The following is a 144179-nucleotide window of genomic DNA, read 5'->3' as shown; positions in this document are numbered from 1 at the left end:
GCAGTTTTTTTTCTATATTCCGAATAAATAAATAAGTAAAACATATTTATACATTGAAGCTGTGTCGAAGCATTCACGAATGAACATTGCCGAGTTGAAAATTTTTAATTGAAAAAAAATCAATTTGCGATAGAATAAGGAATTTCCGGTTCTCACAAGGCCGCAAAATGGATATAAATCGGTTACAAAACAGAACTAAATAATTTTGAAAAAAAAAAAATCTTTGCATATTGAAGTATTGATTAATTTATCATTCATTAACTTAGTGATGGTTTTTTTCCCTCCTCAGTATTCGACATCTGTGGCATGGCGGACTTATGCAGCATTGGACCGAACGTTATTCTAAACTAAAGTCGCACGAATGTTACTTCATTACTACGTCTCTAAGGGGCGGCAGAAAAGACGTAACTCTTAAAGACCTTCTAGGAGCCTTTCTGATGCTGTTGTGCGGGCTCTGCATTTCTAGTATCATCATCATGACGGAGCTAGGCTCGACAATAGCAAAACGACTAAGAGTCCGTTTTAATAAACCCTCTGTGAAAAAGTCTGAGGTTGTGTATATTGACAGGATTATTCTCAGTATTAAAAAGTACCACTGATGAGTTGGATGAATTATTTTATCACTCTAACACGTGACATTTTTACTAAAATATTGATTCAGTTACGGAAACTGATGAATTTAGTCAATACAAACTATTAGAAACATTAAAATAGCCAAACGGTTCTGCGGCGTAGTGACTGGAAGTTGTTTTTCTTGTGTTAATACTCTGCTAGTAGAGAAATAGCTTTTACGTTTCCGTTGACAGTTTAATGACGCAAAAGTCTCAGTACGCTATACTGTGTAAGGGGCTGTGCGTAAATGATGTCACATTTTTTTTTCATTATTCTTGACCTCCCCCCCCCCTTTGCCACAAAGTGTCCCTCTTCACGACCCCCTCCATCCTTTATCAATTTATTTTAAATACCAAGGGAAAATGTACAAAATAAATAAGTAAAATGAAATAAATAAATAAAATAAAACAATATATACACACACACACACATATATATAAAAGCAAGAAAGTGAGGACATTATACTAAGTAAATGGCAGAAAGCAGTCTTCTAAAGGATGCGGAACAACTTTATTCGTCCAATATGAGTTTTGACTACTTGTTCTCCCCTGGTGTTTTGTGATTACTTGAAAGTTTTCGTTGAGGGCTTTCGGAAGTTATTTATAGCAATGCATAAGAAATAAAAACTCCAGTGATTAATATTTGAATAGTAAAAAAAAAGAAGAAAATGATGCATGCCATACATTAAAAATACACTTAAATCCCGATAAATCGAAGTTCCAAGGGACTGGCTAAAACCTTCGTTGTTGGTAGTTCGAACTATGGGAAGTTCTCGCTGTCTTCTTAAGAGCGCTAGACCCAACGAAAATTTTTAGGTAAAAAAATATTCGAGCTTTAAGGCTTCGAGTTATCTCGAGTTCACCGAAGGAATAATGATATAGAAATTCGCATCATTCAATTAGAAAATCTTTATGTTTGACGTGTCATATCGAGACACCAGCTTTTAAAAAATGTACAGTTTTTAGATTGCTCATTATACAGTACCATATTTTTACTTCCTTATCCGAAGTAAAGATGTTGTGTTCCTGAAGAAAGGTTCGCTGCGATTTGAAAGTAAATTTTTAATTTAATCATTTTGAACCAATTTTGAAGCAGTTTCATTCGTAGTTACTGTCTTATCACGGATTGTATGGAAAGGCAAACATCCAGTTTACAGGCGGAAATAGACGTATCTATTAGTTTTTAGGTATGTCAGCGTGTGCAGATGCATGTTAGCCTCTAAATGAAGCAGAGTTTCTTTCAATTAAACGGAACACGCGCATCAATCTTTTACTTTTCAATCTTATTCAGATAAACTCGTCTTAACTGGACGTTCGCCAATTCCATACAATCTGTTGTTGGACAGTAGCAAGTACACAAATTCTACAAATCTGTACGTATTTGTGTACGTACGTACGAATGGACAACCGAAACATGTATTTTTACCTCCCTGAACAGATTTTGATGAGTTTTGCCGTGACGTCGTATCTTATGTGCGTATCTTGCACAACTCAAAAACTATTATACGCAGAATGTTAAATTTTGTACTTAGGTTTTGTACTACGTCTAGATGTTCACCTACGTTTATGGTTGCAATCGAATCTGCAAATGAAGCGTATGTAGCTTTCGCCAAAAAATGATAAAATTTCATTTTTCGTACATACTTGCATAACATGTAATTGTGCACGTTCCCTTTTGGTTGTCATCGGATGTTCCAAGAAGGACGAATTATTTTGTCACTCTAACACGTAACACATTTCTACTACACTATTGATTCAGTTACGAAAACTGATGAATTTACTCAATGCGAACTAGAAACATTGAAACCGACAAGCTGTTCTTCGGTGTAGTGACTGTAAGTTGTTTTTCTTGTGTTTATACTCTGCTAGTAGAGAAAGAGCTTTTACGGTTCTGTTGACGCTAAAGCCTCATTAAGCTATTCTGTGTTGGGGCTGTGCGATGTGCGTATATGATGTCACACTTTTTTTCACCATTCTTGACCTTCGCCCCCTTTGTTACACATAGTGTCGCTCTTCATCACTCTTTCCACCCTTTGTCACATGTCACGCGGAGTTTTTATAAATATATTCTTACAAACACACACACACACACACACACACACAAAAAAAAAAAAAAAAAGAGCGAGGTCTCACTTTTTGTTACCCCCTTCCTCCCCTTCTCACAAATTGTGCAATTTTACAAACCCCTTTCCCCCCTCAAAGAGGGGAAAATCATTTGTGGCCATCCCCTAAACTAGAAGTTAGATGGGGGAGGGGAAAAGGCGTTTTTCGTACATACTTGCATAGCATGTAGTTTTGCACGTGCTTTCTTGGTTGCCATCGGATGTTAAAAGAAGGAACTTAACTTGTTTTTTGTATCAAAAACTCATTTTAAATCCTTTTTCGCACCAAGGACTTGGATGTTAAGGGAAAAAAATTACTGTAAATTTGTTTTTTTTCTCTTCGTTTGTATCTTTTTACTTCCTTTTACAAAGAAGGAAGTATGTATTGTATTCGCAAAAAAATTTTCACTCAAAAATCGACCTTTATTTTCATTTTACTAACCCCCGAATGAAAATTGAGTTTTTTTTCCACGCGACCACATGTGGATAAGTGCCTAAGAACGTATAGACACGCGAAATATCCATAATGACGATTCCCGAGATAATTACAACGAATTTCTCGTGACGTCTGTATGTATGTACGTACGTATGTATGTGCGTATGTATGTCATATAACTCAAGAACGGTACGACCTAGAATGTTGAAATTTGGTACGTAGGCTCTTAGTGCGGTCTAGATATGCACCTCCTCTTTTGGTTGCATTCGGGTGTTTCTAAAGGGGTCTTTTCACCTTCTTGGGGGGAAATCATTGTTAATTTCGATGTAACCTCAAGTGGTGTTATAATTTGGCGGACACTTGGCAATATATCGCCAGTCTTTTGGTCACCAAGTTTTGTTGCCAACTTGGCGACAAATTTGGCGATACGTATATATATATTAAATCTGGTTTCAATTTGGCCACTGGTGGTGATATTAGAGAGTAAACTATTGAATCACATTAAAATGGCCAATAATGGGAAAATGACATTAAAACTGGAGTAAAAGGAAGTCATGTGATGCACACATCAGCTAGCTTTTTTTTTTTTTTTGCATAATTTAGTTAATATTTTGGTTTTCTGAATTATAGTGTTGAAGCATTGTTAGTCTTCTGTTAAGAATGCAGCCAATAAATTTGGGGTTCGTTCATTCAGACAAGAGGGCTGCAATTATGCCTTTCCTTTGTGACAAGTTCCACGTCGCTGTTATACATAGGGGAGGGGAGTGCTTGATAGTGTTTCGACGCCACGTATAAGGAATGCTAGCTGCAGAGAATCAGTTACTTTTTCTTTTTATGCACTCAAATGCAACCAGACCCACTTTTTTTTTTTTTAAATCAGCAAATGACTTTTTGTAAGGACGGGGTTATTTTTTATTGTATTTTCCACATCCTAAAATCGAAGTTTCCCCGTAAGGTAGTTCCGAGCAGTAGAGATATAGAGAGATATGCCTTACGCTACAGACACATATGCTTTAAATTTCTGGGCAGAAAAACCCTGAACTTTCTGGTGAGAGATGATAAATGCTGGGTTCAGAAAACATGCGGCACCTAAAAGTGGTAAGTTGTAGTTTTCATTCAATCTTTTAATGTGACAAAATTTCATTAAGATGTAACTTCTATTATATGTCAAAGGCAAATACCAGTTCAAGCTACATTAAAACAACGTAAGCTGTTTTTGATCCACGATAATTTTGCCAACTAAGATTTAGCTAGAGAATAGTTAGAGGTGAAATGGAGGGGAAAAAAACGCATAAAAATAATTGATTAATCATTAGTTACACCTTATAATTATGAAATGTCGTTTTATTTTATCAGTTTCGATTAGACAAATGGAAAACTGACTTTGAGCATAATCAAGTTCAAATGTTTTTTTTCTTTTATAAACATTTTATTTGCCTAATTATACATTAAAAGAGATTGATACCCTCCCCCCCTCTATTTTTAAAATTTGTGTAATGTTTTACATTTTTAGGAGGTGTTCACTTGCCGGAAACCATCAGTGCTCGCATAGTTGTATGTTTTTGGTGGCTCTTCGTAATGGTTACTATGGCAACGTATAGTGGGAATCTTATAGCTTTCCTGACTTTTCCTGAAGCAGATTGGATAGTTTCATCAGTCTATGATTTAGCTCGGAGAGAGTCTGTTTTAATTGTAGTAGAAGAGGGCACAAGCATACATCAGGAAATAATGGTATTTATCAATTTAGTGTCATCTATCTCTCTATTTTTCTATTTGAAATAATATAAAGCTGAAGAGTTTGTTTGAACGCGCTAATCTCAGGAACTACGGTTTCGAGTTGAAAAAATATTTTTGTATTGAATAGTGCATTTTTTGAGGAAGGCTACAAGCTATTTTTTTTTTTTTAATCACATTGACCGAAATATTTATAATTGCAAATTAAATGTTTAATTAATTGTTCAGTTCTATAAATTCCTAATAGATGGCGGGGTAAGTTAACTCATCGAGAAGGCGCTGGCGACAGTGTCGATAGGTGCGAGGAACCATACCGCGCGGCTCAGACGCGTGTTTGGCTACGATATTGTGGGCGTGTTGTGGTCAGCGAACTGATTTTTGAGTGCGTTTTTTTTTCATTTAAGGTACATAATTTGATTCTGTAGGATTTTTCTATTGGGTTTTGTTTTCCTTATTTCTTACACGTTTGTTTTTGTTCTTATAGATGGAAATAGTCACTTTTCAAAGTAAATACTTTGATTTTTCGTATCATACAATTGTGATTGTTTTTTATAACGTTGTTATTATTGTATTATTTATTTGGCGAAACATTTTAAATTGCAGATAAAAACCCGCTTCACTCGTTAAAGTGCAGGGTTACGGTAGCGTGGTTGCTTGGCACGTTAAGCGATAACTATACAGTTGAAGGATCATTTTGAGTTTTAAAGCTACTGTTAATCTTTTTATGTCTTTTAGCGAATAGGTTTAAATGCCAAGCATATTTTAATAGGTTTTTTGAAAAGGTTGTGCACGCATTTTAGTTGACAAAAAATGATCATTTCACATCAGAAGAAGGGGGGGGGGGAGCTGAATTTTTTTTAGTCAACGGACTTCCTTTAAATTCTTAGCACGGGTATCGCCGTCCGGGTACTGCTAGTACTAAATATTTTATTGCAGGTTTTAATTTCATTGAAATATTGTATTCACGAAAAATGTCCTACATAATTTCCCTACTAAATTTGAGAAAGAATACTAATTGGGCTTGAATGGATGCTTCTGTAATTAAAGATCTACAAAATGAAACTGGGCGAAGTGTATTAATTAGGAAATTTCGAATCTATTGACCCTTGTCTCGAGTTTTTGCTCTCAGCCGTTTTTGAGAAGATAATGTGTCAGAAAGACAAACCATGGTCCCACTTAATACTTAGCGTAAGCGGAAATTCAGTGATGCCATGGACAACACACGGGCAGACAGATGCTCATAGATTTTGATTGAATGAGATAGTATAAAAGATTTTTTAGTGAATTCGTTTCTAATAAAACCACCAATGTTCATGCACACGACAAAGAGGACAATTTCCCTAGCATTTGGAAACTGTACCTAAATTAGATTTTAGAAGTTTTTTTCCTTTTTGAGGCTTTTTATTGTTTTCCAAAGCGTCATAATTCCAAATTACCTGAAATGTTCTACAAGCAGAAAATTCTTTTATAATTGCCGGCCAAATTCCTCGATAGTTTTGCGATTATGAACACCCTGGAAAATCACCTGTCAAGGTATGACAGGTGAAAACTGCTTCTACATTTGAACGAAGCAATTGCCTGTATGGTGATATTATGATATTTGAAATTGTAACCCTAACTCCAGTGGATTAACCCTAAACTCTAGTAGATAGTGTTCATTGTTGACCACTTTTTCGTTCCTTCCTTCTCCTAAAATTGCAGTCTTACCAGTAAAAAAGTTAAATTACCGGATCCAGTTCAGACTTATCATAAATAAAGCATTTTCCTGCATGTCAAACATTAACAACAAATAGTATCAAATTATAAATAACTCAATTTTTGATGCTTCAACAATGAAATAATGCCGTCACGCATGCTAAGGCACGAGTTTCATTTTTGGTGACTTTAGGGCCTTTACTCGATCAGTGAATTGGCTATTATATATTTGAGAATTATCTTACAAGTTTTTTATTTTTTACGTCACTCATTCACTATTTTCTTCTCATTTCTCAATAAAATTATTTATTTTAAATTAGGAATCTCCGACGGAAACACTCCAACTCTTGAAGCAGAGAATCGAAGAAAATCGGAACGTGGTCATTGTCAACCACACTGCATCCCTACTGCACGAGGTGGAGAGAGGAACTGCAGCTTTCGTAAATGATTTCTTCGTCCTCTCTGAAGTAATAAAAACTGCTTACAGCGACTCTGGTAAATGTAAGTTGGCGCTGGTTCCGAACACATTTTTAGAGAGTTCTTTGGCAGTAGCGGCAAGAAAAGGGAGTCCTTACATTAAAGAAATTAATGCTTTGTGAGTATAAATAAAGTATGCAGTGAAACCTGTGTATATCAACAATGTCTGTGACAATAAACCTGTTCTACAATGATATTTTCCTTGATCCCTCAGCAAGATGTCAGCATCAATAATGAAACTATAACCTGTCTATAACAATATTTTTTTAGGTCCCAACAGTATCGTTGTAGACAGCTTTTACTGTATTGTGCAGTATTAATGAAATATGAAATTGCATTCAGAATAGAGCATTATCGAGCATAGTACAAGCTCAGTTGAAGGCGCGTATCAAGTGAAGCCTTGGTTGAACTGATAGTAAAATCAAAGATTTAATATTGAGCTCTTATCGAATGATCCGTTCTCAGAAGCAAATTGCCTACAGTTGGGGTAAGCCTAACTTGGAGGCGTCGTAATGCTGCTATTAGGAACTGCAGTGCTGCGAATTTAGGTTTGCCCCGACTGTAGATGGTAAATTTGGCTGAAGAAAGGCGTTTCGAATCGATAGAAAGTTTACAATTTTTGTCTGTTTAGTATGAAGAAACATAAAAATGTCAAAAAAAAAAAAAAAAAAAAAACTTGATGTCACTATTTTAAAAAATTGAATTTCTTTCTGAGAATTAAAATTTTTGCAATCAAGGATTTCAAGCAGTGGTTTATTAAGCAGAAAACTGTCGTCTAAACGAAGGGAAAATAATTCTGTTCGTATGCAGAAATGGCGATAATTCAAAATTCATTCTTTTTTTAAAAAATTCTCTTAGAGAAATGAGGTATTAATAAATATTCTGGCAAATTAGTTTAAAAAAAAAAAAAAAAAAAAAAACCTCCGTCGAACGCTGTAAATAGTAAAACAATCAAATATCCAAAGTATTGAAGCACAAAACATGCAAATTATAGCAGATACGTGTTTTGGTGTTACAAGGAACACCTTTTTGAATGCAAAGAAGTGTGAGCTTCTGGATGAAAAGTCATCCGAGAAAAGCAACACGCTGGAACAGAAGATAGTATAAATACCAAAAATCAGAAATTAAACAAAACATAACTAGTATGTTGTGGCCATCACGAAACTTTCTTCTATATTTTTCTTTTTTTTCTGATCCCTCCCCTATGCTTGACGAGGAAGCAATATTCCCAATAAAAACAAAATTACACATGCAAAAACTTGACGACCATCCCAATGTCTGAATTATTGCAAAAGCAAAGCAAAGAGCGAAAATTGAAAGTTATTTTAAAAGCCTTGCTTGAATTAATTACAAATATTTTACTTGTTAACAAACATAAGATGGCAACAGTTAAAAATTTTAAATCATTGAGATAATATTTCCGATCATTTCCATACAATTAAAATCACGAGAAATACGCAGACGACAATCTATTACGATTTATCTTTCTTATTGTTGCATTAATAAAGCTATTTTTATTCGCTAAAAAAATAATGATAATAAAAATAAATCAGCACCTCTTGGCGCGATTGGCGCCAAAATTAAACCAAAGTCTGTTTACATATGGATTCACATATATTCCAAATTTCAACCAGAACGTAGCATTACTTCTTGAGATAGGGCACTCACAATGGAAAAAAAGAACGGGCGATTGCGCTACCCCCTTTTTAGCTGTTGACACCAAAATAAAATCAGCTTTTATACCCACTAAGGGCTACTTGCCGATAAATTTTTCTTTCATTCCGTTCATTATTTCTTGAGATACAGCAGTCACAATTGACGACAAAAAACGTTCTATAGCTCAACCCCCGTTTGAGTTATTGACACCAAAATTGAATCAGCACCTGTTCCTGTTACTGGCAACATATGGACCAAATTTTGTTTGATTCCGCCAGTTACTTCCTGAGGAATAGCAATCACGCGTAACTCAAAAAACGTCCCATTGCTCCACCCCTCTTGGATGAATTCGCGCCAAAAACCAATGGGCACAAGTTCACATAGGGGCACATATGTGTACGAAATTTCGTTCGATTTCATGCGGTAGTTTTTGCTGTAGAGCGGCCACAAAAAACTGGTCACACACAGACGTGACACACATACACACATACACACACATACACACACACATACACACACATACATACACACAGACAGACAGACATTTTCCAAAAATAGTCGAAATGGACTCAGCACACCTCAAAACGTTCGAATCCTTCGAAATTCGAAAATTTGCACGAATCCAATACTTTCTTCTATATATTAGATATAGAAGAAAGTAAAAAGATAAAATGACAAATTTATTATACAATTCCATCAGGAAAAAAAAACCGTTAAGTAATAAATTTCCAAGAAAACCCATAGCCTATATTCGCTACATCTCTATATTTCATCTTTCTAGTAGTTATCTAGGGTACAAAATTCTGTTCAGGTGCAGTACTACGATACTTAAAAATTCATTTTTTTTTTATTCTGTAAGAGATTTGAGGCATTAATAAATACTCTGGAAACGCTGCGCAATAAACTATTCTCAATTAGTTTAAAAAAAAAAAGTAAGAAACCCCGTCGGATTCTGTAAATGTTGTTTTTCTGCTAGCACAGTGTAAATGCGGTGAAGATAACCTATCTTCGCTACATTTGTTGATTTCATCTTTCTAGTTATCGATTAAATTCATTTACTTTTGCAAATTGAGTTTATAGTTAAATAAAAAAAGTGTCACACAAGTAACAGTGGTTGAAATATTTCTTTTTTTTTTAAACTCTCTTTTTCTTTTGTTTGAAGTTTTTGCATAAATTTCATTTAACCTTTTAAATATTTTATTCATAGTAAATATCTTATACACATGCATATATAAAGAGCACACTAAAAAGTCATATTATTGAAAGAGCAATCATAATAAAGCAATTATAATAAAGCAATAAAAAAAAAAGTTATCTATGCAGTAAGAAATGTGAAAGAAATGGAATATTCATTAAAAAATACTTTTTGAAAATTATAATATTAAAAACAGCAATAAAGAATTTGTTCTAAAGGAGACAAAATGAAACTAAAAACTTTGTTTTGAATGAATCAATTTAAAAATCTCTGGCATAAGAAATTCATAAGTTGGATATCATTTTAAAACAAATCACTTATAACTACCATATCAAAGTGTTTAACTCAAATAATATTCTAAAAAATATGCTTAAACAATAACAAATAAAAAAATGAAAATAATAATCGGGAAAAATTGGCAAGAAATAAACACATAGTCACGCAATAGAAATAGACTGTGCTTCTCCAAGTTCTAACAAGAAAAAAGAAGCTAACTACAGTCAACGGTAAAGTGAAAGCTATAAGTAGTTTTGATTGCTTAACAAAAAGAGAAAAAACCTAGCTAATAAAATATTAATAACTAGTGGCACCACCACGGCTTTGCCCGTAGTAGAAAAATTAAAAGGTCTTTTGGTTCGCCTGTATATTTACAAATAATGTATGATGAATTTCTCGCCGATTGGCTTGCCCATGTTACGGTACCACGTTATGATGACTTTGCAATTTTCTCGTCCCTATTATGATAATTTTGCTCTGGAAAATGTTCTTAAAATTGAAAAAGAACAAAATCGAATTTTCAAAAAACCGCTTCGAGGTGCACACCTCCATGCTACAAACTAATTCTGTGCCAAATTTCTTGAAAATCGGTCGAACGGTCTAGACGCTATGCGCGTCACAGAGATCCTGACAGACAGAAAGAGATCCGCACAGAGAGACATTCAGCTTTATTATTAGTAAAGATAATAATAAGCATATGATTAATATTCAAAGAAAAAAAAATCTCCGTTTATGGCGGAATATATACATACATCAGGGTAACCCCCCCCCCTCTTGCAAATAAAATTCAAGTATTTTTCGAGGACTTTTTAAGGACATTAAAAATTTTCTCAAGGACTTCAACTCTAATGAAGCGTATGCAAAAAAATCAAGATTCGCTTCAAGAATGAAGCTATTATCAATGAACCGTTCAGGTTTGATGAGCAATACACTTTGTAAGCTTAAAAATTGAAGTTTTTCGAAATAAAGATAAAATTTTTGCATTAGTATGAAAAAGAAAATTCTGGAAGAATGTACTTTCGAATGAAGTGTTCGATATTTTGGCTCATTGAAACTTAAATTCAAAATAGTACTGTATAAGAAACTGGATGGTTGGAAAAGACTTTCAGTAGAAAATGTTGTATCATTGTAACAGAACCAAATCAAAATAAATAAAAAAGAAAATTTGCTGTCTATATGGAAGGGACACTTATCACTTTAAAAGTTTTATCAATGAAGTAATTAAATAATTTGTAGCCATTATTGATACACGATGAGGGGAGTATACAAGTGGAGGGTCATGACTCCCCTAAATCATTCACAACAGTAAACAATTCAGTAGCATTTTCAACTCATTAATCATTTTTGAAAGTAAGTATCCCCCGCCTTTTTTTTTGTAAATTATAATTAGTACAGAATCATTTTTAAAGAGTAAATTATGAACGACAAGATTTTATGAAATAATTGTAGGGCTTTTAGCACTAATTTTTACTACATTCACGAAAATAATAAATAAATAAATAGAAATTTACAGATTGCATTTTAAAAGCTATATAAATGCATTTTGGAAAACTTAAGTGAAGATAGGTTTTAATTTATTTATATATTTGAAAATAAATAAATAAGCAAATAGATGAGAAGCAAACTGCATTTTAGATGAAATAGTTTTAGTTTATTGCAAAACCTCTGAAGTAGTGAGGATCAAATGCAATTTTGCTGATAAAATTCAACTTTTACAGAAAATAACTAATCAATAATAATAATAATAATAATAATAATAATAATACATGATTTACGGCCCTTTTTTATGAAATTCTCAGTAGTTTTCACTGAGATAGGCATCCAATTCTGTTTTTGGAAACTTAGGCAATTTATAGTCTTGTCTGCTTTTATCTTGCGAATGACCAAACATGGCGACTACGCGAAAAATTTAAAATAGTAGATTTTTGAATTTTTGCATAAAAGTAATTATAAATTATTAAAATCCCCCCCCCCAAAACTATAATTTAGATGAAAGTGTCAGTTTTTAGCACATTAGCGTACAAAGCAATAAGGATAAAATAATATTCCGAAAATAAAATTTGATAAATTGAAGGAAAAAATTTTGCATTTTTCAAGAAAATAATAAATTATTCAGGGGGAATAAATGCAGCACATTTTGCGGAATGTTCCATAGTTTGCACTGTATTGCAATAGACATGCAATTCTGTTTTTGGAAACATGCACTTAAAGAATCTTGTCTACTTCCATCTTGAAAGTGACCAAATATGGCGACTGCGATTAAAATTTCGGTTTTGTAGCACAAAAATAATTATAAAATAAAAAACTTAATTAAACACCAATTTAATTGAACTGCAATAGCTTTTAGCACCTTAGCGTCCAATGCAATAAAAATAAGATGAACTTTTAAATAAATTTTTTCATTTCTCAAGAATACTATTTTAAGTAAAAAAAATTAATTTGAATTTTGACATCTTGAATTCAAATTATGTTTTTCGCAATCACGAGTGTGTGTATGTAGGCTAGGGTGGTGACAAAAAATCGATTTTCGAATTTTTTTCTGTGGCACCCCCCTAAAATGTACCAATAAACTGGAAAACATGATTTGCAAAGTTTCAGCTTAATCCGATAATATTAGCACGTGCCGCAAAGAGGCTAAAGTTACAAAAAACAGCGATTTTTAGCAAAAAAATGGTAGTTTTTCCTCTTTAAAACCAAAACTTTTCATCCTAGAAACTTCGTTCTGGTCTCATTTTATAGGAAATTTTATTCTCGTGATGAGATGTTTCATGCATTTTTTTAAATAAAAGTTACAGAATGGTTCTTAGCATTATTCAGGTCAGGTCATGGAAGATATCATCAATAAGGAATTTTCACGCAAGACCTAAAAGCATTACAATATTCAATTACTTATTTGCTCTTTGTTAATTTTAATTTATCCATTAAAAAGGATTCATTTGAAGGTATTTAAAAGTAGGAGAGGTATTTAAAAAATTAAATGCAACAAATTGCTGATTTAAAATAAACGAACTAAGCTGCTTAGAAGAGAAAGCAAAGAGTTTAAACTACAAAAAAGAAAAAAAAATCTAATGCATTTTATTACTTACACTGTTAAATGACATACACTGAAAAGACATACATCATTATGTTATTACTTTTCATTGACAAATTAAAGTGGTGATGGCTTCGATATGGTAGATTTTGATGAATGTGGAAAAATGTACCTGCATTCTGAAATAACTTGCAATAGAAACAAGCTAGAATTTAGTTTTACACCTCTTTCAGCTGTGACATTGACAACCCTTACTGTTAACTATCTTTTTAGATTTAATACAATATTGGTTTCTACACTATTTATCAAGATCAGTATTTAAAAACTTAGTATAGATTTCGAATCTCTTTTAAAAAATTGAATCTCTTAAATAGTTGGAGAAGAAATGAAAAAATCAACTTCTTTGTCCAATAAACTTAGCTTTTTTTCAGATTAAGCTGTGCTTTTGTATCCTTATAATCACAATCATCTTCATTATCTCCTACTTCAGATTTTAATTTTGCAGTCTCCCTTGTTTTGATTTTTCTTCTTCTATTTTTTTTCCTTTTTTTTTTTAAAAGTACCATCAAAAAAGGGAAATGCGACCTTCTCTGAGTTCAAGACCACAGATGACTAATTATTTTATGTAATTCTGTGCCTGCATCATCTTCATAAATACTCTAGTATTGAACCAAGGATTTTACTAACTATAGATCTTGGTTGTGGGCCAAAGCTGAATCGCAGACATAAACCATACTTTTCCGTAAATATCGATGATAAACAACCAAATATCTTTAATACCTTCTATATCTAAATCGATTAAGGAAATCTGACCCATGAAAAGATATATTTTTAAAGAGTATATGAGGCAGTGAGAAGCAAAGGAACATAATTGACAGAATTAAAATTTTGGAGATAATCAGAACAAATAATATGGGGAAACTCTAATCTGCTTAGAGGCAAGAGATGGTACTAGTAGCTCTGGTAGGGGCTGTTATGTAGCATGATTTAGAAAAAAAGTTTAATGAAAGCCTAGGATCTGAACTCTAAACGCGTTTTATAAAGAACTTTAAAAAATCCACTTACATCCCTTTGCTTCTCACTACCTCATATGGCCTTTGTCATCCGTCTGGTGCCATGAACTCGAAGGGTACTCGAAAAGTTACACTGTTTCGAAAAAGACTCCCTAAACAAGTTAGGAAAAGTTGAATGAATTGCTTGTAGTCATCCCTAGGCTGCTGCTGATTTTATTTCTCAAAGAGAAAACTTGAAATTTCACCAGGATTGCTTATTTTATTTTTAATCTTCTATACTTGCTTTAGATTGCTTCTTATCTATACCATTCATCCTGAAATTCTTGAAAAATATCTGGTTGAAGTCTAGTTTACGTACCTATTTTGCAAATCAAATCTTCTTTTAAACCAACTTCTAAAATGTGGTAGAGATTTGCTAAATACAAAAACTTTCTCTGTCGCAACTGTACTCACAAAACGCAGTTTTGCACTGCAGAAGCCCTAACAAGTCGCCGTCTAAGAACACAGACCACTTCCCTGGGAATCGTAAATTTTCCTTTCTCTAGGGGGTCGAAAGCCCTTACAAGACTGGGATTTTTAAGCTATTGCTTAGCTCTGACCATTGAGGAATAAAGCAACATTCCAGATTTATAACCTCTACAGCTAATTTCAAAAGTTTTACGCGCAGTTGTTTGTTTTAGCTTTGAGTTTTAGAGACATAACTATTGCACAGTGAAATCCTGTTACAACAAACTTCGAAATACCAGAACTTTTAGTTGTAACGAGGTTTTAGTAGTAATGAAATTCAAGCAACGTAATGGAAATCAAATCAGGGTTGAAAATTTCTTTCGTTAAATCGGATATTTCGTTGTATCGGTATTCGTTGTAACGGGGTTTAAATTTATACATTTTTGATAATATTACTGTTTTTGCTCTGATTACTTAGCATTGTAAGGGGGTTACAATCATTAACTAAAAGAACTAATACAATTTATTTTTAATGATTCATTCTCATTTCGCGATTTTGAGGATATTAGCTACGACCTGGCTTGGAAAATCCTGAATAATGTTCAATCAATTTTTACAAGAATTTAAATGAAATTAGACTTAGAGAGAATAAAATTCTCTATAAAATGAAACCAGAACGAAGTTTCTAGAATGAATAGTTTTGGTTTTACAGATGAAAAACTACGATGTTTTGCTAAAAATTGCTATTTTTTGTAACTTTAGCCTATTTGCGGCACGTGTTAATATTATCGAAATGACTTGAAACTTTGCAAAACCCATTTTCCAGTCTATTGGCACATTTTAGGGGGGTGCCGCAAAAGCTTAGTTGAAAAAAGTTTTTCCCCATGTACCTTGTGACCACCCTAATGTAGGCGTGTGTGTTTGTGTGTGGGGGTATGTGTTTGCGTGTACGGGTTATGTGTTTGTGTCTGTGTGCAGGCATGAATGTGTGGGTAATTGTGTATACGTGTATGTTTTTGTGTGTGTATGTGTGGGTGTCTGTATGTATTCGTGTGTGTTTGTGTATGTGTTTGTGTGTGTGCGTGCGTGTGTGTGTGTAGTTTATGTATGCGCGTGTGTGTAGGACATGGATGCAACCTGGAGACGGCTTTCGCTATAGGTGCAGCATCGTGAGGACTCGGTCGACGGTGATGGTGCGGAGGGTGGCGGTGGGAAAATAAAATGATAGGAACGTCAAAAACAGTCAAATGAGAACAATAAGCAATCGTGATTGCTCAAAAAAATAAATAAATAAATAAATAAATTAAATAAATAAGTAAAATTATATATAAATACTTAAAATGCTTTAAAACACATTTTACGCTATTAGTTTGCATTTAAATAAACATCATATTCTGTTCTGTTTTTGGAAACTTAAGCATTTAAGAATCTTGCCTACTTCCATCTTGTGAGTGACCAAATATGGCGTCTATGTTTCACGCGTAACTGATAAGTATTGCCGTTCTGATCAAAAAACCATCTTCCTTGATGTGTTTATTCTCAAATATATGCTTCCTAAGCGATATATTTTCTTCAACCCTCTTGAGTTAGTGCATAATTCCTGTTCATCCCAAGATATTTTTTCTCAGGAACAACAGGGGGGGGGGGGGGAGGAATCGCGACGGACTTTTTTTTAGGTCACCCCTTTATAAACTAGGTCTGACCTTTACTGGCTTACTCTGCTGGACTGTGAAGAATGTGCTTCACTGCACAAGAGGGGAATTCTTTCGTAGAAATCATACTTTTCAAAGACTTTTCAAAAATTTCAAGGACTTCCTATGATTTTCAAGTACTTTTGGGTCAAGTACTTGAAAGTCAAAATGAGATTCAAGGACTTTTCAAGGATTTTTCAAGGTCGCGAGAACCCTGACACATTAATTTATTGATCATTTTTTCTTTTCTTTACCTAGCATTCGACATCTATGGCATGGCGGCCTTATGCAGCATTGGACCGAACGCTATTCTAAACTGAAGTCACACGAATGTTACTTCATAACTACCACTCTAAGGGGCGGCAGAAAAGACGTAACTCTGAAGGACCTCCTGGGAGCCTTTCTGATGCTGTTGTGCGGCCTCTGCATTTCTAGTATCATCATCATGACGGAACTAGGCTGGACGACATCGAAACGACTAAGAGGCCACTTTAATAAGCTCTCTGCGAAAAAGTCTGAGATTGTGTATATTGACAGGATTATTCTCAATATTAAAAAGCAGCACTGTTGAGTTGAATGAGATGCGTATTTTATTTCAATAACTAGCTACGTCACCCGGCTTTGCACGGTTTACCTCGAAAATAAAAGTTAGTATCAAGAGACGCATGTTCAACAATCAGGCTTGAACAAAAAAAAGTCTGCAAGATATCAAGACAGATTGCATAAAAGTAACCAAAAAGGAAAAAAATGTACATCCCCCGATTACAGGAAAAAGCCTCAAAACAAAAGCTAGAATTTTATTTGTTCAGATTCGAGGGAAAAAAAATGCAACATATCTTTCTTTTCAACGATTTTCTTCACGCTACAAATTTTAATAAAATGATTGTTCAACAATGACGTGATCAACAATGAATTTCTGATTGAAGGCTTCTTACATTTTAGCGTGACATTAGTTAAAAAGTTATAATTCACACGCTAATTAACTTTATCTGATGCAGAAAAATCAGGGGTTTCGATGGATATTTTATTCTAATTTTTGCGAGCCTTTCTTTGCCCTCATATTAAAAATATGCCATTTTCGGGTCCTAAAATTAAAATTCGAACAGTTTGGCACCTTTTTGGCGTTCAACCCCCCCCCCCCCCCTTCATACGTTCCTTCTCGGGTGCCTAAGTCCCTGCCAAATTTGGTTGAGATCAGGCGTAAACAGTGGATTTTTATAGGGAACATACATACACACATACATTGTTTTAATTATATAGATAGGTGACACTTTTTTTTTCTAAACTATTAACTCAGTTTATAAAATTTTTAAGAGCCTCAAAATGACTAAAATTCTAGTAGTCTTACTCAACAAAACTTTACCTCAATTTTCTTTCATTTTTTAAAAAGTTTTCTCCCTTATTTATTTACCTTTTTTACATGTACTTAAGTGTGGGATACTCTGCTTCCCAATAAATATTTTGAACAAGTGGTGAAACACCTCAACATCCCTGAAATGGTGGTTCCCCATTAATGTTTATGTTTATAAGGTTTGATTTCAGAGGACCCCCACAAAAAATGTTTATTTCGGGTCACCCGCTATATTAATCAGGCCCTGAAAAATACTGTATACAAAGATCCAGCTCCATCGCAAGAAGCGAAAATATGCAAGCCAAGAACTAACAATTTGACCTTAACTTGTTGAAGCTTTATTACTAAACTTGTCAAACTTTTACTGCATCTGGTGAATTTTTCTTTAAGTTACTAGACTGCAGGCTAACAATAGGGTAAATATGCCAGAAGCAATCCTTATTTCAGAAGCTTACACTTGCTTTACACTTTAGAAGTGCAAAAATTGGAGCTAAAACTGCACATTTTGGGTAAAACAGCAGCATTTATTTTAAAAAAGTAGAGCTGATAGAGAAAACTATTCATATTTCGATTTCATATTTCGATTCAGAGTCCCAAGCATATCTAAAATCAGTTCTCAAACTCTGGGCACCAAAGAAATTTTTTTTTTTTTTTTTGTTGGCCTGTAGTATATATTAGCAGCTCTGTACTGCCGAGAGCAGATAAAGGGCAGAAAATGTAAATTTTTCATTTTTTTGCATTTTTGTCATTTATTGTACATCAGCTTTATTGTACAAGTTTGCTTATTTGGTTTCCATTGAAAAAAAAAAAAAGTGTGAAAAAGAGGTATAATTCCAGCATTTTCCTATTGTAAGTATTGAATCCAAAATGCGTTTCTTAAAATATCTCAAACTCAATTCTGATGATGCTGCCGTTTACCTGCTAAAGTGTAGTAGGGAAGGGGATGCGGTTCTCCCCAAAATATTTAGCTTTATAATTGTAAAAACAATGCATTTAAAACAAATCAGTTTCATCAAGAAAGGCATCAGAAATTCATTGATTTATGGTAAAACTTTCATGAGTAACAAGCAACATGTGGAAATGGAGTTGAAACTTTGAAGACAAACATAGTGTATATATAGATGATGCATGCTGTCTGACCATACAGCTTGGATTTTGCTCCATTTGATCTCCATGTTTTTGCTCACATAAAATCAGGTTTGGAGGACAAAAAATTTATCCAGAACAGCATACAAAATTGCTTGCGAGACCAGGAGGCTACCTGCACTGAAGAGGGTAGGGCAAGTTCGTACCATGTTATGGCTGTCTAAATTAAAACTGACTATATAGAGGAATAGCTGGATAATAAGTTTAATATTCTAAATAAAAGTTTGCCTTTTCATTCTTATTTTTATTCTGCTATCAATCAGACCTTTAACAAAAAAAAAAAGTCCATATTTTGAGTTAAAGCAGGCATAAGTAATCTTAATAGACCTTTTCTGCCCTCACAAAAATTTGTCAACAATAACATTTATCCATGACACATATCCAATACAAAGAGAAGTGTGTTCCCCCCCCCCCAATTTTTTTGAGCAATCACGATTGCTAATTGCTTTTATTTGACTGTTTTGATGTGCTATCATTTTATTTTCCCACCAGCACCCTCTGCAGCATCACCGTCGACCGGCTCCTCACAATGCTGCTCCTCTAGCGAAAACCGTCTCCAAGTTGCGTCAATATCCTACACTTATACGCATACATACATGCACGTACAAACAAACACATACACCTACAAACATACAGACACCTACACATAACTACCCACACACTCATGCCTGCACACAGACACACATGCATACATACCTACACATACACACACACCTACACACAACTACCCACACACTCATCACACTCATGCCTGCACACAGACACAAACCCATATGCCTACACACACATACACATTTTTTACCACACACAAACACTCATACACACAACTACCCACACACTCATACTTGCACACAGACACAAACACACATACACATACCCCCCCCCCCACAGACACATAAACACATGCCTACATACACACACACACTCGTGATTGCGAAAAACATAATTTGAATTCAAGAGGTCAAAATTCAAATTAATTTTTTTTTCTTTTTAACAACAACACTGAATACTAGAAAGAATAGCAACAAACACATTTGTCTTATTTTCAATCTACACAATTAAGTTGAAAACGTGGATTTAATCAGTACTTACATGGATTTTAAACTAGAAATATATTATAGCTCAGCGCATGTTTTGTTCCTCCTTTCTCAATTTTTACAATACAGTCGACTCCCGCTACAACGTGATCCGACTAACGCGAAATGGCTATAACGCGAGTTTTTCAGGAGCAACAAATTTTGGAGCTAAATCGAATTTCTCACTCTCAACACGAAAATATTTGGAATGGAATCGTGATGCTAAGTTTCGGCTTTGTTATTGACTACTAAACATTAATTTGTGAATGTACTTTCATCCTTTCAGCTTCAGAGCAAGTTCCCACATACTGCACTATAAACATAGTGTGTATGTATCACCACTCCTCATTTTTTATTTATTTATTCTAAATATGAAAGGTGATGAAATATTGTGGCGCCTACGCACAATGTTTCATCTAAAGTTTGAAGACGGAAACAAAAAGCGAAAGTTTGCGACAATTTAAGAAAAGGTAGGTCGAAGGTAGCACGACAATTAGGTATGGGTGAATCTTTCATAGTTAAAAAGTCAAGAGAAGACAATCTGCATAAGTCCTGGGGGTCCCAGAGTAGTGTTACCATAGATGTCTGTGTTATAAAAGTAAATGCAAAGCTACTGTAATTAAAAATATATTTGAATAACGATCAGAGTGCACAGGATAAATCATCTTCAATTTTTAACTTATAAATGTAACTTATTGTATCTACTGTATAGTAGCTACTCTTACAGTGCAGTGCTTTATTATTGCTACAAATTGTACGTACCGAACTGTTTTTTTTAAAATTTTTTTAATGTCTCTCTCTCCCATTGATCATTGATTTTGTGCATCGTAACAGTATTTATGTTGAATAATGCAACTTTTTAAAAAATAAGGTGAAAATTCAGCTCTTTATGTCAAAAACAGTAATATATAGTTAAAAAATTGTCAAAAACAGTTTAAAAGGTGTTTAAAATGATTGGGTATGTTTATCAAAAAATCATTTTCACAACACTTTCCCACAACGCGAAATTTCAACCTACGCGAAGAATCTTGGAACGCATCCCTCACGTAAGTCGGAATCCGACTGTACTAGTATTTCATAAATAGCACAGTAAAATTGAGAAAAACTTCTTGAGTGTTGATAATACTAACAAAAAAGTATATTTTCATAAAGATATACAGAAAGACACACCTAAAGAGACAACTTCAAAACTTCTTGAAATATTTAATCTCAAAAATATACAACAGCAAAGAAATATGTAACAGAATCAACAAAATTTGATAACAGAAGCAAACCAACTTTCTGTACAGCTTTTCTGGTTAATAGACCAAAAGAACACCAAACAACAATAGACATGATGAAAAGCTCAAGAACAAATACTGAACTTTCTTTTATCGTACAAATTTTCTTTTTATTGCAAAAAGTGCATAAAAACTAGGCCATTCACCACTAAAAAGTCTCACTAATAAAGTTTGGAAAAAAAATTTGGTATTTGCATGCAAGTTTTGTTTTTATTTTTTTCACTCACTTCTAAAAGCAAAATACATATACAATAGAATTTTTAGCATTACCTTTTTGGTCGTATTTCTACCTCAATCTGTTTTTTAACAATACCCATAAGCTTGCTAAAACAAATATGTTAATTCATAATTTCCCTCAAGAAAAATTTAAAACACATATTTATCTTTCTAACATGTAAGTTTTCACATACATCAGAATTGGAACAATATTTTTAAATAATTCAATTTCTTCAAAAAATAAATACACACATATGCAAATTAAAATAATCTGCTGATTTAATTCCATGAATATTAAATATTCATTTGAAACACAAAAGCTATTTTTTATTTACATTTGTTCGCACATATTCATTTTAAGAAGCTTAATTTTTATAAATGTTTTAAAAGCGATTTGATGAAAAGTTCTTATTCAAATACACAATATATATATATTTAAACAACACTCTCATAACAAGCAAGATATTTAAAGTTTTCAACAGTATGTTCTGGTCGCAGATATAAAATTTCATAACCAGACTTATAAAAACAAAAAGAGCTCTAGTTTTCATTTTGTCATTTCAATAATTAGACAAAATCATTCAAAACTATCTTCAAATATGCATCATATTACAAAAGCAATAACTTAGAGCAAGTACCTGGCGCTTGCACTTTTTATTTTTGTTTAGATCCTCTCTCCTTAAAAATTGTTAAAAACACTGAAAAATAGAGAATTTCTGTCCAACAAACCGTACAGGCATAAATGTATATCACAGGGAAATCGACAAAATATTAACATGGTGAAAAGAAAGACTAAAAAAATGTTTAAAAACGCATTGACAATAATATATTTAACAATATCTAAAATACTATGAACTTTAACAACGTATGTAAACTATGCTACAAACAACTTTTTATTCACACCTTTTTGCAGATCACTTATGAAACAAATAAATATGTTTTAAATGGTAATGTAAGTACTAGTCAACATTGCAAAGTAGTCAATATATATACCACATGCAATATCTTTCAATCTTTTAAACTTTATCTGGAATTTTGATGAATATGTATCATATCTTTAATATGATACATATCATAATATAAATATGTATCATATTAAAGAGAAACAATATTTTTTAATCGATTTTCAAAAAGCTAATTCATGTAAACTAATTTGAAAATAAATAGATGCAAAATAAAAAAATACTTTTGTTTGAATATTTCAAGCAACATGGAAAAAAGTTGCATTTAAAAATCTAAATTATATGTAACAATCATTCTTTAAACTTAACTTTAATATTCCTCTCACCCCCTCCCCTCTTTTTTTTTTGTAATTTATACTTTGGAATTTTCATTTTTTATTAATCTCTTTTTCTAATACCAATTACATATTTCCACTTGTATATGCTTTGAGCAATAGCAACTGCTATATAATCAATTGAGCAATAAAATACTGTGAAAAACGAACATTTCTTTTATGGATGCCTCACTTGCCAAAACAACTAACTCCATAAAACAAAAAGTAGAGAATTGTTATGAAGATAGTGTTTATCCATAGGACTAAATAGGTCCTCATGTTACATTTTCTGCCATCACATGGTCAGAAATATACTGAACCAAAACTTTCACATGCTAAGCATTGATAAAGCACTATTAAAGCAGAAACGAGGATTTTTTTAAAAAGTGGAGTTAATCGATTTGGCAATTGAGGCATCCATATTAAAATGATTTCTAATACAATTTTTTGCACATAGCTGGTCAAAAAAGAAAATTTGAAAGATAAATATATTCCAGCAGCATAGTGATGCATAATTGCATAGATTGAGACTCGAGCACTCTTTATCACTACACAGGCACTATTCAGCAAACTCACTGCTTGTTATAACAGCCATTTTTGTTGAATCATGCTCAAGGAAACCATGTAATAGAAACAAGCACTAAAATGTTGTCATTTATCAGAATTGAATATTGACTAATATCACTGATTAAATCACTAATGAAGTCATAAGAGCACATCAACCAGAATTAATTCAAGGACATGTATGCCATATTTTGCACTTATTTTGTCTCACACACACATTTTAAAAAAAATTACAGTTCTTCTCCCATTGTTTAGATTAAGGGTTACCTGTGCAAGTGGTTCAGAGAGAAAAACACATAAAATTGCTTATCTGAAGTTTAGTCCATGAATGCATAGTTTTTGCTTTATTAAGTTAACTATCTGTGTAACACTAAAATTGTTTATGTATTAAAAACAAACTTTTTGTTAGCGTAAACTTTTTTTTACATTCAAGTTTACTTATAGAACAGTGTTAGGCACACACACAAAAAAAAAAGTAGCACTCTCAAACTTCTTAAACTTTGTAGTACGCTGGTTGCTACACTAAGTCTTATTGAAATCAGACTACCAATACAATCACATTAAAAGGCATGTAGTACCTTCAAAAAATATCTAAATTAAATTTGTAAAGTAATAAAAAACTGCAAAGCAATTTTTATTTTGAACAAAACTTAATGACTGCATCAAACCTAAAAACTTTAAGTGTCATTTATACAGTATGTTCTCTCTCTCCCCCTTCACTCAAAGTTCTAAATTTAAATTTTGTAACAAGTTGAAATTGAAAAGTATTTTTAAAATTAAAGTTACGTCACGATTCACGAATATTATCTGGTTTCGATTATTATAGCAAAAGCGTATCACAAAAGACAAAGCTACAGTGTGACGGTATCCAACATATTATTAGAAGAGGGGGGGGGGGGGAGTAAGCAGAAATTTCAACTGCAAAAATCAAGAAACACATTTAAAATGAGTATACACTCAAAAAATATTTCAAATAATGCACAACACTTTACTTTCAGCTATAAACAAATGTGAAATAAAGAAGCTGAAATCTGTTTTAGTGGAAAAGTACACTATCTGATAAAAAGAGCATTTTCAGACAAGTTTGAAAATCTTCCCAACTTTGACAATTAATAATTACTAAGTTCAACTACATGGCTAGATATTTCTGCCATGTGTAATAAAAGTAAGATATTCCAAGGCATTTAATAAAACAGTTTCACCAAAAACTAGTTAAACACAAATTAATTTTTTATAGCAATACATTTCTGCTTACTTTGAATGTGATAATACTAGATTGATTACACATGTATAGTTAAAACGCTGCGTGGTTTTATAGCATTGTATTGACTAATTTGATGAAGTTTGAATTTTAAACTGACCTAAAGAAAACCTTAAATTCCAAAGATCGTTTCTTATTAATTTATCCCAAAACAGTCTGTATTCATAACTGAGAATTTTTCTCTGTACCACTAACCACAACAGTTATTTCAATTTATTATACATAAAAAGCTATTAAAATATATTACAGTTCTATAAGTTATATAAAATAATTTACAATTGTCTTAATATAATCTAAGAAAAGTTTTTTCTGGCACCTTGAACTCTCACTATAGCATAAGAAATACATTAAAGCACAGAATGTGCTATATTTCTAGAAATAACTTGCTAGAAACATTATTTTTTCATTCTTACTACAAAACTATCAATCTTTTTTAGTGCAGGCTGAATCACAAATCCCATCTGAAAACATATCCTTATAGTAAATAAAGTAGTAAGTCCAGTAAAAACAGCCCCCTAGTTTAATATCTTTGCAAATCATACCAGAGATCCCCTTTCTCTTCATTGATTATTTTAGTTTCATCCCATAATTCAAAGCATGCACAACTTATATTCAAAGTACTTGAATAATCATTTCCTATTTACTCCTAAGTTAAAAATTACTTGCCAATCGATACTTGATAAAAATCAATTTATGCAAGTTTTATGCGTTATTTTTGAAAAATACTATAAATAAATCTTAAAAAAAAAAAAAAAGTTCAATACTTTTCGTTCTATGAAAAAATTAAATCGTTAACAACACTTGCGTAGGGATTAGATGAATCTTCATAGCAAAACTAACAAAGAAGTTCACTTTGCATTTTGCAAAATAAAAATTATACTTGGGTTTGTACTCAACAGATTTTAAACAAAAATGTAATGATCCAAGTTAATATTTCATATTACAACCACAAAAATGAATAAATTGAAATTTTACAAGTATTTTTTGTAATGGAGCATGATGTGCATAAAAACAAAGAACTTTTATTATGAAGCATAAAGTGCATACACATCAGTGTATACATATATCAGTGTATATAATACACATCAGTGTATATATTAAATACTAAAAATTTTAAAAGATTTTATTTTTCAAAAGACATTCATGAAATTTTAAAAAAGTAATATCCCTAGTATGAGCATGTTGAACAGAGAGAAAATTAAAAAAGGGTTAGCTGGAAATTAACTTAGTTGCATCGTAATTGTAATGTAGTTAATATTTCAGAATACTGACTACCATCAACATTTCATCATTATTTGCAAAATCCTTTAATGAAGTTCTAGAGCGAATATCGGAAAGTAACCTCAATGGCATCAATTTATTATTGTGCAGCTAACTGCCATAGTTGCACAGTAATATGGAAGCTCAAGATTTAATTTAATTACATTTACTTTAATAAATATAATAAATTTCCAAGGGGAAAAAAAGCTGATGCCCATTAAAGTGACTTGCAAATGAAAACAAGTCAAATAAAATTCCAAGAAAGAACCACACTATAAATACCCAAGCACATGTTTAAAAACAGCACAGCTCTGATTCGTTCTCAGCTTAAATTTGAACTCATTGCAACAGAACTTTGGGATTAAGATTACATATGAAATTCTTAGTAAAGGTCTCTGATTACATTTTTCAATTTGCGATATTTCTAAAGAATAAAATACAGTCAAATCCCAATTTAACGAATTTCTATTTAACAAATTTTGTGATTTAGCGAATTTTTCTTTTTCCCTGACTAAAATGAAGGCAAAAACCTCTATTTATCAAATAAGAAACCCCGAATTAACGAGTCATTTTAACAGCCGATTTTTTTTGTTTGTAAATTTGGGTTAGGAAATGGTGGATTGTTTTCCAAATGTTATATCCATACTGTCTGCAGCAGGAAAAGACTTTTTTTGGAATCAGCAATTGTTGAAGTGCGAGGGGGCAACTAACGGAAAGGAATCTCCCAATAAAACTGTTACTTTTTCAAATGCTTTACATGGCCTGGAAACTGTAAAAACATATCTCATGCAGCAGGTTGAAAATGACACAGCGTTTTCTTCTCACCATAAAGTCGAAAGATAACTATTTGGAGTAAACATCTATTACTCAGTAGTTTAAAATTTCACATTAACGAGTGTGTAATCAGTCATGGAATCCCGAATAAAAAGTGTACACTTTCTCATTACGGATATTTTTGCGGCGTTCCTTATTAGGGGTTTCAGATAAGGTAAGTGCAGTTTTTAAAAATTTTTCTTCACGCCCTGATATCACGAATAACACCAATTTAACGTATAAAAGTTTCGGTCCAGTTGAATTTGTTTATTTGGGGTCTGACTGTTCAATAAAAATTAGAAATATATCACAGTATAAATGTCACTCAGTATATTATTTTCCCTTCAAATTTCTCTAAGATTGCTTTTAATAGCTCATTCAAAAATAAAATTCAGTAAATTTAATTTACCATTGGTCAACATCAACATCCCACTAAAGTTATATTTTTTTGAAAAACATGTACCATAGACATTTTGATGTAAATACAGCCCTCTTAATGGAACAGTAATTTTCTCATGAAATATTATTCTAATATGCGAGATATTCCATCAAACAGGATTAAAATAATAGACATCAATGAGTTAATTTTTTGAAGAATGTATTACATTTCGCGGGACAATCTTTTAACCGATATTCTAATAAGCGGGCTTGACTGTATATCAAATGCAAAAATAAATTTTTAGAACTATAATTTGAAAAAAAGTAAAATATATGCATATACAAATGTAAATGAACAAAAATTTTAGTAAAATTTCAGCATCTGTAATCTAAAGGTAATAAATTGGTTGATATCACGAACAATTTTACAAACAAATTTAAATATAAAGAGTCGCAAACAGAAGTAGTCCACAAACTGAATTGAAGGTTATCAGAAAACAGTCAAATAGTTTTACATGGATAATTTTATAAAAACAAAGCATTGAATTAGAGTTCCCTTTTCCACATTAACAGCACTGGACAACCTTGCATCATGCATGACTGAAAATGACAAATACAAAAGTGACGACCAGCAACAGGCTCTGGGCCCAGCTAGACTGGTCCTAGTCAATTTACAATCCCCAGTGAAGATCAATGGCCCTCTTAAAACTATCTACTCCCTTGCTCATTACCACCTCTTCCGGTAAACTGTTCCAAGGTTCTACTACCCTCCTAAAATAATAATTTTTCCTAATATCCATGTTAGCCTGAGATTTAAATAGCTTAAAACAATGACCCCTTGTCCTGTTTTCAGTGCTAAACTTCAGCCCCGTAACATCTTTCATTTTAATAAATTTAAACAACTGAATCATGTCCCCTCGGTCTCTTCTTTGCTCAAGACTGTACATTTTTAGTCTTCTAAGCCTGGAATCATAGTCTAAGTGAGAAAGTCCATTTATTAGCCTTGTAGCTCGCCTTTGAACTCTTTCCAATACATTAATGTCTTTCTTAAGATAAGGAGACCAAAACTGAACAGCATACTCCAAATGAGGTCTTACCAAACTTCTATATAAGGGCAGAAGAACTTCTTTAGATTTGTTTGAAATAGATCTATTGATAAACCCAAGCATCTTATTGGCCTTGTTACTAGCAATGCAGCACTGTTGGCTAAACTTTAAATCCTGACTTATTAAGACCCCCGATCAGTAACTTTGTCTGCCTGACTAATGACTGAACCTTGCAAATAATGACATTTGCAAGTATGACACATATGAAAACTTTCTAATTGATTTATTTGAAACATGGGGACAGTCAATCATATGTTCTACAATGTATAATATCTACTAGCTTTTAATTTAAAAATCTCAGATATACTTTTTCACATCATATTCTTTTGGTTAAATGCAACTTAAGAATCACTGTTTTAGACTGATTCATAAACAGGATTCTTAAGATAAAAGTTAACGGACTAGAAGAAACATGTTATGTTATCATGCATTAAGTTACAACTAGCTGGAAGCACAGGATTTTCTTTAATTTCTTTTCTATCGTGTTTATACAAAACTTCAACGAACTAATCAAACATATATAAAATCTAAAAAACAAAGTACATCTTCAAACTAAAGGCAAACCTAGACAGTGAGATGATGAAAGTTATTTCAGTGCTTCATTTTTAATTAGGATGCAGGTTTTAATTACAAAGGATTTTTAAAAGTAAACTGAAGTCATCTTTTTAATAATCTTTAAAATTTATTTCTTAACTTTTTTGTCATGATTATGTAAGCTTATAGACACTCTGATACATAAGTTTAGAGAGTTATTCAACAACATGAAATGCATAAAAGATTTTACTCAGTGAACAGGACAAACAATTTTAATTAACATCCAGCTTTTATAATAGCAGCAGACTCAGATTTGTAAATTTTATGCCCCCTCGCAACAAAATCTGTAGTGCCCCTCCCCAGAGGCCAGCAGTGTATATTTGGAACATTAATAAATCTTAGTGCTATTTCTTTTCAATTTCTTGAGTCCGTTGGGTCCCTTAAAGACGTGGGTCCCGCCGCACTGCAGGTACGCAGATCCGGGCCTGAATAGCAGTTCTTTTCAAATAAATAGGGTAGAATGATAAGTGAACTAACATACCTCAATGACCGAACACTTCATAATTTGTTTTTCAAAAATAAGGTTTCAAAAGTTTTCCTTACATAGATTGGCAACACTAGCTGTCTTCTATACAATTCCAAAAACCAAATAACAAGAAAATTTTGGGTTTGACAACTGGGTAGTTAGAATAGAAATGTTCATTTATTGGCTTATTGCAACTCTTTTGATTTCAACCCCCCTTCCCCTCCAAAAAAAAAAAAGAGAAAAACCTGATGCAGAAATCTAAAGAGCTTTTTGTTTTTTTAAAGTAACTATCCAGATTAATAAAAAGGTTTTAAACGTCACATACCAAATGCTAGTTTTTAACATTATTATAAATTTCTAAAATTGAAATTGCGCTTAGTGTTTATTTAGTGGTCACACTATCCAAAATAATTTCATAAAATTTCATATCATAACACAGAAATATATATACATACATATAAAGTTATGCTAAAATCTTTATCTTATCTTTATGATAAGATTGTTGAAACTTAAAATCGTCATAGGCATCCAAAATGTAACTACAAAATATAGCAAGGCATCAAATGGCATATGGCATTATATTTAAGCATGGAAGTTCTTTTAAAATCAAATCAACACTTCTTATTTACAAACACTTCTCAATTCTGGATTATGCAAACAGTGCATAAAAAAGTACCATTACTCTGGACAGCTTAGTATCAGGAAAAATATTTCATGTATTGGTATATTAGTAGCACATTTCATAGCATTTTGCCATGTCCTTCAAGACTTACTTAGTACACATGTCATATAAGTTATGTCACGTATAAGTTAAACTTTTAATATGACATGACAGATGCAAACTTTAATCATCCCTACCTAATTTTAATGCTTTTAGGCAGGACTAGGCTTAGGCAGGTGCAGTTACAAAGTCATAAAAATTTGAAATTGTAAAGAAAAATGTTTGCGAGTTATGAGAAATGAGTAAAAATTGAAACAAAAATGCCTTTAACCCCTTTCTGAAAAGTAAATTTGAATATCCATTTAATAAAATATTTTATGCGTGGCAAACATTTAAAAATTTTCCTACTTCTTTTTATTTTTATTAACATAGAATAAATATTCCCTAAAACAAAGTTAATGATTTGTATTTGTACAATATACACATGTAAAAAAATAAACAATGCAATTTTCCTCTCACAAATTAATAGGGCTTGGGAAATGCTTCAATGCTGAATCAAAAGGGCTTTGCTGCCTCCAATCAATAGGGCATATTAAAAATCATTCAAATAAATAGATAAATATAAAGAGAGTATATTTACATCGGAAATTATATAAACTTATTCAGCAATCTTTTGATCAGTATAGAATGTCTTGTATGCAGACACATAAAGGAATAGAAACAAAAAAAAAAAAAAAAAATGCTTCACTCGAAATTGCAACAATAATTAGCCTAGTCTTTTCTCAAGTAGTTGCAATAAGTTACTGGACAATTTCCAGATTATAAGAGGAAAATACGCGAATGGCAACGTTTAAGATTTATTTATTCTGAAAGTAGCAATTGCAGGCTTTGTTCTTTTGCATTGTTACTTAACGCAACATTGTAGAAAACAAGTAAATATTATTTCTGCTAAGCAAGGCAGCTCATTTATCATGAAAAAAGTTTGCAAACATGTATTAAAATTTAAACAAGTAATAACAATAACAATAATAAAATAGAATGCAGTTAAAAATATTTATGATAAAACACTTTCATTTTCCAGAGAAATCTTACACAAAAACAAGTGTGACCTCCATTTCTGCAAAATATAGGAGCAAAGAATTTCATTCTAGGAGCTGTTGATCTGCTGCATTTTTTAAAGTCATGTGTATTCTAAAGAGCAAGAAAAATACCTTCAACCTTTTACTAATTTTTGAACTGAATCGCAGGATTATTGCTAACAAGCTTTACAGTTTTATTTAGAGTCTGTAAATAATAACAATGCCCATTGGGTTACTTGAAAAAGAATAAATAAAATTAATATAACAAGAAATGAGAGAGTTAAGTGTATATAATATTTATATACTTAGCATGAGAACATACTAAATGCAGAACTTCATTTCAGAATGAAATATATACATGCAGATGAGAAAGAAAAAGAAAAGCATGAAATAACTTAAATGAAATAAATAATGATAACTAATCATCTACAAGACATGGCATTATCCCGACATATCCTTCTTGTCATTTCAACCTGTAAATAACATGAAAAAATATTTAGTTAGAGTAAAAATAGATAAAATTAAAATTAATATTTAAAATTGATAATTTTTATGTTCTTATTCTTGTGAATTAAAGGGCTACTGCAACTCTAAAAGAAATAGCAACTAAACTTGAACTTAATGGGAATATGCTTAAACATGCAGCGTCAGACTTGAAGAACTACAAGCAGTACGTATTTGCTGAAAGCTTCAGAAAGTACACATTAATGAATTGGGAACTAACTAACTAAACTACATGCATTTCTACAGTTCAGTGCAGTTATAAATTATTCAAAATCATATGACTTCAAGGGAATAAAAAAAGAATTATCTGTCTTTAATTGCTATGCTTGTACACAATTGTATTTTTTACTTTTTGAAGTTTAGGCCCCTTCCCCCCGCACATCAAGTATTGTTATACTGTCAGCCCAGCTTAATCGGGTAATGGATAAATGAATACCCCACCTATAAGAATAAAACCTCCCAGAACCGAATATTTCCCCATAGACTCGATGTTAAAGATTTTGTGACTCAGATAGAAGTTACTTTTTATAATTTTCATAAGTACTTGTAATATCCTATATAAGTACTAATTATAAAACTATTTTGTTGTTTATTTAGCTTATTTCAAAAACTTCTTACCAATTATTATTTATTTTCTTTATATAGCTATTGGTTTATATATATTACGTTATAAGACAAATGTTGTCAATTGGAAGGCAACTTTAGGTGCCTCGGAATACCACAAAACTAGCCGATTGGGTGCTTTGTCGTCTAGTGGTTGGGATTGCCTTTGTTCACTCAGATGACCCAAACTTGGTCATCAGCATGAGAAGAACCAACCACATCTCCTACATTATGAGGGAATCTGAAGGCTTCAAGCTACAGGGTAGGGAGCTAACGGAGAAAAGTTGGTACTTTTATGGCAGAATCTACTGCATAGGACCATAGGTAATTCATAAGACTTCATGCCCTCTACGTCATTTTTACCTGCTAGCTGCCAAATGAGGGTTGGTTTTACAACCCACTAAATAAATATTCTTTTTGATGCAACTAGTCAACTTTTTCTTCTGTTCTGAATTTGTAATAATTTGTTCTTGCGCAAACACAACACAAATCTGTTGTGTTGGAACATCCAGTCATTCATAGACACAACTCTATTTTTTTTCCTGAGAGTGAAAGGGGATGGGATCTATGTGGGAACACTTTCAAGCACCAGAGCAGTATACAATTGGGAAAACCTTGAAAGGTTAACCAAGAATCTACGCTGGCAGAGCATGTTTGTCACTCAAAGAGTGAGGATTTAGTTTTGTGCACTACACAATGCAGTGCCTGAAAGGAACATAGTGCTAAGCGTCAATTACAACCACCACAAGTGCATGAATTTTTCTTGTAACAAAGTGCACATTTCTTTTAATTAACACTATAAAAACTGATGCCTTACCAAAGGTTCTAACTCCCTAGGGCTAACCATGTGAAACTCTGTGATGAAATAATAGAACTGCTTATAGCAAGTATTCACATGAGCCTCCTAAAAGAAATATTATCAAGATAAGTGAGGGTTCAGTAAATAACTGTTTTGCATTCAGTGAAAAACTTATAAATTTTATGGTTACAAAAAGAGAATTTTAATAAAATTAAAGTATGCATTTTATTAAACACAGTTAATTTTCACAAATGTCAAAACAAAAAGGCTATAACCAACTTAATGGTTTTATAGCAACAAATCTTAAGCATTTAAAAGCATTATATTTTGCATATTTTTATTAATTAATCTTTCAACAAGCATCTATCTTCAATAGACGATTTCACTCAATAACACCAAATGTACACAAAGAACAACAAAGCATTTCTGTACAAGTGTTATGAGTACTTTTGAAAAAAGTTCCTAAAATTAAAACAATAATTCAAAAGTTACATAATTAATGCACTAGAATAATATTTATTAAATGAATAAAAATTTTCATATTACTTGAATGCAGGGGCATAATGCAAATAAAAGTAAAAACGGAAGCACATATCACATTTGAACACATATAAACAAGAAATGCCCAGAACTAAGCGAGCCTACTTCCCCATGTACCAACATTGACTTTCTAGCACCTGCTCAATATTCCTTTAGCAAAGACTGCCAAAATGCTGAACATATTTTATTAACATTCACAGCAGATTTGTATAAGTAAAATATGTCTCACACATCCGATGAAATAGATATATAAAAAATAAAGTAGTAGCACATTTTAGACAATGCAGCTAATATATTATTCTCCATTATAAAAATCCTTTAATTACTTTTGAAAATAAATTATTAATAAAAATAAAAAGCTCATTAATAAAAGTACATTTTATGGGGGGAGGGGATAAAATTGTTTATAGCTTTTTCGTTAAGGAAAAACAAATGGAAATTATTTTCCCCCATTTCGGAAAAAATAAAATTCATAAATAAGAACATTTTCTTTAGAGAATAAAAACAAAAAAAAGTCTCCTAAAGAAGGGTTTCTCAATTTTTTTTTGCCTTGTGGCCCCTTTTTGAGCACTAAACTCTTCTCTGTCTTCCCTACCCATAGTAAATATATGCCCTGATACACATGCACACTACAGTTTTGTGTATGTGCATGTATTAGTGCATATTCAGTCTCCCCTCCGTCCCTGGCTCCCCTCATGCTCTAGAAACTAGCACCAAACTCTATAAGAGTTTAAAACTCATCTTTGGCCGCTTTTCTGGTGCTCTTTCTCTACCCTTGCCTTCTTCTGTACATGTATTGTTCATTGCAAACATTTTGAAAGGAAGTTTTTTTTTATTTTTTAATTATCATGCATAGAACACTTGTATTTGCATTTGATCTTGTGAATATTAAAGCAAATCTTACTTTTACATAAACTAAAATCAGTTTTGTAACATTAGCTCTTTCCCCCTCCCATTCCACTTAGGATGTACCACAGTTTAAAAATATCTTTTTAATGATTAAAAAATTATCTCGATTACAATTTCTTCGAACTAAAAAGAATTTTACACCTCCTTAAATCTTTGTACCCAATTATGTGCCTGATTCTATGTTCACAATTCTATAAATGTATTGATTATTTGTTTCAGAGTATGACATGTACACAAATGAAAAATAATTTCTTTATGTATTCCAATAGCTGAAATATAAAAGAACCAAAACAATACAGATTTCTTAAACATATTTCAAAATTATATCACTCTACACTGCTTACAACACTGAAAAAAAAATCAGTATAACTTACTGCTCCAATAGAAACTATTCTATCAAAATGATGTATATAAACGTGGACAAAAACACGAAAAAGTCGTGTCAATATTTTCTTGCATGTAGGAACAAAGTTTCGAGGAAATGGTTTATCTAGGGAGAAAAAAAAGGCACATGTAAACAAAGAAAAAATAGCATCGATTAAGTAGCATTGAAGTGCAAAAATTGCAGAACATATGAGGCAGTGAGAAGCAAAGGGATGCAAGTGAACTGTTTTAAGTTTTGAGAAAAACGTGTTTAAAGATCAGATCCTAGGTAGACTTTCATTGTTTCTTTTTCCCTAAATCATACTGTACAGCAGCACTTACCAGGGTTACTAGTACAATCTCAAACCCCGAGACAGAGAAGGGGTTCACCTACCATTTGTACTGGTTATCTCCAAATTTTTAATTTTGCCACTTGCATCCCTTTGCTTCTCACTATCTCATATGTAGAGTATAATTTTTATAAATGGAACATTGATTTTCGACTCCAATGTATCATAACCATTTCACACTGCTAGTTATGAATTTTCAAAGAATAATCCACCTTTATAATTTAATTTCTAACCTACTACCCTCCCCCCTCCCCCAAAAAAGTATTCTTTTGTCAGTAACAATATGGATGAAAAAAAACATACATCCAATTTTTCTATACCTTTTTTAGTAACAAATTTGATGCTAATTTTAAAATAGCTCACAAGACAAAATATTAAATATTAGTATATATGAGTGAAACTTGCACCTTTTTACCAAAAAATACACTACAAATAAAATTGTATTCAATACTTTTCCAAAAAAAAAAAAGAAACCTCCATGAAAAATTTGCATTGAATTATTAAACTCTAAGATTGCAAATTCTAAAAATGTAAAATATTTTTCTTTTCATACAAAAGAAAATAGCCCCTAATTATCTTTTTTCTGAGACATCAATATTTCATTTTTCTTCAGTTTTTAATACATATTGTTTTTTTTTTTTGTTCTAGTTTGTTTCATTTGGAAATAATTAAAAAGAATAATTATTGCTTCTGATGGATTTAGTGAATGCAATTTCATCACTAACTTCTGTTAAATCCAGTGCCTGTAAAAAGTATTGCATCACAACTGTTAGCATTATTTATTTCATACCACCTCAATTTTGAAATTTTGTATTGGATGCATTTTCTAATTCAGTACTTAATTCTTATATTTTTCTTACAAAACTAGCAATGCATAAAGCACTAAGCTGTACATATATGTTATATTTGTTAAGCTTTTCTTTTCAAAACTGTAGTAGGTAATTTGAAGCACTTACAAAAGGCCCCTCCAAATTACACAAATATGTAAAAGTTGCAAATTTTAAAGAAAAAAGAAAAAACTGGTTTACCATACTTCAAAAGTTAAAACAATAAAAATAAAGAATAAACTCCAACCATATGCACATATACAGTGAAATTCCCCCTATCTAACACTCTCTAATGTGAACACGCCAATATTCTGAACACATTCGATAGTCCCAGCAAAACTCCATAGACTTAACATATTCTGACCTCTCTGTACTCTGAACATCCTATAATAGGAACAGCACCTTATTATTATGAACACTTTTTTCAACCCCCTTCAATTATTACCTCTCTATATACTGAACATGTTTATAATTGGTATTCAGGAATTCCTATAAATCTAATTGGAAAGCCTAAAATGCATGCACAATTTTTTCATTGATTGGATGGCATTAAAGAAAATGGATAGAGAAAAAAGAATTTTTTTTTCCCTGGATATTACTGCATCACATTGAAATCATTCAGCTGTGCATGAGCCTGAAGTTTCAGCCATTGAACTATATTTCAAGAATCCAACCATTGTATCAAGTTGTTTTCAAGACCTTTAAGCAAAATGCAGCTGAAAATCAGTCGAAAACAATTTCACTTTGATGATAGCACATACCTCATGAGGATACCCCCACAATGAAAAAACATTATAAATAACTTTTTTTTTTCAGGTATTGTACCGATAGCTGTATTGTAATATTTTATTGTTGAATGTTACGTTAAAACTTTTTAAACTAAAAAAGAAATAAATAAATTTATTAGATTGATTTAGCATGACATTTTTGCCGATCTTTTGTATGTTTGTGTACTGTACACACTATATATATTTTTAAAAGTCAGAATCTTACCAACAGTAACAGGAAAAATTTCTTCATTGTTTACTTGATTTTCTACCCAGTCCATAAGGAGAGATATATACTGACGAGCTGGTAGTGGAGTTGGCCTTTTATATTGCATGCCGTCTGCCCACAAATATTCAAACCTATTCAAAACACAGAACAAGAGAATTTATCAAGATAGCCTCTAAAAAAGTTACAAGTGACACTTAAAATAGCACAAGAAATAACTTTATGTAACAATATGGTACATTTTGTTCAAGCAGATTTTTAAAAATTTAAAATGAAATACATATAAACATATTTTTTTTATAAATAGTAACATAGTGGTTACACTTTGGTTTCTTTAACTATTTGGTTTCACTAAATTGATGCGTTAGAAATACATTTATGTGATATTTTGCGACCTTAATTATGTCTTAATTTGTCTAATATGGGTAATATAAGTGTAATGTTGACTAATAGCCATTATTTTACATTTAGAGGGCTCTAATAAGGTTAAGAAGATATTTAAAAGGTTGTAAACATGTTTTTTACACTTTATCTATGAAACATTTTATCAATAAATAAAGAATCCAGACTTGTAAAAATTCAATTATTGCAATGCAGTTTGCATCTAATTAACTGAGATAGACAAAGACAAACTGTACAAGAATAAATAGGTAGTCCAGTACTTTTATTTTTCCACGAATTACAAGGAAAGATTTTACAAATCACATTTGAAATTTAAAAAAAGAGAACTAAAATATGTAAAGTAAAAGTATAATTTAAATACTTAATTACTGAGTGAAAACTAAAACTTAAAATGCTTACTATTCCAGTCAGCAGTGCAATGGAAAAAAGGATTACTCACTTTTTCCCAATGGTAGTCAATTTCTCAAACAAAGCACTGCTCAAATTTTTTTTAAAATGTGGTTGATGTTGTGACCTTTTACTATCAATGATTTACGATTTTATCATAACAGTATTTTCATAAATGTAAAAATCAGTATTTGTTTCTTTTTGATGACATTTTAGGTTTACTTATAAAACATCAAAATTAAAAAATATTAACCCTATTACATCAATATTTTAACACAAAACATTGACATCAATACTGAATCCCTACCTGGAACAGGAATTCTAGATGTTAAGCTGAAAAATCTAGATGTATAGACGCCAATTTGTTAGGCAGTCGTATTAATTTCATTAACCAGTACATATAAAAAACTTTAAGGTCTAATTCTTAAAAAAAAAATTTAATTTCATTACTTTTTATTTGTTATAATTTTACTCTTTTTTTAAAATATAGAATTACAAAAAGCATCAACTATTGCCATATAAATAGAGTTTTTTAACCATATAGCAACTAAATGGATGAATTGTGTACTATCGAACAAGTAACAAAATATTTACTTTCAATTCATTACTTCAAAATTGAGATAAAGTACAAATAACATTTTTTATCTGAAAAAGTTTCATATAGTGGTGGGGAAGGAGAACGTAAGAAATTTATGTTGATAATATTAAACAGCAAATTATTTATATATTTGAGACATTTAGATAACAATTGATTTATATGAAGCAATATGTATGAAATATTCATCATAAAAGCATTAAAATCTTGAATTATGTAGCAAACTAATTCTGTACATACCGAGATCCACCAGACATGGTAGGACAGGTTTCTTCTGTGCAGGAATCAATAACGGTGCCATATATTAAATTGATTCGATTGAAAAAATCAACCACTAAATTAAAAAATAAAAGAAATAAAAAGTGCATTATAGATGGGAAAAAAATGCATTTATTTTGAAGTTCTAAGTTTAATATAGGAATATATACAATATTGAAATAGACAATAAAGAAATAAAGTCTAATAATGTGCCAGTCATTGTAATGTTGTATGATTTTAAAAAAGAATTTGAGTAAAAATATGACAACATGCATATATGTACAAATAAAAGCATTTAAAACAACTCTGCAAACAGCTGTTTTGGGGTTATAAATTCAAACCCCTTCTTCAGTGCATAAAAAGAGCGATGGAACAACCAAGTCCGTAGTCGGCAACGGCATTTGTTATTACCTTTTTTTGTTACTGCCATTGTTATTACCTTTAACTTAAGGCTGCAGCATAGCTTTTCTTACTTAGGAGCCATTTCAAAAGCAACTCAGTGAAAAAATTCCACAAAAAAAAAAGAAAAAAGGGATAAGCTAAAAGAACGCACAAATGACAGCAAAATATGCAACAAGTGAATAAAATTAGAGCTAGGGGAAAGAGAAACAAGTTTCCAATTAGGTTGCTTGATTGTCCCGAGCAACCCACTTTTGTGTGTGAGTGGGGGAGGGGGGGGGGAATTCCCTTTACAAAACTGGAATGTCCATTTCTCTCCCCTACTAGTACTTTTGCTAACAATTCTCCTCTTCCTGACAATCTCCCCCCTTTGCTCCGGTGGGGCTTGCTGGCCCAGGGGCGGCAAATAGGAGGGGCAAGAGGGGGCGGTCGCACCCCCAAATTTTTTTGAGCAGAATGATAAAAAATGGGTAAATTCAATTTTTGTTAATCGCAAATCATTCTTCATTTTTAAAACATCGCTCTCATTCTCAGTAAATAGTTGATGAAACTCGACACATTACCAGGCACAAACAAGTGTTCTCCGTTGAATGCATGAAACACTTTCTGGCTTGTTCAGCACAGAAAAAAATGACGTAGAACTATGGTGAACTTTAACTAAAGAAGTAATTTTCCTATATATAAGGCTAAATTCCTCATTGTGTGTGCCCAGTGTAACGATAAGACCCGGGTCTATAAATTTCGGGGCCCCTGCAACAAAATATGTAGGGCCTCTTCCCAATGGCCAGCGGTGTATATTTGCAAGCCTTAGTGCTTTTTTTTTTTTTTTCAATTTCTTGGGTTGTTTGGCCCCTTAAGGACGTGCCCCCCCCCCACCCCACTGCGGGATCTATGGGAACGCAGATCCGGGCCTGGATCTGGAACGATGGTAGATCCCGTATGAGAGGCCGTGCAAGCAAGTGGTGTGCATGATTTTCAAAAGAAAATTCCTTGGGACATAAAATTGATTTTACGCTCATATTTTAAGTGTATGTTTATTTATTGAGTGTATATTGCTTTCTTCAAGTAGAGAAACATTCCAGCTACTCAATGCATAGCATTCATTCACAGAAACTTCTTAAAAATACACGCTATTTTTGAAAACATAAACATCACACATCAAAAAATTCCTTCTTTAACTATGACTCGGAGTGACACAAGATGGTCTTCTATAGTTAAAACAATAAAGTATTTCTCGATAATTTCAAAGCAGTGATTTGACGCCTGGCAGAATTATTGCAAAACGATTCTTTCAATAGTGAGAAAGCTGGTGCCCTCTAACATGAATGGCTTCGTTTAAATTTTATTTAATTTGTTTATATCGTGGAGAGTTTTTGAACAATGTTTTACTCTATCAAAACATCTTCAATCCGTTACCTTTATTTTTTGACTATTCAAGTTTCAGTTCAGTTTACAATTGAAACTGTTAATGATTTTAACTTGTATGTTTATTTCAACCAAGCGTGTAACTTTTCAAAAAAAAATCTTACTCTGCTCCAATTTAAAAAAAAAAAAAATCAATTAAGGATATGTAACAAATATCTCCATGATGATGAAAAGTTAAACATTGATTTAATATTTTGTATGAACTAATAGATTCATTTTTAATGAAAATAACTCAAGGTTTGATGAATATTTTTCTGTATTGTTTGCTCTATATTATCTGGATTGGATGTTGAAAACAAAAAATAAAATATTTCAATGAGTCACGAAGCATTGTTTTGTAGATAGAGGCTAGATTATTCAATGATGAAAACTGAAGTCCCTCGTAATTTTTAAAGTTGCCTGGGTGATTTTGAAGAGCAAGATCTGAAAAGTGTATTTTTATGCATATGTTACCTCAATTAATTTTTTAACTATTCCAACCAGCTCAGCTAGTTGAGCAAGATCATTTTTATGTCTCAGGAGGTTAGAGACGACCTTTTTTCGGAGCACCATGGATCAAAAATTTTTTATCTTTAGCTTTACCGGAAAAAGAGCACTATCCTGGGCATTGATGGATTAGTGCATGATTTCCTGTTCTTCTGAATTCCGAAAAACATTCATTAAAAATTCACTAAAAGGTAAAAACTGTAGTATCAAGGTGTTTCATATAAAACGAATTAAGATTTTATCATAAATTTCAATACATTTTATAAGTTATCATGTTTTTAAACATTATTGATTGTTAATATTAGACTAGTTTTATGACCACCTCTTTGTTAATCAGTGTGTGTTTTGTACCATACTGAGGTAACTCATATTTAAGAAGCTTGACCCCCCAAATGTAATGCTGAAATGCCGCCCCTGCGCTGGCCCACATAATTTAGCGGTGAAACACATGCAATTGCTGGCATCCTTCTCCGAACCCCCCCCCCCCTCTTTATTTTACTTGTCGCATAAGATCGAAGGATTTCGCAAAATGAAAGGAAACAATATGGTGCCTGCCATCTAATGCCAGCATTTTCAACTTTTTTTTTTAAACTTGGAACTTTTTTCTTGAAAATAAGAAAAGAAAAAAAAGACACTGTATTCGCCAGACCCGTTATATGGGCCTCACCGGCAATTCTTCACCTTTTCTCTTGTATGTGCTGGGGCGCTTATTTCCAAAAATATGGTAATCATGAATAGTTAGTAGGTTATAGATTTATATAAAACAATGCATAATATATTACGATGTCAGTTTTTTTCATTATTGAGAAATTTGAAGCATAGCAATTTTAAAAAAAAGCTACTAACTGTAAAAAGTGGAAACTAATAAGACTGAGTCGACCGGTCACTGGCTACTAACCAAATTTCCCAGTTTTTACCTTAATAACAAATGAAAATTTTAATTCCAGATGAAACTGAAACAAAAATTTTGACATAAAAATAGAATACCGTGAACAGCAAGCCAATCATTAAGATTCTCCCCTGGCGGCAATTTTACAGCATCTTGTAGATTTATAGCTGAATTTAGTGAAGCTTGGGCTCTTTTATGAAGAGAATAGCGAAGTGTCCCTTGCTCAAACTTTTTCTTAGGTCGAAATGTCTGAAAAATATGTAAGTAAATAAAAAAAATACAATCAAGAGATAATACAGACTATTATTATTAGACAATCAAATTCAGGTGCACACAATTAAATAAAAACCACTACAAATTACCAAGTTTCTAAAGTAAAGGGGTAACAGTATCTGTATTTAATTCAAAAGACATTAATGTTGAAAAATATTCGAAAGATCCGTAGAAGCTTCCCAGTTTTGTTAACGTCACCAAAGATAATATAAAATTGGGATTTTAGAAATATCTGCTTAAGAGCTCCAAAACCTTTCCTTCCCAAAAATAGCCTGTAATGGATTTCAGTTCCGAAAAATATTTTGGTTCGGAATATTTTCACGCTTACCCTATTGTTTTCAAATTTAGCCAAAAATGGGTTTTTGAAAAAATAGTGCCGAGAAATTACCGGAGGATAGCCGCCAGATCTCCTGCCGTCACCAAAGACAGCCTAAATTTACGTTTTAAACTTATATTTCGAAATACAGTGAAACCTCAATAAGTAGTCGACCGGTTAAGTGGTCACTCCGCTTAAGTGGTCGTTTCTCTTTGGTCCCGAGAAGGTCTCATTGTGTCAATAGTGTCGGACTTAGTTGAAAGGCAATGATAGTCATTTTTCCTTGATATCTCGATCCTTGGATCTGGTCATTCAAAGCAGACTTCTTGCTGTGACTTTGCCGAGTGCCGAGAATATGAATCAAACTCTTTCCAGCAAGACAGACAAATCTAATACCTTTAGAAAGTTAGTCAGTATTTAACATCTGTTCAAGGAACTACAACACAAAATGTGAAGCTTGATGTATGTTAGAAGAGATAGTTTTTTCCGGAAAGCAACAACTTCATCAGTCAACATTGAAGGATTGTAGTAATGTACCGTAACTACATTAAAATAAGTTATTAAGTAATGTTTAAGTAAGAGAAAATAAAACAAAATAACTATATCATTAGTACTTCCCCCCTTTATAAAATTTCCATTAATTTATAGACATTGTTTACGTAAGTTATTGTTTTTCTCACAGAATTCTATTGCTATTCATTAATATTTCTAAGGCTTTTTTTTTCTTCCTTAATTTTCCACTCCTCATAAGTAGTCACTCCACATAAGTGGTCAAAATTTTTTGATCCCCTGAGTGACGACTTAACGAGGTTTTACTGTAGTTCGATGGGAGATGATTGAATCTCCCTCCCTCTTGCAAATTGCCAAAATTGCGGGTTTAAAATTTTAGTTTCGCAGATTTTTCAGGAAGAACGCCGATCCTTCCTAAGCTATGGTCTTAAAATATAGCTTCAAATTTATTATCAATTTTGAAAGAATTTTAGGGAAGAACTGCAACATTACTTTCACCTAAAGTCTGGAAAAAGTTCCTAAAATTGCGATATTTGACGTCAATTTCGAAAATTTCTCCATGCACCTTGAATATACTTGACTCTTTTGTCCTTGCAACCAAACACAACTAAAGATTAACTAAAAATATTTTTCATACGCCAACTTCGATAATTTTCTTGGAGCAATCTTCCTCCCCTGAACCCCTGACACCACCCCCCACGCTTCCCCTTCCTCCGTCCCTTCTCTGATGTCACCGAAGAAAGACCATTATATTCGTTTTTACGACTAGTAAATTTTGGTATCTATTACTTTCTTCAAAGATAAAAATTGTACCTAAGGAGTTTCTTACTATAAAAAATTTCTTCCTTTTTATAAGATTCTTCTGTCCCCCCCCCCTTTTTTTTAAATCGAACTTTGCATAAAAATTTAAAGAAGGATTTATATAGACGTTAAAGATTAGTCAAAATATGCAAATTACTCTTGAGGGGCGGCACATTAGGTCTTTGCACACGGGCGACCGACACCCTAGGATCGGCTCTGGTCAGCCCAATCACAGATTCGAAACCTAATGAAATCAAACAATGTAATGATCACACACTGCATAATTTTATCATAAAACTGAAAGGAGGAAATCAGGAACGAATGATACGAATAACAATAAACAATTGATAACATTAACTGCAGGGCTGCTCACCTAGGGAAAGGTCATGGCGCAGACAGCTCCATTGAAATTTTTACCTAGGGGTTTGTTTTGAAGCATATTTTTCCTGGTTTTAGGGGTATGCTCTTGTTTTTGAGGGGCTTTGCATAATTTAGGTGGTAGGGGGGAGGACACACATGCTCTTAGAGGGGACACCCCTGAAAACTGCAGTAACAATTTGCAAACTATTTTCTGAGTATTATGTGCATCACACATATCCCCTTTATTTTTATTTAAAAATTTCACCGTCAACTTAAAAAGTAAAGAAATATTCTTTATAATTTCAAAAGAATAAAAAAATCTTTTTTCCACTGCAAAAAAAAAAAAAAAAAAAAAAAGAAGAAGAAGAAGAGAAGAGGAAATTACCGAAAGATATACCAGTTAGAACCTTCCAACTGATAGCAAGGGATATTTCGATAGTTGGGAATAATGCCGTCGAAAGAACATGTCAGACAAGAAATCGGAGCAGTTGACATTTTTGGAGGGATTGATTTTAATTTTTGTAGCATTGCACCTTTGTGGTAACCTTGTGCAAATAAATTTCTTCAAGCATTGTTTACGTATGCAAAAGAAAAATATTCGTTGTACAGACATTGGTGACAAAACTGGATGCCAATTTCCCAGTTATCGAAATCTTCCCTGATAGCAAACTGAAACATATATTTTAAATGATTTTTGAAAATGCACACAAAAACAGCAAACTTATTATATTCAAGATTCGATGCGCAATATAAGGCATATTATGTACATACAAAACTTGAAAATCTCTCTGTGCAGAAAGCAATGATTGGAGTGCAGTAAAAGTCTGATAAAAGAGCGAAATAAAAAAGAAAATAAGTAATAATTTCATAGAGTTTAATGTTAATGTTTACCTTATTTTTCCCAAAGAATTCTGCTATTCCAGCCATTACGCCTGTTTGTATTTTGTAGCGGTTTATTTACGAATTATTTATCCGTGATATTAACGCAATTTTTTTTTCTAGCTAAATTATTTGTCAAATTTCTTTTCTAATCTTAAAAAAAAAAGAAATTATCAGAAAATTTTAATGAATATTCTATTTTCAATAGCCAAAAAGGACTTAGAATGGTTGACTTTTTGATTTGTTTGAAGAAAACTCATGCTGAACTTTTATTGAAATTATTTTCATTTTAAAAATATTGAATATAAACTAAAAATAATGCAAATTAAAATTAGAAAAGAAAAAAAAAGAAATAGGATATTTATTATTATTTTTTAAAAGTCGTTCTAGTGTTACTAAACTTGACAATACACAAACATTTTAAAATGAAAACGTTAAATTGACAAGTGTTTGCTAGTCGGCATGATCTAATTTTGACAATAAATTCTCTCATTTAGCTTCCCATTGAAGGCTCAGCAGAGCATTTTCGGTCCTCCATTTTCTCATTAAACCGGCTAAAATAAAAATTCATTGGCCAATATTTCATAATAAACTCACAACTTTCATCCTCTTCTCTACTTTCCTCCCTCTAAGATGCTTTAAATACTAATTTCAAAAATGCAAGAATTAGAGAACATTTCCGTGCATGTTGCTGAATATATCAAAGGTAAACTGTTTAGTATTTAATTCTTTAAGTATTGGCATATTTTAGAGTAATTTTAACAGTCCAAATTTTCGAATGAAAGACTTGATGCGAACATTTAAATTTTTTAAAGTTTTTTTTATATTGCATTTTACAATTGTTTGACATCATCAATTAAAATTTCGATACAAGTATTGATCTTTCTCTGATTTATTAAGTATGAGTAATTAAAAATAAATAAATAAATAAATGTTTTATGTGCGTTTTTCTGTACCTTTGCGTATTGTCTATTCAAAATCTGTGCATTTTATTTATGTTACTGAAACATATGCAAAATGTTTTCCTGTCACCGCTTCCGGTTAAAAAAGTCGCCGGCAAACCATCCAATAGAAGGGCCATTCTCTGAGTAATAGAATGATACTTCATCAAGCATTTATCATAGAATAAACTAAAAATGACGCATGAAATTTCAAGCTAGATAACTATATAGGCTCCTTAATGTACAGTAAAATAAGTAATCAGAAAATTTTGAATAATTGGAGGATATTAATGTCAGGGACAGCTTTTAAAGAATACCATATATACTCGCGTATAACTGGAGAAATTTATTACAAAAAATGATGTTTAAAGTCAGGGAGTCAACTTATACGCAGGGCAGAAATTTCCGAAAATTTTCCCCAATCTTTTCTTCGAAAAAAACACTTGAAGACATGAACATTTTCCCCCGATTTTAGTTTATCCCTTTTTAAGAAGATGCTAAATAGATTTTACGTCATCTGACTGAAATAAAGAATAAATAATTGCAATAAAAGGCAGACTACGCAAAAAGTGCGGGGATCGCCGTATCGCAAATTTTCCCGATAGTCACGAATTATTGTTCATTAAAAAAAAAATATATATAATATGGCTACAGCATAAAAGTTTATTGATACAAAATCAAAATAAATGCAACCAGTAAAAAAAATCCCAACAGCAAAATCAGCATTTGGTGCAGAACTAAAATCGGATGTTTTTTAACATAAAAATGTTAATTACAGTAGGCGCCGCTTAATGTGATCACGGTTAATATTATCATTCGCTTAATGTTATCAGAATCACGAAGTCCCAGAACATTTGTATGTTAACACACGTTAAAAAAGTCGGATATTGTAATCAGAGTCTTCGTTTATTGTTATCAACTTTTTCATAAACTTTCAATTTTTTCTCCCCGTTTTCTTCCTCAATTAACAGAAATACATAGGCAAACCCAGAAGAGACTAACTTTCTGTGTAGCATTTTGTGGTTTTCAATAGCAGTTCAAAATTTTTCTAGGAATGAAGCTACAGAAAGTTCGCCCCCAGTGACCACAGACTCTCGCTAAAAAAACTTTCTTTTGCAACTAAAAAAATTCAGTCGCTGGACATTGTTGCAAGTATTGATGTAGGACCTCCATTGTTGCCATTACTTTGTAAATGGCAAATAAGAATTGTGTCGAGTTTGAAAACAAAGCGAAGTTAAGTTAAAATTTAAACAACAAGCAAAACTATGCTTTAAAAGATAGAAAAGCTGAATGTGCTTTGAAACTGGTTTACGAATGTCAGGGAAAATGGTCTTTTTTTACTTCACCTATTACTGTATGATTAAAATTTGCATAATTTAGCTTTAACTTTTTATAACTCAGATATTTCCATTCTGTTAATTTAATAATTTATAATTTAAAACTGCGTTCAGTTGAATCATTGTGATTTTAATTTGAGGTTGTCAAAATATATGCACCTTAATAGGAAAAAAATCATTATTTTGTGTCTCCTGTATTCTTTTCGGTTATTGTTATCAGTCGGTTATTGTTATCAAATTATATTTGTCCCAAAGTGATCACATTAAGTGGCTTCTACTGTACATTTCATTTTCCTCCTTTTTATAACATTTAAGTTCAAAATTAGTGGCAAAACTCTCCCGTTTTTTCCCAAAAGTAGACTATTTCTATGGGGGGTTTCGATTTTTTCCCGATTTTTCTTCTAAAAGTAGGAGGGGAGGATAGACTTATACTTGAGATTGATTTATACCCGAGTACATACAGTAGCAATTCTCAAGATAAAGTTAAAACTATTTTTATCAGTGCAGCAATTGAACATAGGATTCATTGACTGGAACTTTAAAACTTCAATAAACCTATAAAATATTGTATTCAAACTTGTATTTATACAGGCTTTATTCATCAAATTTGTACAATTTTCCTTTACTTTTGATCCATTCTAGGATTAGGCTGTTATAAATTCTTTTTTATTGTCTTGACTCTGATTTCCATCTTCTCTGAACAACTCTGGTTTCAATAGTCATAGGAATTTGGTAAATAATTCTCCAGAAGCAGTTGTTATTTGCAATAAGGGGACAAGTTTTCATAGGGTACTCAATCTTCACATGCGATTGATAAAACCAGCCCAATAGAGCCTCAAGTGTTTTTGTATTTTAATCCCTGGCACAATCAGAATTTAGAGTAAGTTTGACATGTCTGCTGTGACACTGTAGCTTCTAAATGGATGAATCAATTTTGATAATTTTTTTGTTCAAAAGGAGACGTTTGAGAATGTTCTTAGCCAAGTCCCATTTTTTAGAACTTTAATTACTGGAGACATTAATTAAAAACAACAAAAATGAGCATTTTTTATATAATTTTAGTAGTAAAAATTTACTTGTACAGTTAAAATATTAGAGTTAAAAGAAAGAGGGAATTTTTCTGTATCTGACTTAATTGATTTGGAACTTATAAGTTATGTGGAGCTGGAGTTATACAATCTTTTTAGCAAACTTCAAAAAGAAGGTGGTTATCGGTTCGTACCGTATGTATATTTATTATTTTTTTCGTTTGTTTGTCATCTCAGAGTTTCACTTAGTGAACAGAATTTTATGATTATTATTTTTTTTTGCCATATTTTCCTGCGTATAATCCGCGTATTATCTGTTAAAAGAGGCAGAGTTTATGAGGTGCGGATTATACGCTGCTGCGGGTTATCTGTGTTTTTTTTCTTAACACCAACGGAAACCTCAATATTTACAGTAGGAATTACTGATTGAGTCCATAAGCTGCCTGAATGTTATTTATTTTACATATCTTGAATATTCTTTCTCACTGCCTGCCTGTATGTTGCTTATTTTACATTGCTTGAATGTTCCTTTTACGCAATTCAGGCCATGTAAAACAAGCAACAGTACAGTGAAAGAGGAAGGTTTCATTTGCACAAGATTAGACAGTTTGTTCTTTCGTTTTGACTCTTTGTTTTTCAAGTAATTAGTGTACTATAATCATGATGTCAAGAATAAATCATTATTTTTTTACATTATATTTCAGATTAATTTTTATTATACCTTCAAAGTAATTCCTTTTTCACATTTTTAGTTTAGTTACTCAAATAGTATGTTAAATCCAAATTTTATTTTTTACATTTTATTATCCGCGGATTATACGGCGATGCAAATTATACGAAGCCTTTTTTCTTCTGGCCGATTTTAGGACCTGCGAATTATAGGCTGCCTGCGGATAATACGCAGGAAAATACGGTAATGGATGGGGGTTGCTCTTAGATCCCATACCTTTGCTTGATCATATTTGTTCTTTAGAAAAGATGTTATGGACCAAAAATAGTAAATTTCATGTAATTTCACTACTAAATGATTAAATACAAAGCCTATTAATATGAAAAATAGTTGCTGTCCAACAGTAATATTAATCTTATACATATAAAATCTGAGTATCTATCTATCTATCTATGTCCAAGCTTCTTCTCCCGAACGACAGTGAACTGACCATCGAACCAGGTATCGATGGATTCGTCATCTTCCCGTCTTCATGTTTGGCTATTTAACATAATCCTCCGATAATAATTAGCGGAGATATCAATTAAAAACTATTAATTATGACTCTTAGATTTCAAAATCAAATCCCTATTTTTCGAAGGCTTTCCTCCATTCAAATTATTATTCAGTGCTTCATCTCAACTTTCCGCAACAACGCTTTTATTAAAATGTATAGCGGTGAAGAAAATCATTGAGATGAAAGATCTGTTGCCATTTTTTTTTCTCGAATAAGAACAGGTAAAACTCTTGTTTTTGTTTTGAGGCTTTTCCTGTAATCACAGGGGATTTAAAATGTTTACTTTTTGGGAGTTTTCCGCAATCTGCCGCAAAATTTCGCTGGCCTTTTTTTTTTGGTTCAAGTCTGAGTATTGAACTCGCGTCACTTGACATAACTTTTATTTTCGAGGTGGACCGTGCAAAGCTGAGCGACGCGGCTAGTAATAATAGTAATCCTTGTGGTTTTTTTTTTATTTCATGGCATAAAGGCCAAAATAAGGAGACACATGATTTTTATCACAAGTAACTTGTAAGTTGCCTTAAATATAAATTAGTTGGAGAAACCATTAATATTTAAATATTTTTAGATGTGTTGATCAGTATTTTTTTTAAATAGGACATTTATATGAAGTTTCGTGATGGTTCAGACCATTTCTGAAATGCATTTCCTCTAAAAAGAATGAAATAAAAACATGTTTGAAAACAAAAATGGAACCCACTTCAAAACTTGAGCTGGAAATTGCTTTAAAAAATAAAAAATAATTTTATTCTTTGAGCACCATAGATACTAATTTTAAACATAATTTTTGAAGTTGGGAAAAAACAATAGATAACCTTAATTCAACTAAATGTTAATTTTAAAGGACACAGGTTCTTGAATAGCATTCATTTACATGACATTTGATATGTAAAGGAGTCAGGGTATAAATGTTTGATTCTTAATCAGGCCGGCTCTAGAAATTCTGCTGCCCTAAGCAATATTGACTAGTGCCGTTCCCCCCCCCCCCCCACATTAAATAATATTAATAATAAAAAATAAATAGTGATATTTTAATGAAATAAAAATAATAGTAAAGTGTTCACAATTTGAGAGTTTCTAGTTAAATTCTAAACTGGGTTTTGCATACTCAAGCACTGGTACATACATTAAATTATATAATTAATAATATTAAAGTAGTGCATCTTATGGCGTTAGACACATTTTAATATTTTTCAACAATTTTTAAATCTTGCCATTTGCGGCCTCTAAAAGTAAATTGAAATTCTAGTTCAATTCCGAACTATGTTTTGCATATCCAAGCACTGTTGCACATTCTAAATTATTATTATTATATTATTAATATTATTATTATTTTTAGCATTGAAGCAGTGAATCTTATAGCGCAGAAACAGATATTCATATTCTTTTAAACATTTCAATTTCAAAATCTGCTGCCCTAGGCAACTTGCCTAGGTCGCCTATCCCAAGAGTCGGGGCTGTTCTTAATTTTGAGTAGTTATTCTGAAAAATATAAGCAAAATATGGTTACTCATAATTTTACATATCCTTTTTTGCTGATCTCAAAAATTTTAAAAGTAGTATAGATGGCGTTCAAAGAATAAAATTATTTTTTACTTTTTAGTACAATTTCCAGCTGCTGTCTTGAAGTTGGTTTTTTTTTATTTTATTTTCTTACAAAAATATTTTTATTACTAAATTTTAAATATGATTCAAAATTCATTTTTGCATGATTGGAAACAATTTCATTGTAAAGAGAAAAAGAAGTGAATGAAAGTTGACAATGAATTGAAATGTTTATCTGTTTGTTGTTGCCATTTTGTATTTGTTAACACAAGCATATAATACTGATTTTAATTGAACTTTTGCTTAACTTGAATTATTTTAGCATGAAAGTGTAATAAATTTTCTGTATCTAAGTCTACTTTATTATTACTTTCAGATCGATTGTACTTCATCACCTTACGAACACCTATAAAACCACGATCAAACTCAAAATTCCATTATTTTTCAATTGATGCTGAACTTCAATATGAAAGGTAATTAAGATTTACATTATTTATCTAATATTCTTAAAATTATGTCTAAATTTTTTTAAGTACCATGCTTTTGTTTACAGATGTAAAATTTCTGGAAATTTTAAAATGATGGGCAGAACTAATTTTTTAGGCAAAAAAAAAAAAGAAAAATTTTTTGCAAATAAAAGTTTATTGTATTTTTTTCAAAACTATAAAGGGAATTTGTACATTACAGTCGGACCCCAATTTAACAAATTCATTACGACCGAAACTTTTATATGTTAAATCAGAGTTATTTGTAATATCGGGGGTGAGAAAAAAATGCACTCACCTTATCTAAAAGCCCTAATAAGCAACTGCACAAAAATATCCATAATTAGAAAGTGTGCACTTTTTATTCAGCATTCGAGGACTTATTACATACTAGTTAATTTGAAATTTTAACGCACTGTGTAATAAGATGTTTGACTAGTTCCTTGATACTTCACTCGAAATAGTTCTCTCTCGACTTTATGAAAAGAAGAAAATATTGTGTAATTTATAGCCTGTTGCATGAGATTTATTTTTTTTTTGCAGTTTCCAGGACAAGTAAAGCATTAGAAAAAGTAAGTCTTAACAGGAGTTTCATTATTGCTTTCTGCATCAGAATCGGTATTTATTGGTCATTCATTGAATCCCTCGCCCGTCAAAAATTGCTGATTCTAAGAAAAGCCTTTTTCTGCTTCAGGCAAGATGGATGTAGTATCATTTGTAAAGCAATCCTATATTTCCTTTTTCCAATTAACAAAAAGAAAAAAAAAGCCCGTTAAAGTAATTTGTTACTTCGGGGTTTACTATTTGGTAAATAGAGGATTTTGCCTTCATTTTAGTTGGGGTGAAATAAAAATTCGCCAAATCGTGAAATTCGTTAAATAGAGGTTTGTTAAAGCGGGGTCCGACTGTAGTTAAGGACTGATTAATAGCGTGAAGCAAAAAATACAAATTTGGAAAAAATTGTCGGTGAGTTGGAGTTGTCTTTTGAACATACTATTATTACACATGCAAAATCTTTTCATGCTATGTTATATCTTTTGATGTCCCAACCACCACAAATATAGTTAAAAATGGGTAATTTTATTAAATTTTTGAAAAAAATTTTAGCTTTTTGTGGAGGGTGGGAAAGTTGTGATTTAAGTATACTAGTTTGGTTTTTTTTTTCCGTTGAAACCCTGTTCATATCTTCCAGTGCCTTATACGCCTCAAATCTAGTTGAAAACTTTCTGAAAATTATAAATCAATTTGATATACAGTTTTTTTTTTAATCAGCTGGGAGAGAGAAAACTGTATAATGGTACAATAGTCTACATAATTTTTTCAAATTCATTGTTTTTTTAGTGCCCCAAAACATGTTAAAAAAGTCATGCGTCATTGAAAGTGTAATAGAGGTGTAAAATAATTGAAGATAGTTATTGAAAAAAAAAAAAAAAAATAGCAAAATTGCTCTGTATTGAAAATTATTCCATTAAATCCTATTGCTATAAGCCAATTTTATACTAGGCTATTAAAATTCTAGTTCCTTGTGAAATAGCCAAAGGTGGATCCAAGTTCTAATTATTGAGGCTGTTATCATTGAAATATAACCGCACAAAGTAACATTCGGGAATCTCACTCAGTTAATTTCTAAAAATCAAAGTCCCCCAAAATGCAGTATTAGGTTATATTTGATATAGCATGTGTGACAGTATGTTCAAAAAATAATAATTGCAATCTGTTCTGATTATTTTTTAAAAATTTAGGTTGTTTTTTTTTTGCTCCACCCTACTGCTTGATGAAGAATTAATTCAATATTCCCATCTTCAGAAATTTATAATTTCTAATAGTAATTTTGTATGGAAAATAACATTTTAGTTATTTTCCATATAAAAATTATTAACTCAGAAGTAAACTGAAATAGGTTTTTGTATCTTGTGATTTTTGTAAATTGTGAAATAATTTTTTTACGAGAAAAATGCTATTTTTTTCTTCTAAAGTCAGCTACATGCAAAAAAAAAAAGTTTTATTCCAATTACAAATGAAATTTCTGAAATACCTTAGGCGCTGCTTAAAGTGATCACGGTTAATGTTATCATTCGCTTAATATTATATATCAGAATCACGAAGATCCGGAACACTTGTATATCAACATGCGTTAAAAAGATTGAATAATGTAATTAGTGCATTCGTTTATTGTTTTCACTTTTTCATAGATTTTGAATTTTTTCCCTTTTTTGTTCCTCAATCAACAGAAATACAAAGGCAAACACTGACAGTTCCCTTCTCATCAGTAAAGCAGAAGAATTTTTCTCTTTAAACACTTTGACAATTCAACCATTATGAGTCAAGACAGTACATCTAAAAATTTCTCAGCCAATACTTTGTAAGTTACAAAAAAAAAAAAAAAAAAGTGACGAGATTGAAAATTTAAACAACAAGCAAAACCGTGCTGGAAATGATGATGAAGTTGAAACTGGTTTACGAGTGTCAGAGAAAATGATGCAGGAATAGACGGTTGGATAATGCAGAAAAAATTTAACTTTAAAAACTTTATTTCTGGCTTTTAAAATGGGCAAATAAAGACTTTAGCATCAGACGAATGGTTTATTCGATGGGAAAAATGAACTATGTCATCTGCTAATTTATAATTTTAAACTGCGTTTGATTCAGTAATTATAATTTAAATTTGCAATTATGAAAATAAATGCTTCTTAATTGAAAAAATCTTCATTTTGTGCGTCCTTGATTCCTTTCGGCTATATTATCAATCGGTTATTGTTATCAAATTGTATTTGTCCCAAAGTGATCACATTAAGCGGCTTCTACTGTATGTTATGCAAATAACTTGAAGCAATTGAAGCCTTTTAGTAGAGGTTAAGACTAGGTACATGCTCATAGGTCGATCCAGGTACAAATAGGGTTCGTTTTGCTGGTTTGTTCGTTTTTTGTGAAGGGGTTTTGCCCCTTCACAAAATTTCATTTGTAAAAACAATTCTTTTTATTTTGTAAGCTGAATCAATTCTACTGAAAACAAAACATTAGTGTTTTAAAAAAATAAAATACAGCTTCAGAGTAATTCCCAGAGAAATAGTTTGAGCCTAAGAGATTTCGCAGAAGGATTAACCAAAAATTCTCTTGATGATTGACACTTTTTTTTTTCTCACAAAATAATGTATTTGATAATACCCAAATAAAAAGGAAAATATCCAAAAATAGTTGTTTGTTACAAAAATGAAGAAAGTTCACAAAAACAACTTTTTATTTTCACAAAATGCGGATCTAAAACTGAAAGCCTGAGCGACCCCTAATGAGATGGTTGGAAAAGGTGTTTTTGTTTTATTTCAAAAATTTGGAAGAGGGCTAGAGAATTACTAATTTTTTAGTTAATTTTTTCTCAAATGGGCATAAAAATGAAAATAATAAGTAACAATAAAACATGAAAATAGAAAAATAAAACAGTAATAATAAAAAATAAATAGTGATTTATTTTTGATTACTTAAAGTATAATTTAATTACTACTGAAAAAGAAATCTACTTCCAGTTCAAAAAAAAATTAATGTTAAAAATCCTTTTGTTTTTCTTAGTCTCTTGCATTTTACACATTCTTGTTTTTCAATTTGAGAAGTTGGCAGGCATGATATGGTATGAAATTCACTGTACTCTTGTTTTTGTTTCAGTTTTTATTCAGATTTTGGACCTCTGAATCTTGCAAAACTGTATCGTTACTCCTGTCGATTAAACAAAAAGTTGAAAGTAAGTAACATGTTAGTGTTCTTAAACTATGCATAATGGCTAACTTGCATACTTTGTTGTATTCGGAAAAGATTGAAAATGGATAATGTTTCAAAACTTGCTTTTTGTAATGCAATGTTTAAAGAAAACTTAAAAAAAAAACAAAAAAAAAAAAAAAAAAAAACTCTAATGTTGAGAATTCAACTGAATTTGAATGAGATCAAACTGTTTTATGTGCATTTTTTTTTTTAAAGTTACAAGTTTTATATGAATTTTACTTTTTTTCAGATATATTTATATATTAATAAGTTTTTCTCTTCAAATTTCTCTCATTCAGATAGCATAGCCAAATTGGTATTACTTCTCTGTTAAAAATTAAATAAACGATAACTTATGTTTCATAGTTTAAAAATCAAAGTCAGTGAGTTATTTTATTGTTATTTTCTCTCTACTTTCTTATATCCACATATTGTAATTTGCACGCTGGTTGCTGGAAGGCCTGCGATTCTTCTTTTTTCAAGACACCCTCCTTGGGATTCTTCATTTTTTTACTGAACTGCAGGACTTCATATGCTCAAAAGAGCAAATAGCTAATTCCCTTTTAACTATTTGAAGGACTTAATTAAAATAAAAAAAATTGTTCCGATTTATAGTATTAATTAAAAAGGATTTTGCTACAACTGTAGCTACACAATTACATGCCAATTGCTGTTTTTGTGATGCATTGAATCTTTTAAGTTCAAAAACATAATAATTACATCAGAGTTAAAATTACTATAAAATAAACTACCTAGATACATCTGGTCTCCGTAAATAAAGTACATATATTTTTGCCACTTAATCAAACATCAGTAAAAATGTATTTTTGCCAAGACAGTTTTTTGCTGTCTTTTTCCAGTTTTTCCCACCTTTGGCAAAAATGTGCCAACCTATATCAGAATATTACCAATCATGGTATGGTGAGTATAAATGGCCTTTTCATTTAAGATTACTATGTAAAATATTATTTTGATAGTCTACAGTCACTTACACAATAATTTAGCTGTGTACAGGGTTCGTACTATCCTAATTTTTTATTTTTGAAAGTTCTTATTTTTTCTTTTATCTCTTTGCAAGTTGAAGTAGGGTAAGGTCTCCTGTAACAGACAAGGGTCCAGTAACAGACAGTCATAAGTTTGGATTTAAATGGTAAATCTGGTGTTAAGTTGGGATACTTTGGGTAAAGCTGATGTTGCTGTGGCTCATGAATACGGTGCAACCATCTAGTGTTTTCAGGGTGAATTTTATGAGCCAGTTGTTATTTACAGGGCAGTGGTGGAAGGTTATTAACAGCCACCACGAGGTCAGCTGGTGTTTCATGTTCATTTGAATTATTAAGACTTTAGTTCTAAAAATTAAGAACTTTTGCATATTTTGAAGAGAAAAGGGGAATTCTGTGTATTATTCTTCCTCTCTGTTACAGGCTATCATCAGATTTTTCAGTGTCTGTTACTAAGGGTCAGACCTTTTTCTGCAATTAAGCAAATAAAAATAGAATTAACTAATTCAGAGGATCCAAAAGCAGTCAAGCATTAGATAAGATATAGTTGCAAGAGTTTAAAAATAGATAGTTTAAAAAGTCTAAATACATTATAAAAAACTCAGAAAATTGAGTTAACTTGAGAGTGATGTCTTAAGCATGGCTGTTACTGGTGCCATTACCCTATTTCATTATAACTCATTTTCCATAGAAGCAGTGTTGTCGTAAGCATTGAACAATGCTGAGGCCATTGCAATGCTTTGCATCATGATGTCCTCTGCATTATTTGCATCTTCTTATCTCTTGAGAGTTGTAAAATGTCTCCAAAGTTCGGGCAGTCTCCCCCACTTTTCAGCCAAAACTTTTGCTTTCTCCCTCTACAGTTTATTTCTCCCATCTTAATTACTGTTAATAATTTCCCCAATTTTAGAAATTTTAGATTAATGCTTTGATATTCGTGCTATACTGTTTAAATTTCTTTCAAACTGATTGATATTCCTTATTGATTTCATGAATTGGAAAACTGTTCAACATCAAGCAAAACAACAAATAAGCAAAAAAAAAAAAAAAAAACTTAAATTCAGCAAATATTTGCAATTGGTGCTTAAAGCAAATCTAATAATACTGATGATTACTCACACATTTGGAAGTAATATTGCATCCTAATCTGATAACAACTGTTATCTGTTTTTCATTTTAATATATTCTCATATTTTTTCATTCTTCATTATTAAATGTAAAGATGTATTGACTAAAAACCAGTGTTAGAAAGAGAAATTTAAATTTGGGTGTCATGATGATGTGTAGAATAAGTTTCTAGAAGTAAAATGAGCGGTTTAGGTGGCAGTTTTAATTAATCATATGTATACATATCAGAATGCTAAAAGTATTCCACAGAAATGGTACAGATTTTCAAAAGCATATTTTAAAAAAATCTGTTAAAAATACAGAAAAAAATAGTTCTTTACAAAGGCAAAATTATGTACCTCAAAGCCAGAAGGATGTAAATCACATTATGATAATTTTGCAAGAGAGGAAATTGTTTTTTCTGGCACATGCAAACAATGTGACGCACGCTCTTTTACCCTGGTAAAAAATTTAAAAGGATTTAAAAAAAAAAAGAATTACGGGTTCACGTCGTATGCGGAATAGGCTTTTACATGTATTGTACTAATAAGCGAAAAATCGTAATTTTTTGTTTTGCGTCCTACTGGCCCCGAGGTACAGAATTGAAAGTATTTTAAAATCACTTTCACAAATTTATTCTCTATGTCAATAACAGGTTTCAATCCAGATGAGTCAAAAAAGAAAAACTTTGATGGAATCCAAAACTTGAGATGTCACATTTGGTGTCCAAATTGCCAATTTCAGGCGTCAAATCAATTTTTTGGCCTCGAAATACAACTAGCAACCGCTTTTTTTCTCTAACATTGCTAAAAATCAAATGCAGATTTTTTTTTAATGCACTTTTTGTTAATGGTTCCTGCATAACATGAAGAAATATTATTAATATATATTTTCTGAGATGTTAAAACCAAAACTGTTTAAAAATGAAGAAATTGTCTTAAATGTTTATTTTTAGACACATTCTCTTCAAAAGAAGAAGATAGTTCACTTTACAACTCAAGATGCTAAGAAACGAGTAAATGCTGCATTTCTAATTGGTGCATATGCTGTAAGTTTTAATGATTAAAAATATTATTCTTCAAAATTTTGCTTATTCAACTGTAACAAATTTTAAATTTAATATAAAGTAATTTGTCACAATTTTTTTTTCTTGCAAGAAAAGATAAATACAGAACATTTCACTGTAATGTAATCATTTGTTTGAAATCTTCATTAAACTCTTTTAGTACTAACAATTTGAGGGATTTTCCATTTCTTTCCATATATAATATTCCAAATCCTGAATTGTGCACTTTCTTCTTTGGGTGAACAATAATTGTAATTTGATATTTAATACTTTTGGAGAAAAATAAATACAAATACAAAATTGACGACCAGCAACAGGCTCTGGGCCCAGCTAGACTGGTCCTAGTCAATTTACAATCCCCAGTGAAGATCAATGGCCCTCTTAAAACTATCTACTCCCTTGCTCATTACCACCTCTTCCGGTAAACTGTTTCAAGGTTCCACTACCCTGCTATAATAATAATTTTTCCTAACATCCATATTAGCCTGAGATTTAAATAGCTTAAAACAATGACCCCTTGTCCTGTTTTCAGTGCTAAACTTCAGCCCCGTAACATCTTTCATTTTAATAAATTTAAACAACTGATTCATGTCCCCTCGGTCTCTTCTTTGCTCAAGACTGTACATTTTTAGTCTTCTAAGCCTGGAATCATAGTCTAAGTGAGAAAGTCCATTTATTAGCCTTGTAGCCCGCCTTTGAACCCTTTCCAATACATTAATGTCTTTCTTAAGATAAGGAGACCAAAACTGAACAGCATACTCCAAATGAGGTCTTACCAAACTTCTATATAAGGGCAGAAGAACTTCTTTAGATTTGTTTGAAATAGATCTATTGATAAATCCAAGCATCTTATTGGCCTTGTTACTAGCAATGCTGCACTGTTGGCTAAACTTTAATTCCTGACTTATTAAGACCCCCAGATCAGTAACTTTGTCTGCCTCACTAATGACTGAACCTTGCAAATAATAACTTGTACACTTATTTCCATGACCTAAATGTAGCACTTGACATTTCCCAACATTAACAGCCATACCCCATTTATCAGCCCACTCCGTAATATGATCTAGATCCTCTTGCAGCTGTTTTGCTTGTTCTTCATTTTCTACAGTCCCCATAACTTTGACATCATCAGCAAAACAATTCATGTTCCCAGAAATATTATTGTGAATATCGTTCATAAAAACAATGAACAAAACAGGCCCTAACACTGATCCTTGAGGAACCCCGCTTAAAATCTCACTCCAATTAGAATAATTTCCCCTTACAACTACCCTTTGTTTCCTTCCGGTCAGCCAGTTTTTTACCCAAATGAAAGTTTTCCCTCCTATTCCTATATCAGCTAATTTGCTACGTAGAGCAACATGCGGTACCTTATCGAAAGCTTTTTGAAAATCAATGTAAACAACATCTACAGGCTTCTTATTGTCCAAAGCCATGGTAACTTTGTCATAGAAATGTAATAAATTAGTTGCGCAAGATTTACCTTTACTGAAACCGTACTGAAAACTAGTGAATAGATTATTAGTCTCTAGAAAATTTACTATCTTAATTTTTATCAATGCTTCAAAAATTTTGCAAACCACCGAAGTTAGACTCACAGGTCTATAATTTCCCGCACTCCCTTTAGACCCTTTCTTGAAGAGCGGTGTAGTGTTAGCCAGCTTCCAGTCCTCTGGCACTGTCCCTGAGTTATAAGAAGCATTGAAAATGTTTATGATTACATCTGCTAATTCCTCTGCACATTCAACTCCGCAAATAGTTCCCTAGAATCAAGTTGTATAAAAATAATCTAGTATAAAAATAATACATTTTTAGAAATGCATTATTGTTATAAAATAATAGGTTTTTGTAACAAAAGTTTGCTTTCTGTTGATAGTATGAACTCAACATATCTTATAAAATGTTACAGCAAAAATTACATTTGAATAAGAGTCAAAATCTGCTTCAAAATGAGGCTTAAACTCATGCATTCCTGATAAGTTTCTTGCTGCACAAAAACATGCGATAAAATACATAGCTAATGAAGATTTTAAGCATTCTAAGAAGGTTCTTCTGCCTTTATATAGGAGTTTAGTAAGACCTCATTTAGAGTATGCTCTTCAGTTTTGGTTGACTTATCTGAAGAAAGATATTTCTGTATTGGAAAGGGTTCAAAGAAAGGTAACTAGACTAGTAAGGGGACTTTCAGATTTAGATTATGATACCAGACTTAATAGGCTTAATATGTAGAGCCTGAAGCAAAGTTGGGCCAGAGGGGATATGATTCAGTTGTTTAAATTTATCAAAATAAAAGATGTTTTTATTTTATTTTATTTTATTTTATTTCCAATGGCACATTTAAAGACCGTTGAATATCAAAAGGATAACAACAAAACTATAAATGAAAACGAGCAATCCAATAGCGTTCCCAGATGGATGTCCGAGGGAGAGCAGGACATCTGGACAAATGAGGCATGTCCATTACTTCGTGGAGATCACACAAAGTGCAGAAAAGGTCAGGAACCACGTTGATACGACAGAGATGTTTTCGTAGGCAATCATGGCCAGATAATAAACGAAATATGGCGACAGATTTCATCCTAGGCCAATTAGGGACATTCAGAATCAGCTCAAACCATGGTTTATTGCTGTTGCGATTTTTGAGTTCTTTGTGAAAAGTGTCTTTAAAGATTTTCTTTATTAAGCTTTTGATGTTACTAAATGGAAGCTTAGGATTGGTTCTCTGAAGAACCAATGCTCCCTTTTTGGCCAAAAAATCGGCCATCTCATTACCTTGGATTCCACAGTGGGCCTTAATCCACTGAAGAACAACTGTCTTATTTCTGGCAAGCCGGTTAAGGAGCTTCAAACAATTATCGGTGGTTAAAGTTCGGGAGTGGCTAGGTTATCGATAGCTTGGAGTGCAGCCTTTGAGTCTGTTAATACAACTGCTTTTGAAAAAGAGTCTAAATGTGGCTGGAGCTGTGACAGGGCCTGGCAAATGGCAGCAGTCTCAGCATCGAAAGCTGATCTATGGTTGCCAATGGGGGTGTAAAAGGAAAAAAGTTCACAGTAAACACCAGCACCAGTATTGACACATCCATTCACTTTAGAGCCGTCAGTATATATTCTCAACCATTTCTCTCTGGGGTAACTGGATTCTATTGTTTCGAGAGCAAGAGCTCTTAACACTACATCATTTGTCTCCGCTTTGAACACATTCTTAATCAAATTAAGGTGAATGGAGAAACCTTTTTCAGAAATGGGGTTTATGGAGGGAGGAAATTGTTCAGTCTCATATTTTAAATCTAGTTTAGAAGAGATATCAGCTACTCCCTGGAGAAAACCTTTTTGTGATTTTAAGTTTCTCCCGCCGACCAGAGAGTCCTGGTTCCACAGGGACAGACACCCAGGGATTCTAAGTACATACCTGCCAACCGTTCCGGATTTCCCGGAAGTTTTACGGATTTTTATGTTCTTTTCCGTTTTTCCGGTTATGAGCAAAATCTTCCGGATTTTTCACGTTTTGTAGGAAAAATAATTATCTCGCCAATTTTGGCGCTAACGATACTTTTGTGGATCGCCGCACCACGTTTTAGGCCAAGTAGCCAAGGAAAGGTTGCCGTAAGAGAATGGCACGAGAAGAAGCGAGGCAAGATTATGACGTATCACTGAGTGATACAGCGCATGACTTCATCGGGATCCAATCAAAGCAAGCGTCGCGGCGGGCAACTAGGGGCACAATTTCGGCGCCAATTATCTTCTCATTCTCTCAATTCGAGCTGTTTTTGCTTCGTTCTTTTTTTAAGATGAGTAACAAATGTTATTTCCAAACTTTTAAAGAAAGCAATTAAAGTAATATTTACTAAATGAAAGTAATTTCAATTGATATGAAATTCATAACTAATATATTGTTAAATGTAAAGAGGGTAGGTGTCCTGTTTGATTTTATATTGCGTTAAAATCTTGTGGATAAAAATAAAAAATTCTTCCGGATTTTTTTTCTCGGAGGTTGGCAGGTATGTAAGTATTCTTTCCCATAGGAGAACAACTTTCTTCAAAGATCATCTTTAGAGGTCTATTATCAGTGCTGAGTAACATGCAGTCAATGGGTGTTGTCTTCACTGCTCCGGTAATCAAGTCGTAGAGCCTGATTTTGAAAAGTCTCACACTGTTGAAGGACTTTCTCTGATCCTGTGATCAGCGGCTCACAGCAGTAAGTAAGGAAGGGTAGAATATAAGTTTTGTATGTAAAATTTAGCGTGTCTCTTGAACAACCCCATTTAGAACCCGCTAATATTTTTAGGAGATTAAGTCTTTTTATGGCACGTTGGGTGATGTCCTCCACATGGGACCCCCATGTAAGTTTTCTATCAAAACTGACGCCCAGGTATTTAAAGTTTTCAGTCAGTGGTATCTGACACCCTTTGTAGAAAATTTGAGGGTAAAAAGGTTGATGCGTCAATGAAAAAGACTCAACAAAAGTCTTATCAAGATTTATCTTCATATTATTCGAATCTGTCCATCTTTCAAGAACTAACAAAGCCTTTCCTAAAATCCCTTCTATGGTGACTTTGGCTTTGTTCTTAGGGGCTGTAAACCAGATGACAAGGTCATTAGCATAAAGCAGGCATTGCAACCCGTCAATCTTTTTCAATTTACTGATTAAATCATTGATGTATATGTTAAAAAGTATACAGCTGGAGACTGCACCCTGTGGTAAGCCGGTCTTAAGAGCTCTGTATCTCGAAAAGGAATAGTTGTATCGTGCTCTACATAATCGAGTTTTCGTAAAACCATCGAACCATCTGAGCATATTGGAAGGTATTCTGATGTCAGACAATTTCGCAAGGAGGTTCTCTCTCCAAACAAGGTCGCAAGCAGACTTTAGGTCAATGAAGACCGCAGAGAGAATCTGTCTTTTATCCAAAGCATCTTTTATTTTCTGACTAAGCAATGAGACTTGCTGGTTGGTTGACCTAAACTTCCTGAAGCCAGCCTGTTCTTCTTCCAAGATCCCATTGGTTTCCAAATACCAGTTCACACAGGATAATTCTCTCCATGGTCTTGCAGAGAATGATTGTCAGGGAAATAGGTCTGTAGTTTGTCACTATACTTGGATCTAAGTCTTTTTTATGTATCGGGATGATAGCAGATTTACACCATTGAGAGGGAAAATTTCCCGAATGCCAGATTAAATTGAATGGCTTTAAGATGGTTTCACTGGCACAAGGTCCCAAGTGCAGGAGAAATTCTGCAAAAATGTTATCTTCACCTGGAGATTTTCGTGGTTTCAAACACTTCAGTGCCGAAAACAGTTCAGCTAAACCCAAAGGAGCATTAAAAATATCTGAAATGGTAGGTAGAGTACCTTCTTCTTTCATCTTGATCTTAAGATTTTTAGTAAGAGTTCTCGAGAGCTGTCTCGCATAATTACTTTTCTGTTGAAAAGATTGGCCTCCATGATAGCAAAAACATCAACATTAAAGATGTTTAAAGTATGGAGAATTTCCTGTCTTTTTGCCTGAGACATGCCTCCTGCATTCCATTGCATAATCATTAAAGATCCGCATTTGGGAATACTCTCGCCGGAGTTGTAGATCATTTTGCCGCAAGAGCGTTGCCCAAGGTGCACCATGAGGAGGTAGATCTATGTTGCACCCCATGAAAGATGTTAATGGGTTATGGGAAAGATGTTAATAGGGTGTAATGGAAAAGATGTTAATGAGTTAAATTTTTGCACGGAAAGCATGATGAGGGACCATTGTTGTAAGCTATTCAAATCTCATGGTAACCTGGAAATTAGGAAGAATTACTTCTTTATTACCATCGTGGGCAATTGGAACTGCTTATCAGCAGAGGCGGTTATGAGCAAGGGGATGGATAGCTTTAAGAGGGTCATTGATCTTCAGTGAGGACTAATTAACTGATTAGGACCAGCCTAGCTGGGCCCAGAGCCAGTTGCTGGTCGTCACATTTGTATTTGTAATAAAAGGAAGGTTGTTTGACTGAAATAAAATTATGAACTTTAGTCATCTGATCCATAAGGAAACACTTGGTTTTCAATATTAAAATGTTCCACATATATTCTTGTTTAACCTCAGTTCCAGTGTCACCTGTATGAGAATAAATAACATTTACATGAAAGTAAATAAAATAATATCAAAAGTAAGCAGTGGATTAGTTATTTTTTTTGTTAGCAGATGGCAGCATTGGAAAAAAAAAAGGTCTTTCATTGAGATTTTTATTTTTAACTTCTTTACTCACAAATGAAAATAACACTTTCTGGAAAGAAAAATACAGAGTGCATCACGCAGGTGCATCCGGAAATGTCACTATTTTTAACTATTTTCACGGTAAAAAATTATTAAACATGCTGCAGAATTCCTTAAATATTGTGTGTTTTATGTGAGATTATCAGTTTCGACTCAAATCTTCCTTCTTTTGGTTTAGAACATTGTTAATATTTTAGTGTTGCTCTATCAGGGGACTCATTTTCTCAAATATTAAAAAAAGCTATTTTTCAAGGAAAATTCTGTACTTTTCTATGTGCTTATTCAATTAATAATAATAAAAAATATAAAATAAAACTTATCATTCAAAGTTGGTCTTGGGTCTGAGTAGGATTAGTAAATTAGCTTATACGGTAAGCTCCCCATTATTCGTGGAATAGGGTGGCATTGTAACCATAGACAAACGAAAACCACAGGTAAACCCAAATAATAGGTAAAAAATTATACTAGTGTATCCAATAGCTAAAAAATAGGAATAACACACACTAATACAGTTAAATTATAGCTAAAAACTTTGCTACATTGCATCCACTAACATTGAATGTAAAAAATGTGCCAAAAGCTAAAAACGAACAACACAATCAGAAGTTTAATAAACATTTAATGGCCGTTTAGAAAAAAAATTTTTTTTTGAAAGACCCACGGATAATCCGATTGCCGATAATCTGGAGTTTACTGTATATGTTAATTCCTAAATTGTGTGCTAACTTGGATTCAAAAGATGTTGTAAAGGAAATTAATACTTGGGAATATGACATTTTGATTATAAACTGTTGATAATATCTCTTAAAAATCTGCCTTATTTAAATATCTTGAGTAATTAGTGCTCAACAAAGTAAAAATGTGAAACAGTGATGTATCCAAAGCGCTATTCAGGATATCCCCCGTGCCCCCAAAAAAACTCAGTGTTTTTTTTTTTTTACCATTGAAAAGTGCTAAAGTTATCCAAACCCCTTCCAAAATTAAACCATATCACTTACTAAAATTTTTTTTGAGCTTTACCACTATGGTACGTTGTCTTGCCTTTGAACGTTTTTTTTTCTGGATAACATATGCTCCACATGACAAAGTGATAATGCGTATAATAAATGTTGAAGACATATCTTCCTCAGCAAATGTAGGTTCCATTATGAAGAGGTTTTGTAATATATTTTGAAGCATATTTTAAAGGGTTTCATGTGGAAATTAATTGTTTTTTAAATTTTTCAGATAATTTATTTGGGAAAATCAGCTGTTGAAGCCTATCAACCTCTTGTGGGAAACAATAGCCCTTTATTTATACCATTCAGGTAATTACTTTGAAAATTAAGTTTATAGATATGTTTCAATGTTATTTTAACTAATTCATGCTCATTAAGTCATCATGTTATTGTGTTATAACCTTCATATTCATTGATTGTCAGTTGTTTTTTACTAAACATTCTTTGAAGTATAATTCATGATAGATTCACCTGAAAAAAAAAGAGCAATAAATAAATGTATTATATAACAACACAGGGGTGTCGCTGACATGCTGTTGCACATAAAGGACACAGGATGTGTGAAAGGGTCTGATTTTTTGAGCATGGCGCGCATTTCCTCTGCCAATCTTTTTTATACCCTAAGTTCTTGAAAATCTTTTCATTTTGAATCTATTTTAAATATCTTTTTTGTTTTTGTTTCTGTTTTTATTTTTTCAAATTCATACATACATGCTTTAAACTTTTGGCAAGATTTCATAGTTACAGGAACATTTATCCATTATTGACTGACTTTAAAAATGTATGCATGTAATTTCTAACAAGCATTAATTGATTTTCAGGGATGCTTCGTTTAGCCAGTGTACTTATAATTTAACGCTGTCTGATTGCCTACATGCTATTAGCAAGGTAACATTTTCTTTGTTTTGTGAATTGTGTTGCAATATTTTAATACCTTTAAAATGTCCATGCCATTCAAAACAGCTAAACTGAATGTTAGAGCAAATCATTACATAGATCCTTCACATCATTGCATTGAAACTAAATGTAAAAGTAAATCATTACATTGATTCTTCATACCATTGCGTTAAAAATTTTATTTTCAACTGACAATTCCGATTGAGAGTTGTGAAAACTGAGACTTCCTAAGAAGACTTGATGGAATAAGAAAATAGAGATAATCTTATTATGGTTCGTTTGCTACTATCAATTGTATTTTACATTATTCTTTGGAGAAAACTGATGAAAACCGTTACAAATGTCAAAAGGAGGGAGGCACCGGATACTGTTTCTACCGGATTCCAGATATCCTACACCTCTTCATTGCCGAATCCGGACATTCGGATTGGATATCCTGCGGATATCTGGCTTTATAGTTACTTTTAGTTATATATATATATACATTGTGTGCTCACATATTTTTAATGCTGCTTCAAAATAATAAATCAGACTTCCTTTTCACATCATTTCTTTAAACACTTAATATTGAATAGTTTTATTATTCACATTAATCTTAACAGTAAGTCATAATTGCAACTAAACTTGTATGACGTAGGAAAAAATAGTAGAAACAAAATGACTTTGTTACAAAGTAAAATGTATTTCCTTGTTTCCAGTTTACTTACTTGAGTTCCAGTAGTTTACTTACATGAATTTTTGTAGTAGATGTCCTACGTGTTTCTCATTAAAAACTAGAATATCGTGCAGTCATAAAATTCTTTGTTTTGGTTTTATTAACCTCTTTAGAAATTTATCCTACTTTGAAAAAAATTTACTTGGACTCTACTTCTTCCATGTCAACTGTGAAAAAAATGGGCAGTTGTCCCCTGAAGTCCCCCAAAGATGGCCCATTTGAGTCATTGTCAAAAACCGCAACCACTGCGGAAATTATCAAAACAGTGCATAATATCCTGTTGGAAGATAGGCGAGTGAAAGTGAGTGAGAAAGCTAACGCTGTGACGATATCAGGGAAAAGGATGTGAAACATCTTGATGTGAAACATCTTGCACTAAGAATTGGAGGTGTGAAAGCTTGGTGCAAGATGGGTGCCGCATGTGCTAAATGCTATCAAAAGCAGATTGTTTCAGCAATGTTTGGATTATTTCAATAGGGACTGGAATATTTTTGTGCAGCAATTTGTCACCATGGATGATACATGGGTTCCCCACTTACACGCCAGAAGCAAGACGACAATCGAAACAGTGGGAGAAAGCCATTCTTTCGTGTCAAAAGAGAGTAGTCAACTCACCTATTGTAAAGAATTTGGGCACCGTGTTTTGAGGTGTGAAGGGGATCTTGTTAGTTGATTGTCTTGATAAGGGCAAAGTAATTACAGAAAAATAGTACTCTAACCTTCTTGACCAGCTGGATTCCAAAATTCTTGAGAAGAGGCCTGGCTTGAAGAAGAAAAAAAAAATCATTTTTCACCAGGATAATCCACCAGTTCACAAGAGTGTGTTGGCGATAGGTAAACTGCAGAATTCGAGGTACAATTTGCTTGGCCATGCTTCCTGTTTTACTGGCACCTCCCAGAGTTCCATCTGCTAACAAACTTGAATAAATTTGTTTCTGGAAAGGGCTTGAGAGGGCCCCCATTCATTAACTGCTGACTTCCCCTCCATTAAGGGACTACTCCAGATAGCCTCTCCCTCTAAACGGCCGCATTTTCTTCCTCTAAAAAATAAAAAATAAAAAAAAAACATTTGTGAGTTTATAATCAAATCTAGGTGCAATCATAAAAGCAGTGTGTGGGGTTTTATTAGTTTGAGTTGTAATGGAGACCCTTCCTCCCTCAGGAGCTCCTATAGTTTCATATTAGCACTTTTCGTAAAAAATCTTCTAAGAGGTTTAAGAAAACACAAGATTTAGATCTGTGTCTCATTCCTTTTTTACAGGAAAAACGCATTCTCACTTTGATTAAGTAAAGATCAAGGGAAGTTTTATTTTGAGAAAGTGGTTATTTCACTTCTGATTGCACTCGTTCCCTCTCGTTGTATTATTAAGCCATTTAGTATCTCTCTGTACTTAATGTATTAATTTGCATAGATAATTGGATGTCACTTGTATTCTATAATTATAATACTATGCATGGAATTAGGAAGATTTTATGATATAAATTACTAATTTAATTTTTTTATTCTGAATTCTCAAAAAGGCTTTGGAAAATGAATTTTTGGACCTTGAAACATTTGATGTAGAAGAGTATGAGCATTATGAGGTGAGTTTTTTTTTAAATGGCTCATATTGCTACTACAAGAAAACTTTTAAAATTCCTGGAATAAAGTACTAATAGATGTGTAAAAATGTCACACCTGTACAAATGGATTGAACACTTTAAACTATTTTCATTAGAATTATTTTAAAGGCACTTAAAAATAATGCATTGTAGACAAAGTCTATTTTTCAGTTTTGAATTCTCCTTTTTATTTATTTACATTTATTTCCTTTATGAATTACCTTGTCAATTAAATTCTTCACTCTGTGTAACTGAATTATATTTTATCTCTGTTGTAAAGGGTGTCCCAAAATCAACACAAGACTTAAATTTACCTCTAATTTTTGTTGTAAATTATTGGCAGCCATGAAAAAAGAACAATGACAGCTGAGAGCTTAAGGTTAGTAAAAATGAAGTGTAAGGCTACCATAAACAGCCTGTGAAACAATTCAATTACTGCATCAGGTACTTCCTGGTCTTGTACTCTCTCGTTTCGGTGATCAGAATTGTCGCCTTAGATCCTGTGGTTAAGGTAATTAGATTTCTTCTAATGAGGTTATTTCAAGTCAAAGGTCTATGTCAACAAGCCCACAAACACCCGATATCGAGCGCTAATAACATTAACTGCTTGACCAGCGTCAACTTTCATTATTTTCAAAATAACTGTTCAATAATGATAATGCATTATTGTATCTCATAACACTCCATTTTTAATAACTCTAAACTCTCAGCTGTCAAATTGTTCTTATTTCAGGGTTGCCAACAATTTACTACAAAAAAGGCGGCAAATTCAAAGCTTGCGTTAATTTTGGTACACCTTTTAAACATGCACTTGCTCATTTAAAGTATTCTATAGATATGTAAAATGTAAAACAAACTCATAACTAATAAAACGTTTCTCAGTAATAAGCATAGTGAAACATAATTATTTTTGTGGTGTAAAATTTAAATAATATTGAACGTTTTGACAATTGAATCATTGTCATAATGTATTATGGCATAGAAAGAAATGGAAATGAAGTGTTTTTTGTAGATTTGTATTTCAATGAAAAATATTTTTTGTCGTGCTTACATTCATAATATAGTTATATTGTAAATTTAAAAAAAAATTGAATTTATTTTGTGTATTTATATTAAGATTAATTTATTTTGTACATATATACTTGTTATATTTACATGTGAGGGATACCAAATATATATATATATATATATATATATATATATATATATATATATATATATATATATATATATATATATATTCATTTTATAAGCAGCTCCAATATATTGTGGCATTGAGTATGCAATACAGGAGAGTAGAAATGATCAAATCTGAGCTTCCAACCTGGTAATACTGGTGGGATGACCCTCCCTCGCCCCCCAAAGTTTGAAAAATGTTGCTGATTCTAGTATATTTGTGCAAATTAACTTTAAAATAGAAACTTGAAATTGAATTTTTTTTTTCTCTTGAACACATAACATACTTAATGTTATATTATCATCTGAAATTTTTAGTCAACCCTTAACTATGAATCCCATTATTGAAAACTATGAGCATTTGCAGATTTTGGTTTTCAAATTACGTTAATTTAATGTGTATATGAAATAGCGCTTCATGTAAATGGGGAAGGAACAGTATTTCCATGAGCAAAAAAAAAAAAAAGCTTCAATTCAAAACATGCCAAACTACCAAATAAATCTGATTCTAATCTATTTCAAATAAAAATCACTTGGAGCCAATTTTAAAGCTAGATTATTCCTGGCTTAAACAGGTGTCAAACATTTGTTTTTGATTGATTTTTCAAATATATTTTTTCTTCAATTGTATTTAAATAAATCAGTAATGTTTCTTCTAATAATTGTTTCCTGAAGCTTAAACCTAACTTTACCTAGAAAGTTTAATATGAAAATAACTAGTTTTGTGTTTTTAAGTTTCTACTTTCTTTATGAATATTGTGAATCTGTTCATTACTGAAAGCAAATTAAGGCATATAATTCATATGCTTTCATCAATTTTCATTGTTTCTTGACTATTTTCATAAGTAATTATGTTAAAAAATAATTTAAATTACTTTTTTTTTTATTTAGAAAGTTGAAAATGGGGACTTGAATTGGATTGTTCCAAACAAACTTATAGCTTTCTGTGGACCCCATTCTAGAAGTAAAAGTGAAAATGGTAAGTAATAAGCCTGTACCTAAATATATTTTCAGTGGTTTGCTAGGTTGTGGCTCAGGGTTGGTGCTAAAGCTCACAATTGTGCGATTCCTGTTACATTTCCTGAAATCCATCTCAAAGTCCTTTTGCACACTGTTCTTGCTTTTAACCATTATCGGATATGTGTTGAAAAGATCGCGAAGTTTCTCATCTCAAGATTTTATAAAACAGCCATTAAAAAAAAAAAAAAGCTTGAAATAGTTTTCCATTGCCATCTCATTAGTATCAATGATGAAATTAGTATCATTGATTCCCATCAATATTATCTGCTAGCCTTTGCTTCAATTCCCTTTTCTGAATCCGTACCAAATACTTAAAACTACGTCTTGCCTTACAATACTGGAGCCTATTCGCACTCTAACCAGATTCCTTAAACTGACGAAAAGCGACTTGCTTATAATTTAGAGCTTCTTATCTTATAAGTTAAAACTTCATTAGGATAATGATTTTTGTACGTGGTAATTGGTCTGGTTTAATTGGTTTGAAGTTTTAGTGGGAAGACTCTGTTTGCTTGCGTAAATGTTGCATATTAATTTGGACAAAGAAATCCCCAAAATGAGTTTATTACATATAACCTTTTTCATCCCGTGAGATACCTACCTTCTTTTTTTCTGTTGGAATTCTATTGCAATTTCATTTTTCCGTTATAGAGTTTTTTGCGATGGGTGGGCCTTTTGTGAAATTATCTTTTTTCTCTCTCATTCCCATCTATGTTTTATTCAACCATTTTTGTAAGTTAAACTAGACAGGTGTATAAGTTATTTACCTCTTATATGTAGTTTGACTGATTCTAGCTTTTTAGAGAAGTCTAGCTTTTTTTATAAAATAGTTCTTTGTATTGGTATAAACAGTTGGAAACCTTTTACTAAAAGTACGAGAAGTAAAATGAGATAACATAGTTAAAAACACAAATAATAGTGATAAAAAAAAGTTTCAAGTAACGAACAGTCCTTTTAAAACTGACAAAAGCCTCTTCAGCAGTTTATAAAAAGCAAGATTTACTGTAACCCAAAAGCTGGCATATGAACCAGTAAGATTGGACAAGAGTGAATAAATATATCTGCTAGCAGCTTTTAATCATGTAAGTCAGCGGTTCCCAACTGATGGTTCGCGAACCCCTGAGAGGTTTTCAGGGGATTCGTGAAAAAAATATTGTAATAGCAGAGTTTTAACATGCCTGTTTCTGATGAAGTCTCATGTTCAAACTGTTTCAAGCAAATTTTGCTCCTTTTTTATTCATTTTGGTCATACACATTCAATGTTCTTAGCATGAAAATATTTGCATACTTGCTGACATATTTTACATTTAAAGAATTTAGCCTGTCATTGCAAAGTGCCGGTTTTAGCTCTTTCATTGAGAATGTTTTGGGGGGAAGTCATGCTGAAAAAGCTCTACTTTTTCCTGTAGCCATGCTGAAAAAGCTCTACTTATGAATACAATGTCTTCAGATGAAAGAATTTGAAAGCGTTCATTTCCTCAAAAGCTTTTAAATGGAAAAGTTGATTAAACTTGATGAAAACATTACATGGAGCATATGCGAGCCGTCTCAAATATTTTGAAGTTTAGTTTCTTTACCATTTGAGTCCAAGAAGAGTTATCGCTCTTCCCGTGTGTTGAGTCAAAAATGCATAAGAAGTGAAATCGTTCTGTTTGTTGCTATAATTTTCACACTACTTATACTACAATTTTTTTCAAGCTTTATTATTGAAAAAGAAAAATAATGGCTAGCAACCATTGGAAGTATAGAAAATTAATTACTTTAGAAAATTTTCGCAGACAAAAGTTTGGTAGTGTGAGATTTCGCAGTAAAAATAAAATCAAAGGAATTTTCATGCAATTTAATTTGTGCTATATTTAAACAAGGAATTTGAGATTTGCATAGCAATCAAACGATTATTGTGCGCAGTATATCCTTATCAAACATCTAGGCTCATAGTCATTTCCAAGAAGCCTTAAACCTAGAGATCTTTCTCATTTTACTGCAAGAAAAAGTTCATTTAGTTAATCTGAGACCCTGAAAGGTATTTTAAAGATCATTCTTAAATTGACTTCTAATTTAGTGATAGAGATAAATACATGTATACCCTTGTGTCAGAAAAATTTCAGCCAAACTTTGAGCCTCTTTGTTCACAAATATTCCATTTAAAAAATTTTTCGAAATTTGATTGAAGCTCAACACAGAACTGTGTTTAGTTTTTTTGGTGAATATGTTTTGTATTCATGTTTTTGCGATCATTTTAGTTCGTAGCAATATTTGTAATTCTATATTTTATAATTATGTTTTGGTTCTGGTTATAAAGTATGGAGCAGCATCAAACTAAAAAAAATCTCCCAAATTTTACTGTGTGTGTGTGTGTGCACACGTTTCTTTTGCTTGTTGCTTATTACCTAGTACCCAAGGGGTTCGCCAACTTCCTTCGGAGTTTGGAAGGGGTTCACAAGGGGGGGGGGAGGTTGGGAACCACTGATTGTAAGTTAATCTCCAAAAGATGCAAAGATGACTACCCCAAACGTAGCAGCTCATGTAGCTGCTATTGAGTTATGTTGAACATCTCATTTTCTGTACTAGTGAATTAGGGTTACTTTGGTAGGCTTGAAGCAAATGTTTAATAATTCTGGTTTTCTTTTTATCTCTTTTATTTGTGCTTCTTACTATGTTGTCTCATTTTGCTTTTTATAGTTTTTGAGTACATAATTGAGATGCTTAAAAATACATTGCTAAACAAACATAAATAACATTTATCAACTTTTTTAGCTGAAATATTATAAATAAATTATTCAGTTCTTTTTCCTAAAAGTTTTGGTTTGGTTTTATTTTCGTACATTTTTACGAAACTACATTTTTTTAAAAAAATTTTAAGCACACTGGAATTTAATTTGCTTTTTGTTTTGTTCACAAAATGTTTGAAATGCATAGTTGAACATTAAATTTTTTTTCAAAATTAAGATTTAACTATTCAAAGTATTTAACTTACTCAAATCTTTCAAGTTTCATTCCAACAAATATGCAAAAATATATGAAGTGTAAGTACAAAAATTATAATGCATTGATTTGTAGTTATGAAAACTGGAATAGCAATGAAATTTTTTGATCAATATTTTTGCTTTCAGTTCTTCAAGAATAACTCTTCTCTCTTTTTAATAAAATAGTTTGTTCTTTTTCATTCTTGGTCTTAGAATTTTGGAGAAGTTTTAAGGCAATCTTTTAGTACCTGATTTCATCTTATGATATTTATTATTATTTTTTTTATGGTATGTAATACAAAGAATGTTGAACAAAAATACTAATGTGTTATTCTGAATAAATTTTTTGTTATGTTTTAAAAAACATTGTTTGATCACGAAGTGGATTATACAGCAAATATGAGTTATAGGCAGGGTATGTTTTTCATTTTAATAAAGTATTATATTTAAAAATATTTTTAGAAATTTCAAAGTTGAAAACTACTATAATAATTGGCATTATTTAATGCAAAGATTTGACAGTTGACAGATTGAAAATAAAAATCCGTTTTTTTTTCCTTTCTGGTTTTAACGTTCCATACTGCATTTCAAATGTGGATAAAAGAGATTTTTGTACTATATTTAATTTAAAGTTTTAAATATTATATCAGATTTTATACAGTGAACTTTAAAAAGTAAAATTTATAGGCATGATGTATTTTCATTTAGGTTACCCCCTGCATTCGCCAGAATCTTATTTCCCATACTTTCGCAAGCATAATGTTTCTACAATCGTAAGATTAAACAAGAAAGTTTATGATGCCCATCGATTTATGAATCATGGCTTTGATCACAAGGACTTATTTTTTGTTGATGGAAGTACACCCAGTGATAAAATTATGGAAGACTTCTTAGAAATTGTGGAAACTGCTAAAGGAGCCGTTGCCGTTCATTGTAAAGGTTGGTCTTCCGTTTCATGCAAACTTAATTACGCAAAAATGTTTCTTTACAAGTGAACTGTCTGATTATGTGTGGATAAGTTCGCCTAATCTAGCTATTAAATTTGAAGCAATTATGTATACAGTCGAGTCCTGACTTACGCGAGAGATGCATTCCAAGACTCCTCGCGTATGTCGAAATTTCGCGTTGTGGAAAAATGTAGATATAATTTTTTTTAAGAAGCATACCAAATTCTTTTAGACACTTATAAACACCCCTCAGACTGCTTTCAAGCATTCCTCAACTGTAAATTACAGTTTCTTACTTAAAGTACTTTCACTGTATTTGAAAAATTAAAAGGAGCTGTTTTATTCAACATGAAACACTTTAAGGTGCACTTAATGAATGATCAAAGACTTAAACAAAACAAAACGGTACACACAGTGGATTAGTAATAATAATTATGAGTAAAAAATGAAGAAGATGATTTATGCTCCGTGATCAGATTATTATCTAATACATTTTAAAATATGGTTGCTTTGCTTTTTCTTTAATACGTTTTTATTTATGGCAACAGTACATATTCCTATTATCTTTAAACCACAATACAAGACCAGCTTCCATTTTCATAATATTTACTTTGCTTAGACATTACTCTGCAAACTTCAATATTGAAACTAAGTTCTGAACTTTTATGGATATCTTTTCGTTTCGACTTTTTAATTGTAGGTATGATAGATTCACTCATATTTATATTTGTGTCGTGCTACCATTGACATTTGGTAGTTGTTCAACCATATCTAGAATCTTAACCCTTTTCTTGTCAGAAAAACTTTGTTTTTCCTTCCATCTTCACAAACTTTAGATCCGCGCACTAAGATGTCATTATATTTTATCAACTTTAATATTTAGAATGAAAAAAAGATAAATGAAATATACTGAGTAGTTATTTCATGCACCAACAGCGCGATGTGTAGACAAGTTTGGTGTGGGAACTTTCGCTGTCAGTGATGCTAAACGTATGTAATAATACACACGAAATCAGTATTTAGTAGTCGATACTTCCTTCAAAAATTATTCGTGTTGTGGACAAGGAATTCGCGTTAGCTATAAATTCAAAAAATTCGCGTTATAGCCATTTCGCATAAGTCGAATCACTGGGAGTCGACTGTATATCTATACTATATTTGAGTTGGTGCTAGAAGAGTGTATAGTTGAACCAAAATTTTTTGTTATATACTATTTCTTATGTCATTCAATTTTTTTCATAGCTGGTTTAGGTAGAACAGGAACACTAATTGCTTGTTACATTATGAAGCATCATCATTTCACTGCAGCTGAAGCCATAGCATGGATACGAATCTGTCGACCTGGCTCTGTAATTGGCCACCAGCAACATTGGCTTGAAGAGTGAGCCTTTTTATTGTATTTACACTTTGATCTTTAAATAATTTCTTGAAATATTTTTCATATGCATATTTCATACAGAATCTGAAAAATATCTTTCTAACTCAGAACTAGTTTGCAGACTTGCTCAAGAATCTGCGACAGAGTTGTATTCGCCTATAAAATTAAAATTTTAGAGACGAAATAGGCCGGTATCAAGTTTCTTATGAATAACTTTCGCTATACTGCCTCTATATTTTTTCTCTTCCCAAATTTTAATTTTATGGGCTGCTTTAAAATGAACATAAACATAAAAATATTAAGATCCACTTCAATTGTTGAGTGCTGCAATCAAGAAATCATTTACTTATTTAATTTTATACTTTTTATTGCAAACCAAGCTTGTAGAAATCATCTTTAGAATTAATGAATTTTTTAACTATTTTATTAAAAAAATATTGTATCACTATCAGCGAAGATAAATGACCAAGTCACATTTTTGCTGATATTAATATATTATACACATATATATATACTAGCAGTACCCGCACAGCGATGCCCATGCGAAAAATTTAATGGAAGTCCGTTGAATAAAAAGAATTGATGCCCCCTCCGCCTCCGATGTGAAATGATCGTTTTTCTTTGTATTAAATGAGTACACACCTTTTCAAAAAAAAAAAAACTATTTAAGTTTCTTTGGAGTTTAAACTTTTCATCAAATCATTAAATTAGATTTACAGTTGCTTTAAAACTCTATTTAGCGAGTGAAGCGGTTTTTACTGCAATTTAAAATATTTTGCTAAATAAACAAAAAAAGACATCAAATAATATCTTTCAAATGTAAAAATAATTCTGTAGCTCTATTGTTTATCGCCAAACTTGCCCAGCAACTACGCTATCATAATCCATTCGCCTAACGAAAAAAAAAATCCCGTGGAACATTCAAAAATCGTCAGAAAAAAAGGAAGAAAATGTCGTACATTTCACTCGGATAAAAACAAATTAAAAGTTTTTTTTCTTTCAAAACAAATCGCCAAAACAATGAATTACATTAACGGTTGCCTTAAAACAATGCTCCTAGACTGAACCTGCTCAGCGCCTAACGTGCCAAGCGTCCACGCAACCGGAACCCAGCCCTTTTGCGAGTGAAGCGGATGTTTTTTCTTTAGCAATAATAAATGTTTCGCCAAACAAACAAAAATGTATAAAATCACATTAACAGTAGCTTTCAAATCTTTATATATTAGGAGCTGCGTAGCCAGGCTTTGCCCGGTCTACCTTGAGAACAAAAATTGTGTCAAGTGACATATATTCAACAATTAATTAAAAGAATAACTTAATAACTTAAAGAATAACTTAACTAAAAGAAAAAAAAACACCATGCAAAATTACCCTTCCAAACAATGACGACAGATATTATAGTACTATTAAGAAATTAAAATACAAAAGATGGATTTTAAAAGCATAACCATGGAAACATGAAATAAAATAAGTTAAGGAAATCAGATGCAAAATAAGAAAATAGACAATGGATTCAAAAAGCGTAACCATGGAAACGCGAAAATAAAATGATTGACCACCTGAATCAAAATTACATATTTCAAAATTGATTTAAAAACGCTTGTAACTTTTTTCCTTTGAAGATAGAATTTTTTCAACCATTGGTCGAGAGAGATCTAGAGTAAAAAATCTTGCTTTTTCAATGCTATCGAAAAGAAAACTGTGGGACAATTCCTTCACTTTTTATTGATAGATTTAATAAAGAATGTAGTGCCTAAATTTCAGCTAAGCCTAAAAATGTTCGAGCTAAAAATGCGAATTACTCCCGCCGTAATTAAGTTAGAGCATTGAAATAAATTGTTTAGAACGCAGAAAATTCTACCCTTTTTAACGATATATAATATTAATATGTGCAAGTAATTTTTCACCCCTTTAATAGCCAATAATATGCAATTTACGTGAAATTTGACCTAAATTTGAATAAAAAAAGAACTATTTATCGGATTTTTTCGAATTATAGCCTATGTTACTCAGAAAGAAAGCACCTTTCATATAGTGAAAGTATTTTTCAAATAGGTGCAGTGGTTCCGTAGATTACCACGCACATATAAACACACAAAAATCCGCCCTCTCTCTTTATAATATTAGTAAAGATATATATATATTACATATATATATATATATATATTATATATATTACATATATATATATATATTATATATATATATATATATATATATAAAGTAGGTCAGTCAGAAAGTTAGTTGCACTACTTTGTAAATGTGTTTCGTCTATAGTACGGTGCAAATAGACCAAAAAAAGGCCTAACCTCAACATCCAAAGTAAAAGTTTTCCTCCAACTCCAAATTGCTCTATACAGTCTACGTATTGTTTGGTAAAAAGTTACACCGTTTTCAGCGTCGGGTTTTGGGGGGAGGGGGGAAAGAAGTTGGTAAATTCGTAGTTTTTATCAGTTTTTCGGAAATATTTAGAAAACTGGCATTTAGCGCAAAAAGTGCAATATAAAAAATATTCTACACTAAATTACGAACAAAATGGTCCTAAGCATTATTTTGTTAAATGAACGGTTCCAGAGTTACGGAGGGTGTAAAAATTGAAAATTTTCGTATTTTATTAGATTTTTTGGAAAAAAACATCCATTATCAGTAAAGAAACTATTTTTTTTTGTATGAATTGTGTTTTGTAAAAGCAAATTACGATTTTAGGGGCCGGTGGTGTGTTTGTGATAAGCCCTTGAAAAAACGACCTCATTACCTACTCAAGGGGCTCTACTTTTAAGGGAAAAGTGGCTTTCACGGGCGTGGCTATATAAATCTGCAGTACGGAGAATCCCAAATTTTCTCTAGACAATGCCGGAATAAGAATTAATATATTTTCAACATAGATAATTTTAAAAGGTAAAAATTCATAACTATTATGATTTATAATTACATCATTTTTAATGATAGCATTTTTATAAGTGCAGCTTTTGAAGATTTTTCTTTAGAAAATAGGCATATTTGCCTGTATATTGCAACCATATTTTATCAAACTTTTTGAAGTTCGTAAACTGTGTCAATACTAATATTTAATAAAAATGTAGAACGCTACATGCGACATACTAATGAAAGATATTCACAGTATTCAGTCCTATTCAAACAAAGCACCGTCCTCTTCTAGATCATCGTCTATGATATTAGCGTCCCTGTTAATACATCCTAGAACTGAGCAATTACAGCACATGCTTGAGCAGTTTAGACCACTATTTCTGCACTCGCTAGTTATGGACGCATTCGACTTTGCAAATGTACACTATGCAGGAAAGTAATTCCTAGGGAGCTGCAGAACGCATTGTTGTAATTGGTCTCAGGTGTTCACCAATCTTCTTCCACTCCCACTGGAGCAGATTCTTTTTCTCATCCAGCCACTGTTGGACCTGTGGTAGGGTTTATATGAATGCTGCCTGGAAGCTGCTGAAAAAAGAAGGGGGGGGGAGTAGTGTGGTCAACTGGAACAATGAATATATGGGCTGCTTTACAATAGCCTGCCAGTAACTTTGGTCGCTAAAGCTATCTAGATCTTCAATATTCTATTGGCTTCAAACATCGCAAGAAGGAAATGCTTTGCTGCGTCAGCCCTTAGAGCAGGATTTCAAATGGAAAGAGCAAATCCAATCATTGGCAAAAACTGACCCAAAACCCCAAGTCACGTGAGGCAACAATGACGAATGGTTGGCGCGTTTTGCGTGAAACAAGCAAAAGAAACCTGATTTCTTCCACTGCTTTGCGTTAAAATCTATCACGTGACTTAGGGGTCTTGGTTTCATGCATGAAAGTCTTCATTCAGTCCATTTTATCTCTTCTCAATCCGTCAGCCACTGAACTGGGGTCAGCTAGAAGCTTCGTACGAAGAGCGTTGTTGGCTTGTACTTTTCTATATGGTGAAATTTTCCCCTTCTTGTAGATAGATGATACAGTGTCACATCCTGTGGAGGCGTATTTTGCTAAGAGTACACCTTTCATATCTCCAATGCCTCACTGAATGTCCGAAATAGTTTACACCTTTTCCTGCTGATTGCCTTTCTTTGGTACCACCATTTTCAATTTGTGTGTGAAGAGTCAACAAGACTAGTAAGTCCGTATCATCACCAATCACACAAGCTTCAACCCCATTCTTAGCTTTACCAATCGCTGGTAAAATTATTAATAAGTTTGCGTCATCCGATGCTTGATGAACTGTGCAACTGCCTCTTTGCAAGTGTATTGTAAGGAGAGAAATAAGGCCAATTTTGTTCTTAACGTTAGCTAGAAATTCCCCTTGGTTGATAGTTACATCGATTGAGTCTGATTGAGTCAAAATTTCAATATTGAAACTTTGAATAGCGGCGACCCTATGATTGGAGCATTTTTGCTTAAGCAACCCTATACCATCGGTTTTGTAATATTTTTACCTACATTTTTTTTGCATAACTTACGTGGAAACTCGAGGAGGGTAAATTACCCATTTTTGGGCACTTTTAGCCATTGGCAACCCTGATTAGTACACACGCAACAGATTGGCAACCTTACTTTAACGTTTTCTTTACAAGTTTTACTCTTCATTAATGACAACAATTTTTGGAAACTCGATGAGAGTAAATTACTCATTTTTGGCCACTTTGTATTCTCTGGCAAACATTCTTAGGGACCCGAAAAAGGCAGGCAACCTTTCTTTAGCCTTTTATTTACAGCTTTTACTTTTCATTTATGACAACATTTTCCGGAAACTTGAAGAGGGGTGAATTATCTCCCTTACTGAAAACCTTTTATCCCCTGACAACCTTGATTAGGGAGCCAAAAAAGGTAGGCAACCTTAGTTTAGCGTTTTATTTCCATCTTTTGCTCTTCATTTATGGTAACGATTTTCGGAAACTCGATGAGGGTAAATTACTCATTTTTAGGCACCTATTAACCCCTGGTAACTCTGATTAGTTCACTTTGAAAGAGGTAGAAATTCTTACTTTCACATTTTACAACTTTTACTCTTCATCTATGATAAGAATTTTAGGTAACTCGATGAGGGTAGGTTAAGCCTAGTGGGATCCCATGTGGTACCTCTTAGCTTCTTTTAGACCACAATACGACTGTAGAATTCACTTTTCAATAAAATTGTTTAATTATTTCTGTTTATACAGTAGTTAAATTTTCATTTTTCCAAAAAATCTCAAAAATGCGAAAATTTTCTACTTTTACACCTGCCGTAACTCTGGAACGGTTCACGTAACAAAATAATGCTTATGACCATTTTGTTCGTAATTTAGTGTAGATTATTTTGTATATTGCACTTTTTGCGCTAAACGCCATAGTTTTCAAAATATTTCCGAAAAACTGATAAAAACTACTAATTTACCAACTACTTCCCCCTCTCCCCCCCAAAACCCGACGCTGAAAACGGTGTAACTTTTTACCAAACAATATGTGGACAGTATACAACAATTTAAAATTGGCAGGAAACTTTTACTTTGGATGTTGAGGTTTATGTCTAATTGCACTGTACTACTAAGACAATTTTGATGAAACTGTACCAACACTTCAGGCATTTGTACCTTTATGGTGTGACGTAGTGGTTTCCCCAAGGCAAGTTTAGTTTTTTTTTTTTGATAATCAGTCGCAAACATGTTTTGACAGCTGCAAGTAGCGTCCAAATTGGAATTGTGTGCAGTGATTCGATTTGGTGGGCAAAAAGGTGTAACTGCACTGAGAGAGAGAGATATTTATGGGAAGTAGTATAAAGTGTATGGGGAAAATGCAATGTCATGTTAAGCTATCGTGAAATGGTGCAACATGTTTGAGAATGGACGTACAGCTATTAACAACGCTGAGCGCGAGGGAAAACAGAGTTTAAGTGGGAAATGTGGGATCACCCTCCCTTAGCCGCCTAAACCATTCACCTCCTGATTTTGATGTTTTTGGTCCCATGAAACAATGGCTTTTAAAGTGACGGTACCATTTGGATGAAGAAGTTAAAGCTACGATGGTTATCGGATATCGGACGGGGTTTCTTCACAGAAGGCAAGGAAAAACTAGTTCCATGCCTCGACAAATGTATAAATAAAGGAGGTGGTTACGTTAAAAAGTAGATTTTTAATGGAACTTTAAGATAACAATGTAGTTATTGTAAAATTTCAATCCTTTTTTGTTTTTTTGAGTAGTGCAACTAACTTTCTGATGGACCCTCATATATAAATCCTGGTTTTTGAATTATTTGTGTGGAGGGGGAATATTTTTCACCGGTTAGCTAGTGTGTTTAATTTGAATACATTTAATCTTGAAATTTCAAATATATTTGATAATTGAAATTTTTTAAAATTTTCATTGATGCAAGACATTGAAAAATCGTGAACATACCTCTGGTTTGTAAGTTGAGTTTCAATAAAGGAGGGAAGAAGTGGAGGATAATTAATAATGTCTGATTTTTTATTCCTTCTTAGTTTGCATCGAAACCTAAAATTTTAGAGGAAAACAAAAAATGATACAAGCAAATAAAATGCATAAAAATCCTAACTTTCTTTACTTTAGAAAGTAATTTTTTCAACATGTAGTACTGAAAACTTTAAGGCTGAAAAGTGGATCATGATTTGTACCTATTATCATGATTAGTAGGCTATGATTGATTTAATGTTTTGGGAATTTTCAAATCACTTTTAATCTATTAAATGTATCTATGAACTGTGCACACTAATTTTGTTTGTTTTTTACTTCTAGAAAGCAAGGTTTGCTATGTTACCAAGGCAACATATTTCGTGCAGATAAAGCAAATTACAAAAACAATAACTATACGTCTCCTAGGATAACAACTCGCTCATTTGCTAAGACTAAGGAGGAAAGTATTTCACACATTTTGACCAAAGTAGATCAGATTCACATAAATGATAGACCACACTATTCTGATGGCATGACTCGAAGTCGAAGAGAAAAGGTGACTTTCTAACATTATTTGACATTTGTTTTCTTTTTAAATGTTTTTATTTTATATTCAGGCTCACATTGTAATAGGACTATATAGTACTTTGATCAGTTCAAATGAATTACGGGTCATTCCATTTTAAATCAACAAATGGGGTGCGCATCACCATTTTTGATCTTGATGAAAATTTGCATGTGCATTCCTTTTATTTTCTAGACCTCAAAAAATTAAATATTTTATTTGAAAAATATTTACCCTTTGATATGTAGGCCATTTTTGTTGTTGGCAACAGCAAAAATAGGGCATTTTGATGCTTTGTCTTATGGACAACAACTTTTTTTCTATCAAAGCTTTTGAGCTCAAACATAGCTCATTGGAAAGCTAAAAAAAAGAGCTTTTCATATATGATATCAATAAATTTCAGATTTTAAAAAAATACCAATTTTTTCAAGGTCAAAGTTTGCGATGAAAATTTATTTTTTTACCACTTTTGAAAATTAAAAAACCCATGAAGGGTTTAGAATAACCAGCCCTATTTTTCATCATATATTTATATGCATGGTTACTTTTTGTGTAAAAAAAATTGGCTTGTTACTCCGCCTCCTTTATGAGATATGCTCCCCCAAAGTTGCAAATTTTCAAAAAAATCCAGTTTTCAATGCTAAAAAAATGCATGTGGGGGGCCAGATAAAAAATTTTTATTTGTGGTATGTCAAGTACTTTTGACCAGCTTTCTAACAAAATAAAAGTTGCTTTGTTATTCAAAGGTGTTTTGCAAATATAAGGGTCTGAATTTCCAAATAATTGCACTGAAACAACGCAATTTTCTTTCACTTTTTAATCTTAGTTTTTTATTGAAATATTGCAAGAATTTTTGGTATCAACAAATGGGTGCGCATCACCATTTTTGTGTTCTGAAAAATTTGGAACACCTGAAGAGCCACCATTTCATTGCCAGTAAGCAAGCAGAGTTTTTAAAATAAAAAAAAGACGCTCTGGATAAGGGCATGGCGCCCATAGGCAAAATTTTAAGGAGTGAAGTGGGCTCAGATATTTTCCTCATGGTTTAGCAGGATATTTTCCCTGTAGAAACCGATTTCAGTACTGATTAGAGTTAATAAAATTTAACATTTTTAAAAATAACTTATTCGTTAATGGCAAAAGAAGAAATTTTCCAAAGTACTAAAAGCAAGAAAGTTCTAATTTCTAAGGGGGGGGGGGTAAGCCCCTAATTGCCCCTCCCCCATCTACCATATGAGCACCCTTGGATAAGGTAGAAGTTTTGGTACTTGGAGACTTCTCAGGAAAAATTTTCTTGTGTTGTCCAAGATGAGATCTAGACCTATCACTGGTCATGTGTTCAATGCACACTTCATCCTTTTGTTGTATACTGGCAAAAAAATGAAAATGTTCAAGCTGAAAGTTTTTGCTTTGTAAGTGATTACCTGGATCACAACACTACCGCAAAGATCCTTGTTGAAAAAATTAAGGCAAACCACCCTTCAGTTTCAAAATTAACCTACTTTTCAGATGGGTCTGCTGCACAATATAAAAACAGAAAGAACTTCATTAACCTCAGCCACCATGAAGAGGACTTGGGTATAAAAGCAGAGTGGCATTTTTTTTGCTTCGTCCCATGGGAAAGGCCCATGCGATGGGATTGGTGGAACAGTAAAGAGGCTAGTTTACAGCGCAGAATTAATAATCAAATCTTAAATCCATTAGATGTGCATGATTATTGCACCAATCATATTAGTGGTTTAACAATTTTCTAAGTTTCCTGTGATGATAACATATTAGCAAAGGATCTTGAAAAAAGATATAAAGCAGCACTGCCATTACCCCAAACTGTCTTTTCACTGCTACATCCCTATCAACAGACATATCATTCAAGTCAGACGCACGTCTGTTCCTTCAGATTTTGCAATTTTTCCGGTCATGAAAGATGAATTTGCTGAACAAAAAGCAAGAATACGATCGAAATCATCAGATTATGTTTGCTGTATGTATGATAGTGACTGGTGGCTAGGAGAAGTGTTGGGAGTAAAAGTATTCAATGTAGAAGAAGAATACAGAATCCACTTTTTCATCGTAAAGGACCTGGAACATCATTTAAAAAATCAAGTGATAATGACCAAATTTGGGTTCAGTTGAAAGACATTTTAAAAATCTTGATTGCATCAGAACTATAGTCTGCACAAGGAAGAGGTCACAATATCACACCTGTGATGAGTGAACATTTATCAACTCTTCTCCGTGAGACAAAATACTGAAGAAAATAGCATTGAAAGATTTATGTGCCTAACCGTTTAAAAATGTTAAATTGTCTTTTTAAAGTTCAAATACAATGCGTCATAACTCTTCAAGTCTTTTTTTTAAAACCATTTAAAGCAAAGAATAAGGTATATAATTACATTTCAATAAAAAACTAAAATTAAAAAGTGAAAAAAAAAAAAAAAAAATGCGGTGTTTCAGCGAAATTATTTGAAAATTCAGACCTTTATATCTGCCAAACACCTTTGAATAACAAAGCAACTTTTATTTTGTTAGAAAGTTGTCAAAAAGTACTTAAAATACCACAAATAAAAATTTTTTTATCTAGCCCCCCACATGCATTTTTTTAGCATTGAAAACTGGATTTTTTTGAAAATTTGCAACTTTGGGGGAGCATATCTCATAAAGGGGTCGGAGTAACAAGCCAATTTTTTTTATACAATAAGTAGCCATGCATATAAATATATGATGAAAAATAGGGCTGATTATTCTAAACCCTTCATGGGTTTTTTAATTTTCAAAAGTGGTAAAAAAATAGTTTTTCATCGCAAACTTTGACCTTGAAAAAATTGGTATTTTTTTTTAATTTGAAATTTATTGATATCACATGAAAAGCTCTTTTTCTTAGCTTTCCAATGAGGTATGTTTGAGCTCAAAAGCTTTGATAGAAAAAAAGTTATTGTCCGTAAGACAAAGCATCAAAATGCCCTATTTTTGCCGTTGCCAACAACAAAAATGGCCTATTTATCAAAGGGTAAATTTTTTTAAAATAAAAAATATATTTTTTGGGGGTCTAGGAAATAAAAGGAATGCACATGCAAATTTTCATCAAAATCAAAAATGGTGATGCAACAACTTTTTTGAAAATTTGTTGATTTAAAATGGAATGACCCTTACCTGATTAAATATAGGTTTCTAATGGAATTTTGTGAAAAGTACATTTGAACCAATCCAATTTAATAGATAATTAAAAACTGCAACTTTTTTTTTTTTTTGCTGAGAAAAACATGATTATTTTTACGTGACACATAATTGTAATCCAAACTGCTGAAATTTGATATAAATCATAATCATATCTTATACTATTCATTATCATTTAATTATAATAAAAAACAAATTGAAATTGTTTATTTTTAAGTCATTTACTTCTAGTGTAGGTTCAGGAAATGGTTAGCAACTTAAATTTATTTAAGCTTGCTTTTATTTGTAGCATACATAGTCATGCTTAAAAGTTCTAAATGTGTTTTCTGAACTGTATGACAATGATGTATATGATATCCAGGGCCGTATTTGAGGGGTGGGTTTTTAGGGTGGTTCAAACTCCTTCAGAATATGTTTCAATATTATTCCAAAAAAATGCTTTTCACTATCCTTTTTTTTTTTTTTTGCAGAAAAATTTATTTTTATTGCTCTACTTTTATTGCAGCCCCCCCCCCCCCTCAATTTCATATGTGAAATGCAATTATTATTGAAGAATTTTACAATCTCAGTGCAGTATTTATTTTTATTGTAGTTATTGCAAACATCATTTCTTACAAAACAATGGATCTTAATTCAGATTTTTAATGCCTGACTCGAACAAAAACATCTAATTCTTTGAATTTGAAAGTTCCAAACTCTTTATTCAACATATTTTAAAAGTGCCAAAAAATGTGTATCTACAGTCGAACCTTGTTATCACGTCACCTTTGGGACTGTAAACAAAGTGTCATCATAGCCTGAGTGACGTCATAACTGGGATAGTTTAAAAATTCATAATTAAACATTAGTTTATATTAAAATAATAGATTTAATAAAGGAATTAATAGTTTAATTTTTCTAATTTGATTTAAAAAATGTAAATTTGAATTATTGGTGGATAAAACTAAAATTATGAGAAAAGAAAACATGCACTTGGTAGAATCCATGTCAATTCAACAAGGGCTGTAACATGATGGTCTCGGATATTTTTGAATTTAACATATGTTAAAATTCATAAAAAAATTAAGAAGTAAGGGGGTTTTTTTTTTGTTTTGCCCAAAAAAATTCTTGGGCCGAGATACAGGCCGCCAAAGATGGCGCTCCTGTCATGATTTCTCACTTGGGATTTTCGGCAAAACCTTTAAAGTACATTATCTCAAGAACGGTAGAACATATTTTGTTGCGGTTTGTTTTATTTAAATGAATATTTTTGCTCGTTTAATGTAGTAATGTAGTAATGTAGTTTTAACTACATTACTTCTATACTTTAACTATCACTTGTTATTCTTGCAGCAAAAATTATTCTGCTTGAGAATTCAGTTCAAGATTATTTCCATTTAAATGTTTTAGTTTTATCATGATTGGATATTTCTTTAAGAGTGATTTTAATAATTTCTTAGAATTCTTATGTTAACTGGTTCCTGGAAATAAAGTATTTGTTTTAGATTTCCTACAATATTTCTCTGTCGATAATTTAATTTAAACTACTTTTACCAGAAAAAAGGAGCATCTTTTCAAAATATATTTTTAATTAACGGCTTAAACCGTTCTAAATACTGCATTTTATTTAATATGCAATGCTTTTCAGGTATGGCAAAGAAAGGAAAACATTATCATTGATAGCCCACCAGGGAAATTTGGTGAACTTAATCAGGGAAATCAGAGAAAAGTCAGGGAACTTTTTTTTCCAGTTCCTGTCCTCCCCCCCCCCCCCCGGTAGTGCTCAGTGGTACTAATAAACTGTAAAAAAATTTAAAAATTTTAAACTGACATATTTGAGAAAAATTGAAAACAGTATTTTAAACTTTTTTTTTTTTTTTTTCAAAAGACTGTGAAAAATTCTACTGCACATATTTCGAAATGCAGCATATGTTTTTAAACAAGAAAAAATATCCTTTTAAATAAAACAAACCGCAACAAAATATGTTCTACCCTTTCTGAGATAATGTACTTTAAAGACTTTGACAAAAATCCCAAGTGAGAAATCATGAAAGGACTACCATCTTTGGTGGCCTGTATCTTGGCCCAGGAATTTTTTTGCGGCCAAAAAAAACGTATTTCTTAATTTTTTATGAATTTTAACATATGTTAAATTCAAAAAAAATCCAAGAACATCATGTTACAGCCCTTGTTGAATTGACATGGATTACCACTTATTTTGTATTTTTTTAATTCTAAAACGCTTTCCAATAAGAGTTTGCTAAATTTTTGAATAACATTTGTAACCCTCCTCCTTTCCACAAAGTTGATTATTATGCGTACATAAAAAAAGGGTTTCCTGTAATTATCAGCAAGAAAGAAACCAATTAAGGACTCTTCACTTTTGACCACAATTTGATTAGATTTTGAGAGAAAATGCTTTCTAATTCTTTTCTCCATTTGAAAGTTGTGTGTTCCTTTTTAATCTAATGAGGGAGGCTCTTATCTCTTTTTCGCTCACAGGAGAAGCTTGTAGTGATCACCTACAGCTAAAGGTTGCTATGGTCTTTCTCTTCTCCTGCTGCCTTCCTAATCCAGCATAAAAATTCACCTGCTTTCATTCTTTCTATTGTCCCTCTTGTCAAAGTCTGAAATCTGTAGCTTTCAAAACTTATCTATTTGCTCCCCACCATTCTTGAGATGGCAAGCATGGTCAAATCTCTTATTTCTTGTCAGAGATTCCTACAATAAATTTTTCCAGATGTTTTTATTATTTTTGCTGAAAATATTTCAATTGCAAATAAAAATTCCATCCAGTCTATGCATCTTGAAGTGTCGTTGTATCCAGAGTTTCAAAGCAAAACACTGTCGTAAAATCTGGAGCCCTTTAACATTAAGATGATATGGCATAAGTTTGGAACTTTGAATAAGGAGTGTTGTGAAATTCGGGTGTCGCGACAACCAGGTTGACTTTATATTAATTTGCTAAGTGCATATGTTTGAATGCACATACAAGAGTACACACATTTATTCGTTTGAGTTATTAAAAAATACGCAGAATATTTAACAGCATTGGCAATGTAGTGTACCGATCATGTTTTTTTTCTTCATTTAATAGGTACTTTATCTTTTACATTTGCCCATCTAACATCTTTAAATAATTATTAAAATAAACTATTGTAACAAAAATCAGTAAAATATACGAATGAAATCAAATTTTACTGATCATATAGATTTCACAAGAAGTGTATTTGGTAAAACCCTCCTCAAAACAAAAGTTCGGTTGCCGCCCTGATGATATTATTTCCAACACTTTTAGGTTAATTTTTTCCCAAAGATAGATGGTTAGACATGTTTTGGTATTGATAAAAATCTTCAGTATATTTAAATAAATGTTGTACACTGTTTTATTAAGTATTTAATCTTTCCAGAACTCAAGCTTCCTTTCCAACAATAACAATAATGACAGTAATAACAACAATAATGAAAGATATGATACTGTCACTCAAGGGGATAAGTTAAATCGCATCAAGGCTCTTAGGCGACAACCTCGTTCCCATACTACCGGTGGTTTAAGGTAAGCATTAACAGGTTAACCTTAGTACGTGCTAAAAATTTGTTGTTAGTTATTTACCACATGTTATTACAAGTAAAAAAAAATATTTAATTAAGAGTATTTTCTACTATGATTGTTAACCATATTTATTTTTAATTAATTATTCTTATTGATTCGTATTTTTTTAAGCCTATTTTTTCATGAAGACTTTTTAAAAAAATTTATGAAAAAAGGCTTAATGTATCAAAAAGAATTTTTTTTTTCATTTTCAAGAATCATTGAAAAAATAAATATTTGAACTAGATTTATGAGATGAGAAAATTTGTTTCTATTGGCTTTCTGTCTGTTAGTCGGATTGTCTATTTGCTGTCCCTTAACAATTTTGGAGGGACTAATCTGATTCATATTAAAACAAAATCCTTTTAGTTTGAAATATCTTAAGGGTCTCATATCCATATTTTATTTTTTCAATTGAGCAATTTTTTGTTTGGAGTTTCTAAACTAAAAAAGCAGATCACTAATGGGGAAATTTAAAGAATTTATCGGGACTGAATTTTAAAAAGAGCAGAGGGAAAATCCTTTTCAATATATACAGAGCTGCCAACTTTTGAAGATCTAAAATCAAAGCAGCATTTTGCAGTGGGGGGGGGGGAGGGAGCGCTGCAGCAGATTAAAAAACTGATGAATTGTTAACAGTATAAAGAACAAAAACAATGATACTTAACAAATTTACAAATACAAAAGCGACGACCAGCAACAGGCTCTGGGCCCAGCTAGACTGGTCCTAGTCAATTTACAATCCCCAGTGAAGATCAATGGCCCTCTTAAAACTATCTACTCCCTTGCTCATTACCACCTCTCCCGGTAAACTGTTCCAAGGTTCCACTACCCTGCTATAATAATAATTTTTCCTAATATCCATGTTAGCCTGAGATTTAAATAGCTTAAAACAATGACCCCTTGTCCTGTTTTCAGTGCTTAACTTCAGCCCCGTAACATCTTTCATTTTAATAAATTTAAACAACTGAATCATGTCCCCTCGGTCTCTTCTTTGCTTAAGACTGTACATTTTTAACCTTCTAAGCCTGGAATCATAGTCTAAGTGAGAAAGTCCATTTATTAGCCTTGTAACTCGCCTTTGAACCCTTTCCAATACATTAATGTCTTTCTTAAGATAAGGAGACCAAAACTGAACAGCATACTCCAAATGGGGTCTTACCAAACTTCTATATAAGGGCAGAAGAACTTCTTTAGATTTGTTTGAAATAGATCTATTGATAAACCCAAGCATCTTATTGGCCTTGTTACTAGCAATGCTGCACTGTTGGCAAAACTTTAAATCCTGACTTATTAAGACCCCCAGATCAGTAACTTTGTCTGCCTGACTAATGACTGAACCTTGCAAATAATAATTTGTACACTTATTTCCATGCCCTAAATGTAGCACTTGACATTTCCCAACATTAACAGCCATACCCCATTTATCAGCCCACTCCGTAATATGACAAACACAAGTTAAACTCGTAGTTTGTAATCAATTATAGATGTGTAGACAATGTGATATATTATTTAAACTTTTAATAGCTGCTTTGTTTCTGTTGGTTTTGGCCAATTCTTTCCATTTTTCCTTTTTCTTTTTAATTCCTTTTTTATCCTCTATTTTTTCTATTTCTTCCGGGTTTTTCCAGTTTCTCCCACAGTTTGTTCTAGAAGAAACCAAACCTTCGTTTGCTTTTCTGTTTCCATCCACATTTTACATTATTATTAGGATTATTAAAACATGACTTCATAATTAAATAGTACAACTTAACTTTTTTTCCATAGGGTTTACTTGTTTTCTATAGGTTTTCAGGAGGATTGTAAACAACTATTTTCAGCAACTGCCTTACTAGCTCTCTATTGCTCTCATTTAAAGCATGCCATGACGGCTATTTTTCCATTGTAATTTTCAAATGTCCAATAATTCAATTTTAAATTTATTAAAACGAAAGATGTTTCGTGGCTAAAGTTTAGCACTGAAAACAGGACAAGGGGTCATTGTTTTAAGCTATTTAAATCTCAGGCTAACGTGGATATTAGAAAAAATTATTATTTTAGCAGGGTAGTGGAACCTTGGAACAGCTTACCGGAAGAGGTGGTAATGAGCAAAGGAGTAGACAGTTTTAAGAGGGCCATTGATCTTCACTGGGGATTGTAAATTGACTAGGACCAGTCTAGCTGGGCCCAGAGCCTGTTGCTGGTCGTCACTTTTGTATTTGTATTTGTATGATCTAAATCCTCTTGCAGCTGTTTTGCTTGTTCTTCATTATCTACAGTCCCCATAACTTTGACATCATCAGCAAAACAATTCATGTTCCCAGAAATATTTTTGTGAATATCGTTCATAAAAACAATGAACAAAACAGGCCCTAACACTGATCCTTGAGGAACCCCCCTTAAAACCTCACTCCAATTAGAGTAATTTCCCCTTACAACTACCATTTGTTTCCTTCCGGTCAGCCAGTTTTTTACCCAAATGAAAGTTTTCCCTCCTATTCCTATATCAGCTAATTTGCTAAGTAGAGCAACATGCGGTACCTTATCGAAAGCTTTTTGAAAATCAATGTAAACAACATCTACAGGCTTCTTATTGTCCAAAGCCATGGTAACTTTGTCGTAGAAATGTAATAAATTAGTTGCACAAGATTTACCTTTCCAGAAACCGTACTGAAAACTAGTCAATAGATTATTAGTCTCTAGAAAATTTACTATCTTAATTTTTATCAATGTTTCAAAAATTTTGCAAACCACCGAAGTTAGTTCTGCTATAAAGTCAGGTAGCTGCCCGGTGGACTTATCCGTTCGTGAACCAGGCCCTTTTTCCCACTAACCATGGCTACCCCCACTAACAACAACTAACAGAATTTTGAGACTGTACGTAAGTGTGGAAACCCCTTCAGATCTACATAAAATGTTAGCATCTTTCATTCTCAACTCTTACATGCTTGTGTGTTTCAAAATAAAGAAATGTTATTAAAGGAGTATGTCATTTTTCACTTACATGAGGCAATGTCAAACAGAAGTAATTTTTTCTTAAATTTTTCAACTTTCTTTTTAAATGTTTCGTTTTCTTGATCACGTTTAAACGATACCTTACGGTAACTTTTTGCAATGCAGTTCTTTCTGTTTTTTTTTCACTTTTAGTAAAATATAAATTTTACCTTATTAAAATATAATTCCAACACAAAAAATTTGAAATTAGTACGATCAATATTCACAGAGATATAAAACGCAGTGTTTTGTGACGTACACCACTTTTCACTTGCTGTCAATAACACCTTTTGGGGGGAAATATAGTGATTAACAAGGGTTTAAAATTATATGTGTGCATAGTGTGGTTTTTCAAATTGTTCAAAGTTTTGTAGTGTGTTTTCGCACATCACGGCATAACATTTGCATTTATATTTGAATAGCAATGAAAAAGTATAAATGCCTTGTTTTTCTTACTTTGATGATCTTTCATCTTTCTGAAAGGGCCATAAATTCCAATCTCGTCTTCTGTATGGTCCCTTAAAACTTTACACTAGAATATCTCCTTAAATTTTGGTCGCACAAATGTCAAGTTTTTTGTGTCAGTAATAGTTTTTAGTGGAGATTAGGTCTCTAAATATTAGTTAGGGGACCTAGGGCTCGTATAAAAAGTTAAATTTTGTATTTTTTGACTCATTTCTATTTTTGCTTCAAACTTTCAATATCTTAACTCTGCATCTGATTTTGAACATTTTTACAATTGGAAGTATACATCTAGTACTAACGATTGCAATAATAAAGGTCTTGCATGTTAAAATGGAACACCCTGTATATACATAGAGTAAGTGCACCAATAGTCGGTCGGCCAGTCTCCAGTAGTCGCACACAAGGCCGACTACTGTACCGACGACTACTGAGTTCCCTGTTATTTTGTTTGCAGGTTGAAATAGGGAAACTTTTTGAGTCTTGAACATGATTTGAAATATTTTCCTTCACAGCATTCAGCAATTTTCTTCAATGTATAGACAAAGATTTTTTTTTTATATATAATTTCCTTTTAATCTATTTTTAAAAAAAATCATGTGGTGGAATCTAGAAGTAGAATCTAAAAAGAAAAAATAAAGTTCCTTATAGAACTGCTCTTTGCAGGACAGAAACCAATGGAGTTTTAATGCTCTCAATAAAAAATAAAATTTAGATCTCTTGTTATGATTTTAAAGGTTTGTTGCAATTAGAGCATTTAAACTTTTAGTGGGTTAAAAAAATATTCAAAGAAGAAATGTGTACCACAGTGTGCCTAATTCAAATCAAATCCTTTTTTATCCTGATACCAAAATAAAAGAAAAGAAAGAAAACCTTTTTTTCCCCCCTTCAGCTATGCCAAAAAGCAATGTTTCCTGCAATGAAATATTCTCTTTCCTTGAACATCTTTATTTTTACATGCTATAATATCCAACATGAAATTTTGTAAATATTGTATGAAGAAATAGGAATAAAGATGGACTATTGAAACTGTCTTTTTTTCACTGCTTTTTTCTTTTCTTTTTTTTGCTGATTTTAGTCTCCTATTAAAATGTTAAATAGATTTAAAAATTGAATCTTTAACTATTTTGTCGACACATTCATTTAAATACTTCTAGTTTTCTATCTTGCATGAATTTTCTCTTTTTTTCCCCCTTTTCTGCAATCTCATATCTGTTAAGTAGTTCACACTACTAATATATTGGCTAGTAATTTTTGTAAAAATTAATAGTGGTGGATTTACAGATTTTGAGGCCCATCACATAACATTTTTGGGGTCCCTTTGTCTATCACAGAACTACGTAAAACATTTATGCACATTTTTCAATTCCTTTCTGGGCCCTTTGCAATTGCAGCATAGTAAATGTGCCACTGAAAATTATTTTTGCAATAAATTTTCTGGGATTTTGTATAGAATCTTACTGCAGTTTGGTTAAAATATGAAGGGCCACGGGGAAGAATGATCATAGTCCACCATGCTCAAATTTCCCTCATTACGTTTTTGAGTTTGAAATCTCGAATTGTTTCCAAATTAGTCTCATTCTTCCCTGTTAAAACTCACTATGATGATTCTTGCCTGAATAATATTTCTCTTGAATACTGTCTATAATAATCTATGTGTTCTCATAGGTTAACCAGAGTTTTTTAGAAAAATGAACTTTGATCGTTCATCCCCGTAGCCCTTCATATATTCTTTATGAAATGAACTTTGAATGAAGTGCTACTAATCTTTTGCTTTAGTTTGGATCATCTGAAACCTCATCCAAGGTCTTCATCCCAACCATTCAAATCTCTGACATCAGCTACATCATCATATCATTCCACTTATGTATCTCCTCTGAAACCACTGAGGTCATCTGGTTCATCTTTAACAACTACTTCTGAAAGTTCCGGTAGCCCATCTTCTCTTACGGCTGTTCGTCGTCCTGCAAAACAAAACATAACAAATGCTTCCCCTGCTAAAAGGTAATGTTAATTTGCTTAAGTTTTTATCTTATTTTCTACCATGAATGTAATATGTGGCAGTGATTACATTCCAGTCCTCATGTACCAATGTTCCAGTATTTTTTGCTTCAAAACAGTCTTATTGTTTTTCCTAAGCAGGCTATCTGACCGGAAAGCTGGGAAAATCGAGAATAGCTAGAGAATTCAGGGGGAAAAAACTGCATATTTTCTCCAGTTTTCTCTTGTAAGCTAGATGCTGGAATTAAGACGTCAGGGCACTCTAATGAACTCATTCTGAAGAATGCTTGTTAAATTAAAGTGCTTTTGTTATCTTCAAAAGAATTGATTTATGTTCTGTAAATTAAACCCCAAAACAAAATATATTTAGGAAGTTTAATGAATAAGCTGTGTCTACTTATTCTTAGAGTTCACTTACAATAGCAAGACAATGATACAAGTTATTTTTGTACTGATTTCAAATTTTAGCAGATGAATTTTGCCAGAACATGCAGGACCCAATTTAGCCAAAGTGATGCCCAGGTCCTGGTAAAATCTGGTGCCCATCCCGTAAGCTAGTCATTTTCAAAGCAGTGTCGACAAGTGAATGAACACGGAAGCTCATTTTCATTTTCAAAAATTCATAGCATCGTTAAAAATTATAATTGTTACATGACAGTAAGAATGCATTAAATAATGAATGTAGTTTTTTAAAAAAGTGAGAATTTTTAAGATAGAACAAACATCTAGGATTTTTGAGGAGTTTAAATGAAAAAAAAGTGCCCCACAAGTGAATGAGCACCCCAACCAGTAGACAAACACAGCATTTTCTAATCATTTTTTTTTCTGGAAATGGGTTGATGGGAGTTATTATTAGTGATGGCCATAATAGAGTTCTCATAATCGAATCATTCGCTTATTCAAGACCACTCAAGAACTTGATTATCATGAGTTCTCGATCACCACATCTGGAGTTTTCTATTTCAAAAGGCTTGAGTTCTTGATTTGGAAAGATCTCGATTATCAGATGTACCCAATTCTCAAGATCTCTATTATCAAAATTTTTTGATTATGCCCATCACTAGTTACTACTGCCAATTCATCCAAGAAATATGTTTTAAAACCATATTTTTTAAAAAAATACGAGGTGTTCATTCACTGGTTGTTCTACCCTAGGAGTTTCAGAAAAGAAAGTAAGAATTTTACCCTATTTTGCTGCCTCCATGTACCTGCAGGACCATACATTTATCAGGCCCTTGCATGTACTAATTTGTACCTTAAGTGGTTGGTTTCTGAAAAAATCTTATCTGACTGTTTGTTTTATAATTTTTTTTCGGAATTAAAAGCAATTTTCACTTGAAAGATATCTTTGCTTGCATTATTTTTTCACACTGGAACTAAATTTGACCACTTAAAAATGACAGACAAACATGCCTATTAACCTTCTTTACTGCAAAACATTTTCCATTCCACTCTAATTAACTAATTCATCTTTTAAACATTTCTGTATTCTCTATAGACGTACATGGAGACATCTAGTTTCTTCTCCTGGCAATGTTGTTCCTCACAGACCTTCTCCCCCCAAGTGGGACTTAAATACTTTTCTGAGTACTAATACAAACCACTTCCAAACTACTCTATCTTCTGTTAACGGCTCTTCCTCCTCTACTTCTAATGCTAATACAGCTTCGTCTGCACCTTCTGCTCTTTCTTCTTACCAAACACGAGTTTCCAGTTCCGGGTTGGATGATTTGCGCAACTGTAGTGCCCCTCATTTGTAAGTACTTGTGTTGCAAAAAATCTTAATTTTGCTTATAAAATGAAAAAAAAAAAAAAAAAAAAAATCAAAATTAATTCATGAGGTCATCTACAGAGGTTTATTGTAATGTTTTTGGTTTACTTGCTTTTTTTTTTGCGGGGGGGGGGGGGGGGTCATAGCAGGTTGGACAAACTTTTTAATTGATGCCAAAAACAAAAAAGAATTCAGTAAACTCCCAATTATCTACATAGTGGATTATCGGCACACCTTTAACACGTTCAAAAAAAAAAAAAAAAACTGACAAACTGAATGTAGATAAATATACACATTTTTACTTAACTAGTGCAAAATCTAATGTTAAACATTCCTATTATTTTCTTCCCATTCCCTTCTAATGACTTCAAAACCTGGATAGTTGAAGCCTGATTTTAGATCTACGCTACTCACTGCTGATTTGGATCTGCCGATAATCGTAGGGTAAATGACTGATGAAATAATCTGTAGTAGGGTAAATGACTAGTTATTGTCTTGGTTAAGTTTTTTTTTTTTTAATAGGCATTGTTGTTGAACTGCAATGTTTCAGTTCTAGTTCACAGAAAAAACTAATTCTCAGTGTTAGAATTTAGAAATTGCTGTTTTGTAGCTATGAAATTTTCATTAATTTTCAACTATGATTTTTATGTTTTGTGTATAAATGGGAATATACTTGTTTGACCAGTTATGGTCACATTCACTTAGTTGTGGACATACTAAAAACAAGTAATGTATGTGCTTACTGAATTCAATCAATTATTTTCAGGAAATACACACAAAAAAAGTCAAAAAATATTAACTTTCTTTCCCATTAATTTGTCATGCAAAAGTATTCAATATAAGAAATCAACGAGTTTCTACAGATTAGTAATTATTCATTTGAAGTCTTGCTTAAAAACAGTTTGTAATTCGTATTGATATCACTATGACTTTAAAATGAAGAAAGTGGGAAAAGCACAGTATATGTATTATTAGTTTTAAGTCTCAAAATCAATGATAAATAAGCTCAAAACGTTTTGAAATAACGCCTTAACTTACACAAGAAAATAAATTCATTATCTTTGGTTAAACTGTTGTATCATTGTAAATAGAAGAAAAAATGAGGAACTTAATCTTAAGAACTTAGTTGAATCAGTTAATCAGGACAGTGAAGGTGTTTTTGTGTGAGGATGCATATCAGTATCAGGACTTGGCAGTTTGGAATTTTTTGATAAAATAATGAATCATGCTGTTCATTTAAATATTTTAGAAAACAATTTTAAACTATCAGCCCAAAACTTAGTTATAGGGAGTAACTTTGTTTTTATCAAGATAACAATAAGAAGCACACAGTTTTTAACGTTTGTGTCTGGTGCCTCAAAAATTGTCCTTAAGCTTAGAAATACCTCCTCAATCGCCAGATTTAAACTTAGTGGGACATATTTAGAGATATCTGGAGGCTAGATTACGAAAATACAGCTTTGAAACGAAAAGAGAGCTAGAAACAGTAAGACTCAGAAGTGTGGAACACTTACTCAGAAATTGCACAAAAAAAAAAAAATCTATTCGCACACGTTCAAATTTTGTTGTAGAAGTTGAATGATATTCTACTAAATAATAACTTAATGAAAAGTTAGATTATTCAATAAGATAGACATTTTTTAAAGTGTACGAGATAAAATTTGCGATGTTTGTTAGATAAAATTTCCGGCACTTTTTCGTTTTTGATTTTTAAAAAATTAAATTTTAACCTTTAGCCAACGGCGGTACATATGCTGTACCGACAAAAAGTGCTCTCTTCCTACGGCTGTGGTACAACGTCTGTACCAGTCCTTCCCTTCCCCCTCCAGTTACTTCCCGCAGTTGATAATCCTTTCACACACGCCTACGCAGGGAGAAAATGAATGAAACGCACTACACCCCTTTTGGGGGTCTGTCAATCAGAGGCGTTCGGCATAGTTTTGTTCCCAGTGAAGGAATGTGTGGCGAAGTTTCGAAAAAGAGGGGAGAAAGTTAAGCAGAAGTAAAATACTTGAAGAAAAGAAAAATTTTTGATAGCCTTTTTCTGTTTAATAACCCAATAGTAAGGCTTCCTATAATTAATAACAGCATATTTTACTGAGTACAAAACACCTATTTAGTTTAAGCAGTGTAGATATTTAGGGAGCAGAGCGCAAGAAACATCATTCTCCAAAATATTTCTTTTGTTATGGTTTTATAAAAATAATTAAACACTTGAAAAGCATATCTTATTTTGCTAACTTTTCGAAAATGAATATCATGCTGAATAAGAAACAACTTATCAATTTGCGATTTGCCACGTTTCATTTATTTCTTTATTTACATTTTAACTGAAAATTATTTGTAATACCGTTTCAACAAAACATGGAAAACATTCTAAAATCAATAAATTTGAAAGAGAGGTTCAATTAAGACTCTGTGTCGTGAATCTTTTGGTTTGAAAATTGAAAGTTAGACTAAATGCTCATTTTTTTTTTTTTTTTTTTTTATAAAAAGAGTCACTAGCACAGCCAGAATTATCTTCTGGAGGGGGTTTTCTGTTCAAAACAAGCCTTTTCATATGTAAAAGTTATTGCACTAGGGATGGCAAGAATGTTAAAATCAAGGGCTCTGAGGGGTGTTTTTACCCCCCCCCCCTTTGCTACGCCTCAAAATCTATCTAATTGATCACTTATTGAGTGAAAAACATAAAAACTTAATTTTGATATTTTAGAAAATATAAATGTATTTCCTTGATATTTTGTCTATAGCGAATATTATTTCAGTAGAAAGTCAAAAGGACTAAGGATATGCTGAATGAAACAAAATAAGTATGGTACACCGGGGCACGTTTACGAGAATTTTTTTTTCGCTGAATTTTTTAATTTTATGGTTCAACTTAGGAATTCTTAAACGTTATGGCCTTATAAAGCAGTTAATAAAGTATAAATTTGTGCATTCAGTTTTCCCCCTGTTTGTATTTAAGGGGCTTAAAATGTTAATTTTTAAGTCAAAGTCGGTTGCTCCTCTTTCTTCCTTGCGCAAAAAAAAAAAAAAAAAAAAAAAAAGAGGTTAAGTGAAAAGATTTATAAGAGCACCTGATATATCTTACTCAGTTTTTAATGAGAGTCTAATGTCTGTTTATTTTTTTTTCTGTTAATTAATTCTTACATTTGGAACTGTTTATGCCAGTAAAAAATGGAAGAAAGAGGTTGGTTTTCTGTTTACTCATGCGTATTTTTTTTTTACTTATCTTCTCTTACTCACAAATAACAACGTACTGGGTAGTGAAAATGTATTATAAAGATAGTACATAAATAGGAAATGTTGAAAAGAGGAAAGACTTGGAATCTAAAACAAATTTTCCCAGATATTTTTCTTGTGCATTGTGAAGGGAGCGGAACTTAATCCTTCAACAATTACTAGAGGTATTTCAACCACAATTAGAAGAAAGAGTGAATGGGGATATCAGGGGATTTGTAGGCTGTCTCTCCATATTATCTCACTCGACAGTGATTGACTTTGAAACGCCAGCTTCATATACAAAAAAGGGTGCCTTGCATGCTCTAAAAGATAGATAAGCGCTAACGTTCTTTATGTAAATGAATACGGTGTTCAAGCATATTCCGCTTGCACCTGCTCAGAAAAGCAAAGCAAGGAATTGTTCGCTATTATTGTGGATTCTTTCTTGGACACACGTATTAGTGTCATCATTTTTCTGAATAGCCAAGCTGAAAAGCAAAGTTGCCTCCCTTGAATCTAAGGTATTCTACATTGTATTTACAATGGCTTTGTCTCAGTTGAACGCTATTTACCTCCGCATTTTAACGCATAGATAAGGACATCTGGCATTTATTGAATCCAGTGGTCTACCTCACAAATAGAGTTTGATATTTATTATTTTGTTGTCGTCAGCCTTAGGTTAGATGAGAAGCATTATTTCAGTGATTTCAATTTTAAAACTGAACCAAATATACTTACAGAAAATCTAAACCTAGAGAACCCCATAAGGAACAAGGAGGGAAAAAAATTATTTTCAAACCATTGAATAAGTGATGACTAGCCAAGTATAGTGTCCCACTATAGTAACCCTGTATTGCGGAGAGCTCAGCGGTCGAAGTGGACATCGCCCCCTTTATGCTGTCCTATTCGGGGGGGAAGGAACTAAGAAAGCTTTGAGCCGTAGGGAGAGGGAAAAGATAATTGTATAGTTGCTGTAGCCTAAAGGTTAATATGTTATTAAATTTTTTTATGTAGTTTTGTTAAAAATAGATCATAGATCTTATAATTAAAGACCTATTCCAAAATATTAGTTTTAACCAATGGATAGGCGCCTATTTCATTGAAAGTCGTAAGTCTACGAACACTTTTGGGAGCCACTGTACATTATGTACATATACTGTGTTTAGTTTGTAGCTTATTAAAAGTTTATTTCATTTCAGCAATTGTTCAGCAATATCTTTTGGTGAATAGTTAACTATAATTGTTTTTTTATTCAGCAGCCCTAAAAATGATCACTTGAAAAACGGCACTTTAAGATGACAAAAGGCCAAAATGAGGTCTTGCCATAGGAAGGTGAAAATACAGAAGCAACTTAGCCGTAGTAAACCACCGAAAAATTTGACCTCTATTTTGCAAAAGAGAAGCCAACCTTCTGTGCAATCATATCCTTTTATTTCAAGTAACCTTCCTTTTCATAATTCTGCACGTTCTATGCGATTTGTAAAAAGGCAGATGTTATTGAAGAACTTTTCCTCAACTGCAGATTTACTGTCTGCTCTTCCTGTCACACGATCACAGTGTTGCAAAGTTGAAAAAACATGTTGTTGCGAATTATTATGGAAAAAACACATATCAAATTAAATATTTGATACATATTGAGATTTGTTAAATTATAATTATTTGTTGTAATAAGAATATTTGTATAGCGACAAATTTTAATCTTGTCTTTCTGCCCAAAAATTATTACTATTGTACAGTATATTTTACAATCGCTTTTATATGTATTGCATTTCTCCCTGTGTTTTTTTTTGGTTACCTGTATTTTTTTACTTTAGCATTTAAATGACCTTATTTTTATTACATTATTGGATATTGTTATTTTTAATGTTGAAAATGGATGTTATGAACATTTTAGTGAATCCGAAACATTACTTTTATACTTGTTTTGTGATAAAAATATGTTTACATTGCAGCAAAAATAAACATCTGAATGTTTTTGGGAAAAAGTAAAACCTCTCTCAAAGGTTAATTTAAAATCCCCCCCCCTCCCCCAAGAAAGCAGCTATCTTTAAATCTTTAATGGTGCTCGTTACTTAAATGTTTAACTGATTAATATGAAAATGTAGTTTTGATCGTAACTATTTAAATCAATGTAAAAATTTGTTAAGAGTTGTATGGATACTATTTAAACTTTTTTTGCATTTCTGTATCAGCTTAATAAATGCATTAAATTATTCAACTTTAAAGCAATTTCATCCAGACGTGCAGGATACTTGCTCATAAAATCCAGTAGTTTGCGACTCTTATAATGGTTTCTTTTCCTTATTCTTGCACCATCCTTCGCATGGTAATCCTAAGGAGTCACAAGTCGGCTAGTGCACAGAACACATTTTATGTCAGAATCAGAGTGTTGTATATCCTGTATAATAACCCAATTGTCAATCGTTTTTGTTTTGAACTTTTGAATCATATTTATCTTTGAAGCAACAGCTCATGGTTAAGTGCGGCTTCTCATGCTGAATTCTGTCATTGATTTAGTATTTGTTTTATATACATTCATGTTATTCTAAATTTATAACTTTGTTGTAATTTATTTTGGCAACTTAGTTCAAAATTTAGAACTTTTGTGTTATTTTATTTTGTCAAACATGCATATTTGATGCATATTTAATTATGCTATTTGATTGAAAGGGCTACCTTCATACCAACTGCAAATGCTGTGAAAGCAATGTTCAGTGCTAATAAGCACGAAACTGCAGTCCTCGGCTGGAATTGACTGAGTTGGCGTATATCATGTATTTCTGCCTTAGCCCTGGCTTTGGGCGGTAACTTACTGAAAATGTTGTTTGGTTCAAGTGTACAACACAAGATACGCCAAGAGCAAGAAAATGGGATAAAAAAAATGGCAAAAAAAAAAAACACAAATGTATTCAATTATCTGAAACCATTACCCCTCCCCCCCTTCTTCCCTGGAAAAACAATAAGTTTCTATTAGTAAACATTTATATTATCAGAAACATGAACGCTTAATTTTAATTTGAAATAAAAAGTATGTAACAAAGCAAGTTCATTCAATCACTTAAATAAATAAAAAGTATAGTGCCTAGAAAGAGTAGTGTGCCGATCGACGGGGAAAAAGTGAGGTCAGATCTGAGGAAAAACCAGATGGCGCTGCGCTCGAGGTGTACGTTATGCTCCTCAATCAGACTCGTTTTAAAACAGCGATTGCATGCTCATTTCGCAGTTTAAAAGCCCCGTTTTTCGGATTGAACTTATTTCTGCGCAAAAGACAAATTCTGTAATAAGTGCTATTTGTTACTTGGGTGTTCATTTATTTTTTGAAGACTATAAAATTACCTTATGCTAATTTATCTTCAATGAAAATAGTAGACTATAAGGGGCCATTCATTAAATATGTAAGGGTCCCGAGGGAGAGGGGGGTTGGAAAAGCCTCTATGTACCTTTGGGGGGGGGGGGGGGGGTCAAACTCATTCTTAAGTAATATTTTCCAAGTCGGTATTTCACATTAGAAATTGCGCGGTCAGCAAGTGATTTGGCAGAGATTATGTTCCATTTGCGTATGGAAGGTAAGAAACGTGTTAGGATAAGATGTTTTTTTATTTGTTTTACAAAGAATGAATAGTCTTCTTCACTAATAATAAAGCTGAAAGTCTCTCTGTCCGGAGGATGTCTGGATGTCTGGATGTCTGTAGGATGTCTGGAGGATGTCTGTAGGATGTCTGTGACGCGCATAGCGCCTAGACCGTTGGGCCGATTTTCATGAAATTTGGCACAAAGTTAGTTTGTAGCATGGGGGTGTGCACCTCGAAGCGATTTTTCGAAAATTCGATGTTGTTCTTTTTCTATTCAAATTTTAAGAAAAAAACTATGATAAAATACGAAATTATCATAACGTGGAACTGTAACGTGGGTACAAGCCAATTGGCGAGAAAATTCACCATACATTATTTGTAAATATACAGGCGAACCAAAAGACCTTTTAATTTTTCTATTACGGGCAAAGCCGTGCGGGTTCCACTAGTTACTAATATTAAAGCTGAAAGTCTCTCTGTCCGGAGGATGTCTGTGACGCGCATAGCGCCTAAACCGTTCGGTTGATTTTCATGAAATTTGGCACAAAGTTAGTATGTAGCATGGGGGTGTGCACCTCGAAGCGATTTTTCGAAAATTCGATGTGGTTCTTTTTCTATTCCAATTTTAAGAAAAAAAATATCATAAGATGGACGAGTAAATTACGAAATTATCATAACGTGGAACCGTAACATGGGCACAAGCCAATTGGCGAGATACGAAATTATCATAACGTGGAACCGTAAGATGGGTACAAGTCAACTGGCGAGAAAATTCACCATGCATTATTTGTAAATATACAGGCGAACCAAAAGGCCTTTTGATTTTTCTATTACGGGCAAAGCCGTGCGGGTATCACCAGTGTAAAATATAATAAAAGAGTCGCATTATGTATGGCATGTTTTATTTTTAATTAATATTACATCAAAAAAAAATGTCGAAAAAACATTCGTCGACAAAAATGTCGACAAAAGTTTACAAGTAAAGTTTGTCGACAAAAGTTTAGATTCTAACTTTACAGTAACTATTTCTTTACGCAAAAAGTTAAATTTAATAATGTGAATTTAATAACGATTCCAGTGATGTAACGATTCCGAGATTTGTTATTTTCTCATTTTGAAAAACGAAATGGAATCTTACGTAAGAATAGGGGGGGGGGGGGAATCTTACGTACCCTTACATGTGGGGATGGGGATCAAAAATTGCCAAAATCATCCTTACGGTTACTAGAACAGCTTCCGGAGCAAAATTAGTAAATTACGAAATTATAATGACGTGGGACCGTAACGTGGGAAGAGCGAATGAACATAGCCAATTGGCGAGAAATTCATCATCCATTATTTGTAAATATACAAGCTAATCAAATGACCTTTAAATTTTCTCCTCCGGGCAAAGTCCTGCGGGTACCGCTATCTTCAAAATAAAACTGCTTCGAAATTCTTAAGCTAATTAAAATTATCAGGGCTTCTCAGTCTGAGTCGAAGAGTCGGAGTCACTTGAAAACCTACCGACTCCGACCTGTTTTTTTTTTTTTTTTAAATTTTCAAGGACTTTCCTTACATAAAAAAAAATAATAGGGTCACTTGCTCCGATCACATATAACATACTAATTTGCAAATAACTGCAATTGGCAATTAGCTGGCTTGATTATTTGTTGAATTTTCGGTAATACTTATCAACGTCAAACTGCTAGTTTGCTTATTTTTATAACATTCTTTAGAACCTGTCAGCAAACTGTTTTGTTGTCGAGAATTATCGAAATAGAAGTGTTTTTGAATCTGACGTTATCATTGTTAAAAAAAAAAGTATTTATGTATTTTTATCTTTTATCTCATATGTAAAATAGCGAAAGAAATGTATCCTTAAAAACTAAAAACAAATGGGGAACCTCCTCGTCCCTCTCCTTTGTCTAACATTGCTTATGATAGCTTTAAAATGTTCTTTTAAAAGCAAGCACAGCTTCTGGATCTCCCTACCCTTAATCAGGAAACAACATGACAGTGCTACAATTAAAAAATCTAAATAAGTAGCGATCAAAAGAACATTGTGATACATGTTTTTGAACGCAAAAATATTTTCCCGTTGTCGATATATGAGATTTTAAAGCCTATGGGAATTTTAAGAAGAGCGAGTCTCGTTGTTACAAATTTAGCGAGTTTCGATGGGGACAGACATCTTTCTCACGCTCTGTAGATATGGATGTCCTGCCACATGCAGACGAGGAAATCGTCTGTGAGAAATTGGTACCTTCAATCCCTCGCCAAGTGTTTAAATTTGCCACTTTTCTTAAAATTTCGGGAGACTTAAATACCTTTTATCTCGATAACGGGGGACGATAACAAAAATAATTATCAATTTCGTGCAGGATTTTAAAAGGTTAAAATTAAAAAAAAAATTTTTTTAATATAACTTACGTGTTTGTTGATTCCGTTTGTCCGAAAGTCGAACGGTCGGTCGCTAACAGTTACCAGGCGTAGCGTTGCTGGAGATTTCCAACCTATTCTCCAGACCTATAAACTGTAGAGGTGATACTACCATATACCGTGCCCAAGTCGGGCTCTTTCTCATTTAGGGGCCTCATTGACTCAGGAGTCGCTTCATTCTGCTTTAAACTCATGCTGGCTACATGAATGGGGCTTGAGTTTCCCAAGTGGCATTAAAAACAACAACAAACTGCGCCCTAAGCCATCTCGATTGATAATACATTTGCCTTAAAATATAAGTATCAAATTTTCAGTCAATTGTGTAAAATTTTGTTTTGAAAACATCCTTGTCTTTGTGTCTACTTCAATAATGATCTTTTTATCATCAATATTATTTTCCACATAATTTATTATATACAAAAACTACAATATTTGGAGATTTCTTAAATTTCATACAAACCCAATATTCGTTAGGCAAATTAATATGAACAATTTCATTTATAATAGATTTATAAGTGGTTATTTCAGTTTCATCTGCGGAAAGATCAAGTTTTATTTTTTTCAAACAGGGAACATTTTTCTTAACTGCATCATTCCTGATGGAACTTTTCTTTGGTAATTTTTTAGTAAAGTATGTTGGCAGACTTGGGAAAATTGTCGGAATTGCCTCATCTTTCAAAAAAGTTTTTCCCCGAGGAATCAAAACTTCCTCACCATTTATAATATGCTTAAAATGCGTTTCAATAAAATGTTTTTTAGAAATGCAGAGCACAAATTGAGCAATATTTATCAAAAACTTTATCTAACCGGGGAATTAACGAGTTCCACTTTAGTTTTTCTTCATCTGCTGGAGCTTTAAAAAGCGTAACTTTTTCCTTGCATGTTTTGCACCCTGGTACGAAACAAGATGAAGCTTTATTTCTTCCAATGTTCAACTTTGATGCCTCCATTAAAAGCCTTAAACGCTGTTTCATGAAATATTCACGAAATAAAGGTAAAAAAGAGAAACGCGGAACTAAATTATAACAAAATCCCGCGTCTACTAATGTAAACACCGCGAAATTGAACGTACATCTCGACCGCACTGCCATCTAGCGGTTTTCATACGATTTGTCTTCAAGAATCGTGGGGAAAAAAGCGCCGGGTCGGCACACTACTCTTTCTAGGCACTATAATAAAAAGTACCTTTCTTGCATTTTTCTTTTATAAAATGAACTGATAAGTATTTGAAGGGAAATACTAAGCTAAAATAAATTGATGTACTTTTTAAAAACAGAAGTACATCTTTTTTAAATTTAGAATATGGGGAAACTAAAAATAGACACTTAAAATTAAAATAAATAAAAATTTTAAAATTCATATACTTTGTGATGAAGCTCCTGAATTTTAATTTGTTTCTTTTTTAACTTGTGATTCCTTGTTTGAACTCTTAACACTGTTTGGTTTTTGTAAACATTTTCATTTTCAATATTTCCTGACTTTTTTATTGTTGTTATTTTGTTTTTTAAATATTCATTGCCCCTCAAAAAAGTTTACCCTTCAGCGGTTTAACTGTCCCTTTGGGGATGATCATCCCCTTGTCGGGACTGGTTGATAAAACCTTTTTAACCTGGGTGTAGTCAAGTCTCTTTATATTACATTAGTGCTCGCATTTCGGTCTTTTCCCCACCCTAGCGATCTGTGAGATGAAGAAGAATTTTGAATGATTTCTTTTATAACAATATTTACAGCGTACGCTGAAAGAAAGTAACTGTCAAAGACCTGACTAGGTTGTCGTGCTATTGATCTAAATGACTGACATACATTTCTGAAAGCTATGCAACCTTAAAATGCCGAAAGAAATTCATGGAATTCTGTGTGAGGGTTGAGGAATTACTCCAGGTTAGCTACACAGATGGGCCCCATTATCAATACAAAGGGTGGTGGTGGGATAGAGCAAAATATGACAACTGGCAGGGTATAGACCTATAAGCGACTATTTAAGGGTTAAAAACTTGCTAACAGAGCATTACAAGTGACTTATATAAATTTCAAAAACAAGGGACCCAACTTAAGTGAGAGAAAAGAGAGAGAAAATGATATTCTCTAGCAACAAATTCTGCTGCTAGATTCTAACATTCACTAATTAAGATGAAAAATACATATATTTGATGCACAGAGTTGTAAATATTTCTTTTTTTTTTTTTTTTTTTTGTCTGAATTACTCAAAACTGAACTTAATATTGAATTAAATTTCTAAAGGCATCTAAAAAGGAATGATAATTGCGTAGAGTGGTCTATCATATAGCATTTATTAGATGCAATTCATTGAAATAGCATTCAAGTTATTTTTAAAATAACCAGGTAGAGGGGGTTTTACTGTTTTACAATTTTAATAAATTATTACTCAGGCATTCAGAGTTTCATAAATATTGTTACAATGTAAATTGTATTTTCAAATTTAATAATATGTTCTTAGTAAATTAAATGAACACAAATTTTCTATTCTAATTTTGTGTGAGTCGTAAATATGGCCCAGTTTCCATGGTAAATATGAAAATGATTGGTTCTGTGTAAAAAAAATTCTTAAAATGTTAACCATTATACTGCCTAAATTACAATTTTTTTCTTACTGGTTGAATGCTCTGAGACTATAGGTATGCTTCTGTGTAGAATGTGTAATAATTATTAGAAATGCATATTTAAAAATTTGATTTTTCTCAGTTGACACCCATAGCATTCAGTTTTCCCCATCTATTAAATGCAACAAAATACATAATGAAAGACGCATGTCTGATTACCTTACATATTTCTTGTGTTTATTCACAAAATATGTTTCTGTAAAAAAAAATCTCTTTTATGAATTCAGATCATTCGTCTCTGTTCGGAAAATTTTAATATATCAGTCATAAATTAGAATTCCAAATATAAGATTAAAAAATAAATAAATAAATAAATAAAATAAAAAAGACAGGAAAATAAACTTGTTTTTAAGGTATACAAAAAAAAAAAAAAAATCACATCGGTTGCTTATGCATACACACATTGTCAACTCCAACTTCTTCAAAAAACTTCAAATGATTCCTAAAAGCCCTTTCAAAGGATTTTTGGTTAAATTTAAAAAATTTTATGTTCATAGAATCACACCTGAAACAAATCTAAAAGCTTTTAATTATTCAGGAGTTGTTTCTATGAATTGCTGTAAATAAATCAATAAAAAAAAAAACTAAATTGTTATAATTAATGTAGCAGTGAAATGAAATGATCTTTAAAAAGAAAAACAAGTTCCTCGTCTAAACTTCCATCACTTTTACATGTGTGTCTTCCCTTCCTACTTTTGGAAGCTGAAAAGGAAAGATTTGTTGAGCCGAACCCTTGGCCCACGCAAATGTATTAATTTATATCCAGTCTTTTTAAATGAACCTGAACCAAAAATGTGATGTTTCTGTTGTTATTCTTGCATTATATTGTTGATTCAGAGCAACAGTAAGCTATCTAATCCCAGAAATAACAGTAATATATTCTACTGTTGCATTGAGGCGACTATAAATTTGTCATTGTAAATGTGTACTTAGTGCGAATCCCCCGTTTCTATAGAATAACTACAGTCGAGCCTGCTTATTAGAATACCCGTTAAAAGAATATCCTGCTTAATATAATACATTTTTAATGTACCAAACCAATGTAATGTGTTATTTTGATCCCGGTTTATGGAATATTCTGCTTATTAGAATATTTTTTCTTGGCAAAAGGGCTATTCCATTAAGTGCGTTCGACTGTATTTGTTCATATTAAAAATAAATCTTTAACCAGCTGCTATGGGATAATAGTATATTTTGAGAAATTATTTTTTATTTTCAAAAGAGAAAAAGTTACTTCTCCTCTCAATTTAAGAAAACTCATCTAATTCACACAATTTTTGAGCTCTCTCACAATTTTATAGAGAGATCATTATGCCTTTATTTTGAACTCTTACATAATGCCATCAAACGGTTCAACTAGTATGCATTATTTCAATGTAAAACTGAAAGATAAACAAAGTTAAGCTGCTTTATGTAATTCTCAAAAACTGGAATTAGGTTGTATTTTGATTTTCAATTACACTAACTGCTGATGTGAAGGTGAATTGTTTTTTTTTTCGTATATTTTCGTTAAGTGACAGTTTATAGAATTACTTGTAAACATAAATAATATTAACTCATGTATGCAGTTCTTAAAAACTGGGTACATTTTACTTTACAATTGCACTTTTAACAGCTGGAGTTTTATGTGACTTTTTCATTTGGTTTTTAATTAAGCAGTTTATACATTATATTTGTTTGACTTTGGATCTATTTTTTGCATTAAAAAATTTATTTTCTCTTCACTACTATCAGAAATATGTGAACTGTGCTTTTTTCATATTTTTATTTTCCTTTTGTGTATTTTGAATGATAACTGTTAAATTCACGTGCCTTGTAAGGTATGCATTACGAAAAGGCAGGGCCCGATTTTGAAGTGTGGAGGCCCCGAGGCAACGATGGCGTGGAGGCCCCTAATCAGGGTTCAAAAAAATCATCATATTTTCGAAAATATGCGATACTTTGATATATATCCGAATACTTTGATATATATGTATATATCCAATATTTTCGACCCGTGAAAGTTAGGATATTTGGTAAAAATTTTATTGTGGGGGCCCCTTTGTTGTGGAGGCCCCGGGGCAGTAGCCCCGCCTGCCCTCCCCTAAATCCGGCTCTGCTAAAGGGGTATAAAATAAAATATAGACTTGTAAATAAATTTAATGAAATGAAAATTTAGTGAAAAATAAGAGGAAAAAAATTATAGTTTGAATTTTTCCAGTGTGTATTTCATTAATGCAAACCTTTTTATCTAACTTGAATTAAAATATAGTGAAGCACCGTTTATACGTTTCTCTTTTATATGTTTTTATCATTTATACGTTTTTTAATTTGGTCCTTGCAGAGTTTAATACATATTAATGTATCCTGCTCTACGTTTTTTTTCATTTGTACGCTTTTTTCATACAGTCCCTTCAGAAACGTATAAACGGTGCTTTACTGTAACAACTTTTATAAAAAAAATATATTTGAAATGTAAGCTAAATAGAAAGTTATCACAAACAAAAAATCTGTTTCAATTGTTAGTAGTCGATCTAATGTACAAAAATAATAAAAAGATTTACTTTTAGAAATCCTGTAAGGCCCTTTATGTGTTTTAGGCCTAACTTTCAAACCAGTTTTGGAACCCCATTGTGTTCCACACTGTGCAGAAATAGGGCTGTTTAAAAGAAAGTTCCAGGTTTGTGCTTATATATATACAGGGACATCAACTCTGAGATACTGTGTTGCTGTGCACCTTTACCACAAACAAAAGAAGAATAAAAGGAAGAAATCTCAATATTTTTATCTGTTTCTTTGAAATATGAAAGGCCCTAATTTTCCATTTAATCAAGGAGAGGAATTTAAAATTAAGGAAAGGGGGGGGGGGGGATCAATCATTGTTTTAAATTACATATTAGATTTTTAAAAAGACTATTATTTCTAACAAAGTATTACCTTGATAATTTATTTCTTCATTATACATTTAAATATATATATTAAAAGATAAAAAATGTTCAAATTCCAAAAGAGAACTAGCTACAATATTAAGCTTCTATCACGTACAAATCTTTTACATTTTTTAGATTAAAACATATATTTCTATCGTTTATGTGATTTGAAAATTTTCCTTTTTTTGGATTATGTTGTTATGGTTGATAAAGGTTTGGAGTGTAATAATTGTTATTTTCTATTAATTATTTCAAAATTTAAAAATACACTTCCAGCATATTTTCATAAGGGTTAAATTATTAAATTAATCTCCTTTTGGTGTTCCCCTTTTCCATTTAGACTCTAGTGTGTATACTTACATACATATATATATGTTGCTGTGAAAGTCTGAAATGTGGTAAATGTTGATCTTAGCCGGGAAGTATCAAAATTTATGTACCAAAGATACTGGTGGAAGACAAAATATTTCCGGTGAAAGTCTACATTTTCTAATTTTGGTCTTACCAGTCCAACAAATCCTGAGCAACTAAAAAATATTCCTTGGTGGCTAATTCTTTTAGAACAAGAATCTTTCCGAGGCCATATTGCTCTGAATTTTCCCATAAACTCTTAGAAATATTTCGTCTGCTCCTAAAGCTTTTCCATGGGTCTTTACAATTTTTGTTGCCTCTGAATATATAGGGTGTTTATTAAGTCTTACACTGAAACAAGAAAAATATTTTTTAAAAAAAATCACAATAGGACCATACTTGTTGGGTTTCTTGTTTCTACAAATGGAAGTGAGCAAGAAATTTGCACCTGTCATATTATGAGTAGTGATATTTTAGAATAGGTAATATGAGGCATATCAATAAAAAAAGAAATGTGGATCCAGATGTGGCAATAAAGATAAAAATTTTATGGCAGATATCCACCAGTACACTTATTAAGATTATTTCCATGTATAACGCTATGTATTTTTGTTTCTTATCAATTTTAAGTGATGGGAATTAGTAATCTGGAAATTTTGTATTTAGATGAAGTTTTGCTATTTGAGTTCATATATGTATAGGAGTTTTTTTTTTTTTCTGAAAAAACGTAATATTACTCAAAAAAAACCTTTTTTTAAAATCAAGTCTGCTTGAGCTAAGTCCTGAAAAAACATGAATCATATTAAATCACAGACGATATGTAACTATGATGACGAAAATTTTGCCCTCTAAATAAATGTCAAAAACAACCGTCGTCATTGTATTCTAAAAATTAAAGCAACATCAACTTTGGTCAAGTGAAGACAATAACCAATTTGTAATTGCTAAAAAAAAAAATGTTTCAGATATTTACATCAAATTTATGCTAATTTTATCTTAATCCTTATCTAAATCCCCCCTGAAACTTGTTGACCTCGAAAATTAAAAATGGCATCTATTAACAGCAACAACAACAACAAAAGAAAAAACCCTCCTAGGGATACCATAAGGGGGGGGGGGTAGGTTTTGAGGAACAACCCTCTAGTACCTTTGGTTTCTGGTATATTGTCAATTCTAATATGGACAGTTTTTCACTATATAAGGAGTTATGACCAAACATTCACCCCACAGAAGGCAGGGAATTTTGGCTGTGCTAGTACATCGTGCAAACTTGAAAATCATCTAAATCTTCTCAGAACTATGGGAGGTGCAGAAGTAGAAGTGCATCAATGCTGTAAAACATTTTGAGATAAGTAATCAAAAAAGAAAAAAAATGTTGAAATCTAAAGAACTTCTCTTTATCAGTGTACCTTTTATAAGCTCCTTGTATATATGTGTATATATAAATACTATATATATATGTGTGTGTATGTGTGCACGCAGGGCTTATCATTTGTTACAAAAAAATGCAGGAGCCCCAAATGCACCAGAATTGATATTTATGAGTTCATGAATAAAAAGTTAGAAATGTGCTCCAATGAAATCTGTAACATGGCACGAAGAAACAAAAGTTCAGGAGCTGGACTCCCATTAAAAATTATTTATTTCTGTATGTTTAATATTCATTTATGTATTTTTAACTCTTGGGCTGCTTTTTAGTATCTTTGAAGGTGTGCAGGTTGGCATTTTATATAATTTGCAGTATTTTTCACTACATAGGTGAATATGAAACACAAGATTAATTTTTTTATATCGTTGCCTCTGAGCAACAGTAAGATATCTAATCCCAGAAATAACACTAAGATATCTTACTATTACTCTGAGGCGACGATATAATGAATTACTATTATTTCTGAATCAGGGGTGAATAATTGTGTCCAATAGCTGGTAAAGGAATCCTAGAGCCAGTGTTAGAAATAAGAATTTGAATGTATGCATTATGAGGCCTACGATAAATTTCTAGGAGTTAAAATAATCAATCTAGGTTCCATTTTTAATGAGTTAAATGTATGTGCATCATAATGTAAAAAAAAAATCAAATAGAAATCTTACAGATTGCCAGCAGCATAATAAAAAAAACATCTGCAAGATATACAGAACAAAATGATATCTTACAAAGAGAAAATTTTGTTACTTTTACAAATTTATTCTTCACTAGTGGCACCAGCACGGCTTTGCCCGTAGTAGAAAATTAAAAGGTCTTTTGATTCGCCTGTATATTTACAAATATTGTATGATAAATTTCTCACCAATTGGCTTGGCCATGTTACGGTTCCATGTTATGATAACTTGGTAATTTACTCGTCCATCTTATGGTAATTTTGCTCGAGAAAATGTTCTTAAAATTGGAATGGAAAAAAAACAAAATTGAATTTTTGAAAAATCGCTTCGAGGTGCACACCTCTATGCAACAAACTAATTTTGTGCCAAATTTCATGAAAATTGGAAGAACGGTCTAGCCACTATGAGAATCACAGAGATCCGGACAGAAATCCAAACAGAGAGACTTTCAGCTTTATTATTAGTAAAGATGGCAGTCACAGATGGGTCTCACTCATGTTGAGTTAGAATAGTCAACTATCAATGCAATCCACAACTTGAGGCATCAAAATTTGACCTAGGTTTGGAAAGTTATGCGTTAAATCAAAACTTAAATGTGACTCTCAATTTAAGTTTTGTCTCTCAATGTGACTAGCAAACACTTATTTCTTATTCTGCCTGGAACATCCTTATTAGCAGGCAGCCAACACTTTAAATCTGTGAATTAACAAAGGTATAAAAAAATTTATCCGTCTGATTCACAACTGTATTAAAAAATAAAGCTCTTTAAAGCTGATATGTGTCTTTTTATTGAGCAATTAAGAAAATTTCTTATTGATCTCACTCCAATAACAGATGTTTAAATTTCATGCTGCATCAATTTCTATTGTCTTTATGATTGGTCAGACCAGTTACATGACCCTTTTATTCTGTTTGCTTTGGTAAGGTAAGTTTTTTGTTAAATTTCTAATTATTTTAAAATACTGCCATAATCATTAAATCTTTATAAAGTTTGATACATTTGTGGAAACTTTAACTAGTGCATCAACTACATAAATGTGTGTATGAGATTGAAGGTGTAGCTTGGCTGTGTGAAGTTCAGGATGTTGCTTCACCTTTTCAAGAAAAAAATCAGGATATTAATCACTTATTACCATCAATTACTTTTAAAAAGTTATGCATGATAATGCAATTTTATTTTTTAAATTGTTAATGAAGTCAGAAGTACTAATATTCAAAATTTGGATCAGGCAGTTTAATCTTGGAAAATTTTGTACCAACTTCTTTCCGCAGTGTTTTATGGCTACTTGTGTCATATTACAACTTTTAACTAATAACAAATACTCACTGTTAAGATGTAAAATCATCAATCAAATAAAATAGCTAACATAAAAAAGCCAAAAAAAAAAAAAAACTCAGGATGTTTATAGCTATAATTATCACAAAAAATATGTATCATGAACACAGATGCATAAGTGAAGGATTATGCAAAAAATTATTGAATTTAGAATGGGACCACATCAGTAATTATTTTACAAAAGCATTAAACTTTTAATTAATATTGAAACTTTTACGCAATTATTCACCTCTTCTAATTCACATGTTTCAGCAAATTAAACTATAGTTTTATTCCTTGACTGATAGAAATTTTGGTAGCTCAATCTGTATTGAGATGTAAAGGAATGGACACACTTAAATATGTAGCTTATTCAATGTAACATGTTTTTTTTATAATAAGTACATTAGTAAAGTTGTCCCAGGTGAATATGTAGATATTGACATTTTTATTTATAAAGTTAGTTAATAAATTTCTAATGAAAATATGACTACTTTGTTTCATAATGTACTTGGCATACAATCAATTGGGCCACAACATAGCGATATGGATCATTTTACAGTATTTGACTGAAATGTCTCATACATAACGCTAAATTTCAAAATATTTATATTTTTCACTAAAAATGCAAGTGATAGTTGAAAATATAAAACTTTGTTATCTGTATTTTTACATTGAAAAAAATAATTTTTTTTCGAAATCTAGCTCTATGTACGAGACATTTCACAGCTAGATACTATGGAATGCCCCATATAGTAAATCTGCAACAATCCTTCAATAGAAACTCCAGATGAAGCCACTTATGAAAGAGCACTTATGTCATCTATTGGTTAAAAATACTAGTAATACCAATCCATTTAATCTTTCAAAAGTTACAATATTCTATTTAACAGTTGTTTTGTAATGAATTTTTACAATCAGTGCAAGACTTTTGGTTCATGTGCATTTAGGACTATAATTATGACAAAGAGAAATATTTTTTCCATAAAACTTAATGTTGAAATATTTTTTCTCACTTTTTCCTTTTTTTTTTAAGACTCATGTTCTTACTAGATAGTTGGTTATAGCAGTGTTTTTAGTATAATTAGAAATATATATACGTAGATAAAGGCTGTATTATAAATTAAAAACATAGAAAATGCATGGCCTGCAAAGATCATCACTGTAAAAGTTTCCAGTTTTTGTCAGTTAAAATAAATCAGATGTGGACACCACACAACTTCCTTGTATGCCTATTAAATAACACTGGTAAACAAGGTTTTTGTTCCACATTGAGTAAGTCATAATTTTTAAATTTTAGTGGGTGATGAAAAAGAATGACAGTAAAAAAATATTCCTTCACCCTCCGTTTTTTGGAAAATTCAAAATCTTAATTTTATGAGTGGCACCTGCACGGCTTTGCCTGTAGTAGAAAATTAAAAGGTTATTTAATTTGCCTGTATATTTACAAATGTATGATGAATTTCTCGCCAATTGGCTTGCCCATGTTACGGTTCCACGTTATAACTTGGTAATTTACTCGTCCATATTATGATAATTTTGCTCGGGAAAATATAAAAAAAACAATCGAATTTTCAAAAAATCGCTTTGAGGTGCACAACCCCATGCTACTAACTAATTTTGTACCAAATTTTATGAAAATTGGCTGAACGATTTAGGCACTGTGCGAATCACAGAGATCCAGACAGACTTTGAACTTTATTATTAGTAAAGATATTGTCGCCTCAGAGAAACACTAATCCCAGAAAGAATACTAAAATTAGTGATGTGCCGGATCGTTAAAAAAGTAGATCCGCGGATACGGATCTCAATTCAACTATCCATGTGTAAAATTTGTTACGGAAGGTATTCCCCGTCAGAATAATCGCAGTTTCTTCAAAAAATGTCAACTGCGGCAAAAATATAATCAAGACTATGATTTACTCTATAAAGAAATTTCGCCCGACTGACGAAATTACAGAGCCAGGAACACCTTTAAAACAGAAAATAGAGAATTTAGTCTCTTTTTTTAAAGGATGCCGAGAAAAAAAAATGAATAACAGAAACCCCAAATCAATAACAAAAACTAATATTAAATTAAAAATTAAAAAAACAAAACCTGTCCCAGAGAGCCGACCTCATATTAAGATGAATTTTGTGGGTCAGAATACACATTTGTTAACAAATATGAACTGACAGCTAGTAAAAATTTTAAATCATTGAGCTTTTTCTCCTTATCTTCCGACTATGAAATCCCAACCAATCACGCGTATAAATGCTTAGAATTGCTTTTAAAATTTACTTAACAAGATGATAGCTCCTACTGTATATAAGTTGGAAGTTTCAAATAAATATCAAACGCAGAAAACCATCCGGAACATCACTAACTAAAATATCCCCCTGTTGCTCTAAGGCGACGCTATGTACAATATTTGTCAGTTGCCATTTTATTTGAACTATTACAAAGCTTAAAACTAACATAAAACACAAGAAAATATATATTCTTTAAAAAGTTGCAGAAGAATGAAAGATTTTTGATGGAGAAAATTGTACACATAAAAAAATTCCTAAATTTCATAATAATTAATGTTGCTGTAAATGCCTTACTTGCGGATGCTCTCTAATAGGCACTATCACAAACTTCTCTAATAAGATTCCAACAGTAACCGCCGAGCATATTAGGAGTCCACCGTCTTTGATATCATGCTTCCATTGTAAAAATATCCATGTGGAAGCGCTCCGCATGCTCGTCGCTAACAGCTCTCATACTTTCGGGGGGGGGGGGGGGGGATTAAGTAAAATGCCAAAAAATGTATTTTCAATGCAATACTAATTTTTTGTAACTTTTTAACATGTTTTTAATTAATTTTTCATAGTTAGGACTTCAATTGTTTCCTAAGAATTGTCTCACAACATTTTAAAAATCCATCCATGCTGCAGGCGGCTTTCACTGCCTGGTTGATCATAGGAAAAATAGCGGAAAATTAGTTACAATGCTTATTTTATACAAAACTAGCAGTACCCGCACAGCGATGCTCGTGCTAAAAATTTAATGGAAGTCTGTTGAATAAAAAACATTGACGCCCCCTCCTGCTCTGATGTGAAATGATTATTTTTCTTTGTGTAAAATGCGTACACACCTTTTCAAAAACAATCTATTCAAGTTTCTTTGGAATTAAAAACTTTTCGTCAAACCATTAAATTAGATTTACAGTTGCTTTAAAACTCTGCGAGTGAAGCGGTTTTTACTGCAATTTAAAATATTTCACCAAATAAACAAAAAAAGACGTCAAATAATATCTTTCAAATATAAAAATAGTTCCTCAACTCTATTGTTTATCGCCAAACTTGCTCAGCAACCACGCTATCATAATCTATCGGTCTAACGAAAAAAAAAAAAACATCCAGTGGAACATTCAAAAATCGTCAGAAAGAAAAAAAAAGAATATGTCGTACATTTCACTGAGATAAAAACAAATCAAAAGTTTCTTTTCTTTCAAAACAAATCACCAAATCAATGAATTACATTTACTGTTGCTTTAAAACTAATCCTAGACTGAACTGCTCTGCGCCTAGCGACGACGCTACTGGAACCCAGCCTTTTGGGAGTGAAACAGATGCTTTTCTTTGGAAATAATGTTTCGCCAAACCAACAAAAAAGTATATAATCACATTAACAGTGGCTTTCAAATCTTTATATATTAAGAGCTGCATTGCCCTGTTTTGCACGGTATACCTTGAGAATAAAAATTATCCAGTGATATATATTCAACAATCAGGGTTAAATAAAAGAAAAAAAAACACCATGCAAAATTACCCTTCCAAGCAATGATGACAGATATTAAAATACTTTTAAGAAATTAAAATGCAAAAGATGGATTTTAAAAGTGTAACCATGGAAGCACAAAATTAAATAAGTTTAAGAAATTAAATGAAAAATAAGGAAAGAAACAATGGATTCAAAAAGCGTAACCGTGGAAATGCAAAAAAAAAAAATGGTTGACAACCTGAATTGAAATGACATTCTTCGAATTTGATTTAAAAACGCTTGTAACTTTTTTTCCTTTGAAGATAGAAGCTAAATTTTTCGACCATAGGTCGAGAGAGATCTGGAGTAAAAAATGGTCGCTTTTTCCAGTGGTGTCAAAAAGAAAACTCTGGAACAGTTCCTTCACTTTTTATTGATAGATTTAATGAAGAAAGTAGTGCCTAAATTTCAGCTAAGCCTAAAAAAGTTAGAGCTAAAAACGCAAATTGCTCCCGCCATAATTAAGTCAGAGCATTGAAACAAACTGTTTAGAACGCGGAAAATTGTACCCTTTACAACGATATATAATGTTAATATATGCAAATATTTTTTTACTCCCATATTCGGGAATTTATGTGAAATTTGTGCCTAAATTGGAGTACAAAAAGAACTATTTATCGGATTCTTTCGAATTATAGCCTATGTCACTCAGTAAGAAAGCACCTGTCATATAGTGAAAGAATTTTTCAAATAGGTGCAGTGGTTCCGGAGATTACCTCGAACATATAAGCACACAAAAATCCGTCCTCTCTCTTTATAATATTAGTATAGATAATAATAATATACACATCAATTCACACAAACCAACAACAATGGCTTTTTTTTATTGAAAAATAATATTATATACATATATTTTATATAATAAAAATTCATTGTAAATTTAAGATCTTTCTGCTATACATTTTAAAATTAAAAATTTCTTGTGTATTTATTAAAAGTTTGATAGTTTCCAAATCGAAAATTTCTCTGTAAACGTTGGCATTTATTAGTTTCATGATCAAAATCACCACATGTGCTGCATTCCATTTCCTTCTGAGCTCTTCCAGTTAAATGTGATGGAGAGAAAAAATAATTCTAAAAGAAAAAAAAACGTATTTTTGTTTTCAGAGAAACAGCCTAAGATCAGAAATATTTTTTACAATAATTTTAATACATATTACTTTAAATGAATATTGAATATACAATCATATAAATGCATGAATAGCTAGAGGCTGGGAGCACCAGACCTACATCTTACTACTATCATATCTCAAAATTTTTCTGCATAAGCACATCACAACAGGTAAGAAAGGTTCGCCATTATTTAAGCTGAGGCTTTCGCAGGAAACAAGTCGCAAAAGATGAGTCAAAAACTAAATATTTTGCTTTAAAATTATTTCGTATTTAAAGAATAATACATGCAAAAGTTTTCTAACATACATGTTCAAAAAGAAAAGATTAAATCAGGCCATGTTCTATATTTTAAAAACAAATTAATGAACTTAAAATGTTACTTTCATTCCAAAAGTGAATTCACACATTCTCAAAAGATGCAAATTAACATCTTAGATATAGTATTGAGATTTATACTAAACACTTATGTTTTTAAAACAAATTAGGAAACTCATACCTGAAGAATCAACTTAAAATTTTACTTTAATTCCAAAATGTTCAGGTACACAATCTTAAAAGATGCAAATTGACACTTTAAATATAAATGTCAAAAAATGCAGGTAGTCTTAGAAGAAGCACATCAACATCTTAAAAGTATTATTAATAGTTATGCTAAACATGTGTATTTTTTACAAACAAATTTAATAAAACTCATACTTAAATAATCAACTTCAAATTTTATTTCTATTCCAAAAATAAAGGCACACATTCTTAAAAGAAGCAAATTAACACTTTAGTATAAATTTCAAAAAATATAAGTACATAACCTTAAAAGAAACACATTAAAATCTTAAATATATTATTAAAAATTATGCTAAACCGTTGAATTTTTTAAAACAAATTAATTAATTCATACTTATAATTAACTCAAAATTTTAGTTTAATACTTATAGAGCAAAAGCCCGTGAGCGCCTGACCTACTACGTTATACTATAAAGGCCCAAAAAGTTTTTGCATAAGCACATCCCAGCAGGTATGAAAAATTTGCTATTATTTAAGCTGTATTGCACAGGCAGGAAACGGGTAGCAAAAGGTGCATAAAAAACTGAGTCATTCCATGTGACGTGATTAGGTGGTCCCCATCTAACCATTTCGGATTTGGAGGACATTTTAAGGAAGTGCACAAACAGACATGCCTTTGAAACTCACCTATACAAATTTTCACTTTCAAGACCCAACTCTTGAGGTTTCAGGATCAATAAAAAAAGGTCTCCAAATTGGCGGTACAGCTTTGTGAAACGAATTGCCATGTTTAGGCTAATCAACCATTGGAGGCCATTTTGGAGCCCACTGTTTTTTTCTTTTTGATTCATCCTAGATCCTCATGATTTGTATCTTGGAAGCTGAAAATTTGCATAGATTTATTTCAAAGAAATGCCTGCACCTCCTTAAAAGTCATGATATGCCTGTATTTTAAGACAAAATGAACTTCGTAGACACTAAGAATTTTTTTCCAAAATAAATAAATAAATAAATAAAAACAATGCTGATGAGGCATATCACGATGAAAAGCTTTGTTATTAGGTTGAATTTAACTTTTCTGTGCAAGTAGTGTAAAATATGAAAATTTTAGGATTTTTAGGACAACTTCTACCCTTGCATTATACATTTATACAGAATCATGTGACATGGAATGAACCAATGATGTTTAGTTTTCGCAGCTATTTTACACACGTTTGCTACCTGTTTCCTGCCAAAGCCAATGAGACTCAGCTTAATAGCAAACCTTTCTCACTTGCTATGATGTGCTTACACAAAAATCTTTTGGGCCTTTATACTATGATATAGGTCTGGCACTCTTGGACTAATAATTTGTGTGACAGATTGGCCAGTGATAAAATTGAAAATTCAGCTCACTTTTAAACTTAATAAATTATTTTCACAACATAGGAAAAAGTGCTAAAAGCACTTGAATAGTTTAGTGTTGAAACTGGCTAAATATATTTTAACAAATTTTATAGAAAAGATAAAAAAAAAAAAAAAAAATACATTCCACCTACTTGAGCAACTGTTTTGGTTAACTGCACCCCCACCACCCTTCTCCAGAAAAAAAAAGCAGCATCAGCATTTTTTTTTTTTTAAAGAAAAAATTCTTAGTGTCTACAAAGTTCATTTTGTCTTAAAATACAGGCATATCATGATGAAATGCTTTGTTATTAGGTTGAATTTAACTTTTCTGTGCAAGTAGGGTAAAATATGAAAATTTTAGGATTTTTAGGACAACTTCTACCCCTGCATTATACATTTATGTAATTCAAATGAAAATTTTAGCAATTATGACTTGAAGCTTTCTTTAACAATAATTTAATTATATAAATTATAACGCAGATGAAGTGTAAAACAAATTGACAAAACTATGCAAAAAATCTTATTTGAATGATCAGCATGCTAATATTGCCCCCCCCCCCCTTTAAATATTTACAAAGGCAACTTACTTTATAATTGTCCATATTTTTAGGGAACTTTTTCTCATTTCCAAATAGCTGCCTTGCATTACCAAGCACAACTTGAAGTTCTTTAGCTTCTGTCAAAAGAAAAATGTAAAACATAATACTTTAAATACCTGGTGCAATTAATGCATCGATGTTTAAAACTTAACATAATGTCTCATATTCAAACACTTACTTCCAGATGATAACACACTTCCCAAATTCTTAGATAAAATAAAGGGATCTAAATGAACAGTTAAGATCATTACAAACAATAGAAAGAAATGTAGAAATTTCACTATCACATTAAACACATCAAAGTACTACTGAATTTAAAGGCACAACAAATATTTAATTTTAGTTGGTATTTTGCTTGATGAATATTCATTTTTATCTGAACTCATGGGACCTAGAAACCCATAGGAAATAATAAACTTTTTTTGAAATACAGTCTTTTTATATCTCTGATTCATACTAATATGTATTCTACACATAGAGTACAGAAGACTAGGGTACAAAAGAACCTTCTGAAACCTATAATATAAGTAAAGATGCTTTTAAACAAGTAGAAATACATTAAATAAAGGAAGGTACCATATTGTACCAAAGTCTTCCAAGTTCTCCCTGTAGAACACAATTAGGTATGAATTACAATGATAATGGAGACTTTAATCAAACAATTTTGTTAAGCCCAATGGATTTATAACCTAGACATAAAATTATACCAAGTAAAATATTAATGCAGCAGTATCTCAAAGTTATTAAATCATGACTTTTAGAGTGATTATTTTTTTAAAAGGTCAAGATTACTTTGATATTTAATTATTTATTTAATTAGAAAGTCTGATTAGGTTCCATACATTTCTAAGCTGGATCTAAAGCTACAGTGCCCAGAGTACAACAACTGTGTCACAAAGTTACGGATTCTTGACTTACATAGTAATTGACCTTTAATTTTTTTTTTTTTTTTTTTTGAAAATTATCAACTCTGAGACCATTTAACAATTAAAGCCAAGAGTAACCCATATGCTGTTTTATACTTTTCTAGGTACTGTACTAGGATGTGAAGTTTATCTAATAATTATTTCTTCGGTAACTTGGGGCTTTTGCAGAAAGATAAGATGTCAAAAACAATGAAAAAATCATTGTCTAATGACCTTTGCCTTCTATATTATAAGTTACCCACCAAGTAATTGATGTTAATATTCACCTATTATTTAATACAATCCGTATTTTTCAAAAAATGTCCTGCATCACTTATTGCTTTAGGAGCAGAACAATCTTATATACAACACCATACATTAAAACCATAAACTTTGAAGACATCTACTATCCCACACCCCTTTACTTTGTCCAGTTAAAAAAAAAAAAAAAAAAAAAGACAACACACAGAATCTACAAAACCGAAATCACTGTCATCCATCTCTTAGCTATGATCAACTACTTCTATTTCCTCATCATTATCAGAAACACCTTCGCATAAAAAGTGATAATTTCTTTTAAAAGAGCTGTTCATTACATATTTCAAAAGATTTTAATAATATATATTGTTCACTCACTTTCAATTAAGATATTGTTTAAGAATTCTGAAAAATGAGAGAATATAACTTTAAACAGACAACATTTATCCTTGCCGTATAACCCAGTAGTAATATGGTATTTATTAAGAAACCGCTCATTTTCTTTTGAGTATTTCAAAAAAAAAAAAAAAAAAACTTAGTTTTTTAAAAATTGCCAAAAATGCTTATTTTTAAAAAACGGCGGGAAAATCAGCAAAAGGTTTCCCGGTTTTTTGGTTCCCGGATAAAAGGTTCTGCACTGTAGTTAGTTCGATTTTTATTTGCCCAATTTCAGGAAAAAGGTACGAACCCCAGTAACAGACACCGAAAATTCTGATGATACTTAGCAACAGATAGGATGAGGAGCTCCCCCCCCCCCAACAGATAGTTGAGTAATGAGCAGAATGCCCTTTTTCTCTTCAAAATGCGCAAAAGTTCTTTATTTTTAGATCTAAAACCTTATTAAATTCAAATGAACATGTAACACCTTGTGGTCCCTGTTCATAACCTTCCACCACTGCCTTGTAAATCCCAATTAGCTTATAAAATTCACTCTGATAAAAACCCTAGATAGTTGCATTGTATTCATGGGTTGCAGCAACATTACTTTTACTCACTTAAAATTCCTATTATTTAAATCCAAACTTACGACTGTCTGTTACTGGACCCTTGTCCATTACTAGTGCCATTACCCTATTTGTTTTATTTTTGAAATTTAGTCAAGCTAAATATGAAGACAATTTGTCAAGAAGGATATGCAACTATATTCTTATAGACAATAAAATATAACCAAAATTTTTTTTCTGCACAAAAATATTTTGTTACTTCTCAATACTTAGAGTTTTAACATGGAGAATCAGAAACAAACCTTTATTTTCAAGTAGCAGTTCAACTTTTCAGAAGATAGTCAACACAAAAGCGTCCAACCATTAAGGAAGAAATTATTTACCTTCAATGTTAAAGGAGTCAAAAGTTCTTTGCTTTTCTTCAACTGGTAATATTTCTTTTTGACGGATTGATATTACATTGTCATAGTTAAAATTCACATAAAAATCAAGTAATCCAATCCATAATTGGGCAGCAGTTTTTGTATTCTTTGGTTGTCCTGATTGCTCCTAAAATACAATATTTCCAATAAAAATCATTTCAGTGAAATAAATTTATCCAGAATATTAAATGAAATTATTTTTTTTTATAAAGATTTAAAAGAGTAATAAAAATGCTTGAAAAGTGTGTTTATGTACTCACAAACATAACATGAAAAAAATGAAATAAAAGAACAATCAGCTTTACTATCGCTGCTAGCAAACCTTCTAGATGTTTTTTTTTTTTCAAAATCAAAACAATCCTCACATGTGTATAAACTACTATATTAGTATTGGCAATAATGTTAAATTCAACTGTTCCCCCCTCTTCCTACTTTGGTTAGCTTGCATTTACTTAGGCTATTTATAAAAAGGTAGGGAATTTTCTTATAAAAATATGCATTTAAAATTAAGAAACTTTACATAATCATGTACAATAAAGAATCGTTTATACGTCTTTCAAGAGACTGACATGAAATGACACATAAATGAAAATGACGCACTATTGAAACATTAACAAATTTCTAAGATTTTTCAAAGTTTCACCCTTTTAATGCAACTTTATAGAAATATTAATTTTAAGTTCCTGAAAAGTTTTTTTTTTGGGGGGGGGGGAGGGGGGGTATAATTTTAGCCCTTTTTATTCTGAAACACTTTTATGCTAACAACATTAATTGAATTTTTAAATGAAACTAGCAAAAATACATGGCATTGCCTGGGTCAGAAATAATTATGAGAAACAATCGCTACTTTCATTTGTTTTTTGTGTTAAAAGAAAGAATTCAAAATACACCACTTTGATGTGATTAAAAATCGAGCTTCTTCCTTACTCATGAAATTAAAATAGCAATAGGTATTAAGAACAAAATAGTATTCATTTAGAAACGAAAGCATGACATTTACGCATATACAAATTTTAAGAATTTCCAAAATATGAAATTAAGCTTCACATGTTTAAAAAGATTTATCTGTTAACACTTTTTCTTTTCTTTTTTTTTTTTTTTTTTTTTGACCATGAGTCTAAAATCTTTTCTATATAGCTATTGAAGTACATACCGTTTAAAAAATGTAACCGGTTTCCTGGTGCAATTTAAAATGCTACCAAATTTGAGGTAATCCTTTTGGGATACCTTGGATAATGCTCCCCCTCCTTATTTTGTAAAATGGTCTATTACTGGTTTTTGTCAAATAGATATTGTCGCCAAATCCTGAGATACTCTTGGTCACCATAACATGCGCTAAACATTTTTGTTTGAAATGTTTCCAAAATTAGTAAGATTTGGGGATTGTTTAAAATTATGCAAAAAGACAAATTAATGGAAGTTTTTGTGCAGTTTATGAATTTGCCTAATTTAGTTGGTGGAGTATTTTACATATTAACAAAAGTTTTAAACATTCTTTTAATGGCGATATTTTGATTACATGGTGAAAGCCGAAAAACATTATTACGTAGTTTTTGGCTTCAAAAATAGCAACAATGGAAAAAATTGCCAAATGTCTCAGCTGCTGAAATCATTCTGCAAATATTTTGGTGAGATTCTTGCTGCTAGATTGGATAATGAGTAAGTATCCAATCAGCACAAATAAATAAAAAAAAATATTTATTTCATTAAAATTCCTTTAAAATAGAAATTAATCAGCCAAATCCATTTATTTTTTGTCAATCTTGTGGAAAAATGTTACTTTAAAATTTAACTTGAGAAAAGCCTTGAACAGTCAAACAAAAAGAAAAAATATTCAACAATGCAACAATTCTAGCTATACACAGGGAGTTGAGATGATACACTGATGTTGTGGGGAGCAATAAGTTATAGTGGATTTGGGCCTCTTGTTGCCCTGAGGGGGAGAATCACAGGTGAACATTATTGAATCATTCTCGCCAATCATTTCCCCCTATGCTTCAGACTATTTACGGGAGAACGTCTGGTGTTCCAAGATGATAACGCCCCTATTCACAAGCACCACTGTGTTCAAACATGATTAAACCCATGACGATGAAGATTAACATCGAATGTGGTGTCCTCAGTCTCTTGATCTGAACATCATTGATCCTTTGTAGGATTTTTTAAAGAAGTCTGTGCGTGGTTTCTTTCTCCAAGCACTCTATCTGAACTCGAGGCCGTCTTGCACGAGGAATGAGTACGAATTCTAATGAACTTTATTCAAGAACTTTAATTGTCAGTTCCACGTTGAATACAAGCTGTGATTCGCCCAAAGGAGGCCCAACCCCTTATTAATGAAAGATTTTATTTTTTTCACAGGTGTTCCTCTTATTTTGCCCAATACCTGTATAGTATGTGTACTCTCACCTCAGAAATATTGCTAGAATGTTTTTCAAGGCATGCAAATATTTCTTGGCATTTTTTAGAGGAGTGAAATTTCTTTTTAAGGAGTGAAATGTTCAAAAAACAGTAAAAAAGTCATAATAGGGATCTAATTTCATATAAAGCTTTCTAAGGATGAGATAGAGGGTGACAGAGAAGAAAATATATGAACTATTTTAACTTTCAACCCTTAGAATGTTTGACATTTTGAATTTGAGAAAAATTAATACACATCCTCACATTTTTTAAAATTTCAATTGCATTTTTCCTCATTTTTTGAGATGCTAAATTTTTATGCAAAATATAAAGCATGAAAATACACTTGAAACTTTAAGAGTGTTTTCAATTTTAAATGCATGCAGTAGGATTGCCGAAATGTTAAAAAAAATTGGTGTGTCCAGCACTGTAATTAATATATGGGGGAGGGGGAGCAGACCCAAAATATTTGAAACTTTATTGTAAAATTATGTAAATTGGTTTAAATCATTTTTTGAGGGGAGTCCTTGCAAAAGAGAAGGTGAGTTCCCCCAAATATTTTTTCCCACCACATCACTATGTGTATCCCCATATGAATTGGTGCTGATCAGTTTTTTTGAGCCTATGGTTCTAGTAGGGTAGTGCAATCAAAGTCTTTTTAATAGCATACAAAGTGACATGCCTTAGTAGGAACAAATGATGATTAATTTTTGAATCAAATGTTTTTCTTGGTAAAGCTTAATAGCTGCTACATTCCAAGTAATGCAAGAGCTATAATAAAGTTGATACAAAAGTGGACCCCAATGGGAACAAGTGTAGATTATATTTCATCTTTTAAAACTTGATTAAGTTTATACCAATCAAATTTAAGGAATTATACATTGCATACTTTCTTTATTGATAGAAATTAATAAGAGAACCTACAGAAAGAATAGCAGCATAGGTCTCCTTATCTCCTCTTAAGAACCAAGTATTCCATGTTTCAACAATTTCATTTGGCACTTCCAAAGAATTTGCACAAAGCTTAAAAATAAAACAAATTTTGAAAGAAACACTGTAATCATATTTCAAATTGAATACAAAATGACATTAGTTAATAAAATTTTAACATTGGTTAAACTTTTTAATTGAAACATAACAAAGCTTAGTTTGAGATTTGTAACACATTAAACTTTTCAAAGCTAAACAAATACAGTGGAACCCTGATTTTATGTAGTCTATTTCATATGTTATCCAACCTCATTTTCTGTTGCTCCGTGAAATTAGCTATACTGATAACGTTAAATATTTCTTTCTTTTTTTTCAGAAAATCAACATATTTTTTTTTTTTTTTTACAAACTGATCACTATTCTTTTCCTTCCAAAAGACTCACACAAACTTTTTCCAGGTATTTTTTTTCCTAAAATAAATGTTTTTTTTAGCTGTTTGAAGTTTTTTCCATCTTATTGCCTTTTTTTCTGTAAATGATAGGCTGAAGGGGTTTCCTCCGATTAGCACAGTGATTCCTAGCAACATATAAAAACCATTTTCACTTGAAAATACAAGCTCACAATTTCTTTCTGCAGCAGAGTATATTAATCTTCACTACTTTTCTAGAAAAGTTTAACTTTGTTGCCATATTTTGAAACCAGAGATTTTAGCTCCTTAGAGCGGCTACATAAATTTCAACTTCTCTTGCCTTTACCGTGACAATGCTTTTATGACAGGACTAATTTCTATTGGTATGTAAGGGTTCGTTTCAGCACCATAACCATTTTCCTATTTGCAAGTCACTGCACTCTTTGCCTAAAGTAAGGAAATCTTGATTCAATGTTAAAAATCTCCAAGGTGTTATCCATACACGATGTCACTCTTTTTATCAACATTTTTGATTCCCCTCCTCCATGATGTCACACTTCACCTTACCCCCCCCCCTTGTCATGTGTCACGCTATTTTTCATGAACATTCCTACACAAAAAATGTGTGATGTCATACTTTTTTCCCCCTTCCTTCCCCTTGTTACAAACTCACAATTTCACGAACCCCTCCCCTTCAGCCCATGACATCATTTGTGTACAACCCTTAAAACAATTTTTATTTGAGAATACAAACCAAAACAAATTTAGTCTAGAACGTTATATATTTTAAGAATTGTATCTAAAAACAAGTAAAGATTCTTGTCACTAAGTTTATTGGGTTACTACACTTCTACACTACTACACTTCTTTCACTAAGTTTACTGGGTAATCAAGTATCAGTTTAGAAACAATATGCTTAGATTTTTAACCCGCCCCTGAATTTACCTTTTTCTGCAGGGTGCATTTTTTATTACTAGTCAAACAGAATACGTAAAATCCAGATTCCACTGTAAAAGCAAAAGATTTGATTTCTATTGCAACTGAATTGACATATTACTTGCTTCCTTGTTTCTAAACTTCTTGTACAATGAAGAAAGATCTTCACGCATTATTCAGACTGTAGTATTGAATATTATATTCAACAGTATTGAATATAACATTCAATACTGCTGTAATCAGCCATGTAACGTCATAATTGTGTTTTGTACTAATAGAATTTGTATTTCCCAAAGATGTTGTGATATTTTTCTAAACTTAGGACAAATCCGCAGGAAAATATATAATTCATAAAAAAATTAAGTGATTTATTGTTTCAAAAAGGTAACTAAATTTTTCATATTTTACAACATTATACTTAAAAAGAAATGGTGCATAAAATTAATGAATTTGTAAGATATCAACCTGGTAATCTTGTAGAACAGGCAGAACAGGAGGCTTTATTTGCTGTAAATAGTATATCACCATAATAATGTAGGAATAAGATGATAAAGCCTTATCTGCAGTGGATGCTAGCCTTGTTTTCTATGGAGAAATTAAAGGATATCAATATTTTGAATCACTGGTATGTAACAAAAACTAAGAGCATTTAAACTTGCCTTTGCCATAAGTTTTAGAGCACAACCAAGTATTCTACAGCGCTCATCAATGGTACTATAAGCATGCAGAAGTTCTGAATTGTAAACTGCCTAAAAATGAAATAAAGTAGATAAGTATCAATAAATGAAGCGCTCGGGGCCGAAATGTGACAAGCCACAAGGAGTAACTTTTTGATCAAAATTTGTGTTTCTCATAACTAAAATTGAAATAAACATGACAATGATTATGTCATTAGGGGAAAAACACATCCGGTTTTAGTATTGCAGAATATAGAGTGTAAAATACTTTTGAAAAACTTTATAAATATGTTTTATAAGTTGGAAATTGGCCTACTGAAAAATTCACATCATGTGGCATATCACATTCTTGCCTCCAGCCCTTCAAATGTATCCAATAAAAAGAAAATGTTGCAATCAGTGCTTTACAACATTTCCATTTTATGGAACTCTTTTAATAAGATACCATTTCTAAAGAACACAAAATCCCTGGACTTTTTTTTTTAAATATTTTTCTTTTTTTAAAATCAACATTGCTCTAGATTCAAATACAAATACAAATACAAGGACCAGCAACAGGCTCTGGGCCCAGCTAGACCCTCTTAAAGCTATCCACTCCCTTGCTCATTACCGCCTCTTCCGGTAAGCTATTCCAAGTGCCCACGACCCTGCTAAAGTAGTAGTTTTTCCTGATTTCCAAGTTAGCCTGAGATTTAAATAGCTTAAAACAATGACCCCTTGTCCTGCTTTCCCCGCAAAAATTTAATCCATTTACGTCTTTCATTTTGATAAATTTAAATAACTGATTCATGTCCCCTCTGACTCTCCTTTCATAGTTTAAATTTTTTAAAAAAAGGAAAAAATATTAACAATTCTCACACATCTAAAACGATCAAATGTTTCTTAAAAGGCAGGAAATAAGGATTAATTTAAAAGGTATTGGGAGGAATGTTTTGCTTCCATTCACCATTTAACTATGAGCACATACTTGGCAACTTTGAGGAAAAATGACAGGAGATGCAGGGGGGGCTGCTTTTGAATATAAAAACTTTGCAATAAAACAGGGATTTTTTTCAGTTACAGTGGTAACCTCTTAATATGATCACTTTGGAAACAATGGTTTTGATAACTGATTGATAACGATAAAAAACAACAAAATTAGGCTAATTTACCAGTTTAAGCCATACACATAGCTGCCAACCTCAAGATAAAAAAAATAGGAGCACTTAAAGGAAAAAAATAGGAGCGCCAAATCGTTGCCTGTGCTAAACCTTCCTTCAGTACCGTAAGCTTCTATAAGTTCTAAGCACCATTACAATGCGTTTCTGAATTTTCATGTTAGATTTTCAACAAAACTACAACCAAGTATAAGATAAAAATATTTTACATTAAAAAAGCATCAATACGTAAGTACATATTGAAAATTAAAAAAAAAAAACATGATTACTGTTTGATTCAATAAAACTGCAACCCTTTTTAAAAATATTCCTTTATACATATCCTACATGTATTGAAAATGCATTGCATAAGAATATATTGAAGATTAAAAAAAAAAAAAAAACCACGATTACTTCTTATACTTGGAAGTAAAACAACTCATAGTAAAGGTCAAGACTTGGAAATCTTCTAAGTGGCCAGTGACCACTAGACTCCAAAAACTTAGTGCCCACCACTGTCACCAAGTTTTGAAACACAAACTGGAGGGGAGATAGGGCAGTTTTTACAACTTTCATGAAAAAAATAGATGAATAGGACTTCACACATTTTAAAATAGAGTCATTCAATACTTTTTTTGTACATGGAAAATTCAAGTTAAAATAGATTTCTGATTTATTAAAAAAATAAATAAATAAATGAGAAGTCAGCAGGAACCTTCATTTTAGATGAAATGGTTTCAGCTTATAACAAAGCCTCCGAGGCAATAAGGATCAAATACAGATAAAATTTCTCTTTCAAAAAAATAATTTAAAAAAAACCATAACTTTTTGCCTTTTGTTATTTTTAATAGTTTGCATTGAGACAAACAACCAATTCTGTTTTCGGAAACTTAGGCTATTAATAGTCTTGTCTACTTCCATGTTGCAAATGACCAAACATGGCAACAATGCAACAAATTTAAGATGATAGATTTTTGAATTTGTTGCATTAAAAGTAATTATAAATAATTAATAATCCTCAAAAAAACTAAAATTTAGATGAAATAGACAGTTTTTAGCACATTAGCATCCAAACCAATCAGGATAACATAATATTCTGAAGAAATTTTTTTTTCATTTTACAAGAAAAAAATTAAGAATTTTCCGAAAAAAAAAAAGAAGCCCATTTCGCATTATTTTCAATAGTTTGCATTGCAATAAACATCTAATTCCGATTTTAAAAACTTGGCCACTTTAAGAGTTTTGTGTACTTAAATCTCGCAAATGACCAAATATGGCGACTAAGTCAAAAATTCAGATATAAAATTTTGAATTTGTTGCATGAAAATAATTTGAAAATAAAAAATCCCCATGAAACTACAATTTAATTGAGAATCTTTAGCACATTCGTGTCCAAAGCAATAGGGATAAGATGAAATTTTAAATAGTATACTTGTTTTCATTTCTCAATAAAATTATTTAAAATAACCAAAAAAAAAACATTTTGCAGCACATTTTGCTGATTTTCATTAGTTTGCAGTTAAAAGAAACCCCCAATTCTGCTTTGTCTTTGAAAACGAAAACACTTAAGCATCGTCTACTTCCATCTTCTGAATGTCCAAACATGGCGGCTACGTTTTGCACGTAGCTGAAATGCTCAATGAAAAAACGATGTTCTCCGATCGATTAGCGCTCCCACTCAGTGTTTATCTTGACACTAATGCTTCCAGGGCATAAAATTGCCTCCTCTTTTGTTGAGTTTGTGCACAATTCCTACTTCCAGGATAGGGAAATTTCTTCTTTTTCCTCAGAAATCGAAAATTGTACAAGCAAAGTCAAAAAACGGAGTTTTTTGGAATAAATCGGATTTTCGGAGTACGCAATAAAAATCGGAGAAACTCCGGGAAAAACGGAGCACTTGGCAGCTATGCATACATAATGAGTTTCAAGACAACATGAAAAGGCTCAAATTGTGCAGCAGATCCCCCTGACAGAAGTGGGGTCGTACAAAATACCACTCAGACCCCCCCTCCCCAGCACTCCAACAGCCCTCAAAAAAGAGAAATATATTCCAAAAAACACCCTTTTAAATATTTTAATGACAACCTGTGCCATAGATATTCTTCACCGGGCACCCTTGATTTATGTACTGTATAATTCCATCTAAATATGGAAATAACACATAACTTTAAAATGTCATCAACAGTTGAAAGTCTACAATTTTTCAGAAACTTATTTATAACTTGCTTGAAACAATTTTTTAAAGTTAACGAAGTGATCTTGTACTTCATGTTTCAACACTTTTAATGCATTCCTAATTTCAGAATTTGCGGGAGATCAATGCCTTGATAACTCAATATCAAGGCATTCTTCATCTCTGACTCAGGGATGAAAACAGCCCGAAGTCAAAAAAGAGGAAAAATTGCGAAACCTAAAATTTGAGTATGTGCATATTTTCTACATCATGCAAAATTATATTGATACCATACTGTTTTTTAAATATTAATATAATTTAAATTTTAAATATTAATGTTCTTTTTACTAGTAGAAATGCTAACAAATGAATAAATAGAGTAAGCTTGCATTTATTTAAGATTTTAACAGATATATCAATTCCATTTACTACTTTCAATTTCCCGTAACCCACAAATCAGGTGAAATTAAAACTTTAAAATTTGACATCTAATGCTATAAAACTTCCATATAATTAAAAACTTAATACAAGCTGAATCACTGGACACCATAATTACAAAATGACATTATCAGTGTGGCTAACCTTGGAGAAACAATTTGAGGAGCATTTTGAAATTTTGTGGAGCAGCTGGGTATATATATTCTATAAAAATCATTAAAAAACTAAACCCAATCTAAAACTTTTTGAGCATTGATGGTCATTTTAGGCAATAGAATAAAAATGATTATTTTTAAATTGATAAAAAAGTTTGAAACACTATGTCATGATTTGAGAACATAAGCATCTTTAACTTCCTATATTTACATGTCTGTCATAATAAAATAGCACAGTACAATTAAAATAAACTTGAATTTCTTAAGATCTTCAAGAGCTATATCTTTGATAAGCCTGATAAGCATTAAAACTAGATTTGAAGAATGATTTTGGCTTAAATTAACTCGAATGGAATAGGATAAACATTTTTGAATGGGCATGGCAGTCTTCATAAAAAAAAAATAATAATAATAATAATAAATAAAGTATAAGGAGGGCAAAATATTAGTCTACAAAAAGGTATTAATGTCTAAACAGTAGAATGGCATAGCAGATACAAATGAGAGAGTGTTACAGAAGCGGATGCAATCGGATTTCAAAAGCTACATCTAACGATTGCACCCAACACCACACCGCCACTTTCCATCATTTCCCCCTTCACTCCTTTCATCATCTTCACCAACAGCAAAAAGTACTTCTTTCTACTCAAGAAAGAACATGTGCCTCAGCAAGAATCCTGTTGGGAAGGTCGGGGCAGAAGGGAGGTGAGGGGAATTTGCGCGATCGCTAGAAAGTAGCTGTGAAATGGACGTGGCAAAACAATGAGTGTAAAAGTCTTCAGTAAAAAATAAAATACACACAAGAAGGGTTGAAAATAGTAGTCTACACAAAGTTATAAAGGTTTAAGTGATAGGATGGCATAGTAGACGAAAATGAAAGTGTTATGGAGGCGGATGCAATTGGATTTCGAAATGCATAAACGCTGACGCTTTCTACGTCACGAAATGAAGTTCCTTTCTTCTTTCTACCTTAGAAAGAACGCGATCGCGATCGATCGCTTGAAAATGCTCAGCAGCTGGGAAATGAAAAAAATACAAAGAGCGGAAAATCGCGGATCCGAGGAAGATTTTCATCCCTGCTGACCCATCATTTCCCCCATCCGCATGTTTTCCAACAACAATCTGGAAAACTTTTGATTATGTTAATGTGGAAGCTACTGGAATAATTCGATCAACCCCTACCTATGATTTGAGCTCAAAATATCATAGCTGAAAGATTTTCTATTTTTATTTTACTACTTAACATTTTTACAAAATCTTGAGTAAGCAAAGCTGTTGCTGATCATTTCAGCAGAAAATGAATCTATGATTAAAAAACTAGTAACATTAAATGGTGCAATAACAACATAATGAAATAATTTTAACAAGGACTGTATAGTCGGACTGATTTTGAGACAAAGGAGTTGGAAATCAAAAGATTTAAAAATTCAGTAATCAGAGTCAGGGTCATTTATTTTTCTTTAAGTCTGCAATTCTGCCAGGGCTACACAGAGTAATTTTTTCCTTGAGGAGTTACAGTTTCCCTATAAACGATTCAGAATCTGTCAGTTTCTTTCTAACTTTGCAGCCCCAATTGTAATTTACAAATGACTGGGGAAAATTGAGACCAAGTAATATTGATAAAAATAAGCGATTCATAATATAAACCACTATCACATTAAGCAAAGACTACTGTAAACACTAATTGGTAGCAGGTAGAAATGTACAAAATACTGCAAATAAAAAAAATGAATAATTAAGAGAGCATTCATCTGGCTTTAAATTTATTTATTTCATCTTTAGCATTTTTATGAAAAAAAATTTTGCAAAATTTTCTTTCACATTTGGAAAGAAAGTAGAGTTTTTTTCTTTTTTTTCTTTTCTTGATTGAATCTAGGTCACAAGAGATGGTTACATCGTCGGTACCATGCTAAACTAATGTACGTGTAAATTGCAAATTGCGTTTTCAAACTAGATGGCTTGCCTTAGTACTTAAAAACTGCTACTTACTGGTTATAACTACTTCGAACGATAGTTTTACTCTTAAAGTTATCTATAAAAGTTAAAACACTGAAAAAAACTAAATTTTTCAGGTGTAAAAAAATTATTGTTTTAGCTCTCTGAAAAGTGCCAGTTTTTCAGATTTGTTAGTTGAGCGTGGTGCCAATGATATGCAATCTTTTAACATTTAAGTTATTTACCTTGCTTCTGGTATCAAGATTTCTACTTTCTCAGCTTTTTTTATTTAAATATTTATATTGCTTTTACATTAAAAAAATGTATAACTGAAAATAGTTAGTACAGAAGTTCTATTTTTCATCTAATGGAAGAATTAATACTTTTGCACCACGCCTTAGAAAGATTAATTTTTCCAAAATATTCCAGTTTTTTTTATAAATATGACAGGGGAAGCCCATTGCCCTTAAGAATGATTGCACACCCTCCATCCTAAAATAGTATGAGCACATCCCAAAAGTAAGAAACACACCATCCTCCCCCCCCCTCCCCGTCATTTGAGGGAACCCTTGACAATTACAGCAGATAATTTTACTCAGACCTTTGCTAACAAGTTCAATAAACAAGCAGAATATTCATACCTTATTATATTTATGCATTAATCACTAAATGAAGGCTGCAGTTGAGGGCATTTACTCACCAATGAATTTCCAAAACTAATGTCTCCACACCATCCATTTGTAGCATAACAAAATTTTACAATTGGTATTTCAGCAGGTATCAAAAATATGTCTTTGTAAATATCATTTTTTCGCAAATGCTTCATGACGTTTCTTAAAATCGAAATTTGCTGAGGCTTCTGAAACAAAAAAAAAATTAAAAACATTTTAACCATGCAGTGCAAAAACGAATAATAAATAAAATAAAGCCTTTGAATCCTAAACAGCAGGAAAAATATTTAAAACTCTTATAGTTAGGCTTGCTAGATTTCCGAAATGTTCAACCTGGACACCAGAGTTAATCGCCCCCCCCCCCCAGCGTGGGGGGTATTCAAGGGTACAAACCCTTGGCTGTTTTTTCAAGTTTTAGAGAGTGGTTTATTTTCAATGCTATGAATACAGGGTTACTAATTACTGTAAAAGTACTTATTTTGGTGAACCAAAATTTTTGCAGAAATGAAGATATTGTTGTGATTTTGTGAGCTGAAACTTTCGTGGTTTTTCTAGGTACAGAACCAAACTTTGATTATATATAAAGTTGAAATTTTTATGAGGTTTAAATTCTCGTGATTACGACAGGCTCATGAAAATTAATGACTTGCAAAAGTAAGTGTTTTATAGTATGCGCCTAAACTATGGGTAATATAAATGATAGAAGCCTATAAATGTAAACATTTTATTTCTTACATGTCAATATTTACAATTTACTTAAGTAAACAGAAAGAAACACTTTGAATGAGGAATAAAATTTTGAAATATATTTAATGTACATTACATTGGCATTGCATGACAGGGGCTAGGACTTTTTCTTGAGAAAGATCTGCTGTTAGTTTTACATGTCGATGTTACAAATGATGAAGTAATTATCCAAAACAATCCTTCACAGGTAATTATTTTTAGACTTTTTTGAGTATCTAGAATGACATTTTTGGTCATCTATAACCAAATTTACTTCAAGTCCCTTTTATCAGGACATGAAATAAGTTTGGTCAAAACTGGCCAGGACACCAGGATTTTGTCTCAAAACTGGAACTGATCTGGTCAAACTGGGACATCTGGCAAGCATACTTATAGTGCATGCAAAATAGTTAATAGGAAGTTTACATATCTTGAATTTTAACATGAAGTTGGCTTCAACTGTAAGGTAATTTTAAGGTTTCATGCTAACAGGTATTAGGAAAAATGATGCAAAACATAAACACTGATTACCTCTTTCACCTCATTACCAGGTAAAGTTAAATTGATATCAAGGTCACTTTTATTAAACCCAAATCCACTAACTGAAGATCCAAACAAAGCTAATTTTGCTCCTGAAAATGCATATTTATAACAATTAAAAATCAACCAGTTACAAATAAAGCATGTGAAAAAAAAAAGAAAGAAATCAAAAGGTCACATTTTCTACATAAATATATGACATAATTTAAAACTTTTCAGAATATTTCACTCTGAAACATTTGAAGAATTTATAATTGACTAAATTTACTTAGAACCTGCAATGCATAAATTCAATGGCTGATAGTGTTCATTCTGCTTGTGTCACGTGCAAATTTAAGGAACACTTTTAACAGGGCATTTACCAATTAGAAATTTTGAACCTATCACCAACCTGCTTTAACATCTATATTGACGACGTTTTACGCACTTGGAAAGCATTTGTCAAGACTGGTATTCCACTCAACATGACAACTATAATTAATACATTACTGTTTGCTGACGATTTGTTCATTACGCAACCAAATGAAGATGACCTACAAAGATCCCTTTGCACACTACAAAAAGACTACAATATGAAGATCTCTATACAGAAAACTAAATCAATGGCATTTCGGGGAAAGGAGCCGTTAAGAACTAAAATTGTTCTCAACAACCAAATTATTGAACAAGTTAATAATTTCAATTACTTTGGCTGCAACATTTCAAACATTTCATACCAGCACGATTCTGATATCCAGAACAAGTGTACAAATTCCAACATATTTGTGGTGCCCTGGTGAGAACCTTAAAAGGAAATACAAGAAAAGAAACTCAGATGAAATTCTATACTATAGGGTTATTCTAACTATAGGGTTATGGCAGTGCCAACACTGCTCTATGGCCATGGCTCATAGACCATGAACTCCCAGACAACAAACAGAATTCAGACGGCGGAGATGCGATTTCTCCGAGCGGTCAAACATTGCACCATCCTAGATAAAATAAGAAGCTAAGACATACGAAAAGAATTACAGATCTACAGCCTTTAATGGAAAAATTACTGATTATCATATCAAATTGAGAGACCACGTACGAAGAATGCCACGTGGAAGACTACCATGGGCTGTCTAATACTATCAACCCAAAGGCAAATGAGATCGCGGTCGACCTATAAAGCAGTGAACAGATTAGGAAGCCGGAACAGGCTGAAAGCCTAAGCCATGAAGAAGATGATGATGACGAAATTTTAAACCATTCTCTAGAATGCAACTGAGCATGTAGGACAGTTCATTAAAAAGGAGGGGGATTGTTATAATGGTCTAGCAAATACATAATAAGTAAATAAATATTTTTGTACAAACACTTTTCCATATCTGTCAAAAAGACAAGGGGATGTCAGCAATTATTATTTCTTGAAATAAGAAATCTTGATTACTAGTGATTCCCTAAAAATTGCAGTTACTGTAGTGAAACAAGAATTCAAGCTTGAGGCCAATTCATGTCAGGAGAAGATTCAATTACAATAACTACATTCATTTGATTAGAAATTGGCATGAATTTTTTTTCTTGAAGAAGCATGACAAACAATGTATCTTCCATGAGAAGGAAATAACTTCAAAAAGAAATTTTGTGAAAATTTTGCACCAGAGTAAAGAGACCTACAACACATATTATCTTCATCTCCATCACAGAATTCCAAAAGCGATGCACCAAAATCTCTGGAATATTGTACGGGTCTATGAAAGTGCAGAAAATAAAAATATAGCAAAATGAAAAATGTTGATTTTGAGTATTTCGTCTCCTCAGTGATATTATTCATCTTTTCAAATGCATAAAATACAAAGTCCATAGAGCACAGCAATGGAGATCTATATATGGTCAAGGAACTTTTGAAGCATTTGAGAAAACAACCAAGAGGAAATTGGGCATTTGCAATTGTCAACATTTTCTGCACTCAGGGTTCATACACTTGTGATTAAAAAAAAATTCCCTGACTTTTCCAGGTTACTCACTTCATTCAAAATTAAGTTTAAATAACAATATTTTTGAAATAATTAAAATTGTTCAAAGTAGCAATGCAGAAGAACTAAAACTTTTACCTTCAGATTAAAAAAAAAATCTTGGAATATTTTTCTTTTTTTTTTCTCTCTCTCTCACTCAAAATTATTTATCTATTCATTTATTTATTTTTTACATTTTGTTCAAAATTGTTTTCATTTGTTTACTACTTGTTGAAAACTAAGTACTACTTTCAACTTATTTTAGCGTTTCTTTGATGCCATGTCAAGCATAATGTTAGCCTTTTGCTGTAATTGAGCAACAATCTTTTAGCATACGCTTTTGGTTTACAATACTTCTTTTTATTTTCTTATTAGTATATAACACAAAACATACTGAACCACAACATCCATTGATCATAGATCAATACCAATAATCATCAGTTTTTATTTTCTTTCATATATTAAAGAATGCTCAGATTAAAATTAAAATTTTCCTATTCTAGAAAATAATTTTTCAAAACTAATAATTTCTTGCACATTTCATGTTACTTTCAATAGATTAATTACATTGAGAAAAAATCCGATAATGTTTTTAGAAATTTACAGAAATTTACGTTACTTTCATCTTGCTAACAACCAAATATGGTGACTATGGCTACATTTGGAAACAGGCACCGGTCACACCGGTGCCACCGCTAGCAGTCAAAATGGTTGAGTCCCTAATTGAAAATGTATTGGGACTCTATCATGTTCCAATGCTTGAGGTGGCATCGCGTGCGACTGGTGCCTACTTCCGAATGTAGCCTGAGTGAAGAATGTTAAGATGTTAAGATGTTTGATATGTTGCATAAATGTAGTTATAAATATTTATTAATCCTAACATTTCTCATTTCCTTCATTTCTCAAGAAAATTATTTTAAATAATAATAATAATAATAATAACACTAATAATAACAATTTGCAGAATATTTTGCATCATTTTCATTAGTTTGCAGTAAAAGAAAACATCCGATTCTGATTTGTTTTTGAAGGTGTATTTCATGTATTTAAGCATCATGTCTATTTCCATCTTGTGATTGACCAAAGATGGCGACTACGTTCGATGTTTAGCTGAAAAGACTTTCCGATCAATAAGGGATTTTCCCCGATCGACCCTCCCATCCTCAGGCTTGTGCTTCTGAAGCAGTAAATTGTCTTCTCCCCTGTTGAGTTTGTGCATAATTCCTGTTCACCCGAAGATTTCCTTTTCTTGGGAACTATTGAAGGCCAAAAATTGCGACTGAGGAAGTTTTCTTGGGTTGCCACTTTTTAATTGCCAGTGTCATTTTGCCTCAAAATTTTTACAATTTTTTTCAGGAAACATTAATAAAAACAAAGATTAGATCTCATGTTACAAAATTACCTGGGGAAAAATTGGAAAAAAAATTTTTGGGGGCAAAATTGGAAAATTCCTTGACATTTTTAACTATGTCATTTTCCCTCACAATTTCAGGTTTTCTCGGAGCGTACGAACCCTGTCCCTATCGATGTCGATTATGTGCAATTTAGTATATGACAGTACTGAGAAGCACATTGTACTTTGAGCTATCCTACTGCAATGAAAGATCACACTATCTCACAATACTATCAATTTTTTTTCTGAAGTTAACTATACGCCTTTGTTAAGGAGCTCCCTTTTACAAATCCTCAAAGTTTGGAAGCCTAGTCAATGACACCGCCTTGCATTACTAGACAACACTATCATGGAAGGCTTAGATGGATTTCAAATAGTGTTAACTCATAAATGAACCCGAATGCTACAAGGATAATCAAAATAATTAACAAAGTAAATGAAAAACACACACACACACAAAATAACAAACACACCTTTAAATCTCTGTTGAATGTACCTTTCCAAATCTTCAACAAAAGCTTTACGTCCCTTAATTGCAGATTCACTAAGTACATATTCATCTAAAAAAATATAAAAAAACAATAACCATTATTCAAGAGTTAGAAAAGCTATCATAAAATATACATGTATTACTTAGAGCAGTGATGCCCAATCTACAGTCAGCGAGGCATATCCAGCTCGCAAGACTGATCCGTGTGGTCCATTGTTTTGTCCAATGTTACTAATTTAAAAGGATGATTACTGACTATTTCACGAATTTGGAGCCAAATATTCAGGAATTGGTCTCTGAAAACATCCATTTAATAAATAAGCATCAAAGTAACAAGAATGGTTTTAATATGAGCTGTGTGTGTGGTCTTTGGGCAGAAAAAGGTTGGGCACCACTGCCCTAGAGTTAAAACAAACTGTAAGAGAATGCTGAAAATAAAAGTCATACTTAATTACGTCAATTGTTCATTTGCTGAAATAATTCCAGAAATATTACTTTAATTTGTGACAATATAAATAACTTTCAGGAAATAATTTCAGTTTACAATAAAGAACCTAGGATAGTAATAAAAATGAACAATACATAACAGACCCTTATGTAATGTAAAAAAAAGATTTTCTACTGTGGATTCTACCGTTATTTTTGATGACAGTTACTTGATAGCAAAAGCAAACCTACTAATTTTATTTAAAATCTGAGGGTTGTAAGGCTTGCTTTTTAGAATACAAATATTATAGTAACTAAATGATGCTATTTTATGTCTAGATAGCAAGGACTCTTAATTATGTTACAAATTTATTTGCAAATAAGTTTTCTACACATTACTTGGAAAACATTCAATTTATAAATAAAGAAACCTATTTCCCGGAAATTCACTTATTGTGGTGGTAGAGTCTGGAGTGGATTAACTGCGATAAACCAGGGTTGACTATAATATGCTCCTGAAGCTCTAATTAGAGTTTTAGAAAAAAATATAAATGAAATAAAAGATTAAAAAAAATTGCTTTGAAACTTTCTTACTATATACATCATGAAGAACTTTATCAGCTGTTTTCAGTAATAAAGAATCATCTGGAAGTTCAGGTAAAGGAGCAGAGACAGGAACGTATTCTTTTTTCGAACAAGCCTGGAATAAAAGTTTAACCCATTTCTAAATTTCAGATAGAAAAATGTAAACAGAGTGAGAAAATAAAATAAATTTTTTTTACCATGCCTCAATTGAAACACTTTAGAAAACTTTAAACACAGAGAAAGTTGTACTTTATAGGTGAAAAATATTAAGTAGAGTCAATTTTTAAATTAATTGCAAATATCAAGTTTCAGAACAAAAATTATACTTGTCTGAGGAAATAAGTCTTGATTTGCATTAGGAACAGTTTTAAAATTGAGATGCAGAATCCATGAGGCTTCCCAGTTGAAAATTAAAAGTACACACAGAAATAAGTACGCATAGTAATGAATAAATTATGTATATTTCATACGCTTTTGCGTTCATATTACTCAACTTTAATAAATGAGAATCATCACCATAATGACTAGAAAGATATTTACTCTGTTTTTCAGGCAATAATTACTTTTTTCTTTGGTGCCACAAAAACAAGAAATGTGATTTCAGAAATGAATCTATCATCAAGTGATTCCAAATTGCATTTTTAAATAATAATAATTACAGGGT

The 144179-nt window shown here is 32.0% G+C and overlaps 4 protein-coding genes across 4 annotated transcripts in view; 2 read left to right on the top strand and 2 right to left on the bottom strand.

Moving 5' to 3' along the window:
• Positions 1–599, top strand: part of LOC129223197 (uncharacterized) — a 55871-nt gene extending 55272 nt beyond the window's left edge. Inside the window, exon 22 of the mRNA XM_054857764.1 lies at positions 290–599. Within this exon, the coding sequence (XP_054713739.1) occupies positions 290–599 (310 nt within the window). The remainder of the gene's footprint in view (positions 1–289) is intronic.
• Positions 600–31313: 30714 nt separating this feature from the next.
• LOC129223196 (MOB kinase activator-like 3) lies at positions 31314–44807 on the bottom strand. The gene is made up of 7 exons (XM_054857763.1): positions 44772–44807; positions 41719–41869; positions 38404–38497; positions 36780–36913; positions 34621–34736; positions 32816–32902; positions 31314–31364 (listed from the first exon to the last, which is right to left on the bottom strand). Exons 1-7 carry the CDS (start codon positions 44805–44807, stop codon positions 31314–31316), a joined length of 669 nt encoding a protein of 222 aa, XP_054713738.1.
• A 547-nt stretch (positions 44808–45354) lies between these two features.
• LOC129222296 (dual specificity protein phosphatase CDC14AB-like) lies at positions 45355–103276 on the top strand. The gene is made up of 14 exons (XM_054856784.1): positions 45355–45465; positions 51213–51309; positions 54979–55054; positions 58135–58227; positions 65727–65806; positions 66319–66385; positions 68631–68693; positions 70779–70866; positions 74579–74809; positions 76060–76198; positions 82919–83132; positions 89705–89850; positions 95101–95325; positions 101575–103276. Exons 1-14 carry the CDS (start codon positions 45417–45419, stop codon positions 101612–101614), a joined length of 1608 nt encoding a protein of 535 aa, XP_054712759.1. The 5' UTR covers positions 45355–45416; the 3' UTR covers positions 101615–103276.
• A 16912-nt stretch (positions 103277–120188) lies between these two features.
• Positions 120189–144179, bottom strand: part of LOC129222294 (uncharacterized) — a 249548-nt gene continuing 225557 nt past the window's right edge. Inside the window, exons 12-22 of the mRNA XM_054856780.1 lie at positions 143525–143630; positions 142488–142574; positions 138634–138734; positions 137406–137564; positions 130851–130940; positions 130657–130776; positions 128841–128939; positions 125481–125646; positions 123169–123216; positions 122979–123067; positions 120189–120465 (exon numbers count right to left, since the gene is read on the bottom strand). Of these exons, the coding sequence (XP_054712755.1) occupies positions 120301–120465; positions 122979–123067; positions 123169–123216; positions 125481–125646; positions 128841–128939; positions 130657–130776; positions 130851–130940; positions 137406–137564; positions 138634–138734; positions 142488–142574; positions 143525–143630 (1230 nt within the window). The 3' untranslated portion in view covers positions 120189–120300. The remainder of the gene's footprint in view (positions 120466–122978; positions 123068–123168; positions 123217–125480; positions 125647–128840; positions 128940–130656; positions 130777–130850; positions 130941–137405; positions 137565–138633; positions 138735–142487; positions 142575–143524; positions 143631–144179) is intronic.

This window comes from Uloborus diversus, chromosome 5, assembly GCF_026930045.1.
Source record: "Uloborus diversus isolate 005 chromosome 5, Udiv.v.3.1, whole genome shotgun sequence".
NCBI classification, from domain to species: Eukaryota; Metazoa; Arthropoda; class Arachnida; order Araneae; family Uloboridae; genus Uloborus; species Uloborus diversus.
This window is presented reverse-complemented; position numbering and strand designations above follow the sequence as displayed.

Coding starts and splice junctions, on each gene's coding strand:
- LOC129222296 (XM_054856784.1), top strand. CDS start 45,417: ATGCAAGAATTAGAGAACATTTCCGTGCATGTTGCTGAATATATCAAA. Junction 66,386..68,630: donor GCCTACATGCTATTAGCAAG/GTAACATTTTCT, acceptor ATTCTCAAAAAG/GCTTTGGAAAATGAATTTTT. Junction 74,810..76,059: donor CGTTGCCGTTCATTGTAAAG/GTTGGTCTTCCG, acceptor TTTTTTTCATAG/CTGGTTTAGGTAGAACAGGA.
- LOC129223196 (XM_054857763.1), bottom strand. CDS start 44,807: ATGGCTGGAATAGCAGAATTCTTTGGGAAAAATAAG. Junction 38,498..41,718: donor TGATTGGCTTGCTGTTCACG/GTATTCTATTTT, acceptor TTTTTAATTTAG/TGGTTGATTTTTTCAATCGA. Junction 34,737..36,779: donor AATTTTTCCTGTTACTGTTG/GTAAGATTCTGA, acceptor TTTTCTCCCTAG/ATAAACCATTTCCTCGAAAC.